The 112,838-nt window shown below is 42.6% G+C and overlaps 1 protein-coding gene across 2 annotated transcripts; it reads left to right on the top strand.

The window, feature by feature from the left end:
* The first annotated feature begins 46,669 nt into the window (after positions 1 to 46,669).
* CPT1A (carnitine palmitoyltransferase 1A) lies at positions 46,670 to 106,001 on the top strand. Of its 2 annotated transcripts, none has more exons than XM_060263112.1 (18): positions 46,670 to 47,281; positions 48,564 to 48,703; positions 57,660 to 57,831; positions 60,905 to 61,006; positions 63,618 to 63,755; positions 66,733 to 66,810; positions 68,857 to 68,964; positions 72,023 to 72,110; positions 75,486 to 75,681; positions 79,441 to 79,629; positions 80,081 to 80,186; positions 81,795 to 81,911; positions 82,438 to 82,602; positions 84,717 to 84,851; positions 86,555 to 86,707; positions 91,520 to 91,624; positions 96,128 to 96,220; positions 103,834 to 106,001. In XM_060263112.1, the coding sequence occupies exons 1-18, from the start codon at positions 47,141 to 47,143 to the stop codon at positions 103,918 to 103,920; spliced, it is 2,313 nt and encodes a 770-aa protein (XP_060119095.1). In that variant the 5' UTR covers positions 46,670 to 47,140; the 3' UTR covers positions 103,921 to 106,001. The 2 variants fall into 2 exon arrangements, with proteins under 2 accessions (XP_060119095.1, XP_060119096.1); XM_060263113.1 differs by lacking the exon at positions 72,023 to 72,110 and adding an exon at positions 72,557 to 72,641 and having other exon boundaries at positions 47,126 to 47,281.
* The last annotated feature ends 6,837 nt before the right edge of the window (positions 106,002 to 112,838 follow it).

Genomic DNA, 112,838 nt, shown 5'->3' with positions numbered 1-112,838 from the left:
GGGGAGCCCAATTTGGCGCCCTCACCCTCCCGGCGCCCTAGGCAACTGCCTAGTTTGCCTAGTGGGAGAGCCAGCCCTGGATCTGCAGAGCGGTAGAAGGCATGGAGATATCAGCATAGGAAACCTAGGTCTCAATTCCATCCACGAGGATTCTGTCCAGGAGGATGCAAAGAATAAATGGGCATAAATCTGACATTAGAAACCACAACATTCAGTTGCTAACCTAAGAGTAGCAGTGCTCTTACAATGGAATTTCAAAGGGAGATCAGAAAGAGAGACTGATGAATTGCAATTGATAATGAAGCTAAAGACAATGCATCCTCCTGGTCGTTTTCCTGCTTCATTACCAATGTGTGCTATTATCATTTGGCATCTGAAATTGCTCCACTCTCCAAAATATAAGGACTAATCCAAGTGTTCTAATTCCTAATCAGGGTCTTTTTGAAAGAAATCCATTTTTAAAACAACTCAGAATGAACCAAAGTATTTTTTTCAAGGATGGATTTTTGTCAGAAAAATCCATCCTTCCACCCACTCACCCTGCCTCCAAAGAAGTGTGCTTGCACACAAAAACTTATACCAGGAATAAAATGTTGTTGATCTTAAATTTGCCATGGGAGTTCAACATTGTTCTCTCCCCCTCCCCCCGGAGAGGAGGAGAAGCAGAAGGGGTGAGGAGAAGCAAGTAGAGGAGGTATGTGCATGTGAGAAAGGGTGGCAGAGAGACAGGGTTGTTGATCTTGAATTTGCCATGAGAGTTCAACACTGTCCTCTCCCCCTCCCCCCAGAGAGGAGGAGAAGCAGTCCTGGTGAAGCAGCAGAAGGGGTGAGGAGAAACAAGTAGAAGGTGTGTGTGCATGTGAGAAAGGGTGGCAGAGAGACAGGGTTTCTCTCTGCCTTTCTCATTCTCTCTGTGCCTCTCTGCCTCTTCAGGGAGAGAAAGGGGGGGGGGGAGAGAGGCAGGCTTGTCTTTGTATCTCTCCTGCACAAAGCAGTCACAGGGCTCTCCGTGTGCCTGTGTGTGAGAGAGCAATGGAGAGGGGAGAGAAGTAAGAGGCAGGAAGCAGGAAGTAAAGACCCACTGAGGGACCTGGAGGGGGGGGGGAAGCAAGATACAGCTTGGCTGCAGCAGCAGCCCTGGAAAGGAAGCAGGAGAAGGAGGTTGCTTTGGGGCTGGATTTGAGCCCTGTGTGGGCCAGAGGTGGCCTGTGGGCCACATGTTTGACACCCTGTTCTAGTGTGAATAATCCACAGTCCCATTCAAAGAAGGAATTTGACTGGGCAATCAGAGATAACAGAGAAGGCAGGCATGGAGAATAAATAAGTTATGCTGATCACTGTTTGTCCTTCTTCAGCATATGTTTTTTCTGGCTTCCAGTGCATTGGATCCCCACTACTTTGGTTCTTAATGTGACAAACTTCCTAAGCGGGTAAGAAAATAATATGGATACAAGATGTCTGTGTTCCACAGCAAGGTGTAGATACATGTTGGAATTAGGCAAGTTAAGAAAAATGAGTTCCAAGTGGCCTAGAAATTTGCATGAGACTTCCAGGAGCATTTCTGTCATTTTAGGTGGAAACACAGTTGAGCAGTGGGAGGGATGGCACACCCGGAGAATCCATAGCCTATTTGTAGAGCACTGCAGCAAGCATTAATTCTCAGACCATAAGTCTAACAGAAAATATACCTGATATAGGAGATAGCATCATGATAGATCATCGAAATGCTACCCTCCCCAGCCATCTAGCCTTGGGTGAAACTGAACTGAAAACCCAGGTGGATAAAACTCGTTTTTTAGACAGATGAATCCCATGCATTTTCTCCAGCCAGCATTTTCTTTGTAATACATGTTATTCATACTATACACATTCATGCATTTTAGGTATTTTTTGACTGATTACTCTGGCTTTAAACAACAATCATTTTCAGGCCAGACTGGTCACTGACATGGCAACCAAGGGCTTCTGGGAGGGGAAGGAGGAATGGACCTCAGTTATCCAAATCTTCCTTTCCTTGGCTCAGCCTTTTCCCATACTTCTTCTTTAACCTTCTGGTGGTGGCACCTCTCCCACTCCCAAATAAATGACATTATGCCAAACACACAGAAAAGAGTGTGAAATTAAAATCCTGATCCCAAGGTCCTCACCAAGAAAACCCCATTTGCTGACCAGTAAAAAAAGTCTTGCATGTATATCTAGCAAAGATAGGCCAAACTATTAAGCATATAGCTCATCTCCTGGCAAGCAACAGCTGACACTATATCCACACCACACCCAAGATGTAATTAAAATAGTGTATTGAGAGATTGCTTGCAGAAATCCACTCTCACTAGGGCTCCTGTTGTCATCTTCAACACCACTTTGAAGTGGGATGATCCTTGTTCCTCACTCTTGCTCATAGGGATGACCTAAATGAATTATCCCCTCTGGGTTGATCAGTCTACAGTGATGTGACATCTGTGGTGTCTCTGGAGGAAAATATCCTACATACATGGACTGGAATGTAACAGAAATGTAACCACAGCAACAACTGGTTACCAAGATGGCTCAGAGTACCAGACAGGTTGATGTACTCAGACAACAATAATTGGACTTTGCTATGACTGGGAACAAGACAGGAAGAGACATGCATATATTTCAGTTGCATAATGTTAATTTAAAAATTCACTGATCATCCTTGTAAGCATGGCCTACTTTTTAACATACAGACAACATCTGCATTTAAAGGTGCCATGAAAGGATCTGCTGAATTGTCTGTTAAGAGTAAGCAGAAACCCTTTTTTTGTTTCTATTTGCATTACAAATCAATTACAGGAAGAAGCTTTTCAGGCTTCCTGCATGCAGAGTTGCTGACCTCCAGGTCGTACCTGGAGCTCTTCCAGAATTACATTTGATCTCAAGATGACAGAGATAAATTCCCCTGGAGGAAATGGCTGTTTTGGAGGGAGGATGGTATCATACATTGCTGAGGGTTCTCCCCTCCCCTCCCCTCCCCAAACCCCACTCATAAAACAGGGCGGTAGCCAGGATTTCAAGTTTGGTTGGGCACACATACATGATTTTTTTTGTTTGGGGGAGGGGCAGGGGGCTGCCAAAAATTATTCCCTGCAGCAAAAAAATAAACCACCACCACCCCACCCTAGGGAAATTCTGGCAGGTGGGCTTACCTGCTGCTTGCTGGCTGTCAGCGAAGGCGATGGCAAGGACAGATAAGCTCATCCCCTGCCACAAATTTTGTTAGTCTTTAAAGTGTCCAGGACTCTTGCTCTTCTCTAATGCTAAGCACAGCAATTGTAAGAAGCACAGGGCTGGAAAGAAAGCCTCTTTTTAAATTGCATTTCCCTCCCCCCCCCATTCTTTTTCTGGAGTGGGGAGGTTTTTTTTTTTTTTAATCAACTTTAGCAATATGAAACTGGCTCCACTAGTCCAAAAGGCAACCCTTCCCCCAGAAACATTCCTGAGGAAGGCAGAAAGTGTGCAGAGCAGATGGGAGAAAAAGAAGCAGCCACTAGAAAGCGGGTCGAAATCCTCCTGATCCTTCTCTGGGAATGCAACCAAGCAGGCAAAAAAGCTTCTCTTCTGATCCCACCTGACCCCCTCCCCTGTCTCCAAAGTCTGTTCAGCCAACGTCAATTTCAGCCTTTTCTTCTGGTCAGTTTCACTTTTCTTCTGGCTGCTGATGGATGGGCCCACTGTGCTGTGCTCCCTCCTCCCAAGTGAGGAGTTTGTCCTCCAGGAGGCCAGATAGGAAACTCACTGGGGGCTTAGCCCAGGCTCTGGACCCCCACCTCACTGCCTGTTCCTCCCAGCCCAACTTCTGCCATGCAGTGCCAGAGCAGGATCCTTGAGACAGAGGCGGGCAGCTGGAATGTCACCTTGATCCAGCAGGCAGGTGTGCAGCTCAGAGCTGCTGGTGGAGCAGCAGGAACAAGGTTGGGTTACTGGGTGCCCAGCACCCAGCAGCAGAAGATGCACTTTGGGGCCTGTAGCATGTCATAGCAGTGGTAAGTGGTGCGGTCAGAGCTCTGGCCCATGTGTTTAAGTCAGTGGTGGTGAACCTATGGCATGGGTGCCAGAGGCAGCACTCAGAGCCCTCTCTGTGGGCATGTGTGCTCCCTCACCACCCCCCTCCGCACACGAGGCTCTGGAGGCATATCTCATTGAAGCTCCGCCACTAGAAAGCGGGTCGAAATCCTCCTGATCCTTCTCTGGGAATGCAACCAAGCAGGCAAAAAAGCTTCTCTTCTGATCCCACCTGACCCCCTCGCCTGTCTCCAAAGTCTGTTCAGCCAATGTCAATTTCAGCCTTTTCTTCTGGTCAGTTTCACTTTTCTTCTGGCTGCTGATGGATGGGCCCACTGTGCTGTGCTCCCTCCTCCCAAACTCAGGTTCCTTCCCCTAAATCTCCAGGTATTTCTCAACACAATCCTGGCAACCCTAACTGAGTCTCCTTCAGAGAGACATCAGAGCACTCCAACCTTTTTGAGCTCATGGGCACCTTTGGAATTCTGATGTGGGGATGGGGAGTGCAACCACAATGCAGCCCTCAAGCACAACACCAGAGGAAAATTCCTTGCACATGTTCCTGCAGTTTTAGGGAGGGGGTTAGATGGGACCCACTAAGGCAGGGGTGAACAAACTTGCTTAACGTAAGAGCCACATAGAATAAATGTCAGATGTGTGAGAGCCACCAGACATGAACATCAGATGTCTGAGAGGAAGGAAGGAAGGAAGGAAGGAAGGAAGGAAGGAAGGAAGGAAGGAAGGAAGGAAGGAAGGAAGGAAGGAAGGAAGGAAGGAAGGAAGGAAGGAAGGAAGGAAGGAAGGAAGGAAGGAAGGAAAATAGGTGGGGAAGGAGAGAGGAGAGAGAGAAAGAAAGCAACTTGAACTTTAAATGTATTCTCCAAGCCACTGGCTGGCTTGGCTTGAAGAAGTGGTTTAAAGAGACAAATGCCTTCTCTGGTGGGGTCTTCAAGAGCCACATGGTGTGTGTGAAAGAGCCACATGTGGCTCCCTAGCCACAGTTTGGCCACCCCTGCACTAAAGAGATGGGTATAAGGCAGCTTCATGTTTTCATGTGTCCAAAACCTGGTTGCGTTTCATATTTCAAAACTGTTGTGGCACAGTCCAAGCTGAAGGGAAGAAGAGAGCATGGGTACGTGGGGATGGGGGGGGGGAGATCAAGACCTTGAATCAAGCAATTTTTTTGAAGGGATGTAGGCTTATTAGAGAAAATGTTGAATCTCACTAATCTGGCAGAAACAGTGGCCGGGATTACCTCTGGTTTAGAAGTGAAAAGGGAGGAACTGCAGGTTTCCTTGCTTTCAAATACGATGCTTCTGATAGCAATATCTGAGCAGAGCTCTTTCAAGCTACAGGGACCATAAGGCAATATGTTGAAAAGCTGTTTTTGAATTGTTGCACTGCTGTTCTGGTTTTCCAGAGCATCCCTGACAAGTGTTTGTCCAGCCGCTGCTTAAAGACTGCCAGTGAGGGGGTCGATTGCACTGTTGAACAACTCTTACTGTTAAAAAGTTTTTCCTGTACCAGTCCTCTCCTCTGCTGCCAGCAGGAACAGCTCCCTGCCCTCCTCTAAGTGGCAGCCCTTCTAATACTTCAAAAGAGCAATCATGTCTCCCCCCTCAATCTCCTCTTCTCCAGACTGAATATCCCCAAGTCCCTTAGCCTTTCCTCATTGCTCTCCATGGTTACTCGGAAGTAAACTACAGTGAGCACTGTGGCACCTACTCTATACATGCACGGAACTGCGGTTTTAGTTTAAAGAAAGAAGAAGATATTGGATTTATATCCCATCCTTCACTCTGAATCTCAGGGTCTCAGAGCAGCTCACAATCTCCTTTATCTTCCTGCCCCACAACAGACATCCTGTGAGGTAGGTGGAGCTGAGAGAAGCTCTCTCAGAAGTTGCCCTTTCAAAGACAGTTCTGTGATAGCTATGGCTGACCCAAGGCCATTCTAGCAGCTGAAAGTGAAGGAGTGGGGAATCAAACCCAGTTCTCCCAGATAAGAGTCCACACACTTAACCTCTACACTAAAGTGGCTCTCCTTTCTCACTTCAGACTTTCTAGTTAATATAATTCAGACTATCCTTGAAGTTTCCAAGGGTAGCCATGCTGGTCAATAGTAGAACAACTAGATTCGATCCCAGGAGCATCTTAAGAGACCAACACGATTTGGGGGAGGGGGCACAAGCTTTCCAGCATTAGAGCTTCATCGATTAGATAAAAGGAACTTTGACGCTAAAAAATCTTGTTCTCTAAGGTTTAGCTGTACTCAGGTTTAGCTGGGCTCAGATTTAGCTGTATAAATCAGTGGACTCCTTTCATCAACTTAATTTATTAACTAACATCATGTATCCCCTGCCTTCCTCCCCCAAAAGGACACTGAAGTGGTTTGACACACAATGAACCTATGAGGCGGGTTAACTCAGAGTATATTACTGGTCCAAGGTTTCCCATCAAGATGCCAGGGCAGAGTGGGCATATGAATCAGGATCTCCCAGATCTGATTTGTACACCCTAACCACCAGCTCTTTTTTTCTAATGGCAAACTAGAATGATGTTTATAATGTATGTTGCATATTCAAAATAGATGGACAGGAACACCTGTGGGAAAGGCTTGTTCTCAGTTTAACCCAAACCTGCAAGCAACAGAGCAATAAATAGCCTCCACTTATTGCCTTATGACCCTCTCACCATTATTCTCCCATTCTGACATGTTACTATTTTGTTGGTTTCCTAAGCAAATGCTATCCAGACCAAATGTTCTTTCAGTTTGTTAATTTCACTACGAGTTGTTTTTTTCTAAACTAAAACCTCATTATTCAGGTTAAATTGCTGTGTGGGGACTTTGCGATAAATAAATGGGTCTTGGGTTGCAGTTTGGGCACTTGGTCTCTAAAAGGTTCGCCATCACTGGTTTAAGTAGTGGGGCCAGAACTCTTAAAAAAAAAAGTGGCTACAGGCCTGCCACAAAATCTCCAGGTATTTCCCAGCTCAGAGATGGCAACCCTACATTCAGGACACCAAACCTTATCTTTCTGTATCTATTTGTAAAGTCAGTTCTAGATAATCTTTTAGGGCATGTACTTACCTAGGATTTGCAGAAAAACAGCACTCCTGCCAATTCATACACAAATCAGATACACTTGACAAAAATGAGGTAAATACAGCCACAAGTCTTTGAAACATAATGGTTTACAGCTAGATGATAACCTAAAAGGTGCCATTCCTATCCTCAAACCACTTAATAATGTATATATATTCTGTAGTTCCTTTTTTTTTTTTTTTTTACTTCCAATAGTAGTTTTTCTGTCAAACACTCAGTGCTGTACAGTGGTGGCATCTAGTGGGCAAACATTAGAGAACATCTTTTTCTTGTTCCACCATTCTTATTTACCCTAAATTTTCACCTTTTGACAATTTAAAGTTAATTTTATCACATTTTTTTACTTCACAAAATAAAAACATGTCTTTATCCTTAACATTTTTATTCAAACTATGTGGAAATTATCTAAAAAGTTTCTACTATGTGATTACTTGCAAATTTTCATTACCAAAACAGCAATAAAATCAATATTTTCTACTACTGTGTTCAGTATTCTATACTAACATTATATGTTGTAGGGAACAAATATATAAACATGAGCAATAAAAATACAAATTTGAATCCAAAATCAGTTTTCATCAGCAGAAGGGGGACAATTTTAACAATTTCCCCTTGTAGTTGCAGACCCCCAATTCACCCTCAAGGTCTCACCCCCCCCCCCCCCCAACCAACCCATGATGCCATGCAGTTAATCATGTAAAGTCCTGAGCATTCTGGTTCCTTGTCCAGCCCTGTTGTGTCTTGCATTTCGGTTCCTGAATTTACAACATAGCATGGCTATGCGCGCTGAGGTGACCAACAGGAAACTGCAGGTCACCTGACTGTAAGGGACAGATGATGATGAAGAAGACGACGACACTGGATTTATATTCCACCCTCCACTCAAGAGTCTCAGAGTGCCTCATAATCGCCTTTATCTTCCTCCCCTACAACAAACAACCTGTGAGGTGGGTGGGGCTGAGAGGGCTCTCACAGCAGCTGCCCTTTCAAGGACAAGCTCTGTGATAACTATGGCTGACCCAAGGCCATTCCAGCAGGTGCAAGTGGAGGAGTGGGTAATCAAACCCAGTTCTCCCAGATAAGAGTCTGCACACTTAACCACTACACCAAACTGGCTCTCATAGGCTAACCGCCTATGAAGATCTGTGGCATGAAGTTTAATTAGTCAGGATTGGACCTGACTGGGAAGTGGGTTGTTCCGGGTGAATGTATATAGTTGGGGACCCGGCCTTGCCATGTTGTCTTTGTGATGTACTATTCAATAAAGCATTTTTGCTGTTGAACGTCTCCGAACCCAGTACATTACACCGGCAATGAGGATGGAATCCTGTTGAGCCAGCCTATTGCTCAGCTGCACCACAAGCCCGCACAAAAGCTCCGTGCATGGCGTGCCGAGCCATGCATCGCAGCTGGGATAATGGCTGTCGCTCCAGGACAACCCCTACTAGAGTTCAACTCCACCAGGCCAGATCTGTGGGAGTCATCAGTGGACCAGCTCAGCTACTACATCGAATTGCACAAGATGGAGGAAGCGGTAGAAAAGAAGGCGCCTCTCCTGAGTTCGTGCAGGGTGGAGACCATCCAGCTGATGAACCGGCTCATCGCACCTACAACCCTTGTGGCCACCACATACAAGGACCTGATCAAGGTTATGACGGACCACTTATCACCACAACCTACCAGCCTCGCATGCAGACATGCGTTCTACACGAAGCAGCAGTAACAGGCTGAGTCCGTGGCAGAATACCTCTCCGAACTCCAAGGTCTCGCCCTGCAATGTGAATTCACAGGGAACCTGGAGGAGATTCTGCTCGACTGATTCATGGTCCATGAGGAGAAACTGCACCGCAAACTGCTGGCCACCGACGACATTATCCTCACGAAGGCGCTTCGACAGGCGACTGGCTTCGAGCAGGCATACAGAGGCCACTCCACAACAAGTGCACACCAGGCCGCCACCGCATCGGTTTCTGATGGCTCGGGTGGGGAAGAGGTGCACCAGCTACGCCACCAGCCCCACTGCGGCCCACAACCTGTGGCTCAACCAAGTGCTACTGAAAAGCCAGCCACAACAAAGTGTTCTAGCAGTGGGGATTCGCACGAGAGTCGCGACTGCCTGTTCTGGAACATGGACTGCCGGAACTGCAGAAAAATGGGCCACATTGCACGAGCAAGCCAGGTCAAGTCTCACTGTAGGCACCAGTCCATGCATCATGCCTCAACCGACGTGCACTGCACCGCCTCAACCAGCATACAGGTACTGAACTTGCCCCAGGACACTCCCGATAAAATCAAAGTATCGGTGCTCATCAACAGGGCCCCCTGTTTGATGGAGCTGGATTTGGGCTCCTCCATATCCATAATCTTGGAAGAGACCCTTAAAAAGCTGTGCCCCAATGGCAGCCTGACCCTACGGCCGGCCAGATTCATCTTGCAGGACTTTCAACAGAAACCAGTCCAGATCAAGGTGTTCAGATGAGTCTGGGTGCAATTTAAACATTTCGATGGAATGCTGAACATCCTGGTGGTGCGGCGCCAACTCACCACTTTCCTGGGTTTAGCCTGGTTCAAGCTGCTGGGGATAGGGATTGTGGGGGTGAACCAAGTCCAAGCCCAAAATTTCAACCGTGTGTGCAAAGAGTTCCCCGAGTATTTGATAGGGCTTTGGGCTGCTACAAAGGGCTGCCCATCTTGCTACAGCTTAGCCCCATGGTCCAGCCCATAAGGCTTAAGGCACAGTGGGTCCTGTTCATGTTAAAACCCAAGATAGACACTGAACTGGACTGCCTCGTGGTACAGAGAGTATTGGAGCCAGTCTCCCACGCAGCTTGGGAGACTCCCATAGTCACGCCCATGAAGCCCAACGGGGATGTTTGCATCTGCGCGGATTACAAGTGTACCATAAATAAGGCCCTACAGGACCATGCATACCCTGTGCCAGTAGTAAGCCATGTCCTAGCATCGTTGGCTGGCTCTAAGGTTTTTAGGAAGCTAGACTTAGCACAGGCCTACCAACAGCTTCTGGTGGACAAACAAACAGCTGAGGCGCAGACTATTGTTACACATCAGGGGGGGGGGGGGCGGCCTTAAGGGTTCGACGGTTACAATTCAGGGTCAGCGTAGCTCCAGGGATTTTCCAAAATCTCATGGACTCTCTCCTTAAAGGGATTCCCAGAGTGCAACCATTCTTCAATGATGTTTTGATAGCGGCCCCCAACATCAAAGAATTCAGCTGCTGCCTCCACGAGGCCGTTTTCAGACTGCAGGCCTAAAGGTGAAGCAAGAGAAGTGTTCCCTAGGGGTTCCCAGGGTGGAGTTCTTGGGTTGACGCTGTAGGAATCCACTCGACCAACGCTAAAACTAGGGCAATCATCCAAGCTTCGTCCCCCACTTGTAAGGTGGAACTTCAGGCATTCTTGGGGCTCCTGAACTTTTACCACTCATTCCTGCCCCACAAGGCCACCCTCACTGAACCCCTACATAGGCTCCTCAACAAACATGCCCCATGGGTCTGAGGAAAGAAGCAGGCAACTGCCTTCCAAGCGGTCAAGGACATTCTGGTCTAGAATGGGGTGCTGCACCACTTTGACGAGACCCTCCCGGTAGTCCTGGCTTGTAATGCTTCCCTGTACGGTGTCGGCATGGTCCTGGGCCACCAATTTCCGGACAGGCAAGAGGTTCCCGTGGCTTATTGCTCCTGCACCGTAACTCCTGTGGAGCGAAACTACACCCAAATAGACAAGGAGGCGTTGGTAATCGTGGCAAGTGTGCACAAATTCCATGACTACTTTTATGGGTGGTGCTTCACAACTGCCATGGACCACAAGCCGCTGCTGCCCCTCCTCATCTTGGATCACCAGACCCCGCAAATCCTGTTCCAATGCATGCTGCAGTGGAACGGCTTCCTCCACGCCTACACTTATATGCTGGTCTACAGGCTGGGGAAGTCGATGGGCCACCTCAGCCGCCATCATAGGACCGCATTCCCAGAATGCTGGGAATGAAATTCCACTCTGGGAATGGAATTTCACTCTGGGAGCCCTCATTCCAATTCCAGAATGCTTCTACTACTCCCTGGGACTGTCATTTCACTCTGAAAGCTGTCATTCCAGTCCCAGAGTAGTCTATCTGGGTCCAGAAACCTCAATTTCCCCTGCAACTTTGCTTGAGCTGCAATGTATTTCAAGTAGTTTTAGTTTCCAGTGTTTGTATGGCTAGTTGAACCTGTTGCTTGCTGGAGTTGTCTCCTTGCAAATAAAGGGTTGATGCTTTGAGCCATCACTTGTGGGGGCTAAAATCTTTGGCAAGCTGGATTTGGCTCAGACCTACCAGCAACTCTGGCCATCTGACAGCAATGAAGATCCTGTGAATTTAGGGGGAGGTATTTGTGTGTTTCCTGCATTGTACAAGTATCGAGACATGGTCGGCCACACGTGCGGAAAGGCGGGCGGGCCATTTGGAATAGTTTGGTGTCAGTCTGGTGTAGTGGTTAAGTGTGTGGACTCTTATCTGGGAGAACTGGGTTTGATTCCCCACTCCTCCACTTGCACCTGCTGGAATGGCCTTGGGTTAGTCATAGCTATCGCAGGAGTTGTCCTTGAAAGGGCAGCTGCTATGAGAGCCCTCTCAGCCCCACCCACCTCACAGGATGTCTGTTGTGGGGGGAGAAGATATAGGAGATTGTAAGCCGCTCTGAGTCTCTGATTCAGAGAGAAGGGTGGGGTATAAATCTGCAATTCTTCTTCTTCATTTGGCATGAGTCTGCTGCTTGAAGGCAATGCACCAAGGTCAGGGAAGTTCAACGTGACCAAAAAATGGCCACTGCCACGAGGTTGAATTTGTAGAGGACATTGAGGCACTCACTACATCAGGTATGTCAGATTCCCATGCCCTCTCCTGATAAATTAATGGCAAGCCCAGCAGTTCTTGATGGCACACTGGGTACTTACACCAGCCCTCTGGTAACCCTAAGCCTCAACCCTAATGTGCAGCCCATAAGGTTGAAGGCTAGGCGAGTGCTCCTAGCCCTTAGACCCCAAATAGAGGAAGAACTAGACCACCTCATGGTGCAGGAAATGCTGGAACCTGTAGCCAGTGCCAAATGGGAAACCCCCATAGTGACCCCAGTTAAACCTAATGGTGGCGTCCACATTTGCGTGGCGTACAAATGCACGATTAATAAGGCTCTGCAGGACCACACATATCCAGTCCCCATGGTCAGTCACGTGTTGCCATCAAACAGCCTTAACTTCCGGTTCTTCTTAGTAACTGCGCCATAAGGTTCCATTTTAGTTTTCTTCTTTTCATTTCCCGACGGATCTTTTTCCATTTCCAACTCCACACACATATCCAAGATCTCTTTGTCACTGCCCATGTAGATTCAAGTTTTCGCTAGCTTTCAACATAAAAGCTCTCATTTGCTTTTTTATCAACTCTGTTAATAAACCAAGGTCCTGCTTTAGAGAAAATATTATATCCATTGTATCTTTTTAATGAAACATTTCACCTTGTGGTGCCATTTTACTCCACAGAATAACTCAGTCTAATAATCAAAGTTGAAAAGTAACTCAGAGATCCAGTTAGTCTATCCTTCCAAATCTCCACCAGCGGTATATCTTGATTGTTGCTATTTCAGTTGCACTCAGACGACAAATACCAATCTCTTTAGAATATATTTCATTTGTTCAGACCAAATTATAACCAAATAACAGTCTCTTTATCACTTATTCAATCACAATCCGGGTCGATTTTATATTCAGTCAAATTCAGATTGTTGCTGGCATTCAAAGTTGTTCTTTTTATCTTTTAGAAGCTGGATTCACGGGAAAGTGTGTGGGGGGGAATTCACCTCTTTCCTTTCCTTTGAACTGACTCGTTTGTTGTTATGTAAAACAACCCATTAGCCAGTGGTATGAAAAGCAAACTTACTTGGGACTTCCGGGGTTGGAAAATGCTGAGCTGAACTGCTTCTCAGAAGGGGAGCAGGCTGGAACTTCTGTTCAGGGTAGTGGAAGGCAATCTAATGCCTACTGCCTACTTTTCTCAGTCAGAGATCAGTCCAAGATATGCACATTAAACTTTGAGGAGATTTACCTTGGCTAAAAGGGAGTTCCAGGAGGGGGCTCCTTTGAGGCTTTGAGGGATCTCCGGAGACGAGTTGCATTTTCATCATCTGCAGAAGTTTCCAGAGTCATTTACTTGACATAAGCTTGACAGGATCCTAATTTTCTTTGATACTGCTAAACATCTAAAGCTATACAAGACCGGTGTTGATCTGGATAACTACAGAAAAGGTACAGATTGCTATCTTTCATTCCGGGACTAATTAAAGTTAAACAAAATAAAATCAGAAGGTGGGAAATTGAAATCTAGAAAGCTTGGAAGAAGAAGGGGAGAAGGGGAAAAAATTGGACTTTGTAAATGTAAAGGACAGTGCTAAAAAGTGGAAAGGAATTTATTGTTTTGTCTACTTGTGGTTTTGGAGAAAAAGCCCCATCGTCATAGACTTGCAGCTCCCACAGCCAACATAGGAAATACATCAAGCATTGTGAGATCTCTCTACCAGCAAAAACGGGATTTGGTGGCAAGCAAAGCAGGAAGTATCGGATGGAAAAGGGAAATCATTGAAGCAGCCAGCCTACTCTAGGACTATAATATCATAGAAAAACATCGGCGGCCATTGCCAGGAGGCTAAAAATTAAATAAGAATTCTAAAGTGTTCGGGACATTAAAAATTGGTGGAGCCGACAGAGGTGACGATTATAAGGTAAATACTATTGGACATTACTGTTAATAACTATTTTAGAAGCCTCTAGAGGAAAAAGGAAATTTTTTTTTAAGTGAGGCAGAAAGTCACAACCGCCATTTTGGAAAAAATAAAAACTTAAATTAATATCTGAGCCCAGGAGGCTCTGAGGACAGCGAAATTAGGCTTATTGAAAAGAGCAAGCCTCACTCTTTTAAAACTGATAGTTGAAATTTTGGTGAGGTAAAAAATTTCAGTGTTTTTACATGTCAGACCATAAGCAAACCCGTACAAGGACTGCCTCACTGGAGAAAATGCAGGACCAATTAGATGCAGTGGAAGCCAGGATAATGAAAGGGATGAAAGAGATGAAAACTGCTTCCAAAAAAGAAATTAGAAAAGATATTGAAGAGCTAAAAAAACATATAGATGATCTCAGAAATGAGACTGTGGTGACATCGAAAAAAGTGCAAGAGGTGGAAGGGAGAGTGAAAGTACATGATTCCATCTTGTTAAAAATACAAGAAAAAGTGGCAATTCATGACTGCAAATTGATGGAGACCCAGATACGTCCGAGAGGAGTACCTGAGGATGAAGAAACTGATTTGAAAGAATATATAATAAAAATAATTGCAGAATTGATGGAGGAAGATCCTGAAGGGACTAGAAACATGTATGACTATATGTATTGAGTGAACTCACTATATGCCAAAAAAATAATCTACCAAGAGATGTGGTTATAAGATATATGACAAAAGAAATGGTGGGAAAAATCATGAATAAAAACTTTGAAAAGACATTAATAGTGGGAGGCAGCAGAGTAAGAATTATGAAGGAGTTGCCAAGACAAGTGATAAATGACAGAAGAGCATATAAGAAATTGACAGAAAAATTATGGGACAATGAAATGAGGTATAGATGGATAATACCTGAAGGTTTGAGCTTTGAGCTACAAGGAAAAAGGATTACAATTACAAGCACACAGGAACTGTGTGGATTTTATGAAGAACATAAAGAATTTGCACCATGATAGATTACAAATTATTATCTTGGAATGTAAATGGACTAAATTCACCACAAAAAAGAAAAAACTTTTGTTCTTCCTAAATTTCTTTTTTTATTTCAAAATCTACCTATTCCTATTTTGAGCAAGGATATGAAGTCCTGGCAACAATGCCTGTCTTTCTTCATTTGGAACAATAAAAGACCTAGGATTTCGTATCATGTCCTTTCCAGGCCGCTCGTTAAGAGAGGGTTGGCGGCGCCACTCCTAAATAGCTATTATGTGGCAGCCCAGCTACGCAACGTTTTGCTTTACGCTAAGAAGGAATGTCATGTACCCTGCATTCAAACTGAATCAGCCATGCATCTACCCTCTACATCTTAGAGAATTCCTCTGGAATTCTAGGGCTGATAGGAGTAAAGTGTTGTTAAACAACCCGTTTTTACGTTGCACTTTGGAGACATGGGACAAGTTCAGAACTTCTGTGGGCCAGCCTTCCACTCCGGTAATGACCTTCTTGGGCCAGCATTGGTTTCCTCCGGGGGCTTCTGAGGGGAGTTTCAAAACTTGGAGACAGCTAAACATCTTAAGAATTGCAGATGTCAGTTCAAAAGGAAAATTGCTTACCCGCTGTCAATTGGAATCCAAATATAAGACCAATATCCCCTGGTATGAATACCACCAACTTTATGATACATTGAATAAGGCAATTCCTGTTATGATGTCTGTAGATCAATTAAATATTTTTGAAAAGTTAGTTCTTAAAGAAAACACAACTATGAGAGGAGTGATTTCAAAAATCAATAATTTATTAAATCAAAAAAATTGGTCGCAGGCGTCAAGACAACAAAATGCATGGAGCAAAGATTGCTCTCTTAATTTATCTTAAGAGCAATGGTCCAAAATATGGTTATCTCCGATATGTAGATCAAGGTGCACGAATTTCGAACTACAGCAGTATAAATTATCTTCATGATGGTATCTAACCCCTCTTTCTTTGAGCCATGCGAGAAAAGGCTTTACTCCCCTTTGCTGGAAAGGATGTGGTGAAATTGGATCCTTCTTTCATTGTTGGTGGTCTTGCCCAAAAGTACAGTCCTTTTGAATACCTTAATAAATAAAATTGAATCCATTACCAACGAAACCATTCCCCGCACCCTGGAATCTATTTTACTTAATTTCTGGCCGAATAACAATTATATTAAACAGAAAAAGGAACTCATTTCTCTCTTGATTTTGGCAGGAAAAACTCTTTTAGCAAAATGTTGGAAAGCCGCGAGAATCCCCTCATTAACCCTGTGGTTTCAGAAAGTGTGGGATATTGTTATTCAGGACAAAATCGCTTCGCAACTTATTTTTAGCGACAATCCCAAAGTAGGAGAAAACTTTATTGAAAAATGGTTTATCTTTTTTGATTATGTGAATGCCAATTCATCAAAAAAAATGAAATGCCAAAAAAAATTTAAATTTTATTTTATATTAATACATGTGATTTGCTTGAGAAGGGGCCTTCAGACTTGGCTGTGAGTATTGGAGTAGCAGAAGGTAATTTTTTTTCCTTTATCCCCATTCCCCTCCCCCCCTTTTTCTTTCTTTTCCTTCATATAGAGCGTGTGGTTTTTGGTTTTCTGTAATATATTCATGCTTGTATCTAAGCTATATTTGTTTTGTAGAAAATGGTGATATATTGAAAAAATAAAAAATTTTGAGTTTTAAAAAAGAAGGAATAAAAAGAGAATTTGTAAAGTATTATGCCAAATTATTTAAGGGTGTTAAAATAAAGAAAGAAAAGATGGAAGAATATTTACAAAAGATTAAAATAGCACCCTTAACAGAAAATATGGGAAAAGTCTTGAATGATCCAATTGAAAAAATAGAAATTGAAGCAGCAATTAATGCAATGAAAAATGGGAAAGCACCTGGGCCAGATGGATATACAGCTACATTTTTTAAAACCTTCAAAAAGGAGTTAATTTCGAAACTTCAGAAATTGATGAACATGATAAGAATAAAAGGAAAAATACTAAATACATGGAAGGAAGCTGTTATTTTGTTGATTCCAAAGGAAGATAGAGATGTGATGAATGTCAAAACCAATCTCACTATTAAAAAATTACTATAAAATATATACAAGAATCTTGGCAGAACGGCTTAAACAATATTTGATAAATTTTATAAAGGAAGATCAAGCGGGGTTTCTCTCCCAAAAGGCAAATAAGAGACACTATTAGAACTGTTGTAAATATTGTAGAATATTATGAAAGACATCCAGAAAAGGAAGTAGCATTATTCTTTGCAGATGCAGAGAAAGCATTTGATAATTTAAATTGGGACTTTATGTTTGCAGTAATGGAGAAAATGGAGTTGGGGGAAAACTTTATAAGGATGATAAAAGCAATATATACTGAACAACGTGCAAGGTTATGTATAAATGCAGATCTTACAGAAGACATGATAATTAGCAAAAGGTACAAGACAAGGCGGTTCGCTTTCTCCACTGTTGTTTATAATGACTCTTGAAATCTTACTGATGCAAATCCAAGAAGATAAAGAAATAGAAGGATTAAAAGTAAAAGGATTTACTTACAAATATAGAGCATTTGCAGATGATATAATGTTTATAAATGAAAACCCCATACAAGTCACACTTTTGTTGTTAGCTAAAATACAAGAATATGGGGAACTGGCGGGACTGTGCATTAATAAAGAAAAATCAAAACTTCTATGTAAAAATATGCAAGTAAGCAAACAAAAGGAACTGCAGAAGATAACGGGATGTGAAGTTACCTCTAAGGTAAAATATTTGGGTGTGGAGATAACAATGAAGAAAACAATTATGGCATAAAATGGATGAAGATATTATAAAATGGAATAAACTTAATTTGTCATTGCTTGGCAGAATAACCGCAATTAAGATGAATATTTTGCCAAGAATAATGTATTTGTTTCAAACTATTCCGATTGTGAAAGACAGTAAACAATTTAATAAATGGCAACGGAAAATTTCAGAGTTTGTGGGGGCTGGGAAGAAACCAAGGATCAAAATGAAAATCCTAGTAGATGCAAAAGAGAGAGGAGGATTCCAATTAGCAGATTTAAAATTATATAATGAAGCAGTTTGTCTAGTGTGGATAAAAGAATGGGTGACGCTGTTAAACAAAAAACTTTTAGCGTTGGAAGGTCATGGAAATAAATTTGGCTGGCACGCTTATATGTACTATGGGAAAAAAAAGATGGATGGTTTTTTCTCTCACCATTATATAAGAAATAATTTGCTAAATACTTGGATGAAATATAAGAAGTATGGGGATGAGAGAAAACCATTATGGATAGTGCCAGCAGAAGTAATAAAAATAACAGCTGAGACGGGTGAAGAAAAGTGGTTGTCATACAATCAACTATTAAAAATACAAAGTGGCAAAATAGAATTGAAAACTGCTGAAGAGTTGAATAATAAATATGATTGGTTCCAAATGCAACAAATAAAGAGCTTGGTGGAAAATGATATTAAAACTGAAGGAATAAGAAGAGAGCAAACAGAATTGGAAAAAGTTCTGCTTGGAGACAATGAAAAATTAATTTCAAAATTATGGTCTACAGAAGATGAAGTAGTGAAATCTCAAATGATTAAGTGGGCAATTAATGTAAATAAAGAAATACAGAGGGAAACTTGGAAATATTTGTGGAGGAATTCTATAAAGCTTTCGACGTGTCATAGTATTAAAGAGAACTGTTTTAAAATGATGTACAGATGGTATATGACTCCAAAAAAGTTGGCAAAGATCAACAATAAGATGCCAGATAAATGTTGGAAATGTAAAAAACATGAAGGTTCTTTCTACCATATGTGGTGGACTTGTGAAAGAGCAAAAAAGTATTGGCAGATGATTCAACAAGAAATTTCTAGAATCTTGGGATACGAATTTAAGAAAGTTGCAGACTTTTCTGTTGGGATTACAAATGGAAAAGCAAGAAAAATACTAGAAAAATGGGATTGGATTGTAAAAGTTATGACATAGAGTGAAAAGGACAAATTAACAAGAATTTTAAGAGACTATGACTTAGAAGTTTTTAAGATGGAGTGGAAAAAGTTTAGAAGATATGTAGAAAAAGAGTGGAAAATAAAAGGACATTGGACAATTTTTGATAATGATTAAGTCTTAGAAGGAAGAAGAATATTAATCTTTGTTTTTATTAGTTAAGGGTACCTTTAAATGTTAGTATTTTAAGTAAATAACACCGGTGGGGGTCAAGCAACAGGGGGAGGGGTGGTTAAAAAGTAATATATGGGATAGATAAAAAGAAGTTATTAACGATGCAAGAAATAGATATTGTTACCATATTTTACTAAATAAAATTGTTTTAAACAATGAAAAGCAAACTTACTTGCAGAGTAGAATTGCCTTGTTTGAGATAGGAAAGCAATGCATCAAAGTCTTGTTAGCAGAAAAGAAAGCAAGTGGCCGGGTGTTCACCTCTTTCTGCCGTAATGGCGATCATGGTTGTGGAGCACTGGAGCATACAAGGACAGGAACAGTATCCCTGCAAAAACCCCATGCCGAAAGGAAACCCCTTCAGGGTCTCCCCTGGAGATGTGGCACCTCTCCAGCAGCCAAATTCAGGGGTGCCGCCAGAGACAAGCTCCGCGGACCCCCACTGAGTTCAAGGCAACGGAACCCAGAAGTCCCCAACTCTATGATTCTATGAACTCCCCGTGGATCCCGCCACAATGGAGGCCCAAACCATAGTCATGCACAGGGGGGCCTTCTGGGTTAGGGGTCAAGTGGCTGCAGTTTGGGGTCAACGTGGCCCTGGGAATATTCCAGAACTTAATGGATGCTCTTCTAAAAGGTATCCCCAGGGTCCAACCGTTCTTTGATGATGTGTTGATTGCCACCGCCACCGAGAAGAAGTTCGCACTTCGACTCAGGGCAGTGCTTCAGCACTTTGATAGGGCGGGTCTAAAGGTGAAGAGGGAGAAGTGTGTGCTGGGGGTCTCCACCATTGATTTTCTGGGGTACACGGTGGATGCAGATGGAATCCACACAGCTAAGGACAAGATTAGAGCCATTTGTGAGGCCCCTGCCCCCACCAATAAGGCAGAACTACAAGCATTCTTGGGCCTCCTCAGTTTCTACCATGCCTTCCTCCCCCACAAGGCAGTGGTAGCAGAGCCTTACACAGACTTTTGGACAAAAGGGCCCTGTGGGTTTGGGGGCGCCGGCAAGCGGCCGCCTTCCATGTGGTTAAAAACTTACTGACTTCAAACAGCTTGCTGTCGCACTTCGACAAGTGGCTACCTGTCATTCTGGCGTGCGATGCCTCCCCCTACGGGGTGGGTGCTGTCTGAGCTCACGTGCTACCAGTAGCCTATTACTCATGGAGTGCAATCACATGCAGATCGACAAAGAAGGGTTGGCAATTGTGGCAGGGGTAAAAAAATCCCATGGTTATTTGTATGGCCGACCCTTCACCATCCTGACGGACCACAAACCTCTACTGGGTCTGTTTGCTCTCAACCGGCAAACGCCGCAAATGCTGTTGCCGCAGGTTTTGTGGTGGTCCATCTTTCTCTCTGGTTACCACTACGACCTGCAGTACTGGCCAGGGAAGGCTATGGGCCATGCCGATGCCCTGAGTTGCCTGCCACTGCTCTCAATGGACTCTGACCCAGCATCAGCACACTTCATTATGTGTTGGACTTGCTCCCAGACCGACCTGTGCACACCAAGGACATTGCTGGCTGCTCGCAAAAGAACAGAATCCTCTCCCACGTTTTGGACTGTGTGTAGAGGGGATGCCTATGGGCCGGGTGGGGTTGCAGTTTGCTGCTTTCGCGTCCCACTGGGATGAACTCTCTGTACATAAGGGGTATCTATTATGGGGAAGTAGGGTGGTGGTGCCCCCGGTGTTGAGACAGAAGGTCCTTTCAGCGTTACACAAGACCCACCCAGGGATCGTGCACATGAAGGCGCTGGCCCGCAGTTACGTGTGGTGGCTGGGGCTGAGCAAGGCCATTGAAGCCTGGGTAGCCCGATGCCAGCCATGCCAAGAAACATGACCAGCCCCACCAAAAGCCCCAATCCAACAGTGGGAATCAACATGTAACCTCATGTCCTGCTTGCACCTGGATTTCGTGGGCCCCTTCTAAGGGCAAACGTTATTCCTGATTGTTGATTCCTATTCTAAGAGGTTAGAGGTGGTCCCCGTAGCATCCACATCAACCCGAGCCTCCCTGGGTGCCATGTGCAGGGTTTTCACCATCCACGGCCTGCCCGACACATTGGTCTCAGACAATGGGACGACTTTCACATTGGCTGAGTTCCAGGACTTCTGCAGCCGAAACTTAATAAAACATATGGTGCCTTGCCACCAATGGCCAGGCAAAAAGGACAGTGTGTGAAACAATGGAATCTCTCCGCCGCATCATCCATGGGGACTGGGAAGCTCACCTGGCAGAAAGCCTCCTCACCCAACATTCTATTCCCAGTTCAGTCACCGGCTGCAGCCCAGCGGAACTCTTAATGAGCTGTAGCCACTCTTTTAGACCGCATGCACCCAGACTGTGCCCCTGATCTACAAGACATGCAAGAGGCGGTCCAGGCTCCCCAAGGATTTGACATGGGGGATTTGGTGTTCACCAAAAACTATGGGGGGGGGGGCAGCCTGGATACTTGCACGAGTTTCAAAGGTGCTAGGGGCTGTCATGTACGAGGTGGTCTCAGAGGATGGGTTTACCATGCGAAGGCATATCCCCATTTGAAGGTGTATGAACAAAGAGCGGGTAGGTGGTCAGGTTGCCTGCTGTACGTAATGGCTCTCTGCTGGGTTAGCAGCAAAGGTGAATACCAACAGTGAGTTAAGTGCTAGCAATTCTGACTACACATTTGTAGTATTTGGTTGTACTGACCACACCAAAGTAAAGAAGGGGGATGTGGTATATTTATTGTATAGAAGTATATATATAATGGAACAGTCTGTTTCCTCCTTTAATCTCTGTGTGACTTGCTTTGGTCTCACTGGGTGGAGCTCTAGTTTCAGTTTCCAGTCTTTGCATGTTAAGTTATTAAAATCATAAAGTTGGAAAGGACCTCCAAGGTCATCTAGTCCAACTACCCGCACAATGCAGGAAATGTTAAGTCCTTGCAGATAAATGTCTGTTGTTTTCAGCCAGCTTGTCTCTGATGAATGAACTAGAAAACGGATACCTGGTAGTGAGCCCTCCAGTCTGGGAACCCACAGCCAATGGGGGGCATTACTAAACATTTTGATACTACTCAGGAGTGAATATTAAGATGATGCCCATTCATTCCAAGTCCAATGGGTCCAAGCTCAGAACTTTCTGGTCTTGGTATCCAGGCCAGCTCCCCTCCCAACGTAATTTACCAGGACTTTCTTTATGTCCTGTTCCACTGCTCAACCTAGGAGCAAGTGGCTGTGCTCACAATTTGTACTCTTGACTACTTCATACTTTTGATTCATACTTTAAAACCTAAGTATGTATATTCAGAAGCAGATCTCATTTACCTCAATAGGGCTAAATCCCTTAGTAAGTGAGTTAGGATTTCTGTTGGTAGGAAATGGTATAAAGACTTCCCCACCTTATGGAAAACACTGAACATTTTTGTACAATATCTGGTCTTTCCATCAATCATTCAAAAACTGAACTTTAGCCAATAGTAATTTCTGATTTCACATGAATTTTCATCTCAAAGAATTTTTTATTTCTTTTCCAATCCATTCCAATCAACCTACCACAGATTTGAAACAGTGGCAATCTCTTCTAAATACCTTTATATGGGCTAACCCCCCCCCCCCGCCCCAATTGGTTTCCAGCAACTGAATCACCATTTGAGATTGGGAGGTTTTGATTTACCTGATTTTAAATCATATTATGAAGCTTCCAACCTATGAACTTTATATGCTTATTTACAGTATGTAGACAACCTAAATTGGACTCAAATTGAACAGTTTTACTGTCTCCCTTAGAAAAATAACCTGGAACAAACCTACTGACTGTCCCTTTTCCATTAAACAAAACCCTTTCTTATATAACATGTTAACTTTATGGGACAATAATCACAAATTGTTAGCCCCTGATAATGCCTTTTCTCAGTCAACCCTGGTTCTCCCTTGGAAGAGATCCAAGACATTTCAACATTTGTAGACATCACATATATAAATTGTGATATATTATATACAGCCCAATCCTAATTTACGTGGAGGCTGACCGTTGCAATGTAGGTGCAACTGGGGCACTGCTGGTTGACTCCCTGAGGGCTAAGTTATGCTCAGATGTGTGTGGGAAGCATAGCTCTCCACAAGCGAGACTGTCCCCATGGCAACTCCGCCAGAGCAGGGATGCGTGGCCGAGGCACCAGGTGGGGAGGGGCCTCCAAGGGCCACTGGATTGGCCAGTCCTGGTGCAGGCACCATGGCACATGACAGTCAGGGTGGAGAGACAGTCCCAGAGAGGTTGATAGCCTGTCCCTCTCCATTCCCACCAGAGAACTGTGCCAATCACAGGCATATGAGCCAAGTCAAAGGAGAGAAGTCCTGCCCACATGGGGAGGGGAAAGGAGTGAGGCTGGGTGTGTGTGTGCTTCCTGACAAGTACCACTATTTAACAATATTTTGATATCTATATTGTGATTTCCTAAATTTTTCCTGTATCTTCTTGATTTGTTGTTGTATGGCTTTTTATTTGTATTCAACATCAAAATTAATTTATTTCTCTGTACTGAATTCTATAGTTTTCAATAAAAAATTAAAACCTGGCGGCGGGGGTGGGGGGGAGAAATGGTATAAATCAGGGGTGGCCAACGGTAGCTCTCCAGATTTTTTTTTTGCCTACAACTCCCATCAGCCCCAGCCATTGGCCATGCTGGCTGGGGCTGATGGGAGTTGTAGGCAAAAAACATCTGGACAGTTACCATTGGCCACCCTAGGCATAAATGATTTCATGGACTTCTACTATCGTAGTCACACGTCCATGCCTTAATATGACTCACAGGACTCTTTGCCCTCCTTCAGATCCCATGTCTATATTGCCTAAATTTTGCTCTGCTTCCTCAAACATTTTTTTCTTTGTCCCTGCGCTTTGAGGTTGTATGGAAAAGACACAAGGCCTCTCTCCATCTCTGATGTTATAACAAGGGCCCTTTAAAAAGAGGATGTTCTAGGCGAATAATTTTCAAACTATTTTCACAGAACATTTTACACAGCTGCCAAGAAATCCCAGAACATCTATTATGGAAACACAGGGTGTTTTCGCACTCACGTTTTACTGGCGCCACGACCCTCCTCACGCCGGCGGATCTGCAGTGATTTCGCACTAGAAGCGCCGGCGCAGCCCATTGTGCCGGCTACTTCCGTCGCTAAGCCAGCGCAAACGTTTTCCTGCATCTTTGCGATTTCCGTTTGCGCTGGCTTAGCGACGGAAGTAGCTGGCGCTTCTGGGTGCACCGGCGCTTCTGGTGCGAAATCCATGCAGATTCGCCGGCGTCAGGAGGATGGTCGCGCCAGTAAAACGTGAGTGCGAAAACACCCACAGTGCTCTAGAGCATCCTGATCTACGGTATGGCACACTAAGGGATACCACCAGGCCTGTTGGGTCACACCATCCCCATACATGAACAGCTCACCTATGATGATGGTCTCTTCTCCACCGAGGTTGCTGCTGCGGTGCTCCCCTTCGCTGAATCTTTCGGACGGGTTTCTGTCTTCTTCGTCTTAGGTGCTCCGGGTTTCAGGGTGAGGGGGGGGCCTTTAGGTCGTTCTGGGCAATTGGCGGCCAGGTGGTTTAGGTCTCCGCACCGAAAACAGCGTCGGGGGGTTAGCTGGCTTGGTTGCTCCCACTGGTGCTGGCCTTTTTCCCATATGGTTTTGCCCCTGACCGAGACTCATATCTCCGCTTACCCCCTTGTTGCTGCTGCCATTGCAGGGCCACTTGTTTCATGTTGGTTTCCACCTCGCCCACCAGTTGCACCCACCCCACCAGTGTGGTGGGGCGAGCTTGCTGCAGCGCTCGATCCAGCACATTCAGGCCCCTTTGGAACTGCTCTATTTTCATTCGTTCGTTCCAACCCTGGACTTTGGCCGTGTTGGCCCCGAAGTCAGCAGTGTACTCATGCACAGATTTAGATCCCTGCTGCAGGTCTCGCAGAGCGATGAGGGTTCTGGTCTCTTGGAGAGGGTTAGCAGGGCTTGGAGGAAAGTGGCCACTGTATCCAATTCAGGGCTCCTGGTTTCGTGTAGACTCACGTACCATCGCTTCGCAGCCCCCTTTAGCTTCAATCCCAAGTAATCCACCCTGCTGAATTCGTCAGGGAAGGTGCTCCCCCAGTAATGCATGAAGCTATTTGCTTGAATGGAGAAGTACTCCATCTCTTCAGGATCCCCATCGAAAGTGGCATCCAGTTCTCTCCCTCTCCCATAGTCTCGGGGGAGGAGAGGTAGCACAGGTGGCGGTGCGGCCAACTGCCTCACTGGAGGGGGTATCGGTCCTCCTCTTGGACCTTTCAACTGCAGTATTCTTTCCAGCTGCCTTCTCATTTCTTGCACCATGAATGTAGCATTGGCTTGCATCTCGTCCCTCAGGCACTTGGCCATTTCAGCCATCTCCTCCCTCACCATCTGGAAGAGCCCTTGGTCATCAGGGTTGGGTTCCTCTTCCTTCTCGTCCAGGCACAGATGATCTGAGTCACCTCTATCCTCCTCCTCGGGTTTTGGTTCGTCTCGACCCCCTCCGTCTCCGGCTCTCGCGATGTCCTGGCCGTTCTCATCCCCCAGTCGCCTTCGTCGGGATGGCCCTGCCAGGATTGCTTCTCTCCGAGCCAGCACCTCATCCATCACGGTTGTGGAGGTTCTGGGTACCCACACTTTAGGGGTGATGAATAGTTGTTGGATGTGTAGGGGGGACCCTCTCCCTGTGACTCGACGCGCGTCGATGATGTGCCATGGCGTCCTCTCCTCTGGGTCCACCTTGAATCCTATCCGGAGTTGTAAGGAATCCGCCGTTATCTGGAGTTCTTTCCGCCATATGGTTAGAAAGTTGCCAGTTCGGTTAAATTCCCAAGAAGGATCACTTCCAAAATGTCAAGCATCGATATTTCGAAATAATCAAGCTTTTGTTTAAAATCAAAGACTTGTTTTATTGAAACTCCATGTTCCAAAGACTCAAACCTTGGAAGTGATACAGATTGTCATAGTGCAAAGTATCTTAAAGGTTACTTCAAAGGCAGGATTACAGATAACTTCAAAAGAATAACATATAGATGCTAATTGTGTTACCGTTCAAAGGCTACTAACAACTATCTCTTTGGTTACTAAAGAATGTAGACATCCCCTTTTCTCACACATTCTCTACTTGCTGATAAGACCTTTTGGTGAGAACCTGTGGGAGAGGCTTTTTACATTTCTCATACAAGGTTACTTACGTATCTTAAAGAAGGAAATTTATTATGCATCTACTGAAAGAAAGGGAGGCTGAAGAGAGGGGGGGGAAAGGACGGGAGAATGATACAGTAGGAGTAAAGCAACACTGAGAAACAGCATGCTTGACACTTGTCTCCACTCTAAATGTTGGGAAACATGGAAACTTCTCCAAGGTCCATCCATTTTCACAAGAGTTCACAGGTCTTGTGGTAAATTATTTCCTTTTTGAACTGGAAGGTACTTTAACAAACATGTTTACAACCTCTCTGTGTTGGCTTTTGGACCTTTATCCACCTTGTGCTTGTTGGACCTTATGCAACAAAACTGTTCCTTTTGTAAAACTGCAGGAGTCAGAGATGTTACGCCAGGGATGAGTTTGACAGCAGCTCTTCAGGTTTTCATTTGCGTAAGAACAAAGTCCGCTGCATACTTCACAGCAGTTACAAAATGTTGACCTACAACAAAATGCTGGCCACTTCAACAGTCTCTGACGTTAAAATACAGAAAGATTAGATACACCTTTGGCTCCATGTTTTGTAGCGGCTACGTATATATTTTAACAAGTCTAACAGAGTTAATATCTGTGAGCATTCTCAGATCTGTACTGAACTAGTTAAACAGTAAACACATGTATCTTTTTTTTTAAATGTACTAATTTCTATAGATATATATCTTAAATACAATTTAAGAATTTCTTAAATTTCTTAAAACAACAAAATGCTTCCACAACAAAAAAAGAAACAGCATTGACTATTTTAATGATGAGCCATGTTGCCATTGGAAGATCATTGTGACTGTGTACCCTTTTAATGCGCAACTCAAGACTAGGGATTTTATTTAGTCTGAAACTGGTCCCACAGCAGCCCAAGACAGTACGTTTGTAATGAGAAAAACATGTTAAACACAGGGAACTGTGGCAAATAAATGGTACTGAAAGTTATGTTCTAGAAATTTTTTTATCAAATTTAATTGCTTATGTATCACCAAATGTCTGCGTTGTTGGTAACCAGAAAAAAACCCAAAGGAAAAAAATGGTATAATGGAGAATTGATCCACGGGAATCTGGGGCTCTGGGGGGCCCGTTTTTATAGGTAGATGCACCAAATTTACAGCATAGCATCCAGCACCTCTCCCCAAAATATCCTCCAAATTTCAAAAAGATTGGACCAGGGGGCCCAATCCTATGAGCCCCAAAAGAAGGTGCCCCTATCCTTCATTATTTCCTATGGAGGGAAGACATTTATAAGGAGTGTGTGGTCCCTTTAGATGTGATGGCCAGAACGCACTTTGGAGTTCAACTGTGCTTGTCACAACCTTGCTCCTGGCTCCATCCCCAAAGTCTCCTGGCTCCACCCCCAAAGTTTCCAGATATTTCTTGAATTGGACTTGGCAACTCTATTCCATGTGGGCTTCTTTCTGTGTGGGCTTCTTTCCATGTGAACTTTTTCCCTGTGAGCATTTATGTCCGTGGGGTTTTAACTTTGGGCTTTTTTCCTAGAACCGTATTGTGATAGGTTCATTATTTTCATACACTACATAATTGACCTACGGGAAACATCACTGGCCCAATTTGGAGGTGCAAATACCTTGGAAATAATGAATGAGAGAATCAGCAAACAACAAAGAGAAGGATTTTTTAAAAATTTACACCAAAAAAGGAATGCTCTCTTCGGTTATTTTTGTATTTGTTTGGTATTGCAGATCCCAGTTGTGTTACCTAGAGTTTAGGGCAGGGGTGTCAAACTCATGTGTTCTGAGGGATGGATTTAACATAAATGAAAGTTTGCTGGCCAGGCCACGTGGGTCATAAAATGTAATGCCAGGTAGCAGAGGCATAAACTTTATAAAGGGCGCAGACAAACACAATTAAGGAATTTTTAAAACTTAAAATAAAACATGCTTAGCATACTTGCAATATTTTGTTTAACGGTCTCTGATAACTAACACCTCTTGCTCTGAATTACTGCATCAAAATTTGGAGACAATACCTGTGTTGTAGCAATCTTGAGTATGCTGTTCAGGTCTGCATCTGTAAGTTGTAAACTTCTGATTTATTGACATTCATTACAGAAATCTCATGGTCAATGCTTTGAGCTTAAGACCCAGAGGTAAAAATGAAATGGCTGGGCATTATAAGCTTTTGTACATAAATTGCTTCATGTACTGGTCAAGAACATGTTCAAAATCCCCAATCAATCAAAGAAAATAAAAGAAAATTTGAAAGAAAAAATCAAAGGAAATGGGCCACCAAAGAATTTGGTCTAGTTAACAGTATTTATTCATAAGGGATTAATTATGGACAACAAATGAAAGATGTTAAAAATTGCAGTTATTGTAACGGAGCCTGACTTGCACAGTTATGTTATTTGGTCAATACAGAGATAAATGTATTGTTAACCATAGATGTGCTTTTGAACATGTGATGCATTTGGGTTTCTTTTATTTTATTTAAATACAAATTATAGTTTGTTGTACCCCAAGTTGAGAGTGACTTAAGACAGCAAGGCCCTGTTCTGACCCGGTTCTGTTCTGAATATCGTTGTTCCGGATATTATCGATCAGACTGCCATACTGCAATTCGAATCACTCTGCGGTGAAACCGTCTTCTGCCATCCACATGACGGCACCATGCAGTTCTTTTTTTCTCCACTTTTATGTGCATGTGCATGGGTTTTTTATGTCCTATGTTTTATTAACTTATTGTTTTAACTGTTATTATTAGCTGCCCTGAGCCTGCTTCGGCGGGGGAGGGCGGGATACAAATAAAAAAATAATTTTTTTTTTACTTACTTATTATGTAATTGTTTTTAAGCCAAAACCTATGTAAGTTTTATGTGTTGTGAGCCGCCCTGAGCCACCTCGGTGGGAAGGGCGGGATATAAATCGAAATATAAATAAATAAATAAATAAATAAAAACACAACTTTAACAGGTACTCTCAAAGTAGGAAGATGTTGTAGGTAGCTGCTTAGGTCCAAAGGAAAAATCATTTTGTCATTTTGGTTGGTCTAATAAAAGATATTCCTTGGTTTTTTGTTTTTTTAAATTTTTTAACAAATCAAACTAAAACATTTTATAAAGTATACTTGAAACCATAATATGTGCATGCATAAAACTTGTTTTCCATTGTACAGATTATGCAGGTATATAAGCAGAGAAAGTATGTTGTGGTATATATGCATTTTGCAATGCGTAATACAAAAGGCCCTTTAAAATAGTCTTTTTGACTTGTACAGCAAAGAGATACTTTTCATGTTACGTTCTTTAGACAAGAGACAGTTATCCCTTCTCTTTCTTCTATGCACTAATGCAGGGGCCTCCAACATGGCACCCACCAAATGTTTTTAGAAAGTGGGCATGGCCAGCTGGGACACTTGCTGAGCAGAATTTCTGACTGGCCACTGGGAAGATTAAAATAACATTGCTTTGGCAGCAGCTTCCTCCGTAGCACAAGGATCCTTACACTGCATGTCTGAAAGTACGCTGTGTATAAAAAGCATGTTAATTTTAAAAGGCATCCTGTTAGGCAGTGTTTCTGCCTGAAATGTTGAAGAGATACTATTAGTTATGCATACCTTCAGTCCCTGATTTTTGTGTTGGCTCCACCTCATGCGGCATCCATTTTGTGGTTGTGTCCATCATTCTTGGTCAGAATGCCAAAGGTGCCTGAAGGATCAAAAAGTCTGAGGACCTCTACACTAATGTCTTTTACAAATGAGTTCTGTGTATGTCTAAATCAAGTCCACCACACTATTTCCAGATTTGACTTCACAGTCCTGGAGCCTCACATAAAGTGTCATTCTCATGAGCAAATTTGTGTTGTGTAGGGACATACCTGTCTCACTATCTCCTGCATGACAAATGCAACATGGAGAGAGAAAAAGAGCCTGAAGCACAAAAGAGCCAGCCTCTCATCTAAGATCATTTTGCTGGCCACAGCTTAAGGGCTGGGGTTGGTATTCATGTAAATGTGGATTGTTTGGAAGTAATCTGTTCAGAGCCCCATGGCGCAGAGTGGTAAAGCTGCAGTACTGCAGTCTGAACTCTCTGCTCACGACCTGAGTTCAATCCCAGCAGAAGCTGGGTTCAGGTAGCTGGCTCAGGTTGACTCAGCCTTCCATCCTTCCAAGGTCAATAAAATGAGTACCCAGCTTGCTGGGGGGAAAGTGTAGATGACTGGGGAAGGCAATGGCAAACCACCCCGTAAAAAGTCTGCCATGAAAACGTTGTGAAAGCAATGTCACCCCAGAGTCAGAAATGACTGGTGCTTTCACAGGGGACTACCTTTACCTTTTTAATCTGTTCATATAAAACCATACAAGACCCAAAATTGAAAAAAGAAATTATTCTGGAAGCAAATCCATGTATCTTTTGGAATAATTTATCTTTAATCTATTAGGTAGACATATTTTTCATCATATGTGAAGGTTAGCTGAAAGTAGGGTTGCCAGGTCTGTTGAAAAATACCTGGAGACTTTGGGGATGGATCCAGGAGCGGGCAGGGTTTGGGGAGGAGACTCAGCATGGTACAATGCCATGGAGTCCATCCTCCAAAGCATTTTCTCCAGGGGAACGGATCTCTACCAGCTGGAGATCAGTTGTAAAAGCAGGAGATCTCCAGGCCCAGCCTGGAGGCTGGCATACTCATTTAAAGTGGCCTTTCTTCACTAGCAGCTAAAGAGACAGACAGGGTCAGTATCTCAGGGACACTCTCAAGGAAGCAGAAAACCTAAATTAAAAAACAGAAGGCAACCCTTCCTTAATGGCCTGAGTCTATGCACTGTTTTCGAAATATTTAGAGCAGTTGAAAATTGGTTAAAGGGAGAAAATAAGTCTCCAAGGAAGTCTGAAAGTGATTCAGCTAAAAGGGGAATTTTCCAGCCATTTATTCTTCCTCTGCCTTCAGTCCTTTAACTTGTATATAAATAATATTGCTTATTCTTAAAGGATATGTTAATAATAATAATAATAAATTTTTATTTATACCCCGCCCTCCCCGCCAGGGCAGGCTCAGGGCGGCTACTCAAAATGCTTTAAAAGTTAGCATCAGCACAATGGTTTATAGGATTTGGCTGCCTTGTTAGCTACAGCTTTCATTAATAACCAGGGTGAGAACTGAATGGTTACCTTGATCTAATCCAGATGGCCCAAACTAGTCCAATCTCATTTTCCTCAGATCGCAGTGAGGAAAATGCTCAGACAATAGTGTCTTGCTGGTGGGCTTTCCATAAACAGCTTCTTGATCTGTCTTCTCTTGCTCAGCTCCAGCCAGCAGTATGTTGTTCTGTGAGAACAGAAAGGTCCTGTCTCTTCTTTCTGACAAACCCCACGCCTCTTCTGTCTCTGTAGCCATTTCATCCCTATCTTAGTGGGAAACCAGTGGTTTTGCCAGTCATAATGAAAAACCAATGGGTTTGCAGGCTGTGGCCTCTCCAAACTTCGTCTTTGATGAGTGTGAGCAGCAGGGATGGTGGTAAAAGGGATATGGTTAAGGATATCTGCCACATAAGGAGTGATATCACATCCTTTTGCCTGTACAGTCCCTTCATCCATACTGAAAACTAGGTGTAGGTTTGGCTTGTTCATATAACAAACACTACTGGAGAAAATGGAAAACTTTGGCTACTAGTTCCCGTCTCATTAAAGCCCACCACCCCTAGTTTGTCCTTGGCCATGTTCAAACACCAGAATTTTTTGAAAATAAAAGCTGGCAATTCCAGCAACATCTAGGCCAAATTTATCTGGAAAATATGGCAAATTAGTGATAAAATATAGGAGTGTCATAGCCTGTGGCCTATACAAATTCAGCATTGAGCATTTTAGACAGTTATGATCTGTCAGACTATGTCAGACAAGGCTCTGACTGTGACCTCTAAGTGGTATGTTTTAAATTTTAATGTAATAGGGTGCTTTGAGTGATCTTTCTGATCCTAGAATGCATACAACTAACTTAACTACGGTAACTTGTAATTTCAGTTGTTAAATTGTTTGTCCCTTGTAGCTACTGTGGTCTTTTGTGATAGCACTAGCATTACCGTATAACCTTATCCAAGGGCATAGGCAGCCGTTTTTGCACATTGATAGATTTGTAGAAAAACCTATTACAGTAAGTAGTCGAGCAAGTACACAGAACAAAACCTACATTCTTGAGCAAGGGTTACAGTTTGGCTAATGCCAATCCACTTTTCAAACAGGGTATTAGAAGATATACTACTATGGTAACACCTAAATTCTGAACAATAATTGCCTGTTGCATGACCGGAAGATTATTTATTTTGTGTATGTGTGTGCGTATGCAACCCTGAGCCCACTAGAGGGAGTTAAAGAGTTGGGGTATTCCTCATAAGGAAAAAAGGTATGATTTCCCCTGAGGAGCTGGAGGGCCCGAAGCTACGGGAAGAAGCACTCTTTTCTATGAAAACTATATATTAATATTTTAGCTATGAGTATTTCTTATACTAATTACTGGAAGGGAGGATTGTGTTTATATTAATTGGCTGTTAGACTGTATTTTGATTGTTGTTTGGACTATTTGAAATGGATTTGGGGTTTGAATCTCCATTCAGCCATGGAAACTTGCTGGATAATCTTGGGCCAGCCACTAAATAGTCTAATTTCTCACAAGGTTGTTGTGAGGAAAGAATGGAGGAGAGCAGAACAACCACCATTTTGGAGAGAAAAGTGGCACATAAAAGAAGTAATATAAAACAAAAAGCTAACCTCTAACCCTAACTACTCAATTTCTCATTATTCCATTATTGCTTTAAAAAGCTCAATCTAATTGAATCTTGGAGCCAGTATAGAAAGCAATTTTGATAATTAGGGGAAGAAACCAGTCAGAATAGAGTCCTTCTATTCTTGCTTTACCATTAATGGGCAGGAGTTAAATCTATAATTATTAAAGGCTTGATTACTAATTAAATCAGTTTAATGCTGCAGTGCTTCAGGAAATACAGTTGCATGCACACAAAAGCTCACACTTTGAATTAAACTTTGTTGGTTTCCGTGCCACTGGACTTCCACTTTGTTAAAATAAACTGGTTGATGTCTAGGATACAGCAGAGAAAGCAAAATGTGCTTTCCGGGATACTTCTGCAGTCACCCCCCACCCCCGTCCCCACCTATAAATATGGTAGTTGGGTGTCTACGTAACGCGGGAATACTCAGCTCAGCCACAAGCAAGCCGTTATGTCTGAACTTCATTACCCCAACATTCTACAGGGTTGTTGTAATCACTGATTATGTGCTAATTATATGTGGAGCCTGCTACTCTGGAAAAAGCTATGATGACTATTGACAAGTTGTGAAAATTGCAATCCCAGGACTGCTGCGCCATGCCTAACCCTTTCCCTTTTGACGCTCAGGCCCTCTCCCCATGACCTACAACCCCAACGGAGCAATTAAACTTTATTCAGGGCAAGTTTTTTTTTTTGCTTTCCACAAGGGCAGTCGATTAAAGGAACTCTTGGGATGTCGCTGGCCCCGTCACTGCAAGACTCAACCAGAAGGAAGCGCTGAGATTGCGTCTCCAATAGAACTACTACAAACACACCTACCAGCAACAGCTCTGTCCCTTTTAGACCACTAGCTGTCCGCTTCGCGCAAGACAATCCCCCGCTCCCTCCCTTTGGCCTTGGAGAAGGCAGATCCCGCAATATAGTTCTGGCAACGGGGCGTGATCCCAACGAAAAAAAGAAAGCCTGGAACTTCTGTTCTGGTTGCTTCTCTTCCTCCCACGTGCTCCCCGGCCCTTCCCAAAGCGCGCCCCTGCCGCGCCCCTCATTCGTTCTCGCTCCACCCAGCCGCACTCTGCACCGGCAATACAATCACCTCCTCCAGTCCATTAATCCCGCGCGGCTCTTCCCCCTTCTCTTTGGTCATCGCCCCTCCCTTTGCTCGTTTAGCCAATCCGGAACCAGCCGGTAGCAGTGCCACTCCTGGGGCTGCGCTGCGCGCGGGCCATACGCTCGCGCGCTTCTCCATTCCCTCTCTTTCTTTCGCAGAGAGACGCCTGGGGAGGACCCCGTGCCCCGTGCTTCTCCTCGAGCGGTGAGTGACGTTTAGGTTCCCCCTCACCTATGTCTTCCTCGTGACTCTTCTGCCTCTTGAGAGTCAGGGAGGAACCCCGCGAAAGCTTGGGGAGGAGAGGAGAGGAGTATTATGTGAAGGGATATGACAGGTGGCAGGGGCCCCCGAGAGCGAATTTTGCTGTCAGCGTGACGGGGTGTCTAGGGAAATTTTCCTGAGAAAAAGAAAGTCTACTACACCGTGCAGAGAGTAAAAACATTGCACAGAACTGCAGAATCTGGGGGAGGGAGCGACTTAGAATGACAAGTGAATCCGCCCCCCCCCCCCTTTCTGCACGAGATTCAAGAGGAGAAGATGCATGGGGAGGAGCTTCCTTGAAGGAGCTTTTGTCCAGCTGATTCACTGTAATCGTCCCCCCCCCCCCCGTCCCTCTAAAGGCGGTCCTTGGCAGTGCCCCACCTGTGTAAATCTGCTCCTGTCCTATCTGGACTAAGGTTAAACTAATAGAAAGTGCATTTTATTCAGTGTTACTAAGTAATACTATATTATCTGCTCGAACAGTTTAGCCAGCTGAGATGTATTTCCTGAAGCACTGCAGCATTAAACTGATTCAATTAGTAATCAAGCCTTTAATAATTATAGATTTAACTCCTGCCCATTAATGGTAAAGCAAGAATAGAAGGACTTTATTCTGACTGGTTTCTTCCCCTCATTATCAAAGTTGATGAAAAATAATTTTTAAAAATAGGCTTTACCTTCCCATTTGTATCCTGAACCAGTTGACAGTTTTGAGTGGAACTAAAGTATTTCCCTCCCATTCTGATGTACTGTAGATAGTTGAAGCAGTCAATGCTACGTTTGGATGAGTATTTTTTAAAATCTCTATTTTGTACAATACTATTAGGATTTTAATCTTTATGCTCTTCGAGATTTGGTGTGATGCTGTATTTGTGATTTTTTGCTATTTCAGATTCCCATATTTATTCAATGAAGATATTAGATGGCCTTCTCTGAACTGTGGGTGATTTAGTAAATAAAAGCCATCTCTCACGTAAGATAAATTTTTGCTCTTCAGTATTAATAGAAAGATAATGCACTTTAAATAAGCTTAATTTTAAAAGAAAAAGTAGTGAGTACATTAAAAAACATAAACGGTTAATAAAAGGAATTAGTCCTTTGGCTGATTGATAGGTCAGTCCCCAGGAAGTACAGTGTCATGTTTCCCAAGTAGAATTCCTCTGTGTTTAAAATGGAAAAAACTTAATATTTCCATAGACATTTTTTTCTTAGAAAGGGCAAACTTATATCACATATAAATGATGAAAGATGAACTGGCTGCATAGTTCGTAGCTCTTATTTCATATCCGTTAAAGGCTGAAGGTGTGTGGGTGCATGATGGGATCAGGTAAATAATATGTAATCTTTGGTATTGTGTACCAGTAAGTCTATACTTGTAAACCTTGGAGAGTCTTGGGCTTGCAGCTATGCAGATTGCCAAGAAGAGCTTCAGCCTTGTAGGACATGTAGATTAATGTTTTGATTGTGAGGAAGCAGATGGCATTGTGTAATATTTGGGATTAAGGAGGCATTTGTTTAGGTATGTAAAAATAAAAGTTTTCTATAGCAGAGTATGACTTCATGCCTTATGAAGGGTATCAGTGCTTCTTCCTTAGCGGGTCCTTTCAAATGCCGTCTGAAGATCTTGATTTAGAACTTCATTTCCCACTGTCCTTTTTTTGTGCCCCTACATGTCTGGTGTCAATTGCCATCAATGTGGTGGTTCTAGGATAACTGGAAAAGCTGGATGAGGATGTAAAATATGCATGATCTGTTAAAACTTAAATGGAAAGCATCTTTAATGCTTGTTGGTGTTCTTTACTAGAGACGTACTATGTTGCTTATGTGGTTAAGCAGCAGTGTCAGAATAAACAAAGTTATAGCAATCCAGTATGGTAAAACATACCATACACACAGTACCCTAGAATGAACTGCAGATGAAGTGCTAGCTCTTGATCTCCCATATTTCAGCTGTTACCAAGCCTTCAAGCCACATCCTTCCTTACTTCATGTTCTCGATGCCATATGTTCTTTCTTCCTCTGCCAGATGATGCAGAGGAGCCAATACCCACTCTAATCTCAAGGAGTCTTGGAGGATGTAAAAAAATGGAATTTTGTTCATTCTTGTACAAAGCCCCGGATATGTTGGACTAGAGCAGTGATGGCCAAACTTGCTTAATGTGAGCGCCGCATAGAATAAATGTCAAATGAGAGCCACAAGACATGAACATCAGACGTTTGAGAGCCACAAGGAAGGAAGGAAAACAGATGGGGGAGGGAGGAGGGAAGAAGTGGAAAGAAAGCAACTTTAATTTTAAATGCATTCTCCAAGCCACTGGCTTGGCTTGGAGAAGTGATTTAGAGAAAGAAATGCCTTTTCCAAGTCGACTGATGGGGCAGTGGAGGCTTCAAGAGCCACACAATATGTATGAAAGAGCCACAGTTTGGCCACCACTGGACTAGAGCCTAACAAAAGCCAGCAAACAGCTTGCATCTAGACATTTCATTGTGGCACCTATTATTTTTGCAGTAGCAATAATTAGAAAATATGTATAGGGATGGGCATGAATCTAAAAGTTTCAGTTCAGAGTTCGAGGCAGTTCCTGAATTGAACCCTGAACCAGGCAAAAATGCCCGAACCGAGCTGGCCAATTTGGATCCCCTGCTGCTGGGAGAAAGGGTGTGCGGGGTGGGAAGGATTGCCAAGGAACGGTTAAATGGATGGCAGCCATTTAAACCTAGCAGCTGCTGGGTGGACCCACCCTCCTGTTAGGTTCCTGCCTAAGTCACTTGCTCCAAGCATCTCTAAGGTCTTAGAGGCTCAAAGCTGGCCTTTCCGTCTTTATTTTTCATTTCCCCCAATTTCCCAACCTCATTTTGACACCCAACTGCCTTGGCATTGTGTGCTGCCTAAAGTATTAGTTATATTTACAAAGGAATGTTTTGCATTCTTAGGGATTTCTCCATATTGGGATTCCTCACCCTATTTCACTGTTCTAAATATGGGTGCTTGATCATGACATTTGCTATTTAGAAGGGAAAAGTTGTCTCTGTATAATTTTAAATGCTACTGGGATGGCAGGGTGTCTTTATCTTCCTACTTTAAAAGTTAATATTCCTAATTTGGATGACAGTTTAATACATTATTTAACGTTTTGGAAGCTGTACAAGTTATTATTTTATTTTATTGCAGGAATTAATTATTGCTAACAACATCTTAATGACTCGACTGCAGTGTGGGATATTTCAAACTCATACATCTGGCTTTTTCCTTTTTAAGTATTAAAATGTGACACAACTTCTACTATATTAGTTAAAATATAACCTCCTGTAATGGAGCATTGCTGTGCATTTTTATTTAAATTAATGGTAGTCCCTGTCACTCCCAGTATTGTTTGGGCAAGAGCATGCTCTAGTTGTGTGTTTAAATTTTATCCTGTGTTAAGACTGAGAAGATCAAACTGGCTGGTAGAGTGGCTTGGGTTGAATGCAGGGATCTTTTCCTTTCATGCATTTGGGATGTGCTTTTCATTCAGAGGAGTTCATAGTTTTCGTGGGAAGACAGTAGTGCTTCCTGTTTCAGTAAGAAGTGCGACACTGAAATGGAATCTGTAGTCCAGAGAGTGGAAGACAAATTGAGTTTTTGTAGTCTAGTGGTGTGTTGTGCATCAGCATAACCTTTTACCCACTTTTCTCAGTGTGTCATGTGATCTTCTGCTGCAAGTGGAGGAAGGGTGGGGTTTCAAGTACACTGCCTTGCAGAAGTGCCTTTGAGATGACGCTGTGCATGGCTTCCTAAAACCACAGCTCCCAACCTGATTTTAATAGTATAGGTGGGTGGGACTGAGTAAGTAAACACAACAAGCAACTATTTCTGTAACTCATTGGTCCTGCATGTGTTTCTTCCTTGCTCCAAACAGAAATAATAGGGTCAGTCTTATTCTTTGAAGTTCCAGTGCTGGAAAATATTCAGTGTAGAAAGGGAAAAGTGGCAGTTTACACTGTAGCTGTAGGTGTCTGCATCATTGCTAGTTCAAAAGTATTAGGGAATTCTCTGTTAAAAGTTAATTATTTTCCTGCTCCATGACAATCACTATATTAATATTCAGCCATTTGTTGGTAAAGTTCACTTCTAGATGTCTTTATTTTCCTTGTTTAAAAGGAAACCAGTGTGTTGGTACACTTTTCATTTTTACTTATACTATAAAAATAACATGGGTAATATTATTATTATACTATACTATTAAAATATTATTATACTATACTATAAAAATTACCATGGGTAATCCATTTAGTAATATTATTAAAAGAGGCACTGAATTACATTCTCTCTTTGTAGTCATTAAATGATTATTTTTCAGTTACTGGAAGCCGAGGTCCATCAGTGGCTATTAGCCACAGGATATTCATAAAACTTTCTGTCTGGGGCAGTGATGCTCTGTATTCTCGGTGCTTTTGGGGGGGGGGCAACAGTGGGAGGGCTTCTAGTGTCCTGTCCCAACTGATGGACCTCCTGATGGCACCTGGGGATTTTTTTTGGCCACTGTATGACACAGTGTTGGACTGGATGGAACATTGGCCTGATCCAACATGGCTTCTCTTATATATGAATTCACCAAGATAATGGTTAAGTAATCAAAGCTGTTTTCTATGTATTGCCCCAAATGCCTCTTTTCTTTTGCTATCTGTTTCCATGTGGCCATGATAAGCACACACAGTGACCTCCAAAGAACTGTGCGAAGGCAGTGTAATTACGTGAGTCCAAAGTTTTCTCCTTGCCTTCTCAAATGGTGTATAATTAGTGGAGTATTATTTACTAAGGACTTAGAACTGGAGGAGAAATTGATGCCCTGACTCTTTTATGAGACGAAAGGGGCTGGTACTGCTCCCTTGTTTGTGAAAAATTAACAACTATTTGTATGAGTAATTCTAACCATCAGGTCGTTTTTGTATTAGGGAACAAAGTTTGAGTCCAGTGGCACAATTAAGACCAACAAAGTTTAATTCTGGGTATTACCTTTCATGTGTATGCACACTTCTTTAGATTCAAGTATCTTCAGATTCAGGCAAGGGCTTAGCCAGGATTTTTTTTTAGGTCAGGGGTCTTTTAAAAAATTCGGGGGGGGGGGCACACAGATTTTTAAAAAGCTCCCCAATCTAAAAGGCAAGGCCCACAGGTTGGTTCTTTTTGCTTCTCACAGCCAGATGACGGTGAGAAACATGAAGACCCTCTACCTCTCACTCTCTTCTCCTGCTTGGCTGAGCAGGAGGGGAGAGAGAGGTGGGGCCGGCAGGCTGGGTCGTCTTGCTTTCACAGCTGACTTTGAAGCTGGCTGTGAGAGCATGAAGACCTGCCATGGCCGCCTCTCACCCTCCCTTCCTGCTCTGTCAGGTCGGGGATCCTGAGTTTGGGGAGCCTGTACAGGAAGTTGGCGACGGGGCCGCCAGAGGCTCCCCCTGTAGCTACAGGCCTGAATGCAGGTATCTGAAGAAGTGTGTGTGCACACACAAAAGCGTATATCTGGAATTAAACTTTGTTGGTCTTAAAGGTGCAACTGTATTTAACTGTTTCAGACCAACACAGCTACCCACCTGAATTTATATTAAAGACTCTGTGTGTTTGTGTGTGTCTTCATATGCTTTCCATGGTTGTTCTGTGAATGTGTGCATCCGTGAAACCACATGACCCATGATGTAACTGTGTTTTACACCTCTTCGGCATCAGCATCCTCATTATAAACATTTTCTGTGTGCCATGGGAAGCAGCCATCAGAAGTGATAATCTGTTAATCAATGGGTAGGATGCATACTACTTGTGAATGCTCTATAAATGCTCAGAAATGAATAGTGCGTATATCAATATGCAGTACGGATGGGCACAGACCAGGAAAGCCTGGTTGGGGTTCATGAACTAGGCAGTCCTGTACTGAAACCCTGAGCAAAACCTTCCCAAACTGAACGTTCAGGGTCCCCATGGTGATACACGCATGTCACTCCAGATGGCTTCATGCAGCGCCCCAGCATGCCTGCATTATCTGAAAATGATGCAAATGCGTCCCCTCGGATGCACAGATGTCACTTCCAGGTGGCATTTGCCACTGCCCTAATGCACTCATGTTACCTGGAAGTAATGCAAGCACATCAGGTAGCACACTCATGTCACTTCTGGATGATGCAGGTGTGCCAGGGGTGGTGCCTGATACCACCTAGAAGTGGTGTGCATGCATGGGGAGCCTGAACCAAGCAGAAACTTGGTAAGTGTTCGAAGAAGGCTCCTTCCCTGAAATTCGGTCCAGGGTTTGCAAACTGGCCAAAGTTTGGTATGAACTTTTTCTCAGATTCAGGTCTATCACTATTATGCAGTAACACTCTGTTTCCACAAATCTCATTGTCTAGGATATACTTGCTGCCTAGATTAGAACTGACTGCTGAGATTTTCCTAGTCATATCAATTATAGTCAGGACAAGGGATGCCTAGGCTGTAAATATGTAGAGTAGCCTTGTATTTAGAGATGTGATAGGGAGAAGCCAGTTCATTGAGGTGGGAAAACACTCTTTTAGTGGTTGTCTTAAGTTAAACCTCTGCTTCTGTCTCTGGGTCAGTAAGATGCGCTTAGCCAGTATGTAAAAATCTGTTGTCCGCCCCTGGGCCAAAAGAAGCCAGGTTGTGTGTAACGAGATCTAGGGCTTTTTCAGTGGCAGCACCAGAACTTTGGAACACTCTTCCAGAAGCCATAAGGGCCCTGCAGGATTTGTCTGCGTTCCGCAGGGCCTGTAAGGCCGAATTGTTTAAACAGGCTTTTGCTGTTTGATTGAAAAAGGGCTGCCACCGGACATCTTATAGAATGCTGGTGATCACAGTCGAGAATTCAATACCGCAGCGCCATAGAATGGTTTTAAAACTGAAATAAGTAAATTATGGTTTTATATGTTTTATTGGACTGATTGTATTGTATAATGTTGTGAGCCGCCCTGAGTCCGCTTGTGGAGAGGGCGGGATATAAATTGAATGCAATAAATAAATAAATTAAATAATATGTAGTTTAAACGTTATAAAATAGCAATTCTCATCAGTTTTGATGCATAGGAACCTGCAATATGCCTTTTGGATTTAAGTGATGCATAAATGTTTGTTAGTAGTGTCATTGTAGATGTTAATGTGGGAATAGTGTTCCTGTATGAATAACTAATGAATTTATGGATTAAAAGGGACATGCTTGTGGACCCATTAATAGCTTTGAGGGAGGCATGGATGTTTTCATTGTTACCATATTGTGAATAGTGTTAAGTACAGCAACTTATGTGGTTGGCTAGGGAGTTGTTTACCTTTGGACTATTGATGAAAAGCACAAGTGGACTTGCAAAATAGACTGCATTAGTGTCCTTGATTGACTTGCTGTGTTGTACTTGGGTGCTTTTCTAGTTAGCTAGGGTGCCTGTTTGTCTATTGCCTAATAATATTGTTTTTTGTTAGAGTACTGAGATGTTTGGTTTAGGCTTGCAGTTTTGCCATCCTAATTCTAAAGCCTTTTAATGATCTTGTTGGTAATTTACAGGAAAGTATTCAGGATCTCTAGGCTTATCTAGTCCATGGATTAGCCTCTAGGAATTCTCCGCTCTTTATCCTCCCTGTCTTGTGCAAGGCTTTTCAGGTTAGCATACATCTCCACTTTTTTCTCTCTTTCTATTTGGTTGTAGGCTGTCTTGTTCTGTATCTTGCAAGAAATTGTATTAATGTGGCTAGGTAAAGAGGATGAGGTTAATGTCTTGCCCCCTGGAATCTCTCTTCGTTTAGACTATTATACGGTGCCTCATACAAAAACCTTTTTTCCTTAGAAATGTTTTAATTCCCATTATATCCAGTGCTGCTTAAGAGTGCAGTGGATTGCAAGTCAGTGAGGAAAACTGTGCAGTAGAATATCTCAGTTTTGGGAACTATAAAGAATTGTCAAATGAAATCTAGGGGGTGAGTAGCCATGTTAGTCCGATGTAACCCAAATTAAAAAAAAATTGTTAACATGCTACAACTTAACTAATGTGTTGTGGCATTAACTTTTGTCAACTAGAGACCACTTTTGTCATATATCAGGTGACAAGTCTCTTCATTATCGACTGCTTATAGTTTGAACACATTGTTGCTGTTTTCTGGGCATTTAAAACCCTTTAGGTCTCAAATAAATTTGGCTAACATTGCAGAAGTATATTCTACCCCCCCCTCCAAATCCCTGAAACTGACAGGATGCTTTAGATGAGTCCTAATAAAAATGTATAAAATCTTTGCATAATTTCTAGCCTAAATTCAGTGTGGTTATTGTCTACCTAAATCTATATAGAGAAAGTAATTTCCAGACAGTTGAATGAAATCACATAATGATGGGATTGCACAACCCTGTGATTTAGTATAGGGGTGGCCAATGGTAGCTCTCCAGATGTTTTTTGCCTACAACTCCCATCAGACCCAGCCATTGGCTATGCTGGCTGGGGCTGATGGGAGTTGTAGGCAAAAAGCATCTGGAGAGCTACCGTTGGCCACCCCTGATCTAGTAGGTTTGTTCTAGATTTTCTTTGAAGCTTTGACTCACTACATACCATTTTATTGCTCCCACAGTAAAGGCAAAAAGTTTATTTCAGGAGGATAAGCTATTCATAAGGTTTATTGGTCAGGGGTAAGCTGGGTTAAAGGATAACCTTTGTTCTTGGTAACAGAATGACAAACATATTGGCGTGCATTGGTAGAGGTCAGGTAAGGAGATGTTCTGTTTCTTTCATACTTCAACCTGTACTGTTTCATATTGCTAGGAAGCTTTTTTAGCATTTAAAAAAATCATTACATTGGAAAAGAATAATGGACTAAGGCTGCTATTGAATCCAAATAGGATGCCTTTTTTTTTTTAAAGATACTTTGTGAACTTGCAAAAATTGATAGACACCACACCCCTGTACAGTTAAACAGTTGAAATAATTTCCCTAAGAAAAGAGTCTGAAGTTGGTTCCTAGTGTCTTTGACTCTTTCACAATACCATGTGTTGGATCCATGCTCACATGACATGAGCAGACTGATGCTTCTGTTGGCTGAAAGGAGTAAATGCATGGAGGAGGAGAAAGGGAATTCCCACAGTTCCCTCCTGACTGTACTGCATCCTGTGCTTTGTATTCTATTCTTAAGGGTTGTCTTCAGCTTTTCAGGGAGATGCAGGGCACTGCAGTATGACAGGACAGACAACAAAGATATTTCTCTGTCTGTTAACATTTCTTTGGATCAAATCCTTTATTCTCCCAATTTTTTAAAAAAAATAACATGTTGGAATGAGAACATTATTAAGAATGCATGTTTCTGGTATAGGCAACTCTACAATTATGAAGGTTTGCAAATGAAGAGGCTGTGTCAAGCCTTGCTTTTATAGCTCACACAATATAATTTTCTGAGCAAGAATTGCACTCAAGTATATTAAAATGATACTACTACAGTCCAATAGCACCTTAAAGACTTAACAACATTTGTGGTAAGGTATGAGCTTTTGTGAATCCAAAGATGGACTAACGTGGTTAGTACTACCCAAGTGGATCTACTACAGCTCAAATAAACGTTTCCTCTTCTTTCCATTTGAGTAATTTCCTGTAGCTTCTGCGTTCCTGGCAGCAAAGAGAACTGCATTTCTAAATCCAGACGCATGCTCTGTAACACCATACCCTTTTACCTACTTTTCTAGATGAACACGTGACTGCTTCAGAAATGTGGAGGCAGGGAAAATGTTCTGCAGCAGACTATTAAAAGCTTGTTGCAGAGCAGCCAAATGATCTCGAAAGATCCTAAACCCAATCCTATTAACTTTTCTTCAGAATAATTCCTTCTGAATGTAAGAGTACTTACTCTTAATTAAACTCTTAGGTATATATGCATAGAATTGCAGCCTAAGGATATTTGGGTCTCTGTCTGTGTCTCTCTCTCAACTCCATTTTAAGAATAGCCCAGATGGATTATCTCAAACATCCACCTTTTGTGTTCTTGTGATCTCTGTCACTGGGAGATCAGTTGCAATAGTGGGAGATCTCCAGATACCACCTGGAGGTTGGCAACCCTCTTGCAACTCTTGAATTTGTCTCTGTATGCAAGAGAGTACCACAAGGGTCTAATAAATACTTTTTTTGAATTTTTAATAAGGGTGAGATATTCAGTTTTTAATGCCAGGAAGAAGAAGCATACAGTATCAGTGTCTTGTTTATCACATATATAACTTTTAATTTAATGTTATTGCAAACATGAGCATATTTCTCTGTGACTTACTGCTGAAAATGTTTGCTTTGTTATCTCTGACCACCATCCTCTCCCAAACCCATTCAATTGTGTGTGCTTGCTTGAATTGGGGTAAAGTCTTTGATGTTATTAGATGTGCTGGAGGAACGGAAACTTCTGCTTACAGAAATATAACATACAAAACATTTTAAGACATAAGTTGCTGTTCTAAGATATTTGTTCAGTTACATTGAACATGGGTATCCACAAATGACACCGATTTCTACAAATATGACTAATTTTTTTCTCCGAGTGTAAGTATACTTGCATGCGTCTTGCATGTACTTGCTTTGTTTCCTAACTGTCCTTCTTCAGCTTCTCTTTTCCTATCTTATGAAATATTTTTATAGTTTTGGCTATTGTTGCTTAACCTAAAATTTATTTTAAATTCAGTTGCTAAAGATTTAAACCATAATGCAGTAGTGAAGGAAATGAGTTGTGAATTAGGAAGTCCTTTTGTCATATCTTACCTTGGCCCTGAAATCAGTGGGTGGCTTTATGCAAAATACTCCCAGGCTGCATACAAATTTTCTCTTCCTTCTGTTGAGTAAATTTGACTTCCCGCCCATTTTACTATGCAAAAGCTTAGTATATGCCAATGATTCCAGTGCTGTGCCAGTCATTGGGTTCCCTTTACTCCTGTGCTGCAGGATGGTTGTCCGCCTTTTTAAAGTTTTAAGATACTACATGTACAGTTAAATGTTAATTTTCAGTTAAGCATCATGTTTTAAAACATTCTTTTAAAAATGGAAGAACTGGTGTTGAAGGTGGAGTGGAAGGTAGTTTCATGATATCCTAGGGGTTGATGCTGTGTGAATTTGCAGCACAGAATGGCTGCACAGAATTAGTTGGGTTTTCCCCCCTCATGATGCTCAATCTGGAGAAAAAATTGTTCATCTGGTCAGAACAAACCGAGTGAACTTCAGAAGTGGCTCCAGTGCTCAAATAATGGCTTGTTTGTTGCGCATTATATGGTGATGTTATAAACTGTATTGGGCAGTCTTGCAAAGTGTATATGAGGTACGATTGTGATGCACCATATGTGAAAGATTATGAGCAATTAAGAAAAAAGTGCTATATGCATTGTCCTTCATTATAAAAATTGTTTACTGTATATCTGTGATATTGGCTTTTGTGGTTTCAGATGTGATAGTCATATTTTGGGAGTCACTATTGTACAGTATTTCTCTTCTTAGTTCAGCTGTGTGCTGTAGTTGCTAATGTTAGGCTAGGATCTGGGAGATCCAGGTTCAGATCCCCTCTCTGTCATGAAAGTTTGCTGGGTAACCTTGGGCCAATCATATATTCTTAGCCTCATGTGTCTCACAGGATTGTTGTGAAGATAAAATGGAGGAGAGGAGAATGGTGTGAGTCACTTTGGGTCCCCACTGGGGAGAAAGGTGGGATACAAATAAGTAATTTAAATATATCTGGGGTGGCCTACTGCATTTCTTCTTCAGTTCTTCAAATTATTAATCTTTGGACCTATCTCTTCAATCTGTTGTGGTTGTATATTCAGACTATATTCAAAGTCTTCTTCCAAGTCTTGCTAATGATTTTCTGACTTTCTCTGATAGACTGTCAGTTCTCATGAGCAATGGCTGATTTGAATACTGGGTTCTGACATTCTATATTTTTTCTGGTGTTTGCACATGTGGAAATGAAAATCTGATCTGGTTCTGATTCTCAGTAAAGTAATGTGGTTGTGTCACAACATAGCTTTTTTGTTTTCTATTACTTTTGGCAAAAAGTTTCCCTTTGTTATTATGGGCAAAGTTTTACCTTCCATCCTATGAATGCCTATGATATAGTCTGAATCACAAGAAAAGTACTTGGACAGTAGTTTCCTTGAACATCCGTAAAAAGTGTATAGACAGGCCTGGCGCATCTGTGTAGGCCATGTAGGCGACCACCTAGGGTGGCCAACTGGCCTACAGGTGTTCTGGACACACCCTTCCACTCCTACCCTCTCTCTGCAGGTGGCCCCAGCAGCCTAGGTGGGAGGCAGAGCTGCCAGCGCGGATAAAACTGACTGGCGGCAAGCAGCAGCACGGCGGGAAGGAAGTACTGTAGCCACCTCTTCTTGTTTACTCCCGACTCCTCCCTGCCGCCTCTTCCCGTTTGCCTTCCTGCATCGGCGGCCGGAGGAGCCACAAACTGGGAGCAAACAGAAACAGGGGTAGTGGGCTTGACAGCAGGCACACTCTAGCGTGCCAGCTGGGACCACCTGCTGCCACCATTCATGTTGGGGGATTGAAGTGCACACGACAGGTGGGATGTCAGGGGTGGGGGGAGGAGGCGTGCCTTGCCTAGTGCTGGCACCCTAGCACTGGGATTGTGTATAGTTGGTCTGTACATCTTAGTATCAGGAATTTTTAACTGATGAATTATCTCTCAAAAATAATTGGTTATTAATATTTATCTTTTTGCCTAATAGATAGTGTCTAACAATGGCAGAAGCCCATCAAGCAGTCGCGTTTCAGTTCACTGTAACTCCAGATGGAATTGATCTGCGTATGAGCCATGAAGCTCTCAGGCAGATCTATCTGTCTGGGCTGTATTCCTGGAAGAAGAAATACATCAGACTCAAGGTAATCAATAGTTCAGGACTGAATCTGTACATAGGACAAACTATGAACTGTATGGGAAAATGAATGGTTCCTAAACACATGCTTACTTTATAATGCTTTGGTGAGTGCAAGGAGTATTTGCTGGGCATTTTGGGAAGGATGTGAAACCTTGCACCAGTTCTTTGAATAATCCGTTCATCTTGAACGTCCCCTGATGTTTCCCCCAGTAGAATCTGAGATCATAAATATGTCCAGCTGTTGGAGGGAGGAGGCCTAGGGGAGAGGTTTTGTGATAGAAAATTTGTAGACGGGGAAGGGTTAAGCACCCTCCTCTAGCATGCCTGTACAAATGGGTTCTTCTCCTATGCATTACTGTTAAATTATATGTTGGGAAAACATGGTTTATCCAGGTAATATGAACTGCTCTTAAGTATTTATAACCTTGAAAGACTGAAATGGTGTCGAGATTTATTTCTGCCTACCCGCTTCTGCTTCTCATAGCCTATGAACTATTCTGTCTGCCTGAAACTTTACAGCATCTTCATCAGATCACAGCTATCCAAGGTGTACTCTTGCCTGCAAAGGCTAGCAGCTGAATGTTTTCAGAGTACTTTAACAGCCTGGACACTTTTAGAAGCTTGTCTTTTACCTCTCCGACAGTTAGCCCTTAGGCAGTGGGGGCAAGAGCTGGAAGAGATCAGGAAGTCCTCCTTCCTTTTGTTAAATGAAGTGATCAATGTCTCTATTACCTCTGCGAGCCCTTTCACTTTTCTAAAGCTTGTCTTTCTGTAGCAGGAGGCAATTAGGTGAAGAGGTATGGGAAGAGTGTGAATTTCTTCTGTGTGTAAGTTCCTTTGTCTCCCCACCCCCAGTTCCTCTCTCTGTATATACACAAGCTGTCAACTTTTCTGAAAACTGTATTCCTCCTCCTCCCCTGTACTTAAGATGATTTTTTACTTTTTTGCCCAGATCTTTCAATTTGGTAATAGTTTTTAATTGAAGTCAGGGGTTTTTTTTGTAGCAGGAACTCCTTTGCATATTAGGCCACACACTCCTGATGTAGCCAAGAGCTTACAGGGCTCTTCTTACAGGGCCTACTGTAAGCTCTTGGAAGAATGGCTACATCAGGAGTGTGTGGCCTAATATGCAAAGGAGTTCCTGCTACAATAAAGCCCTGATTAAAGTCAGTATGTATTCACATGGTCATGTTTAGTTGTGTGTTGGGATTGTTTTAAACAAGATTTCTCTTGGAAATATGAAATGGATGCTTCATAATACATGAAAGGGTTTCTTTTCTTTCCAGAACGGTATAATTACAGGAGTCTATCCTGCCAGCCCATCCAGTTGGCTTATTGTAGTGGTGGGAGTTATGTCAACAATGTATGCTAAAATGGATCCTTCATTGGGCTTAATATCAAAAATTAACAGAACTCTTGACACAACGTAAGTATACCATGTCTTCTTTTTCCTATTTAATCAGATTTTGCTGGTTACGTATAGTGCTTAAACATCTTTTTATAACAAACAGTAGCACAGGAGTCCACGGTATGGATAATTTTCCTATGACCAGAAAGTTGACAGGCTCTCACTAGCCACCTCCAATTCTGGCCCTCCTGGCTATTTGTACATGGTGCTTTCTGCCATACTGTTCATTTTGAGAGTCCTCACAGCTATCACTTGGGCTTAGCTGACAGACCCAGGTTCAAATTCCTTCTCTGCCTTTGAAATTTACTGGGTGACCTTGGGCCAGTTATACACTCTCAGCCTTGAATGGGTTGTGGTGATGAGGATAAAATGAAGGTGAGGACAACAGTGTAATCCTTTTTGGGGAGGAAGTTGTAATATAAATGGTGTAATTAAATTTATAATAATCCATCAGGTGCTCATGTGGTGCTAATTCCCACTTCTCTGGGTGAATTGAGTGGATATTAAAAGAGAAATCTTGGGAATCTTACAAAAGGATCTTTTTCATGTGTTCTAGTAGGAAAACAAAACTATCTACAAAAAGAAAGAAATTATGCTTATTGATTGTAGAGGACATTATGTACAAAGTCACTGAAAGTCTGGTGAAACTAGCAACACACTAGCTTCAACATGAAAAGCCATCTCTAGATGGCAGCATGGATTGATTTTAAATCGAGACAACTTAAATCAGAATTTCCCATTTGTTGTTTGATGTTTGTGCATGTAAAGTGCTGCCAAGTCACAGGCAATTTATGGCCCCAGGAATGTAAGAGAGAAGCAGAGATGGTTTGCCATTGCCTTCCTCTGCAGAGTCTTCCTTGGTGATCTCCCTTCCAAGTACCAACTCTGCCTAGCTCCAAGGTCTGACGAGATCAAGCTACAGCATGCCAGTCTCCCTCCCTGTTGTTCAGATACTTATTAATGAAAGTGCATACTAACTGGTTGCTATAAACATAAGGTGTAATGATTTAAAACTGCATAGAGAAATGATCCCATATATAGTGCTCATGGATATCATGGTGTACACTAGTGTGTTTTCTAGTGCCCAATTAATTCTTCCCAAAGTAAAGAGTAAATCTTGCCTTTCCTCAGACTCACTGAGCCAGTTTGGTGTAGTGGTTAAGTGTGCGGACTCTTATCTGGGAGAACCGGGTTTGATTCCCCACTCCTCCACTTGCACCTGCTGGAATGGCCTTGGGTCAGCCATAGCTATCGCAGGAGTTGTTCTTGAAAGGACAGCTGCTGTGAGAGCCCTCTCAGCCCCACCTACCTCACAGGGTGTCTGTTGTTGGGGGAGAGGATGTAGGAGATTGTAAAGAGATTGTAAGTTCTCTGATTCAGAGAGAAGGGTGGGCTACAAATCTGCAGTCTTCTCCTCCTCCTCCTCCTCCTCCTTTTCTCCTCCTCCTCCTCCTCTTCTCCTCCTCTCCTGCTCCTCCTCCTCTTCTCCTCCTCCTCTTCTTCTCCTCCTCCTCTGAAGTGGGATGTGCTTCAGAAGCACCCAGGACTTTGTCCTCCACTTGCAGCTGCTGGAATGGCCTTGGGTCAGCCATAGCTGTTGCAGAGCTGTCCTTGAAAGGGCAGCTTCCACGTGAGCGCTCTCAGCCCAACCCATCTCACAGGGTTCTGTTGTGGGGAAGGAAGATAAAAGATTGTAAGCTGCTCTGAAACTCTGAGATTCAGAGTAAGGGCAAGGTATACATCCAATATCATCATCTTCAAACGGATTGGTGGATGACCTCTAGAGCAGGGGTGTCAAACTCATTTATTAGCGGGGGCAGATCTGACATAAATTAGACTTTGTGGGGCTGTTTTGCAGTGCAATTTTAAAAATAAAACATCAAGAAAAAGCACAAAGATCACAGCAGAAACTTTAAAAAATAAAATGTTCTCAGCCTGGGAAAACATGAAAAGGCAAGACATCGCAAGCTTCTCTCCCCCGCCCCCCGCCCCATCTATTCAGGTTAGCAATGCCTCTCCAGTGTCATATCCCCCTTTGGCTGTGGGTTCCCAAGTTAGAGTACTCACTAGGCACTAGTTCTCACTACACTGAGAAGAGACAAAGCTGGCTCAAGGCATCAACGCTTGGGTGGAAGCTTCAGCTGGCCATAGGAACGCTGGGAAGTTCCTCTCCACTTATTTATTTATTCAATTTATATCTGGCCCTCCCCATGAAAGCAGGCTCAGGGCAGCTTACACAGCCATGTAAATACATGGAACATAAAACCACATTAAAATATAAAAAGATACAGAAAACATAAAACCGTTTCAGGAGATCTTTAAATTTTCTATTTGTTATTCCAGCTGGATGTTCTATAAAAAGATTGATCTTAGGTTCATGTTCAAGGTGGCTCATTGAAACACATAGACAAAGTTGCAAAGAAAACATGAAGAGGATTGTCTGTTCACCTCTTCTCTGCCCAGAAACCAGAGTGGGAAATCCATTCTGCATTTTCTTTGCAGCTTTACTTTCAGCTTTAGCCTCTGTAAAGAGAAGGCAGAAGGAGCTGGGAATGTTCTCGCAGCCTTTGAAGCTTCACAAGGTGAGGACAGAAGGGAGGAGAGAGGGCCTGATTGAAGCCTTGGGTGGGCCAGTTCGGCCTGCGGGCTGCATGTTTAACACTCCTGCTCTAGGGTGTAAGTAGAAAGGCTATAATGTTCTGTGATTATCATTGAAAATGCTTTTCCAACCATTCTCTTGCAAAGAACAGCAGCCTTTCTTAAGTTTCTGAGAATATAAGATGAAGATACTGTTCAGGTTCTACATTAACCCAAGTTTTTCTTTACATAAGATATTTTTATCCATTTCATTTTTATCCACCCTGGTAGAGGCATACAGGGCCGGCCTGCCCACTAGGCAAACTAGGCATTTGCCTAAGGTGCCAGCAGGGAAGGGGCACTAAATTTGGCCCCCACCCCCTAGGCCAATCCCTATTTGCCTCCCTCTCCCTCCCTTCCTCACAATTTTAATGTCCAGGAATGGGCAGTGAAGCCCCGTGCATGCTCCCTGGGCTCTTTAAAGGATGCCCCCTGTTGATCAGCTGATTGACGGGTAAAACTGTGGCAGAGGCCGGCAGCTCCTATGCTGGCCCTCAGGTGCACTAGCAATCAATGCAGCGGGGGCAGGAAGGACAAGCGAGTCGCCGCTGCTGCCTCCTCCCCACACGATCCAGGAAGGAAGTGGGGAGCAGGCAGCGGCGGCTCGCTTATCCTTCCCACTGCTGATTGAGAGCGCTACTGAGGGCCGGCATAGGAGCCGCCAGCCTCTGCTGTGGTTTTACCCACTGATCAGCGGATTGGTGGGGAGGGGGTGTCCTTTAAAGAGCCTGGGACTGCAGTGCTTCACCACCCGTTCCCAGGCATTAAAATTGTGAGGAAGAGAGGAAGGAGGAGGAGGAGGCGCCATAGAGGGGGGAGGGGCGGCAGTGTGTGGGGGGCCGTGGGCATGCATCCTAAGTCTGGCCCTGGGCATAGAGCTTGATATTTTAAGCAATATGGACTGCTGTATAAGTTACTAAAAACCTTGGAGTAGAACTACCAGTAGCAGCACAGATACCTCAAGAGAACAAGTTGCCAGTGATAATTTACTGTTCGTGTCCAGTTGATATATAGTATTAGCTTGGGTCAAATTTTGAGTTAACTGACACACAGTGGCGAGGTTATTTTGTGTGTTACGGTGGAAGTTTGTGTTAAGCTGTTTGGTTATTTATTTGGCAAGAAACTTCTTAAGAAAAATGCCAAGTGAATGAATCTTGTGTCAGGTATGTCCATCTTTATAGGAACAGACCTTTAAAAAACCTTCTAATCAGTATTCAAATTACAAGCTTAGCCACTCTTTTATTACAACCCTCTTAGACAGGGGTGTCATCTGTGGAATGAAACCAGCCCACCCATGTCTTTAATCAGGCCTGCGGTTCTTTTTCTCCCCTCTCCTTTCCTCACCCTCTGAAACTCTGAGGCTGCCGCAGTTCCCAGCTCCTTCTGCCTTGTCTTTGCCTGCTTCAGCAGGAAGCTTTTCTGGGCTTGCAAAGCTGCAAAGAAAATGTGGAATGGATTTTCCATTAAGGTCTCAGTGCCCAGATGGACTTTGCTGGGAGTAGTCTATCTGGGACCATTCCTTACAACTTTGCCTGTGCTGCAATGTATTTCAATGGAGTGGGGCTCAAGTAATTTCACTTAACAGCATTTGTATTGCCAGTTGAAGCTGTTGCTTGCTGGAAACTAAAGGGCTGATGCTTTGAGCCAGCTTTTCTCTCCTGAATGGACATGAGAACTGATGCTTAGTGAGTACTCTAACTTGGGAATCCACAGCCAAAAGGGGATATTACATTGGAGAGCCATTGCCAATCTGAGTAGATCGGGGGGTGGTGGGGGTGAAGCTTGTAGTGCCAAGCCATTTCATGTTTTTCTAGGCTCTGGGCATTTTGTATTTTTAGTTTCTGCTGTGATCCTTGTGCTTTTTCTTGATGTTTTATTTTAAACATTGCATTGCCAAATCCCCCACCTTTCCACTTTAAACAAAACATCGCAATAATTTTAAGCATGCTTATATTTTAAGTTTAAAAACCCTATCTTTGTGTTTGTCTGTATCCTTAATAAAGTGGTTGCATGTCCGATTGATTGCAGTCTGGTTTTCAGTTCTCCAATGCTTTATTTCCTTTGCTGTCTGTATAGATCCAACCCATGTAATTTCTTTGAGCAGGGTCTGTATTTAGACAGCCAGCTAGATATTTGCTTCCCTCTACCTTGCATGTTGTTTAGTCAGGCTCTTTGTCCTCTTAATCAGAATTTTGTGCCACACCCTAAAAGTCCCAGCTGATTTAGAGTCTTGACTTGTTTAGGAAACTTTATATTCAAATGGCAAAGCCTTATTAACTGCTCCTTAAACTTGTTTCCCAGATTATAGCTAAGACAGTAGCAGGATTCAAAACTGTTCTGGCCCCAAAGTCAGCATACCAGTAAACCTTAAGAGAACTAACAGGAGAGGGCTATTGGTGACCTCAGAGAGAGAACTGAGGGCCTTCCTAAGAGTAGAGCAGAATTTCTGCTGCAGGAAAAGTGCCTAGGTCTAACTCCTCTTTAGTTTGGATTCCTCATTAATTCTCTGCTGACAAAAGATTTCTATCCTCTTCCTCAAGTGCCGTGCAAAGTGATGCCTGAAATGTTGCCTCTGGGGGACAGGGTGCCTCCGGTACAGCATTAGCAGGGCAGAGGGGAATTGGAAACCTGCAGTAAAATGGAGAAATCTGTGAGACCTCACTTTCAATTTTCTATGAGACTCAACTCTTTGCTTTGTGAGGATCCGGAACTTGTTCCGTGAAATTTCCTAAAAATTAACTTCTTAAATTAATGGAGTATAGGAAAATAAATTCAGACCAAAATAAGATCAGCTATCATAAAATAGTACCTCTTTCACAATCTGGAGACAGGCTAGTACAGAAGTGTTACTAGTCAAGAAAAGTTTGATAAAGTAACAGTGCAATCCTGGGAGTAAGTCCCATTGAGTAGACCACAGTAGGATGCTGAGTAGTCCTGTTTAGGATTGCTTTCTAAGGGTATAATAATCTGTTGCTCATCACAACTGTTCCATCACCCTACATTTTAACTGATAGCTCTTCCTTGGGATACTGTCTGATGAGTGAACTCATCATTGGAGAATCTGCACTTTCTGGACTCTTTTCATTTTCATATACCGATTCCTCATTCACTAATAATCACTCCGCCCCCAGGCTTCTGCTGTCCTTGGAGCAAGCAGCCAATTCCCTGCTAGTTGCTTTATGACTGCATTTTGATTTGCAGCTCCCTCCAGTTTTCCTTGCAGCCTCCAGATCTCCAAAAAACAAGCCCTCACTGTGGGGCAAATTGCAGGGGGGGGGGGTCATAAGTCAAAATGCAACCACACAGTGACTAGTGGGGAATTGGTTGCTTGCTCTTAGGAAAGAAGAAGCCCAGGGGTGGAGCGACTGCTAGCGAGGAATCTGCTAGAGTGTGTGTGTTAGAAATGAAAGATGTTACAGGATTTAAAAAAAAAAAAGTAGCAACCCCCCTTCTGTTTCATTACAATTGAATGCTATCCTTCCCATTATTTGTACAACACTCTGTGGGAAAGTGGCCAGTGTAGTTCATGAGAAACAGTGAGAAGGACTAAAGTTTGTGGAGACTAAGGGTTATGCTTGCAGATATTAATTGAAATATGCTGCCGTTCTAGAATTCTACTCAGGAGGCTTATAAATTAACGCTTCTTTCCTCTCTATAATTAGAACACTTTCACACAAACAATTTCTCGGGTAAACTAACTCAAAACAGATCCGATTGCATTTGTATGGTTTATGAACTAGAGCCAATTTTATTAGATGTATGAGGTTTTCAAACATGTATAGTATATGGTTACTGAGGAAAAAAGACCATGAAATGCCAGAAGTAGAGGTTGTGACATGACTGAGTTAAAATTCAAATATGGTTAAGAAAAGTACGAGCATTCACAAAAGCATATTTTGAAACAGTGAAGGTCATTCTGAGCAACTTCTTAAAACTTGCAGTTGCAGTGAAACAAGGAGAATGATGAATACATTTGCACTGTATCAGTGAGAGTAACAATGGCTAGCAAATTATTGCCATTGTAAGCTAGGGAAGAAGCATTGCAATTTTTAGTGGTTAAAGTCTAGCCAAAATTAAACACATTGAAGTCTCACTGATTTTCATTGAAATAAATAAGGTTTGTTATGTTTGGTGGATTATGTTTGGTACATTCAGAAAAACAAAACAAACAGATTTCTGTTACAAAACATACTGGGTATGAGTGTTGCTCATGTACCTAGAAAGATCCCTTTAGAGACCTTGGTCAAGCTAAAAGGGGGGCTGGATGAGGATTTATTAATCAGCATTTGTGTTCTGCCTTTACTCATGGCTCAAAGGATAGTAGAGAGAATCATATAACTGCTCCAAGAACCCTATGGGATACTAGGTGGGATAGTTCCTGCCTGAGGGGTCAGTAAGGCACCCATGCTTCTAGCATTCCACAAACGCATCATGCAAAATATTCTATTATTTGCTTCAGGTTCCTGTAATCCTAGTACATTGCTATTACATTGCCGCCCTGAGCCTGCCTTGGCGGGGAGGGCGGGGTATAAATAAAAATTTACTTACTTAATTTACTTACTATTATGTGTCACCCTATTAATAGCACTGATTTACACTGCATAATCTGTCTTGCATCTCAGTGAGAAAAGTAGACTAAAAATAATGTAAATAAATAAAATATGCTTCACATGCAGGAAGAATGTAGATCAGTCTCTGGTACATTCATGTAAAGTGTGTCTGGTAACAGGTTCTGGAAAATGCCACCTTGTCTGTGGAGGCCCAGGTCACAAAGGTTGCCAAGCTGGCATTTTACCAACTGCACCAGGTTAGGCTACTGACTCCCTACCTGTCTTACCCCACTGTAATCTACACAATGGCCACCTCCAGGATAGACTACTGTTATCCGCTCTATGCTTGCCTGACCCAGAAGCTCCAGCTGATCCATAATGCAGCTGCACAGGCCCTTATGGGTGACCCCTTGAACAGCACACATTCATCCAGTTGCTAGATGAATCCAGTAGAACATCGGATAAGAACATAAGAGAAGCCATGTTGGATCAGGCCATTGGCCCATCCAGTCCAACACTCTGTGTCACACAGTGGCCAATATATATGTGTGTGTGTATACACACACACACACACATACATACCTACATATACACACACAATATATATATATACCCACACACACACTATGGCTAATAGCCACTGATGTACCTCTGCTCCATATTTTTTTCCAATCCCCTCTTAAAGCTGGCTATGCTTGTAGCCGCCACCACCTCCTGTGGCAGTGAATTCCACATGTTAATCACCCTTTGGGTGAAGAAGTACTTCTTTTTATCCATTTTAACCTGACTGTTTAGCAATTTCACTGAATGCCCACGAGTTCTTCTATTGTGAGAAAGGGAGAAAAGTACTTCTTTCTCTGCTTTCTCCATCCCATGCATAATCTTGTAAACCTCTATCATGTCACCCCACAGTCGACGTTTCTCCAAGCTAAAGAGCCCCAAGCGTTTTAACCTTTCTTCATAGGGAAAGCGTTCCAACCCTTTAATCATTCTAGTTGCCCTTTCCTGGACTTTTTCCAATGCTGTAATATTCTTTTTGAGGTGCGGTGACCAGAATTGTACACAGTATTCCAAATGAGACCGCACCATCGATCCTGTTCAAGGTTTTGGTTTTGACCTTTAAGGCCATCACCGGTCAGGGACCTACATATCTTTGTGACTATCTCTCCCAATATGCCCCTGGAAGATCATTACCCTCCAGCAATAAGAAGTTTCTGGTGGTCCCCAGCTCGAGAGAGATCCAGTTGTCCTTGATTAGGGCCAAGGCTTTTTCTGCCCTCGCCCCCACCTGGTGGAACTCTCTGCCAGAGAACATTTATGCCTTATGGGATTTATTACCTTTCCAAAGGGCAAGGCAGAGATGTTCTGCAAGGCATTTTATTGAGGACAGCGATGGCCTGGTGTTCTCATACTCCCACTTCCCCTTTTCTCCATATTCCCTCCACCCAGGGGGCTCGTGGTACTTAAATTACCGCCATTTTGAGCATAGGATATAGCGTTGCCTGTTGGAGGAACTGTTTTTAATGCATTTAATATTTTAATCCAATTATGTATGTATTATTCTTCCCTGAGCTCTGTTTGTAGGGAAGGGTGGCCTAGCAAATCGAAATAAATCTGCTGTGACCATGATGAGCAACTTATAGTTGGAGTAGATTTCGCTCCACATATGGCAACTTCATGTGTTCAAAATAGTCATTGTTAATAAGAGTACATTGTCTTATTTTTATGTGTTACTTTCCCCCAATATTTTTGGAGTGACAGTGTGCACTAATTTTTTTTTTTAATAGCGGCTATATGTCCAGCCAAACACAGAATGTTGTCAGTGGGATTCTTTTTGGGACAGGGCTTTGGGTGGCCCTTATTTTCACAATGCGCTATACTCTAAAGATGCTGCTTTCCTACCATGGGTGGATGTTTCATGAACATGGCAAGCTTTCCACAGGAACCGTGATATGGATGGTAAGGATTTTATACAATCGTATATTTGAATATCGAGTTGATGCATGACTTGCCTGAAAATATCTATCTTGTTAGAAACTTTGTTGGGGCATATTCAGTTATGTTTCTTTTCAGTTTCTTCATATTAAGTGGAAACCTCTCAGTGCTTTGGGAAATGCCTGTTCTTTTAAGATTTCCCCGTCAGTTGCCTTTTCATAGAATGGCTTTCAATTTAAATATAGCGTAGCTACTATAGATAATATTTGAATAGTTAAATTTTCATCACTGTTGGTCTACCAGCAAACAAAACTGTTAAGGACATCTTGAACATCATAAACATCACTGGAAAAGATGTCAGGAAATCAGACCCATAAACCAAATCTCACTTCAGGACCTTTATGCCTTTTCCCCATGCTTTAGGAGAGACCCTTTTCTTCTTGCTGCTATGCTTTTGGAAAAGAGGAGCAGTAGTCATGACATTATTGCGAGGAAGCATTTTAAATGTGAGATGGGGTAGTGGCTTAATGAAATACAATAGCTTAATAGTTTAATGAATCTTGCCTGGGTGTCTTGCATTTTTTGACTGTAAAAAGGACCAGCTGGAACATGATAGAGTAGTCTTTTTTTTCATGGGGACCAATGTTTGTTGCAAATTAAATGTTCGATAGTTTTCCTCAGATATGATTCCAAGTGCTTCTTATTTGAATACAGGTTCTGTCTGAATGGTAAGGTGCAGAGCATTATGTCAAAATTGCTTGGCATTTAATTGGCTGGATTTCTGGCATGTCTTAAATTCAGTACTTTTTTTAAAAAAAAATCTGTTTTATCTAATGTCAAGTTTAAGTGAACAACTATGCCTAATTGTCAATTTGTGTCTGGATTATTTTCCTGGATATCGACTAGAAATTTCCCTGTCATAACTGGAATGGAACCTCTGTGTTTGTTAAAAAATACAGGCATGCTGCTGCTTTTGATCTACCAGGACATAGATTCTTAGATATTGGAAATAGGGATGGACATGAATTTGCCCACAACCCTAAATCCACAACTAAAATCATCTGGGTCATGGTTCATGAGTCGAGGTCCATGCAATCTCACCTCAATAACCCTCCATGTGGTTTTTGAAGGTTCAGGAGTCTCATGGTGGTGCACATTGGCAGCATCCGCAGCAGACACGCTGGCACTGATGAAGTACGATTATCAAAGCAATGGGGAGGGATGGACTTCTGCAGCCCTAGAAACATCAATAGTGAACCTCCAAAGCTTGACAGGCAGTGCTGTCCACCAAGATCTCCCATTCTGCTCTATGAGTGCAGAATGATATATAACCCCAGTTCACATGCAGCTGTTGTTTTTTCATTGGCAGCAGGTGCACTGCGCATTAGAGACAGAGACAGGGAAGGAAACCGGAAGTAATTCTTCTTGTGAACGGTAGAGGTGGTGGTATTTGGTGCTTCCTCAGGGCTCAGAGGTACCTCTCCTGCTCACACTGAGCAGAGGGGCCTAGCTTCATTGGTTCCTTGGCTGAGGACCCCTCCATTGGGCACTGTGACTGCTAGCTGTGGCTGGCTGGGATTGTGTGAGGTGAAGTGGACTCGGGGCTCTAAGCCACCTGTCTCTCTGCTCACATTTGGCAGAGGGGCTTAACTGTTAGTTGCCTTGTCAGAATAGCCTCCCCCTTCAAACTTATTTCTCAACATCCATCCCTGGCTTTGTTTGGTACTGGGCTTTGCCTCTGAGGCACATCCCATAGAGGGGCATCCCAGGGAGGTCCTCTGCAAGTTTGATGCTTCTAGCTTGCAGGGAGGGGGGGGGTCTGTTTGATACATTCTTGAACCTGCAGCTGTGATTTACCCAGAGAGCACTTCCCTGGGGACACCTGCTTTGGGGGACTGTAACTTGGCCCCCTAAACCCAATCCTCACCAAACTTGGAAGGCAGGTAGAGGAGAGTCAGTTTGAGACTTGATGTGATTTTGGCATCTCTAGACCACAGGAGATCTGTTCTACTGCATGATGAACCTCATGAAACTAATGGGTTCAGTGAACAGGAAGGTCTGTGAACGTTCATGTGGCCCCAGAAACCAAAATAACCCATTTTCCCAGTTCATGCCCATCCCTAATTGGAGATACTTTAACCTAACTAGCTTACTAACAAGGTTGTAGCATTTGCTGTCACTAAATAGCATTCACCAATCAAGTAAGCATTCTTTCTTACACTACTTTTTTACCTGTGTTCCCATTTTTCATTGTTTCCTTGATTAAAAAAGAAAGATGGTCATTATGAGCTTATTGAACTTTGTTCTTATGAGAACTGCAGCTTTCCACAGACATTTAGAACATTTGAATTACTCACTTTGAGGAAATTGTGCTATGTTAGAAAGTACTCTTGCATAGTTACTGTTATGAGGCCACTGCTTTTTTAAGATGAGTTGATACCATTCTGTGTTGACAAGATATCACTCTTTGTCAAGAAGAGTGCTGCAAAGTAGTAGCTGTAGGTATTTGTTTTATTTATTTATTATTTTATCAGATTTATATCCCGCCCTCCCCTAACAGGCTCAGGGCGGCTAACAACAGTTAAAAATCACATAGAATACTAAAAAACAATATACAATAAAATCAATTCTACACATTTTAACCATAAAATCCAAGATGCACGTTGATGTTTCTGAATATCTATATTTGTCCAGTAGGACTGTCAGTGCTGTGGGACATTTGCTGCCTCCTCTTAACTATTGAAGGCAAGTTTAAATAGTTTGGTCTTACAGACCCGGTGGAACTGCGGCAGGTCCCGCAGGGCTCTGATGTTTTTGGGGAGGGCATTTGTGTGTCTATATTATGCTATGCAGAAACTGCAAGATGCGAACCCTTGCTGAAAAGATACAAACTAATATAAGGTTCCTCAAATTATTCTAGCTGGAAATGAGGTGTATGTGTCCTTGAAGAAAACAAACTGATGTCTGAACTCAACCTTTGTTCCACAAATTTATGAAACAAAGCAGTGACATTTATTCTTACTGTCCTAGATTCCGGAAATCTTTATTTTCTTGAATATATAAAATCTATAATACTGCTTGTGATATTTCATTTCAGAAACTGGTAAAGCTTTTCTCAGGGCCTAAACCAATGCTGTACAGTTTCCAGACATCTCTGCCACGTCTTCCTGTTCCAGCTGTTAAAGACACAGTAAATAGGGTATGTTAATATGGTTTGAAACTCTCCCCCTTCAACTTAAATCCAAAGGACTCAGTGACTTAGATTTGCTTTTTTATGAGAAACATGCATCAGATGAAAAATTAGCAGAATGTGAGTAACTTGGTTCCAGGCTAAGTTTTGTTTGCATTCACTTACAATGAAATGAAGGATAGTCTCTGCTAGCACACCCCTCCCCTTCTTTTATCTAGTGTTTATATCGCTTAAGGCAGGGTGTTCAAAGTCATCAAATCCCTATGTCTTTATTGTCTGTCTGCACTGTTTTAAGATTAGATCTTTAGCTAACTTTGGTCTGATAATTTCATCAGGCAAGTAAGAGCCAGTTTGGTGTAATAGTTAATGGCGGTGGATTCTAATCTGGGGAACCAGGTTTGATTCCCTACTCCTCCACATGCAGCCAGCTGGGTGACCTTGGATCAGTCACAGTTCTCTCAGAGCTCTTCTCTCAGCCCCACCTACCTCACAGCGTAACTGATTTCACACGCACCTTACGTCACTCTCACGTTCCTCTTCTCAGCGGGGCTTTCTTCCGATTTCACACTATCTGCCCCGGAGATGAAAGTAACGTCTGCGTTTTCTCACAGCAAACAGAAACTAGATTTTAGAGGTTTCTGTTTGCTGCGCAAAAATGCCGGTGTTACTTGAAGCCCTGGGGCAGATAGTGTGAAATCGTAAGGAAGCCCCACTGAGAAGAGAAATGTGAGAGCGGCATAAAGTGAGTGGGAAATCAGTGTGTGTGTTGTGGGGAGAGGAAGGGAAGGAGATTGTAAACTGTTGGAAACTTCCGAGTGAAGGGTGAGGTATAAATCCAATCTCCTTCTCCTCTTTCCCCCCCCTTTTTTTTTCTTCTTCTGCATGATGTATTAGATGTTTTGATTAATTTGAATAGACTAGGGTGTCTGCAGGTGGGGAGGCTGATTGAGTCTTAAAATTGGCTGATCTTTTAATGTACTCTGACACATACGTACATTCAGCAAGTCAGCAAGAAGGTTAGAATGACTTGTGAGTGATGTTACTCCCCATTTGTACGAATGCCCTTGGTAGGAGACTATAGCAGCAAACAAGCATGTGAATAATTAAAGTTAAAGTAGCAGAGAATGTTCTTGTAAAAGTAACTAATTCTTGTAAAAATACTTTATTTACATTTATTTCCAAATAGTCTTGTGCTACATTACATTCCGTTCTAGTGGTCTGTTGCTCTAATGGAGAGTAATCCAGGCAGGGCCGGTGCCAGGCTTTTCAGCGCCATAGGCAAGGCCCCTCCGCCGCCAGTCCTCCCCAAGCAGCCCCTGCAGGCATTCCGCCCTCCTGACCAACCCCCCCCCCCCCGGGTGTCTGCCAGCACAGGAATTCCAACTCACTTCTGAGCTTGCTTTGGCTCTGCTGCTCGGAGTGTGGCCAGCCAGGTGGGGATCATGCATGGGGTGGTGTCAGTGTCTGACTCCAGGTTGGGGAGAGGAGCGGCTTGGCCCAAGCAGCAGGGAAGAGGCTGAAAGGGGAACTTTCTTTTATGACCCTTGGGGTGTCAATTTCACATAGACATTGCAGGGGGGGGGGCAAGAGAGACACACATACACCAAAGCGTCCTGATTTTGTATTGTTTTGCCCCTGGAGGGGCAGTGGGTTAAAATGGGAGGGGGGCAAAGAGAGAAGGGGGAAGTCTGTTGGAAATCCAGCTTCTTCCCTATTTTCTCTGTGTGTGCGTGCATGTTGCTTGCAGCCACCCCCTCCCAAAACAGCAGAAGGGAGGATAAAGAGGAAAAGGAGAAAAAGAAAGGGAAGAGGCCAAATCAGAGCTCTCCTCCCCCCAAGGAGATGTCACTGGTGGCCACCTCTAGCAGGCAAACCACCTCACCTTGCAATGCTAAAGGAAGTCCTGACTTCCGAGGGCGTGGCATTGGCAAAGCACATCTGGATGAAGCACCAGGTGGCCGGACAGTACTAGATGTAGCAGCTGAAGCCGAGCATGGGCTGGGTATAGAGGGCGGTAGGCAGGAAGCTGTGAAGCAGGCAAGCAGCAGCAGTGAGGCAAGGGCACACAGCTGGCCCAGCAGCCACTCCTTCATTCACTGGCCCGCCTGGTCCTGGTGCGGCGGCAGCAGCAGCAGCAGCAGCAAGCTTGGTGGCCGCTGTGCGGTGCTGGAGGTGGGCTTGGCTCTCTCTTTTCTGGCCTGCAGTAGCCCTCCCCTGCCACTAGATGGAGCCCTAGACAGCCACATAGTTTTCCAACTCCTTAGTTCCAGCTCTTGATCCTGGATATTACAGAGTGGTGTTAGCGGGCTTTAGCCATCTGTATTTTCACTGTCAGGAGTTCAAGTATGAAGTGTGAAATTGCCTTGTCCTCCACGCGCCACATTCTTTTATGGCTGTCCACCATCTGTAGTACAGAGGAGGCTCAGAAGACCAACAAATCTCAGCTCAGAAGGGGCCATTCTTGTTTGTTATACAGTGCGACGCTGGCTATTACTGCTCTCTTGTAAAATGCTGTTCAGAATATCATATTCATCCACTGCCTATGTGTATGAGAGGAGAAAAAGATTTCAATGGGGGAACTTCATGATATTAATACTTTATCTGTTTTTATCAATTCTAGTACTTGGAGTCGGTTAAACCACTTATGAATGATGAACAGTTTAGAAGAATGGAAGATCTTGGCAAAGATTTTGCGGTTAATTTGGGACCAAAACTACAGTGGTACTTGAAACTGAAATCCTGGTGGGCTACAAACTATGTAAGTAGATTAGTTAAATTCTTTTTGTGAAAGCACATGATTTAAGGATCTCTTATAACTTATTTAATTCTCCATGTCCTTGTTCACTTTTCAGAAGCAAAATATGTTTACAATTTCATTGCACCTTGTTTCTAGAAATTGTCATTCTTGTGTTGACTACAAAGGCTGGTAAGAGCCTAGATTTGAACGCATGCTTTCTTTGTGGCAGAGGTAACCAATTTGTGCCAGCTGCCATAAAAATATTCAAAGCCAAAGTGATTTCACAACTTCTGTATGGCATCCCAATCTGGATTGGATCTTTTGAATGTGTTATTGAACACGCCCAATCCAAATTCTTGTGTAGAATTCTGGGCATGCCAAAATGTGTCTCATATGCAGTTATCTGCTTGGAAACTGGCATGTCTTTAATGGTTACTAATGCATGGCTCATGACCAAATTCTGGCTACACTTGCACTATAACTCTGAACTGGGGAGCTATATCTGTCTATCTCTGAACTTGACTTGTCAAATTGGTCAGCACGTATTGAGAAAAAAAAATCAAAGCAATGGGTTTATCTCTAGACCTACTGTCCATGCTGTCCTTCACCGCCGCAGTCCAACAAATTAAAAACAGGTTGCTAGATATTGAGCGCCAAGAACTATACAGTCTGGCTAAGAAAACTTGTTCCCCACTGAGCTTTGAGATCCCTCTTAGTCCTGGGAAAATGGCCTCATAGCTATCCATCTTGCAGGTGCCACAGCAGGGTAGAGCTTTATCCCTTGCCAGATGCAACGCCGTGCCCTCTGCCATTCTTTATGGCAGATTTAACAAGACAGCCTACTCAGTCAGATACTGCCTCTGTAAACAAAAATGTGTGGAGTCAATTACTCATATTCTTCTTTACTGTAATTTGTATACAGATCTTCGTCACAGGTATTTACATCCTCTTTTAGTTAGCATGGTTGATTGTTCTGAAACACTTAAGGTCTATAGACTTTTGAATGATTCTTCATCTGGTGTCATTGAGAAGGTGGCAAAGTTTCTTTACTCTGTTTCAAAGGCACGTCAGAGGATCGCATAGAAACAGTTTGTTTATGCTTACTCTGATGTATATGTACGCAATTGTTCCGTTTTACCTCTTTTAACCAGTTTGATATATGTATCTACATATTTTATGCCAATAAAGGCTAACTTGACTTGACTTGATAGGGCCTCCTGTAGAAGGAAGGACCTTTTAAAGAACCCCACCATACTCAGCAGGAGTGCAAGCAGTGGCTGCACAAGCAGAATGCATTTTGGTGCTGGATAAGCTGAAAACAGCAGGAACAGTTAAATTGGCCCTTGGTAAATTACTAATTTGAGCTCTCAATTTCTTGAGTGCTGTTGCTCTCCTTTGTCCTAAATGATGGAACTAAGTAATTTGTATGCCATAGGCAAAAATAGAGAATACCAGATTTCCCAACTCTTACTTCCTTTCCAGATCCAAGCGATCTGTCTTTTAGCATTTGCATGCATCTCAAATGACATTTTCTAACTTGGGTTATGCTATGGCAATCTGCTTTATCATTGCACAACGCTACCGGCACTCCTAGACACTACACTACTGGCCTCACTCAGTCAGGCGGTTGTTGTTGTTGTTGTTAATTGTATTTATGAATCACCCAATCCCTGTTACTGCAGGGCTTTGGGTGATGTACAGTACAATTTACCTAAGAGCCAGAAGCTGGGAGGTTACCTAAACAAATGAAGCTGTCCAGTACTGCATCAGACCATTAGTTCATGACAGTCAGTATTGCATGCTCAAACTGGTAGCAGCTCTCCAGGGTCTTGGGCAGAGGCCTGTCTCACAGCACCTCTTACAAGATTATTTAATTGGAGATGCAGGGGATTGAACCTGTGACTTTCTGCATGCCAAACAGATGCTCTACTACTAAGCCACAGCTGTTTGTTGTGATAAAGATACCCTGTGATATCACTACTTGATACTGAAGGGCTAGTAAGTTGAATTTCTCAGGGATTTCTGATGTTGGTAACACTTTTGCTTGCTCTCAAAAGTCTGCTAATATCTCTATCTTTATTTTATTTAAAACATTTCTATGGTACCTTATTACCCAGTTAGGGTCCCCAAAGCAGCAAACATTAAAATATGTCAACATTAAAAACAACATTTAAAATAAAATCTATAAAATGATTCTATAAAATTATATAAACATACATAACAACAAAACCAGGGAGAAGTGCCCATAATAGTTACTGTGCATACGTCAGATAAAAAGTCTTTACCTTTTGGCAAAAGACAGCAGTAGAAGGAGACAGATGAACATATGAACATATGAAGCTGCCTTATACTGAATCAGACCCTTGGTCCATCAAAGTCAGTATTGTCTTCTCAGACTGGCAGCGGCTCTCCAGGGTCTCAAGCTGAGGTTTTTCATACCTATTTGCCTGGACCCTTTTTTGGAGATGCCAGGGGTTGAACCTGGGACCTTCTGCTTCTCAAGCAGATCCTCTACCACTGAGCCACCGTCCCTCCCCAGATGACTCATCCTGGGGAGGGATTTCCAAAGTTTTAGTGATACAATAGAGAAGACTGCCTTTCAAAACTCTTTGAAGAGGCTGCTTTGGAAAATGATAGCATGATATGCTGCCTGTCTTCAATCTGTTTCTCTCCCCCATGTTCCGGTTATTAAGTAACAAAAAATAGCCACACAGATGTGCTGTGTAATTCTTTACATTCATGGTGAAAAGGGTTGGTGGCCTCTCATTTGACTTGACGAAGTTGATTAGCATTAAGTATTTTTCTTTTTCTCGAGTAAATAGTGTAACTATTCAAAGTTACACCCTTCTAAACCCATTGACTTCAGTGGATATAGAAGGGATTCACTGTAGATGTGTAGTGCATTTGAGACTGTGATGATACCCTAGTGATCAGAGACTCTTGTTTAGTTGATGACATTTGCAGATTTGTGAACTAAATTCTGTTTGTTCTTTTGTAGGTTAGTGATTGGTGGGAAGAATATATTTACCTGAGAGGACGTGGCCCGATTATGGTTAACAGTAACTACTTTGCAATGGTGAATAAATGAATCTATTCTGGGGTGATTATCATGCCTCCCATGATAGCGAAGATTTCAAGGAGTCGTGCTCATCCAAAGACCAACTTGGGGGTGGGAGGAAGCTGTGAAAATGCTTTTTAGGGCCAAACAAAATAGCACAAAACCATGTTTCTATAGATGTGTGCAATTCCCCTTCCCCTCCAGTTTTTTTTTCAGCTCAAGAATACTAGACCTGAAAATTTTGGAGGGATTTCTGAAAGATTCTGAATTGTAATACCGGCAAAAGTATTTGTATGCAGGATTTTTTTTGGAAATCATGAATTTTGGGTCTAATAGAGCCAAGGTGGAAAAAACAGGAAAAAAACCAAAAACCCAGGAGTGGCAAAGCTGCAGAACACAGCTTCCTCTCAGCTGTTTCCCTGATCTTGTCTGCAGTCCCTTTAAACTAGCCTGGTTTAAATGGATTGCAGAAGAAGGGGGGGAGCAGTCTCATAAGAACATAAGAGAAGCCATGTTGGATCAGGGAAATGGCCTGTCCAATCCAACACTCTGTGACACAGTGGCCAAAAAAACTAGTTCCCATCAGGAGGTCCACCTGTGAGGCCAGGACACTAGAAGCCCCTCCCAAGCACCAAGAATACAGAGCATCACTTGCCCCAGACAGAGAGTTCCATCTATACCTTGTGGCTAATAGCCACTGATGAACCTCCGCTTCATATGTTTATCCAATCCCCTCTTGAATCTATCTATACATGTAGCTAGCTGCCACCATCTCCTGTGGCAGTGAATTCCATGTGTTAATCACTCTTTGGGTGAAGAAGTACTTCCTTTTATCCATCTTAACTCGACTGCTCAGCAATTTCATTGAATTACTATGAGTTCTTGTATTGTTCTCTGCCTTTCCTCTCCCATGCATAATCTTATAAACCTCAATCTTGTCACCTCTCAGTCGTTGTTTCTTCAAGCTAAAGAGCCCCAAATGCTTTAACCTTTCTTAATAGGGAAAATGTTCCAACCCTTTAAGCATTCTAGTTGCCCTTTTCTGCACTTTTTCCAATGCTATAATATCTTTTTTGAGGTGTAGTGACCAGAATTGTACACAGTATTCCAAATGAGACCGCTCCATCAATTTATACAGGGGCATTATGATACTGGCTGATTTGTTTTCGGTTCCCTTCCTCATAATCCCCAGCATAGGGTTGGCCTTTTTTATTGCAGTCACATACTGTCTTGACATTTTCAGAGAGTTATCTACTATGATTCCAAGATTTATCTCTTGGTCAGTCTTTGCCAGTTCAGACCCCATCAATATGTACTTTTAGTTAGGGTTTTTGGCCCCAATGTGCATTACTTTGCGCTTGGCCACATTGAACTTCATTTGGCACATTGATGCCCACTCACCCATCCTCGACAGATCCCCTTGGAGTGCCTCACAGTCCTTCCTGGTTCTCACCACCTTGAACAACTTAGTGTCATCCACAAACTTAGCCACTTAACTGCTTACTCCCAACTCCAAGTCATTAATGAACAAGTTAAAAAGCATCAGACCCAATACTAAGTCTCCCAGCCTCTCAGCTGTTCCCCCCTCTTTTCTGCAGTCCCTTTAAACAAGGCTGGCTTAAATAGACTGCAGAAGAAGGGCGGGGGGAGAAGACAGCTGATAGGGGAGGAGTAGTTTTCCAGGCTCTCAGCTGTTTCCCCAATTTTTTTCTGGTTGGTCCTAATAAAAAGTACTTTTTTTAATTCTTGTTTTTTTTAGAGGAATTTTTTTCAGTACAGTTTAGTAAAAGTAATACTTGACTACAGTCCTATAATGAGCTGCAAAAGATATTAAATATATATATATATATATATATATAAATTAATATGCGACCGTAGCTACAGACTGTGAAGTAACAACAGAATCACAAAAACATCTGGTGTATCAGGAACTGTGTAAAATGAAAACAGGTACATGTTCAATTTTGCAGCAGTAGGATCCTGTGCATTCATGATGAGTCTTGATCATGCACACAAGATGACTTTGCTAATAGGCATTTCTTTCTGTTCTTTTCATTCTTCTAGGATTTCCTGTATTTTACTCCCACCTCTGTGCAGGCTGCTAGAGCTGGCAATGCCATTCATGCAGTCTTGCTGTATAGAAGAAAACTTGACAGGCAACAAATCCCACCAGTATGTACATTTTTCTCTCATAGTTACATACTCAGTTTGTATATACAGTATCTGTTAGCCTGATGGCGAAGTAATTGAGGGCCAAGAGTAAGGCTCCATTCTATCTGATGTAAATGTTGTAGACTGCATCCAGTAGTCATTTTATGCTGGCAGATAGATGCTTTCGCTCGCAGGGTAGGGGTGGCTTTTTCAAGCCCACCCTAAACACATTGTGCCCAGACCTATTCCTGGACATTCCCTGAACCCCAGTTGAAGTGTTCTGGTGGCACAGAAGGCTGTAGCAGTAGGTAAGAGAGGTGAGAAAGTTCCATTCTATACATGGAACTTTGGTCATTGTTGGTTGGATACAAGTCCAGGGCTTTTTTTGAGCAGGAACACAGTTCTGGCTGGCTTGGCATCAGCAAATAGGTTCCTGCTGACAACTCTGAGTGTGCAAGGCATTATTTATTAACCTCAGTTAAAATTGCTTTCTGTAGTGAAAAATATGAGATTAACTGAGAACCAACTGATGCACACAAAAATTGCCTTCAGTGGAGCCACTGTTCTGGCCTCCTTGATTAGACTCCTAATTTCTACCTCCAACTATCCTGTCCACCAGATACCAGTAAAGTTCCTACACTGTCTTTATAATTTGATTACTTTGGAGGAACTATGGTGTGCTCATGCACTGCTGTCCATATGGCACCTGCTAAAACTCTACTTCTAATCCTTGCCCTATTCACACAGCAGATATGGAAAACCCTAGGAAGCACCCATGAAGGAGCGGAATTGGATCTTGGAACCCTGTATCAGATTTGTCAATTCTGAGGGAAAGTAGTTCCCTGTTCTCATGATTTTATGCTAAAGTATTGAAGCAGAACTTAGCAGGTTTTATGGAAACTTGATGTTCCCTCATTATTAGCTTTTTCCAAAGCCATTGAACTTCATTTTGAGAAATGGAGGCATGACTGCTAGTTATTTCCATTCATTTTAGAACGACTGTTGTGGTGTTCTGAAATACAGTAGGCTATGATTAATACATTTCTGTGAAACTCCACAGAAATTGGACCTGAGAGGTATATTGTGCTTTCCTCACTGTATAGTACTTGGTACTACTTTTTTTCTTGGCCAAGTATCTGAATTCCCTTCCATTGGGAGGTGAGCACATTTGGCATTCTTGCCTGTGTAACTATGGATTGAAGACAAAACAGTTTTGCCAAATCTGCAGAGCCCTGCTGCACCGCAGCAAACCGAATATGGTTTCTTGTAAGCAATTTAGTTCTCCATGTTACAAGGATAAATGCATGACTCAGTTTCCTTTTGCTTTTTTGTCATTGAACAAAATTTGTACAAAATATTTTTCATGTGATGTTAATCCACAGCCAGTTTTTCCATATAAACTGTTTGCTCAAAATGCTGATAACTCCTGGATAAAAACTCCTGGATAACCCCCCCCCCTTTGGTTATTTGCTATTTGGTTCTGGCATATGTAATAAAAGGGAGTCCAGTTTTGTTTGGCCTGATTGGTTAAATCATAGGGGATGACCTGAATTTAATTAGTTTTCCTATATAGTCCCCTCTTCTCCAGAACTATCTCACACTTCAGAAGGAACAATGTTGCACTAGTGCTTCATGTCAGAAATAAGCCAGTACAACATAATAGATTTGATCTTGCCAAAAATTATCTTTAACAGAAGGATTTCAGCCAGCCAATCATGACTTTTTCACCTTCCCCTCTTTCTGCAGCCCAAATGCCTTCTAAAATGCAGGACCCCCAGAAACAGAATGTGGGGGGGCAGTTGGAGGTCTGCATTGCATGTGTGTGTGTGGGGTGTGTGTGTGTGTGTGTTAGTGTGTAGTCAGCTCAATGAATCTTAAACTATCTTCCACCAGAATAAATTCAGAGCTTTTATAGCAGCCATGTTGGGGCTAAATCAGTCACAGCTTAGAAAAATCCATGTTGAATTTTTCACCTATATGCAAAATATGCCACAGATTTATACCTGTGTCTGTGTAGGTATTTCTTTGCTTTTGCATGTTACAGTGCATAAAGACACACACACAACATTTCTTTTGATGCTGTGAAATCTTTTGAATGACAGTTTCCATTTTTACAGTCTGTGTTGTGGTTCAAAATGCTGATTGCTGAAAGAGCACTTGTTCAGTTATTAAATTCATAGAATTCTTTTAAAGTGATTTAAATGCCCTGTTCAACAGTGCCCTAGTCAAATCTTCAGACTACTGTTTAAAGTTTCTGAGTTAGGTATGGGTAACTGTTGAGCGGGAAAGCCACAAATCTTTTTGTGTGGTATGTACATGGTTTATGAGCTATGCCTGAAATTGGACCTCTCATGATATTTATCTTGCTTTACACCAAACATTAAATTAAAAACCAATTGTTGTGAAAAATTTGGGGATTTTAAGTAATTGATTTTATATTTGTGTGCTTTTGAATGTGTATTGATGAATTAGCTGTCTGTATACAGAATTGATCCTTTCCCTTTACTCACATTTTAATACTAGATTTCTGTATTTCTTTGGCACTTTAGTGGCCCTTTGTAGGACAAGGAGTCTCTTGTTCCACAATATTATCTTTTAAAGAATATTGGAAGATGACCTCTGAGTATGAAAATGATTGTGTTAAAGTATCAAAATCTAAATGGCAGCCCTTAATATATATGTTAAAGAATGGGAAAGGAAGAGACTTGGTACAAATTTGACGGTTTAAGCACAGTCAAAGGAACTGTTGTAGATTCTGCTCTTGATAGATGTAAAAGAGGTCTAGGGGAAAATGGTTTTGGCAGCTGGTATTCTGAAAGCTACGTCACACAAGATAAAAATCTCTTAGATGGAGGTTGTACATACATGTCTGTCTTGTGAACATACAACAGAATACACATATGCATTAGTACTTCTGACATTCATGACATTTCTGCATAGGAAAATTTCAGTTTGTGTGAAATGGCCCTAAACATCTCCAGATCTTCTATCTGTCTAACAAGCATGTGTGGTTTTTTTTCTCTTCACGTGCTAACTGTATCTGTAAAAAAAAAAATTGAAATACTCATTTACGGCATAGATTCTTCTGATGGGATCCACTGTTCCACTCTGCTCAGCTCAATGGGAGAGGATGTTTAATACCTCCCGTATTCCAGGAGAAGAAACAGGTAAGAAGGACTAGCTGAAGCCCAAGAATATCAGGGAATCCCAAAGAGTGTGAAATCCTCACCAGAGTTTCTTCTTGAATATATCAGGCTGTTAACAAATATTCATATTTGCAGTATATAACTTGAGGAAAATTAAGTGAATCGTATTTTTGAAGTACGTAGTAGCCCCTGAGGAAAAACTCAAACCATGTTAAAACTATGTTTTTAATAACCAAACACTTCATTGTAGTTTGAGACATTTTGTTTGTTCCTTCCCTTCCTTAAAAAAGCTGTTCCTGGGAAATGGTTTTCTATATTTTTTTGGTGATAATTTCTCTTTGTTTCCATTCCTTCAGGTCCTCTTGGTTTCCCTTGCCTTCTTAACCTTCATGGGAATTCATGTGCTCCATATAGCTTCACTGTTTAAAAATTTTTGAGTGGGGTTGACTTTCCTTCTTTCCTTTCAGCTTATGATTTACAATACTATCCCAATGTGCTCTTCTCAGTATGAACGTATGTTCAACACTAGTCGTATACCGGGCACAGAGACAGGTACAGTTTTAGTCCTGTCAGTGTATTTGGCCCCTGTTTGCATTTTAATTTGCTGTGTATGTCACAAAAGATTGACTATAGACTATAGTATTTGTTTATTGGCAGTGTGATTTTTTTGAGAATTCATTGTAATTGTATCATTATGTGCTATAAGATCCATTTCTTAAAAGTTATGAACCATTTCAGTGTTACAGTGATTCAATTTGTGGATTGATGCAAGATACAGTTAATAGTTGAAACTGACCAGGCATCTGGGTTCATCATTTTTAGCATTTTTAATCTGTTTTAGGATGCCAAAGAGGCATTCAAGGCAGAGTACATAAAAAATACAAAATTATCACAGTACAAAAGAAAAAACAATGCAACTATATTAAAAAATCATTTCTGAAAACCAGTAGAACACAAATGCATATATATTTTTAAAAAACACAGTATCAGAAACATTGCTAGGAAACACATTAGCATAAGATGAAATCATGATACCTTCGGCCACCATTGAAAGGCTCTTGAAGAGACAGATTTTCACTGGTCATCAAAACATCAAGGGAAAATAGGTCACCATCTGATAGAAATACATTTTGGAGCATAACACCAACACAAAGGAAGACCATGTGATTTCATGCTCTTGCAAACTCCAATTCTTTTAGAAAGGACATTGAGCAAGACCATGAATACAGATTAAGTTGGGAATGTATAGAAGGACGCTGGTGGATACTTTTCCACATGGTATTTCTTTTCTTTTTTATTGTGTGATGGTTGTGTGAAACAAACCTGAGTAGACACAACATGTTTTAACCATTTCTCTAATAATCTAATTTTCTATTGATACAATTGTATATATCCTGTTTCATAACAATATAGTTCCACAGTGGTGTGAATTTACTGCTAGGTGTCACCATTAAAAGGCTGTGATCATACTGTGCTCTTATGCCAGCTCAGTATTTTTTAAAACCTTGCATGTGATCAGATATTACAGCTGAGCTGGAGAGTGATGGAGAGAAGATTGCATAAGTCGCTTCCCTCTTCCAAGGACACATCCATTATAGTATTAGGATGTATTTCCTGCAGAGACTATTTTATGCCTTCAAATCTGCATGCCTCTATAATATATTATTTCAAACTGGCCAGAGATGGGAGGAAATAAAACCCTGGAATCAAAGTAGGCAGGGTGCATAAAGTTGAAGGTATGCTTCCTGTAGTTTCCTAACGTTATTAAGAAATGCATGGAAATAACTGATTGGATCTTTCTCTTGAAAGTAACTTAAAAAATAATTGTGTGCTACAAAGTAGAGCATTGGTGAAGAAAAAAACTTGAATCCTCATATATAGGCACAGACTCAAATGGTTCATATACTTCCTCTGAAGTGGGCCTTGCAAAATGCCATCTAATGATTCATACTGTAACTGTTAATTAGTTTCGAATAAGTCTTCAACATTTTGCCTATTGTTTCACCTAATTTTAATTTCATTAAGTGATTTACTTTTTGAATAATCTCTCAATTCTCTAAAATCACTACTAATGCCTTCAGTCATACTAATTTCATGTGTCATTTTTCTTGAGCTTTGCTTAGCATGTTAATCTTTGCTAATGAAAAGTGATAAATTTTGACATTTGAGTTATTTTGCTGACTTTACTTTGAAATGTTATTTTCTCCGTGTTAGTTAACTCACAGGCAGTGCTTTTCACATTAGTGAAAGGTTTGATATCTGAGCCACTTGTCTTCACAGCATGAATGTGCCAGTATTCACATTTATTGGCTGTAAAAAATAGATATTAAACTGTGTAGCTTGATTTATCTCCTATGATTATGAATACTCATCATGCCCCTTGTCAAAACTTCAGAAAAGATTTGGGAGAGAGGAATTAGCTTCCTCTCTGGGGTAAGTTTTGGTATATGGTGCAGTGGCCACATGAAGTCCCTTCCAAACCAATTCTCTGTGTGAAAAGAGTGCTGTGGTAAAGCTCTTTTGTGGTAAAGAACTGTACTAGCTCAACCAGTGAATGTTTGAATCTTTCCACAAAGGAGAGCAGCGAGTAAGATACAGACTTGTCTTTGAAGAGTAGTGTATATCCATACTCCTGAGCTGTTTTTATACAAAAATTCCTTCAGGTGGAGGGCCTGTGCAGTTTAGTCTCTCAGTAGGGACCTAGTTAGCATTTATAATTTATATTTATTAATTTATGCTGTGCCTTTCTTCATAGTTCAGTGGAACTTGGCTGAATTACAATACTCTTTCTCAATCCAGTTCTGTTTATATTTCAAAACATATATTCAGTTGGATAGCATAAGGCAAGAGTCCCTGCCTTTTTGAGCCTGCAGGTACCTTTGGAATTCCGACGCAGTGTAGTGGGCGCAGCCACAAAATGGCTGCCATGCAATGTGGAACCAGCTACAAAATGGCTGTTGCAGCTTACTTTCAGTCACACTATGAAGATGCTTGTGCTGTTGTAGTAGCTGCTGTCAAAATAACACTTTTAAAAATCTGCACAACTAGTCAGAAGCCTTGTTGTGGGGAAAAAGTCCATCTGGCCCTACCCCTTTCTCTAAACACTTGGTGGGCACCAGAAAAGGTGCACTGTGATACCCACAGGCATAAGGTTATCCTTGTGAGCACAGATTACAAAAAAGCAGCAATTTGTACAGCACAGAATCTGAATAGTAAGTACCTTTTTCATGCACAATTTTTCATTAAGAATGAGCAGGATAAGCCTGTGTTTACAAACAAATTAAGATTGGGCAAATGAGTTTTGCATGATAAATTATTTTACAATTTGCATGACTTTGGTCAAATTTTATGCTACCAAAAGCTTGCTCAATTCTAAATTTTGGATTGTAATTTTAGATACTATCCAGCACATAAAAGACAGCAAACACCTCGTTGTGTATCATAAAGGATGCTACTACAAAGTGTGGCTGTACTATGATGGCAGACTATTGGCTCCCCGGGAGATTGAACACCAGATGCAGTGGATTTTAAATGACAAATCTGAGCCCCAGCCTGGTGAAGAGAAATTAGCAGCTCTTACTGCAGGAGATAGGTACACTCATTTTTAATTATTATATTGCATGATTGACTATATTTAGGCCTTTTGCAGCTCTTAAAGTGATCTAGGTTTTTTATATGTTTCTGAACAATCTGTGGTTTACTACTCTTTGTTAAGTGTCAACACAAGTTTCCTGTGTAGTGCGTTCTGTATAATCTTCAAACACTTCAGACCTCTGGCTCCTTCAAACTGATTGCAGGCTTCTCCTTTTGTGTGGTTCTGTAAGACAAACTGAAACATATTGATGAAAGAACTATCTGATACCTGTATGATTCTTATTTTCCTTAGCATCACATAGCATTACTTCTCAAACATGGAGCATCATTAATAGTAGCATTTTTGTCCTATCCTTCAAGAAATTCTGGGCAGAGTGCAAATTCTCTGCTTGTCCATTTTTGTCTCATAACAGCCCTGTGAAATAGACTGGGCTGAAAAAGGCTGGCCTGAGGTCACATGGTAAGTTGTAGCAAGCAGGAATTTGAATCTGTCTCTTGAGGCTGACACTATTTTGCATATCTTATGAATATTGTAGCTATTGAAATCATTATTGCACTACTTTCTTCAGCAAATGTGTTCAAAACAGCTTGTCAATAACTCAAAACAATATAAAAACTTAAAAATACCAGCACATCAGAACTGCATTAAAAAAAACCAGCCTGGGTAAAAAAGTGTGCTTTAGCACCAAAATCTTACAGAAGTCTAGTGGTATCTTAAAGACTAATTACATTTATTCCAGAGTGAGCTGGGGGCAGAGAATCCCATCAGAAATCTTTCAGGCATGATTCTCTGAACTGGAAAGGATTAGGTGTGACAGAAGTGTGACACATAAATGGCTTTAGCCTCGCTTATGGATACAGATAAACAAAAGTGTAATTAAGTAGGATAACTACAAATCTTAGCACACTCAGTGTCAGCCATCTGAAGGACCACTCATTTCATATGAACCTACCCAACCACTCCAGTCATCTTAGGCCCTGCTTTCGGTGCCCCTGCCATCTGAGACTTAGATGGGTAGCAACCTGAGAAAGGGCCTTCTTGGTCTTGACACCAAAACTTTGGAACTCCCTCCCCAGAGAGGTATGTCTGTCTCCCGCTAGCTCTGTCTTCTTCTGGCAGGTGAAAACTTTTTGTTTTGTTTGGCATGCCTTCATTAATTATTCTTAGACCTTCTTTCTGTTTGTGGGTGTATATATGTTCAGATTTTTGTTTTTATATTTTATTTAATTGTTCTAAATATTTTATATATATTTGTATTTTAATTGCTTTCTTGGAGATCCTGAATTGGGTGGAAAGGTGCACTGATACGTTTTAAATAAATGCACAGGAAAAATGATGAGGCACCACCTCATTAAAAAAAAATCTTTCATAGCCATGCCCCCTTTTTTCTCATGATGCTGGCATTCAGAGTACAGCTCCAGGGGGTAACCATGGTACTCAAAAGGTTCATGCAAGGAGTAGGTGGTCCTTCAGAAAATTTGGTCCATCATTGTGTGGAACTTTAAAGGTGGCAACCAAAGTTTTGAATTGAATCTGGCTAAAGATTTGCTTCCAGTGTAAATCAATTAGCACAGGTGAAATATGTGCTCTGTAACTTATAAAAAAGGTAAAGGTAGTCCCCTGTGCAAGCACCAGTCGTTTTCGACTCTGGGGTGATGTTGCATCATGATGTTTTCATGGCAGACTTTTTACGGGGTGGTTTGCCATTGCCTTCCCCAGTCATCTACACTTTCCCCCCAGCAAGCTGGGTACTCATTTTACCAACCTTGGAAGGATGGAAGGCTGTGTCAACCTGGAGCCGGCTATCTGAACCAGCTTCTGCTGGGATTGAACTCAGGTCATGAGCAGAGGGCTCTGCTGCAGTTACTGCAGCTTATACCACATTGTAATTTTGCTGCTGAATTGTGAAGTAGTCAAAATGTCTTCAAAAGCAGACCTATGTTGAGCATGTTGCAATATTCTCACTAGGATGTGATTAGGCATGGCAGTGGCCATCACCTTTCATAAAGAGGGGCTGTGTCTAGTGAACCAACTGAAATGGATGTAAAATGTGACAGACTACAGAGGAGTTTCGTAGTGTTTGGGCATTTCCAGTGAGATTTCCAGTGTGGAGGAGGGGGGAAAGATAAAGTAAATTAAGAGAGCTGTGTGTACAGACTAATAATCTCTGTGAATGTATTTAGATGATGATAATCACCATCTCTCTGAAACTTCTTCATCTGATGGATATTGGGAGCTCATAACAATAAACAATAAGCTGTGTTCAAGTTCATATATACATTACAAACACTATAATTCTGCTATAAACATATATATATTTGCATACAAAATATCCAGCTCGCCATTACCATAAACATCAATGCAAATCCTTCATTGAAGCATTAATAAGACAGTGTAAATCTTTGTGCTGTTGTTCTGAAGACTTTGCATAGAACTCAATCTTCCATAACATTAAAGACCAGGGAATAAATATTCCAAAATCACCCAGTCCAATTCAAGTGAGGTTCTAGTGGTTCTTCTTGTTTCATAAACACTCTTTCAATGGATACTATTCCCATCTATGAAGCAGAAACAGAGACCGATTCCCCACTAGCCTTATCCCGTGCTCACGCTCCTCTTCTCTGCGGGGCTTCAATCGGATTTCACACTATCTGTCCCGGGGCTGCAGCTTGCTTCACCTTTTTCATGCGGCAAACAAAAACCGGTTTTTAGAGGATCTTGTTTGCTCTGTGAAAGAGGCGGAGCTAGTTGCAGCCCTGGGGCAGGTAGCGTGAAATCCGACAGAAGTCCCGTGGAGAAGAGGAGAGTGAGAGTGGCATAAGGCTAGTGGGGAATCGTTCAAACTGCAATATAACCTGGAGGATCAATATTTTTACCTTTCTTATTCCTGGCAAACATGCTTTCCTCTATTAGAATGAAAGACTTCTGGACTTCAGAACAGCAGTACAGAGACTTAGGGTGTTTTTAAACTACACTAAATAATATATTTTACATCCGGATTTTTCCTGTGTAAGAATAGCAAAAATCTGGATGTAAAACACATTATTTAGTGTCATGTGAACACACTATTAGATTGTGAACCCTTGTTGTACTTATGTTGAAAGCTGGCATTGGACTCTGTCTGTCTCTCCCATCCCCAAGGCATCTGCATGCAGAATTTGATGCCCTAACAGTGAGATTACATGTACTGTGTGCATTGAGAGGAGAAGGGATAGGGATTGGCAAATCTGGGACCCCCGACTGATTGTGTTGCACAAAAGAAGATGATGATGATATTGGATTTATATCCCGCCCTACACTCTGAATCTCAGAGTCTCAGAGCGGACACAATCTCCTTTACCTTCCCCCCGCCCTGCCACAACAGACACTCTGTGAGGTAGGTGGGGCTGAGAGAGCTTTTACAGCAGCTGCCCTTTCAAGGACAACTCCTACAAGAGCTATGGCTGATCCAAGGCCATTCCAGCAGCTGCAAGTGGAGGAGTGGGGAATCAAACCCGGTTCTCCCAGATAAGAGTCTGTGCACTTAACCACTACACCAAACTGAGTCTCTAAAAGGATTCTGGTTCATCAGAACGTACGTTGATAGTCCATGCCTTGCCAGGATGTTATTCATGTTCAAGGTTTGTGAGTTCTATTGAAATTTTTGTTGTTACTTCATTAGATGCAACTTTAAATATGCTAAAAAAACCCACCTGATATTTGTTTTGAGGCTGGTTATACTCACTAATTTGATGTGACTTCTGTGTCTTGTGCCAGAGTACCTTGGGCTAAGGCTCGCCAGGCATACTTTGCCCGTGGAAAGAACAAGCAGTCTTTGGATGCCATTGAAAAGGCAGCTTTCTTTGTGACTTTGGATGACACTGTTCAGGGTTACAGGGAAGAAGATCCGGTGATATCAATGGATGCTTATGCAAAGGCACTTCTGCATGGCAAATGTTATGACAGGTACATTATTGAGTACATGGAACATAAATGCTATGGGATCCTAAAATTACACACTGGGCTTTCTTTTACAGTAAGCACAGCAGATTTGCTTTGTAACATGTGACTCTGTTCCTTGGCAGAACAAGTGATAGTTTGTCTGTAATGTAGATATACCTGAACTATAACTCTTGGTTAAAATCAACTTTGTATCAATTTTAAGTCTTTTTATGTGGCATGTAATGAAGTTGTACCTCCCAATTACAGGCAGCCACATATGGCATTACATATTAAGATTCCCCAAATGATGAACCTCATATGCTTCAGTCTCTTGCACTGTAGTGGATTTGCTGCTTTAAATGTGTAGCTAATTACTTTGGCATTTGATTTTAAATCATTATCATGTGCTTATGCTCAATGATAAATCTTGACACACTGAATAACTTTGTTGAATGAGAAACTTTGTCTTTCATAGGTGGTTTGACAAGTCATTCACTTTCATAGTGTTCAAGAATGGTAAAATGGGCTTAAATGCTGAACACTCTTGGGCAGATGCTCCTGTTATTGGGCATCTTTGGGAGGTGAGTGACTATGACAAATAGAAGTAAACTAGCAGATATTGTAGTATATGTGTTTTTTAAAACAAACCAGCAAGCTAACTTTTAAAATAAACTTTATTTCACTGCTGATTTTATTTTTGGTCCAAAGTGAACTTTGAAATAGTTGCTCCTTATTTATGTTTTTTAAAACAATCTGACCATCCAAATCAGTGAAAGTTCCAGGAGCATGAAATAGCCTTTATGAGACTGCTAATGATGAGTAAAATACTAGAAGGTTCAAAATTATTTTCTTCTTCCCACCCCCGTCCTGTTCTTAACCTAGTGATAAGAGTATAATGTAGTTAGGTAAGTGAAGAAATGGTGAAATCAGTGCAGTAAAACTGAAAGATTCCAGTACTCTTGACAAACAATTTCAGCAGGGCTTTTTTTGGAGGAAAAGCCCAGCAGGAACTCATTTACATATTAGGCCATACCACTGGCATCAGCATTGTTTCATACAGGACTTCTTTGTATAAAAAGTCCAAAGGAGCTTATTTGCATATTAGGCCACACTCCCTGATGCCAAGCCAGCCGAAACTGTGTTTCTGTCCATTCCTGCTAAAAAAAAATCCCGAATTTCAGAATTGTTATGTTGGTCCTTTAACTTTAAAGGAACTCCTTTAATAAAGAATTACATAAGAAAAGCATGTTGGATCGAGCCAATGGCCCATCCAGTCCAACACTCTGTGTCAGACAGTGCCCAAAAAACCCCAAGTGCCATCAGGAGGCCAGTGGTGCTAGGACACTCGAAGCCCTCCCACTGTGCCCCCCAAGCACCCAGAATACAGAGCATCACTGCCCCAGACAGAGAGTTCCAACGATAAACTGTGGCTAATAGCCACTGATGGATCTCTGCTCCAAATGCTTGTAAACCTCTATCATGTCACCCCACAGTCGATGTTGCTCTAAGCTAAAGAGCCCCAAGCGTTTTAACCTTTCTTCGTAGGGAAAGTGTTCCAGCCGTTTAATCATTCTAGTAGCCCTTTTCTGCACTTTTTCCAATGCTATAATATCTTTTTTGAGGTGTGGGGACCAGAATTGTACACAGTACTCCAAATGAGGCTGCACCATCAATGAACATATTAATGTGAAACTGCTGACAAATTTTCTATTAAGTAATTTTCTATTAAATTTTCTATTTGAAGAGTGCCCAATTGGATGCCCAAACATAGTATAATTGGAGCTTTTATGGGGCAGAATACACAGCAGTTAAAGGTCAAGGCAGGTCAAGTGCTATGCTTGATTTTATTTACACAAAAGGTTTTCTGTGGAAAACATGAAGCATGACCTGTAGAAGTTTGACATTTTAACATATTGGTGTTAAATCTAGTATTCTGAGACTTCTTATTTCACAGTGTTTGATTAAAATGGCTACACCTAAATATTGAAGAGATAAAATTAGCCATTTTGATAGCTCTAAAGTACAAATAACGGTTGTGAAATACAAGATTTAACAAATGTCTGTTGATATTTCTACATTCTGGTCTTAATCTCAAGTGTTTTCTGTAGAGTAAAAAACACTTTAGTCAAAGTTCCCTGTTCTAAAATAGTGCATGTACAGGATTTACAATGTGTGTATTTTCTCCCCAGAATGTCATGTTTTCTGACTGTCTTGAATTGGGCTACACAGAGGATGGCCATTGCAAAGGAGAAGTCAATTTAGGCATTCCTATGCCTACCAGACTACAGTGGGAAATCCCTGAAGAGGTAAACACAAAGCCAGATTTAGATTAAAGTTATAATTGTTATTTTCCTGATTGATGTGTATTTCTGCCTAGTTTTGAATAGAGATGCTTGTTGGTCTGATTAGTGATTGGGTGCATCAAACTGGGAAGCTTTTTCATAACTTCTACTACAGGAAAATGTGCTGTGGTGTTGGCATGTGATGAACACATAGAAGTGCTATAAAAATGTTTGATGATAATTGTAATTGGGTTAGATTTTACCTTTTAGCTGGAACGACCTTGCTCAGTTTTCCTATTACGCTCCCCCTCCCCCCCATATGGCATTTTGTCCATGTGGGTTGCTTGGTCCCTGGCACAGCCTTTCAGTGGCTCAAAAAGAGCTGCTGGTAGAAGGGGAAAGCATGAAACATTATGTTTCTGCCAGTGGAAACCGGGAAAGATGACCTTGTACCTTCTTAAATGCTAAAAAAACATTGCTAAATTAAAATGGTTAACTTTATATTTTCTGCTGCATTTTGTGTAATGTGACATTTATATTACCGTTTTAGTGCCAAGAAGCGATAGAGAGGTCCCTGGCAATTGCAAGACCTTTAGCAGATGATGTGGATTTTCATTCTTTTCCTTTTGATACATTTGGGAAAGGATTAATGAAGAAAACAAAAACTAGTCCTGATGCTTTTGTGCAACTTGCACTGCAGCTTGCTCACTACCGGGTAGGTATCGCTGGTATTTGCTTGTAAAGCAGATATAGAAAATGTTTTTATTTAGGAACATAGTCCAGCTCTAGTCCACCTATTACTACTTTAATTGCAATGAAAATTGTACTAAGCTCTTTAATGATGTGTTGCAAAGAGATTTATGTTTCCATAGATTAATTTTGTGACTCACATCTACCTACTCCATGCAAAAATATTGGAAGGTGATATCTTTTATATACACATGTGGAAGTGTGAGCCTAAACTATACAAAGGCAAATATATTCTTAATCTTCAAAGAATTTTAAGTTTTAAGAAGCATATGATGCTATTAGCATTATATTTTTTTGTCTTCAAAATGTTTTTGATGGAGTTCCTCCCTGAAGTCTTCAAAGGAGACAAGTGACAAGTAGTTGTGAGTTCCTGTGGGTAACTGACAATAACAAATGTAGCTTTTAAAATGGAAAAATGTATATAGTTGGATCTCTCAGGATTTCTATTTGGGTCTAGCACTACATACATCAACTATTCTGGAGTCCATGAGGTAACTAAGTTTGAGGACTTCAAACTGTTAAAATTAGTCAAATCCAAAAGGGTCTCTCCAAAATTGGGTGGCTGGCTAATAAAATGGTAGCCGAAATTCAACATTTGAAAGCATTCTAATGGATCTTCATTAGGAGAAAAATATCCCAAATTTCACACATGCTGGTGTGAATTGCATTGCCTAGCACCCCTAATAAAGGTGTTGTGGACAGGTAGGTCAATTTACCATGCTGCAGCATGCCAAAAGTAAACATAGTGTGTTACCTGAAGAGGCAGCTTCCTATTTAATTGAGGGAATTAGCTTAAAGGATTCAGAGTGAGAGGGGGTAACTGAGATTCTCTATGTATAGAGGGATCTTTCCCCTACAGAACTCTTTAAATAAACCAGTTGATGTTCAACTGGAACAGGTTCTATTAAAATAGGAATAAAAGGGCAAAACATATACATACAGGCACACGGAAAACGCACAAGCTATCTAAGAGGAAATCAGGAAAGTGGAGAAAGTTTCAGGAAGGCTATAGTTACCAGTCTGAAAGAGTGAGGTCTGCAGAGGCAGCAGCAAAATGACCAGCGTTTCGTGGAAAAGAACCCACATGCAAGTCGGGGTGTGAGGTATGATGTTGAGAACACAACACTGCTGTGGAGCAGAGTGCTGCATTTATAGGGGAAAATACACCCTGGGGCAGTCTGACATGTTTGCACCCCAAACAATAACTTGATTAGTTTTCTGGAGGTGAACAGTGATTTAGGGAGAAGCTTGATGAGATTACCTGAGGTGGACTATAGATGCTAATAGTGTTTGATGACCCTCTGAGTACTAGTCAGAAAAATCTACCAGGTTTTGTGAATAGTGTTAAGTGCTACTTAATTAGGATAAATGGGTGAAGGAAGGGAGGCTGGGTGTGGATGAGGTTAATCCAAGGTGAGTTATCTTAGGAGACCCATTGTCCTAAAATATACATGTCTTTAGGGTGGGGAGGAAGTTGTCATCTAGCCAGCTGCTCTTTCTCACGCTTCTAAACTATATGTCCAAACTTGTTCCTGCCTAACATTCATTTTGTGTCATTTTAGGCCAGGCAGTGCATTGCAGCTTATGATATATATGGGTGTTTATGGATTTTCTTGCTATAAACTGCACCTCAGCTAGAGGAGGGGAATAACAAATGTTGGGAACGATTGTCTGGGTTTCTTTTATAATAAAAGAGCAAAGAGGAGAATGCCATCTGTAGCTTGGAAGCTTGGAAATACATCTACATAGGTTGTACAAGAAACATTATATGGGCCTGTCCTAACTTACAGGAATTTCACATACACTGTCACCTAGGATAGCACTACAGGGAAGTGGCTCCTACACAGTTCAATCTCTGTATGTTGTGTAGGCATGCTGTGCTTTTAGCTAGCATTTTTTGAACGCAGTAAAATTGCAAGGAGCATTGAATAGAAATGACAGATGAATCAGATGCTATTAATTTGGCTTATACATTGCCTCAGTGCTTATGTGAGAAATAATTAATAGAGTGATATGCACACAGTGTGTTTGAGTTTCATAACTGCTTCCATAAAAATCCCACTGTATTTTTCATTTAAGGACATGGGGAAATTCTGCTTAACTTATGAAGCATCTATGACCCGCCTCTTCAGAGAAGGTAGAACAGAAACTGTTCGCTCATGTACTGTTGAGGCCTGCAAGTTTGTGCAAGCTATGGATGACCCAGCAGAAAGTGTGAGTTTATTATAGTCTTATGTTCATTTATATGTAACTCTTTATAGTTTCATTCAGCTGCTCAAGAAACTAATGTAAACTCTTCCGTGTTGAACTTAGCAGTAACTGTATTAATGGTAAGACAAATACTGTAATAAGCTGTTGGAAGACCTTTCAGTTGGTTTTCCTTATAAGAGATACAAGTATCTAAAAGCAGGTTCAGACAATGTTGAGCCATTATGAGAAACTGCACAACTTTACAAGAAGAATTTTATTTGAGGCCCTACCCATATCACCTCCACTTGCTTAAAATAAGTATACTGTTCCTCCTGTCCTACTGATGTTTCTTCTCCCCGTCCAGCCACCTGGGGGATGACCCCTAGCCCACTGCCTGCAACACATGCTCTCTACCCAGTGCTGTAACCTGTGTGCCACGAAGTGAATCCTTTTTCTGCAGCAGATGGCATATGATTTAGCTCCCCCCCTTTGGTGGTCAGTGGAGAGCTATGACTGAAGCTTGATTATTGCTTCCCCCAAAAAAGCATCCTCCTGAACTGCTTAATGGAGCCCATGTGCTTGATGGCAGGGCATCAATTCCGCAGAATGATTTGCATCCCAGTGGGCCCCGTCCCCTACCTGACAATCCCTGGCCCTTATGGTAGGGCTGATCAAGTGTAGTGAAGTGTATCCTCTGCTCATGCTTATCATGACTCTGGCTGAAGGCCCCTAAAGAGGCAGGACACTGGCCTCTATATAGTGGTAGTGGAGGCAGACCTAAGCTTCCTATCACCAGATCCATAAAGGCTAGTTGCTCCGTGACCAGCACTCAGTTGCAATTCATTGAGGGAGTTGTGGCAAAGGTCACCACCCCACAACCACACACTTGCATCCTGCTCTCCTCTCCACTGTCTTCCACTGAAAATGCTGCAAAAATGTGAGGGAGACTTCTTTGCATAAAAAGAGCATTTGCTGCGTCAAACTCCCCCTCTCTGAAGAAACTCATTTTTCAATTAGCCGCTTCCCCACCTTGTGTGCTGCAAAGCCGTAGGCAGAGAAATTGGCATGAAAAAAGAAGTCCCCTTCCCTCTCCCCCCCCCCCCCCCCCATTCTAGCTTCAGAGGAAAAGCTGAAACACAGAGATGTCTTTCTTTGGAAGTTTTTTGAAAGAGAGAGATGTCTGTAAAAACTAAATGCACAAGTGGTGTTTGACAACACTGGTGTGAAAATCCAATGATGCAAACAACACTAACTGATTCACCAAGAGAGAGAAGAGAGGAAAGGTTCAGACATCCCAAACAGCTTGAGATCTCAACAGAGAATTCAGACATCTGGAAATGTGGGGTAAAACCAGCTACATTGATAAGGACCAGATTTTCTCTGATATCAAGAAACTTGCAGTCAGAGTGGGGTAAGGATGGGAGGGGGGGAACAACTGTGGAATGGGATACTGTGCTCTTTGAATGTGCAGTTTTAATCTGCAGGGTAACGGCATCAGATCAAACAGCTCATCTGATCACAGCTGCAGTGTGGTTATAGCAGTAGTATACTGCAGGTCAGGAAAGCTCTATGGAGGGTGCTCTTGGCTTGCATGTCTTAATAGAACATTTAGAGTTGGAGCTTCTATGACTTCTTTTTGTTATTGGTTATCATCTTTGTGTGTATGTTTGTTACTGGCAATTATTGTAATACTATTTTAAAATGGAAATCTTGAATGTTTTTCTTAGACTGAAAAAAAGTGTGCACTGTTCAAGGCTGCTGCTGCTACCCACCAGCATTTGTACCGTCTTGCCATGACTGGTGCTGGCATTGATCGTCACCTCTTCTGTCTTTATGTGGTGTCTAAATACCTTGCTGTTGAATCTCCTTTCCTTAAGGAAGTAAGTAATTAAATAACATGTACTGATCAAGTAAATACGTTAGAATTATGTGTGTTGTCAAAGAAGCAAAATGTCCAGAAATCTTGCATAATGAAATAAAACTTTTTCTGAGGGAAAACAGAAATTTGGGAGAAAAATTAAATTTAAGCAATTACATATTGTTAAAAGCACTGTATTATGTAGAAAGAAGAGGAGGAAGAGAAAGAAGACTGCAGATTTATACCCGCTCTGAATCAGAGACGCAGGCTTACAATCTCCTAAATCATCTTCCCCCACAACAGACACCCTGTGAGGTGGGTGGGGCTGAGAGGGCTCTCATAGCAGCTGCCCTTTCAAGGACAACTCCTGCGATAGCTACGGCTTATCCAAGGCCATTCCAGCAGCTGCAAGTGGAGGAGTGCTTGATGACCCTCTGAATATCAGTCAGAAAATATATGAAACAGGTTTTTTTTTAATTAAATTTAAAGGTAGTTGAGAGAGTGGGAGCCAAGCAGCTTCAGGTTTTCTTGGATGATGTCACCATCCTGGATCCGTTCCAATCCGGCTTCCACCCTGGCCACGGGACAGGGACCATGTTGGTCACCTCACAGAGACACCTGAATTGGGGCAGGTCAGCACTGCTGTTGCTTCTGGATCTAACAGCAGCATTCTACATGGTTGATCACAGTCTCTTGACATAGGAATACATCCTCTTGACATAAGAACACTGCCTTGCAATGGTTTTCCTCCTTCCTTCATGGTCAGAGACAGAGGGTGGCAGTAGGGGAGGGGATCTCCCTGCAGCACTCACTAGAATGCTGCACAGAGCGGTCCTCTTGCCAATGTTGTTTAACATCTATATGTATCCCCCTCGCCCAGTTGGTCCAAGGGTTTGGGCTGGGTTCTCACCAGTATGCTGATGACACCCAGCTTTATCTGTTGATGGACAGCCAGCCAGACAGTGCCTCAGAAATTCTGCACAGGGCTTTGGGAGCCATGGCTGGATAGTTAAAACAGAATCAGCTGAGGTTAAATCCATTGAAAGCAGAGGTCCTGTATCTGAGCTTGGGAGGAGGGGGGATTGGGAATCAGGCTCCCAACACTTGGTGTGGTGCTTTTGTTGCCAGCACCGAGGGTGAAGAGCCTGGGGTTGGTCCTGGGTGCCTCACGTTCCACAGAGGCCCAAATCAGCCTCTTACCACCTCCAGCTGGTCAGGCAGCTGGTCCCTTATCTCTCCTCCTAGGACATGGCTACAGTTATCCATGCAATGATCACTTCCAGACTGAATTACTGTAACACAGTTTATGTGAGGTTGCCCGTGAGCCTGATCCAGAAACTGCAGCTAGTGCAAAATGCAGCAACGTGACATCTATGCAGATGTGCATTCAGCAGGTACTATGCCAATTGCGCTGGCTGCCTATCTAGTACCGGATCTGGTTCAAGGTTATGGTATTGACCTTCAAAGCCTTGTTTGACCTGGTACCAACATATCTCCAGGACCACCTCTTCCCCTATGTGCTCCAAAGATCTCTGCACTCTGCTGAACAACATCTGCTGGTAGTCCCTGGCCCAAAAAATGTCCACTTAGCCTCAACCAGGACTAGGGTTTTTCCTGCCCTGGCCCCAGCCTGGTGAAACTTGCTCCCACCCAAGATAAGGGCCCTGCAGGATAGAGTGCAATTCCACAGGGCCTGCAAGATGGAGTTTTTCTACCAGACCTTTAGTGAGACGGCAGAAATTTTGAAGACCTTTGCCCAGATGAATTGTCCTGAAGAACCGTCTTGGCATCTGATGAGTTGGGCTTTGCTATTGGTTTGTTACGCCCTGCCCAGTAGAAGGCATTGGAGAGTGCCAGATGGTTATGTGCTGTTTGTTTTAAATTTTAATTTGTTATTAATTGTATTGTTCTTTTTGCTGTGACCCATCCTGAGCCCACTTGGGAGGGTGGGATATAAACCCCAATATAAAGAAATAAATACAATAATTTTCAAACAACTACAAATCTATCAGGTTCAGAGGGCAAGCAGCAAACATAGTACTTGTAAGGTACATAAGTCCATTTTTAAAAAAATTTGTCAGTTGGAAAAATGATTTAAAGCAGAAACTGTTAACCCTGAAGTAAACAGAAGGAAGCTTTTTATTATCTTTGAATCTAAATGTTCTTTCAAGGCTAAGAAGCACTTAAATAATTCCACATGTCCAAGCAGCCTTCTTTGCTCCATGACAAACCATGGTCATGAGTTCATTCCTCAAGCCATCCCACCCAGCTTGCAGTTAAGTATAGACAAATTTAATTGTTCTGAACCCACATTTACCCCCTATCTAGATGGCTAATTACCTTTACTTAACTTTTCTCCAGTTTGGGTTGAACTCCAAGCTAGGCACGATGGAGGAGCTTCTCTTTGCTCAGGTCCCCTGTTCTTCACTCAGTGGCAGTCTCTGGAGCACAATACACTAAGAAAAATTTTATTCAGTAATATTGATGGCTTCTTTAACTTACTGATTTTTATGCCAAAATGAACAACTGTGGTATTTCTATCTTATCCTACCTTTTTCTGTTCGTTTTTTATATATATACAAATAAACAAACATAGAAACACACACACACACAAATTTCAATTGCAGAGATCCTTCTTTTCTTCCTCTGCTGCTGGTGCTAAAGATACAAATCACCATGTTCTCCAACCTTTTTGAGCTGCAGGCAACTTTGGAATTTTTGAGCCAAGGTGTGTGGCACCACTACAGTAGCTGCCACAGGAGGCAGAGTCAAGCACACATACACACAAAAGAGAGATGGGAGTGGGAAATATAACATACAGAGTGGAAGATGACCAGTGGGGGGAAGAGAGGATAAAACAGAGATAAAATGTTCAAGGCCAGACAGTGGAGTGTCTCTCTCTCTCTCTCTCTCTCTCTCTCTCTCTCTCTCTCTCTCTCTCTCTCTCTCTCTCACACACACACACACACACACACACACACAAGGATGATAACCAAGGGTGGGGGATAAAACACACACACTGAAGACTTCCAAGGGAGGAAAGGGGAGGATAAACACAAAGATGAAGACCACCAGGGAGGAGATAAAATATAAAACCAAAGATGAAGACCACCAGGGAGGAGATAAAAACTCACAAGCATCCCCAAGGGTGGTAAAGGGAGCATTAAATCACAATGTCTTCCTGTCTCTGGCATCTCTTTCTGTCCCTAGTAGCTATCTGAGCACAATATGAGCAAGTCCAGCTTTCTTCAAAAGCAGAGCAAGGGGTAAATTGGACAAGAGCTTGATTTTTACTTGTAGTTACCAAACTATCAGCTGCATGTTTACAATAAAAAAGGCCAACGCCATGCTGGGAATTATTAGGAAGGAAACTGAAAACAAATCAGCCAGTATCATAATGCCCCTGTATAAATCGATGGTGCGGTCTCATTTGGAATACTGTGTGCAGTTCTGGTCGCCGCACCTCAAAAAGGATATTATAGCATTGGAGAAAGTTCAGAAAAGGGCAACTAGAATGATTAAAGGGCTGGAACACCTTCCCTATGAAGAAAGGTTGAAACGCTTAGGGCTCTTTAGCTTGGAGAAACGTCGACTGCGGGGTGACATGATAGAGGTTTACAAGATAATGCATGGGATGGAGAAAGTAGAGAAAGAAGTACTTTTCTCCCTTTCTCACAATACGAGAACTCATGGGCATTTGATGAAATTGCTGAGCAGACAGGTTAAAACGGATAAAAGGAAGTACTTCTTCACCCAAAGGGTGATTAACATGTGGAATTCACTGCCACAGGAGGTGGTGGCGGCCACAAGCATGGCCACCTTCAAGAGGGGGTTAGATAAAAATATGGAGCAGAGGTCCATCAGTGGCTATTAGCCACAGTATGTATGTGTGTGTGTGTGTGTGTGTGTGTGTGTGTGTGTGTGTGTAAATATATATATATATATATATATATATATATATATATATGGCCGCTGTGTGACACAGAATGTTGGACTGGATGGGCCATTGGCCTGATCTAACATGGCTTCTCTTATGTTCTTATGTTCATCTCTATAACTCTCCTTGTTTTCCGAGATGCCATGTGTTGTGTCTTGCATTTCGGTCCCTGAATTTACAACACAGCGCGACTACGTGCGTTGAGGCGACCAGCAGGAAGCCGCAGGTCACCTGACTGTAAGGGACGAATGCAATCCGCCTATGACGATCTGTGGCAGGAAGTTTAACTCGTCAGGATTGGACCCGACCAGAAAGAGGGTTGTTCTGGGGAATGTATATAATTGGGGACCTGGCCTTGCCATGTTGTCTTTGTGATGTACTCGTCAATAAAGCATGTTGCATTCTAAAAGTCTCCGAACCCAGTACATTACACCATGTATTCCTATATTTGCTCCACATCATTGGCCAGTAAGGCCTGTGTATTAGGAGAGTGGGGGAACTAGGCACACAAGTATGAAAGAATATAAACTCTTCTGGATGTTATCAAGTGGGAAACTAGATCAGCAGCTGCTATTTTCTGTGAGAGATGTTTAATTTAGGGTCCATTTTAGCCCTGACTGGCAGGTTTCTTGCCCTGCAGCTGATCTGTTCACATTAAAATTTAGCTGTAGTGAATGGTACTGCTCTTATGAAAATCTAAGCACCTTGGTTTCTAGAGTATTTACATGACTCACACTCCACCAGTCTTCTTTGCTTCCCTAGTTATTTGGTCCTGTGGAATTAATATTTGTTAGAATGGAAATCTTCTGGGTTCAAAGCAGCAGTTTTACCACATGTTGCAACTAGGTTGCAAATGCGATACTCTGTGTTCATGTTTTCATTTACTTTGTTTGTTAGGTTTTGTCAGAGCCCTGGAGACTTTCAACAAGTCAGACACCGCAGCAGCATATTGACTTGAACAAGAATCCTGAAATGGAGTCCAGTGGTGGTGGCTTTGGACCAGTAAGTTGAATGGCTGAAGGCACTTGGCTTTGAGAGAGGCTGGTACTACTGTATCGAACAACTGTGCCAATATATCTGTCTGGTATAGTATTAAAACAACCAGGGGTCATTTTGTAGAAAAATAGGTGGTGGAGCTCATCCAGGGATTGTTATGCAGCTGCACATACTATTCAATGGACAAGGAGGTGGAACTCTCAGAAGGAGGAGAAGGAACTCTCAAAGATTCAGGAGCTGCGCTCCTGTGAGCTCCCACTGAATCCGAGGCCTGAAAACAACCAATGTAACCTTGAGTTTCGTAACTGGCTTAGCACCAAATGTATTCTGATCATATTGTGCTTATAAACAGCCATGCTGGTGTAAGCTTTAAGCATTCATTTCAGAGTAGTAGTAGTTACGCAAATGAGCTGTGAGTTAGGAACACCACAATGCAAATCACACTTCATGGCAGAATGGCAGTTTGAAGGTGGATCTACCAGATCCTAGTCCAGCATTCTAAACACTATACCTTATGGCTCTAAATGTTTGTGGAATAAGATTTATTCATGTTGTTTGATTTTTATCCCACACTCCCTGCAAGCGGGCTCAGGGTGGGCTACAAGTCAAAGACAGCGCAATATAAATTTAGATAATTAAAACCATATTTCAGTTAAAACCCAAAGCAACTACAGTCAAGGTGGATTTTTCTTGACAGCGAGCGATGCTCGGTTTGGGCTGCGGCCCCGTAGCCAGAAATTTTGGGGTGGAGGGCCCAGAGGATAAAATTTTGGGTGTGGGGGGCGTGGGGCGTGGCTGCTTCTTCCAGCAGTCAACCGCCAGGCCCCAGCTCTCGCGTGCCCATGTTCTGTCGCTCTCCCCCCTGCTCTCTCTTTCGCTGTTGCTGCTTCTTCTCGCTCTCCTGCTCTCTCTGTCGCTTTCGCTGCCTCTCGCTCTCCCACTCTCTCTCCATTTAAATTTGGAGAGAGAGGAGCTGGTGGTGGAAACTCTGCCCCCCCCATTCTACACTGCCATGAAAGCTAAGCTGGAGAGGAGGTGGGTGGGGAAGAGGGGGAGGAGGCAGCAAAGGCCAGCGTGTGCTCCTCCTGGGCTCCCCAACAGGCACCCACAGGCTCTGGGATGCGCAGGGGTGTGGCAGGCAGGCAGGCAGGTGGGTGGGCGGGCCAGGGAAGAGTGGAAGTAAACGCAAGAGAGGGACACAGCACCTGCGGCCTCGGGCTAAGAGAGGGACACAGCACCTGCTGCCAGGATATTCATGACGAGTACCAATAGGGAAAGCTCCTTCATGATAGCAGCCCTCCTTGAGAATGAGCAAGAGGAGAAGTAGCTGAAAGCAAGGGGTGTAAAACTGCCTGCCTGCACACTCCCTTGGCAGGCGGTGCTGCTATGCAGCAGCAGCCCCACACTCATCTTACTCCGCCTGCCCGAATTGCTTGACTTAGCAGCCACCACTACTGGCCTTTCAAACCAGCTCACCTCCACCACGTCCCCCAAAAGGGAGGGGGAGAGGAAGCGCTGAGGCTACTCTGTTCTTCTCTTCTTCTGGCTGTCAGTTGTGGACGCTCCTAGCAGTGCCTAACAGCAGGCGCCATACCCCTTCCACTCTCCCCCAGCCCACCCACCTGCCTGCTTGAGCCAGCTGATTGGGGTTTTTTGTGCTACTCTCTTGTGTGTGGGGGGAGAAATAGCCTGGGAATGGAGGGGCCCTACAGAGGGGTTTACATGGAACGACTGCCCCCCCCCCATAGCTATGGGCCTGTTGGGCTGGTTCCATTTGGCCAGCATTTTAGCAGGGAAGGCCAAGATGGATTTGGATGTCCACTGCCTCATCTGAAGGCCTGGTGGAACAACTCCATCTTGCAGGCCCTGCAGAATTGTAACAGATCCCACAGGGTCCTGATCTCAAGAGGGAGCTTGTTCCTCTAGGCTGGGACCAGGGCAGAAAAACCCCTGGGCCTAATCAAGGCTAGCCAGACATCCTTGGGGATGGGGACAACCAGAAGATGTTGATCAACTGATCACAACACTCTGAGGAACATATGGAGAGAGCTGGCCCTGAAGATATGCAGCTCCCTGGACACATAGGGCCTTGAAGGTTAACACCAAGACCTTGAACTGGATCTGGTACTCTATTGGCAGCCAGTGCAGTTGGCACAGAACTGTCTGAATGTAAGTCCACACAGATGTCGCTGTCAACATGCATGCCACCACATTTTGCACTAGCAGCAGTTTCCAGGTCAGATTCAAGGGCAGCCCCGTGTAGAGCGAGTTACGACAATCCAGTCTGGAAGTGGCCATTGCATGGATCACTGTAGCTAAGTCCTGGGAAGTGAGCTAGGGGACCAGTTGCTTGACCAGACACAGGTGGTAAAAGGTCAAGCAAGGAATTGATCTGACTTCAGCTTTCCATCTCCCCCCTCCCCACAGCCTCTATCTAGGAAAAGTACAGTCTTTCTTCACAGTGGGGACCAAAGGAGGAGGGAAGCAACCTCAGCAGGGTATAATGACACAGAGTCCACCCTGCAAAGCAGCCGTTTTCTCCAGGGGACCTGATCTCTGCCATCTGGAGAGCAGCTATAATTCTGAGTGATCTCCAGCCCTCACCTGGAGATTGGCAAAAGTGGTTCCCCAGGAGGAAATGGCTGATTTGGAGGGAGGAGTCTATGGCATTGTACCTGTCTGAGGTCCCACCCTTCCTTAAACTCCACCCTTTATTTATTTATTTAATTTGTATTCCGCCCTCCCTGCCAAAGACATGCTCAGGGCAGCCCACAGATTAGGGGTCAAGCAATCAGATTGACATGACAAGAAGATAAAATAGCAATACAAACATAAAAACATAAGAGCAATGACTAAAAACATCAATAGGTGCTAATACAATAATTTCAGACAGCGGTTAAAATTCTAATGATGGTAAAAATAGTTAGTTGGTCGGTATTAGGTGTTCTAAGAAGGACCCAGGGTCTCCATAGTGTGGTGAGATAGATCCATAAGTAATATTTACGGGCCTGTTCTGTTGCTATAGGTGTTACCTTTATGAGAATGCATGGTGGAAGAGTGCCGTTTTGCAGGCCCTGCAGAACTGTGGAAGTTCTTGCGGGGTCCTGACTTCCTCTGGCAACTCATTCCACCAGCTAGGGTCTGCAATGGAAAAGGCCCTGGCTCTAGTTGATTTAAGCCTAACTTCTCTGATAATGGCAACTGACTTCTCTGATAATGGCAACAGGTTTTGAGACCTGGACCGACGTGCTCGCTTGGGCATATACAGGGAAAGACAGTCCCTAAGGTATGCAGACCCTGGCCATATAGGGTTTTAAAGGTAATAACCAGCACCTTGAAGCGAATCTGGTACATTATTGGTAGCCAGTGCAGCGTTCTGCACTAGCTGGGGTCACCAGATTTGGGACAAGGGCAGCCCCATGTAGAGGGCATTACAGTAATCCAGTCTCGAGGCGACCATAGCCTGGATCACAGTTGCCAAGTCATTGTGTTCAAGAAAGGAGACCAACTGCCTTATCATCTGCAGATGGTAGAAAGCTGACTTGGCAGTGGCAGCTACTTGGGCCTCTATTGTTAGAAAGGAATCCAAGAGCACCCCTAAGCTTTTAACTCTGGGCGCCAGCATAAGCTGCACTTAATCAAAGGTCGGTGAACAGACCTCCGGTGACTTAGATACAGGACCTTCATCTTCATCGGCTTTACTTCCAGTCTACTCAGCCTGAGCCACCCCTCTCCAGGCTCCACCCCTTAAATCTTCAGGAATTTTTCAACCTGGAATTGGCAACTGCTAAGTCACACTAGCTGTCTAGTGGGCCTGCTGCTGAACAGGAGCAAGCAGCCAGGCATAGTTAAGTCATGCCAGTCAGGTGGCGTCCAGTCACTCGGACCTGGAGATCTCCTGATATCACAACTGAACTCCAGACGACAGATCTCCCTTCCCATCCTAGAGAAAATAACTGCTTAGGAGGGTGGAGTCTCTCCCTCTCTCTCGTGTATGTGTGGGTTTTGGTGGTGCTTTCCAACGTTCCAAGCCTGAAATGGGCAGGGGACAGAGGAGTGACCCAATAGGAGCACAGAGGTGTGGAGTGACAGGTGATGGGCCAATGGTTTATGGAGTGCAGGCATAAACCAATAGGAAAACTCCCATTTGGCCAATACCATTATGCTTTTATTATATAAAGGATTGGGCTGGGCAAGAGCTGGCAGACACAGTGGAAGCAACGTAGAAAGTTTTCTTAGCGGTCTTTACTGCCATCCCATAGGCTTTCATAAATGACCTATAAGATGTTCTTGAGGCTTTGTTACAAGCATACTACCATTATATACTTGTATATTTACGTGGTTCGACTTATTTTCTGGATATTGTAATGGTTTTCTCTGGTTTTCATTTGAAACTATTAATACTGCTGACAATGTCATACTGAACTTTATCAAACTGGCTTTGGTTTCAAGTGAACGGAGGCTTTCAATGGCATCAGAGCTGAAGCATTCTAAATGTGTTTTCAACAGGTTGCTGATGATGGTTATGGTGTATCATATATTATTGTGGGGGAGAATCTCATCAATTTCCATGTATCCAGCAAGTTTTCTTGCCCAGAAACAGTAAGTGTATTTATAAAATTCTGTGTCCACCAGTCCTAGCACCATATCTTAATTGCTGAGATCACTTTTTCTGTTTAGTGTAAATTTGTGCTTAGGACATATTTTACAATACATTTGTTTCAAAAAGCTGACTCTGCAGGACTGTATACAAAATAGCCTTTATGTTTTGAAAAAATGTCTGGTATGTGTGGATACCGTAGGCTTCTCTTCCTCAAAGTATGCACACTATCTTGATCAGTGATCCCTGGTCCACATGGGCACCATAGCACTAATTGATATGTATCCTGGTACCCACTTTCTGCTTCTTCAAAGCAAAGAACCTCACCTAGCTTTTCTCCTTCTTATTTGAACTTTATTATTTCAGAAGACCCTAGATCAGGTGTGTCAAAAGCCCAGCCTGCCCAGGGCTTTAATACAGCCTGCTGGGCTCGATATGCCTTGGCTTTCCCCAGTGCGGCTGGCTCCACCTCCCCCTTCCCTCCTCCGTGCTTTGCCTTGCTATAGTGGGTGGGGTTTTTTCTATTTTTTTGCTGGGCTTCTCCTGCCTTGACTCTCCCAGGCGCAACTTGCTCCATCTCCCCCTTGCTTCTCCATTCTTTGTCTTGCTACAGTGTGTGTGTGTGAGAGCCCCAGGAGACCGAGGCCTGCTTGGGCTGGCTGGATCTCTAGCCAGCCCAAGTAGGCCTTGCTCGCCCAGGGCTCTCCTTTCTTGCATTGGGTTGCATTTGGCTTGGGGGGGCATATGTTAATTAGTTATGCTAATTATTCTGATTGGATCTTTTTGCAGTCCAAGGGATTCTCAAGATTCTTCTCCAGCAACACATTTCAAAAGCATCTATTCTTTTGCACTCGGCCTTCCTTATGGTCCAACTCTCACAGCTATACATTACTACTGGGAATACCATCACTTTGACTATATGGACTTTTGTTGACAGGGTGATGTCTCTGCTTTTTATTAGACTGCCCAGGTTCGCCATAGCTGTCCTCCCAAGGAGCAAAAGTCTTTTAATGTCATAGCTACAGTCACCATCTGCAGTGATCTTGGATCCCAGGAATGTGAAGTCTGTCACTACTTCCATGTCTTCCCCTTCTATTTGCCAAGGAGTGATGGGGCTGGACGCCATATCTTAGTTTTTTTGTTTTTCCATTTTATAATTTTTATTGTTTTAAACTACAAAAGAAAGAAGCATTGCAGAGAATACATAAAAAGAGGGCAAAGGGGGGGGGGGAAGGGCATTAACAGAATGAGGAAAACAGAAACAGAAACCAATACAAATATATCAATTATAATTCTACCTCCTAATAAAATATTCAAATCATTCTACCTACAAGTATAAAAATCTCCGCAAATTTTACCTTCCTTTCTTCCATTACCAGGAAAGAAAAAACATAAAAACTTCTTTTAATAAACTAGTAATAGCAATATAAATCTAAACATTTCTTCTTTAAATACAAATGGGTAAACAAGTTAAAAAAAATTTCAAATCTCTCTCAGCGCCAAATTTTATCTAATTTACCTTAAGCCTATTATAAACACAAATTAGATTATTGGTTTAACAAGATTCTTATTAGAGCAAGCACATAGGAATCATTTCTTTATCTTAGTAAATTTCATAAGATACAACTAAATAATTTGTCTATCTCAGTCTATAACATTTCTCCAAATAACATATTAAAAACAAATCTACCAAGTTACCAAACCTACTAGATTACACAGCAATTATGCTATCTGCCTTTTCAAACCTTAATCCAACTCTTACACCATTATAAGCAATTTCACTAAGTAGGCATACTGTAAATACATTTACTATATAGAGAAATATGTTATCTGCACTCATTAACATTAATCCCAAATGACTATATATTTAATTACAATTTTACCAACTCTCTACTTCTTTAAAATCAAACATATGTTCATTATTAATGGTTACATGTTGGTTTATCCACAAGGAAAAAAAGAACCCAAATTCCAGAATCCTTCTTTCCAAAGGTTAAAAACTTTTAAATTCCTTTAATTTCTGCACCCATATTACATCTGAGGCAGCCCATTTAATCACAGTTGCCTTTTAAAATCATATACCACTTCTTAGTCAGAGTTCCATGTCCAGCCATTCACAAAACGAAAAGAAAAAATCCAAAATCCTTTTTCCGAAAAGCTTTCCATATCTTGATTTGTTGATTGAAGTGCAACTTTTCTCAACATGGCCTGCCCCCTCAACCACAGGAGGAAGAATTCAACACCATTTTCCCCTCTCAGCCTAATTCCACTGGGTCTTGATTGCCAGCCTGGTTTTAATCTTAGTGTTTTTGATGTTGAGTTTCAAGCCTATTTTTGTGCTATCCTCTTTCAACCTCAACAAGAGGTTCTTTAGGTCCTCTTCACTTTCTGCCATTAGAGTGTTATCATCTGCATATCTGAGACTGTTGATGTTTTTCCCAGCAATCTTAATTCTGGTTTATGCTTCATCCAGGCCAGCATTCTGCATGATGTACTCTACATATAAATTAAATAAGCAGGGTGACTATACATCCTTGTCGAACTCCTTTTCCTATTCTAAACCAATTAGATGTTCCATATCCCGTTCTGACCATTGCTTCTTGACCCTTGTACAGGTTTCTCAGGAGACATGTGAGGTGGTCTGGTACTCCCATCTCTTAAAGAACTTGCCACAGTTTGTTATGATCCACACAATCAAAGACTTTAGCGTAGTCAATGAAGCAGAAATAGACATCTTTCTGGTACTTCCATGCTTTCTCCATAATCCAGCGAATGTTGGCAATTTGATCTCTAGTTCCTCTACCTCTCTGAAACCCAGCTTGAACTTCTGGTAGTGCCCGATCTACATACTGCTGAAGCCTAGCTTGTAGGATCTTTAACATGACCTTGCTGGCATGTGAAATGAGTGCAATGGTGTGATTGAACATTCCTTGGCATTATCCTTCTTTGGTATTGAGCTATAAACTGATCTTTTCCAATCCTGTGGCCACTGTTGCGTTTTCCAAATCTGCTGACATGTGTGCATCACTTTAAAAGTATTGTCTTTTAGGACTTTGAATAGCTCAACTGGGATACCGTAATCTCCGCTCGCTTTGTTGTTAGTAATGCTTTCTAAGACCCATTTGACTTCACACTCCAGGATGTCTGTATTCCTCTATGTATGACCAAAGGATTATTAAATCATCATTGAGATGGTTTGAGGTGCTAGAACTAAAATTTCCAATAATGGACATAATTGTGGCAGGTGATTTTAATGCTAGATTTGGGACTGCCCTTGCTAAGTGATTAGGTCTCCATCCAAGTAATTCCTTGCTTGATAGCCTGTTTAATGATTGTCTTTCTAAGGACACTCAAATTAATGAAACATTTGTCTTGCCCAACTCTGCCTTAGATTTAATCTGTCTGTTTTGAATGATGTTCCACTCCATGATTTCCCAGGTGAATACACCTTTGCCTCAAGTTGAGGATGCAATGTGATTGACTGTTTTCTAATTTTGCCAGCCCTTTGGGAACAACTGAGAGCATCTTCAATAAGGGATCTTGTTGACAGTGACCATTTCCCCCTCTCTCTCCTCCCCCGGGAGAATTGTTGGTTCAAGAGTTGAATCCCTGAACCAGACTTCTAGAATGCCCAGATTTTTTTTTTTTACTAATAGGATAGCACAAAAAGCAGCTGACGTGCTTAATGACGAAATCTTAGTTAATTTTTTTTTTAATTTCTAAGAATGTGAATCAATTACCTGAGTTGCTCCATGAATACGACAATATTGTAATGCAACTATCCAACCTCTTAAGGCTACAATCAGAGCAACAACAGCGAACAAAGTGAGAGAAGGTGGTTTGACAGTGAATGCTGCAAAATGAAGTCCCATGTCCATGTGATATATCATCAATACAGGAGATCTGGAGTAGATAGATCTCCGGTGGAATACTTTCAATTAAAAACCCAACTTCACCAACTTTATAGAATTAAGCAAAGGGCTTTTATACAAAAACTAGCAGTAAAGACCATTGTAGGAAGAAATACAGTGGACCCTAGAAAAATATTGGAAGAGGTGATGAATGTGTAGGTGGCAGGAAGGAAGGAAGATAGACAAACAGAATGAAAGAGAATGAATGAGAGAAAGAACAGTGAGAAAAACGGGGAGAAAGGAATGAATGAAATAAAAAGAAAGACAGATATACAGAGAAAGAAGAGAAGGGAGAGGTAAAAAAACGGGGGGGAAGGAGTAAGAGAAAGAAAAATAAGGAAGATAGATAAAATGAAAGAAAAAGATAGAAGAAGAATGAGAGGAAGGAAAGGAGAGTTATGGAAAAGTTGGGGGGGGGGAAAGGAGTGAAAGAAAGGAAAATAAAAGGAAGGATGAAGGGGAGACAGAAAAATGACAGGAAGACAGACAGGCAGTAAGGAAGCCATTAGAAGTCTCCCTTTCACCCCCTCCCACTAGCAGGTGGGGAGGAGCGAAAGGGAGCCTTCCAATGGCTCCCCACCTCTTAAAGCAAGCAGCTGATAGGTAGACCCGCTGGTGGCTATAAGAGGCAGGAAGCCATTGCAAACCTTCCTTTCACTCCCCCCCATGGTTGCAGGCAGCAAGAAAGCGAAAGGGAGTCCATTGTATCTTATAGGCTCATAGGTCAGAATGGACACCATTCTATGCTATCAGCCACAGGACAGAATGCAGTCCATTCCATCCTGTGGACCCATAGGATACAATTTAATTTATCAGATTTATATCCCGCCCTCCCCTAATGGGCTCAGGGCAACTAACAACAGTTAAAAAACATTAACAATTAACAACATAGCATATTAAAAAATAAAATATATAATAAAACATTTCCATACATATTAACAATCATCAATCCATTCATTAAAAGACGAAGATGGCAAGTTTCTAATTTCCATTATATTAGTTCAGTGAGATGTAGTCCATTCTGTCCAATGGGCTCATATTATAGAATGGACTCCAATCTGTCCAATTGGCCCATAGGACAGAATGGAGTCTATTCTGTCCTATGGTATGATAGGATAGAATGGAGTCCATTGTGTCCTATGCATCCATGGGACTGAATAGAGTCTATTCTATCATATGAGCTCACTGTAGCCCAATTTGAATAGAAAGAGCGAATAGTATTTGCAGGAGGAAAGGGAGCTTGATACACTGTATAGTGTCAGTCTGTTTATCTGCTGCTGTTGAACTGGCCCCTCCGTGCTGTGAGTGAACATTCCTTTTGTGTCAGTTGAAGAGAAGTAACTGCTACTTACTGTTTGTCTCATGAACATGTCTCTCACAGTTTACTGTTTGCTTTGCAGCAGCATTGTTTGTGGGGGGTGGGGAGAGCCAATCCTGCATAGCCAATCCTGCATAGCCAACATCCAAACAATGAAAATCCTCAGATTTGCCACCACGGTAGGGCTTTTATTATCTAAAGCAGGGGTGTCAAACATGCAATCCGAGGGCTGGATCAGGCCCCCCGGGGGGGGTCCTATCAGGCCTGCAAGCAACTGGCTGTCATCTGCTTCCTTCTCCCTCTATCTTGCTTCCTTCTGCATCACAGCTTGCTTTGCCAGGCTTGCTGAATCACACAGGAGCTATGGAGCAAAGCCTCTATTTTCTCCATTGGTAAGGCTTCTCCCTTGGGTAGGGGGAGCTTGATTTGTCAGGCTTTCTCAGTTGCACATATGAAAACCAGAAAGGTTCACGGTTGTAAATTATTGGCAACGTATTCAAACTATTAAAGTGTACAATTCAAAAAGTCTTTAAAATACATTTAGCACAAAGCTGATAACATCAATTTACACAAGTGAATTCCTATGACATCAAATTGACTCGACAAAAACCCGGCAAACTGGGAAAACTTGAATCATCAGTCCAAAATATATCAAATTCCACCACAATCATTTCCACACTTTATGAGGCAATCATAATGCCATTTTTCAGAGATTGTCAGTGGTGCAAGAGCTAAACCCCAATTTCATGAGTTGATCACGGGGCTGTACGCTGGAGCCGGCCGTTTCACACTTAATGGCTTCGTCAGATGTTCAAAATGGGGTCTTGCAGTATTTCATATCTAAACATAAACAGAATTACAAACCATACAATTTTGGGCTTAAATACAAATAGTGGATTCTTAAAAAATACTTAGTAAGACTTACATTCATTAATCAATACATTCAACATTCCATGTTAAGATTGCTGGCTCCTCCCAGGAAGTCCAGAAAGAACGCCCAGGAGTCTCACACTCTAAAAGATCTTAATTGTGAGACTCCTGGGCGTTCTTTCTGGACTTCCTGGGAGGAGCCAGCAATCTTGACTCGAAATGTTGAATGTATTAATGAATGTAAGTCTTACTAAGTATTTTTAAAGAATTCACTATATGTATTTAAGCCCAAAATTGTATGGTTTGTATTGTTGTTTATGTTTAGATACGAAATACTGCAAGACCCCGTTTTGAACATCTGACGAAGCCATTCAGTGTGAAACGGCCAGCTCCAGCATGCGGCCCCGTGATCAGCTCATGGAATTGGGATTTAGCTCTTGCACCACTGACAGTCTCTGAAAAATGGCATTATGATTGCCTCATAAAGTGTGGAAACGATTTGGTGGAATTTGACTACCACTACACTAAAATGGAGAGAGATGTTATTAGGATTCTGTTTCTCCCATTTTGCTTCTCCTAATTTGTTATGCCTATAAAGGTTGTGATGATGATGGGATGGAGGTCTTATAATCCCATTTTCTATACCCAAATGAAGCACCATCTTGCTGTAGATCCTCCTATGTAATCTAAGTGACAGTGTGAGTTACCAGCAAAAATAATAAGTGCATTGCAAAAAATAAATAGATCTTTTTAGCTGTGAGACTTTTAATTGTGGCTTATTTTAGGAATGTTATATTAAAGCAACATTTTGATAAATTACCTTTCCTGGGTAGAACTTGGAACAAATGGTTATTAAAACAAAATGCAGAAAGTATATCTCATGTGACCTGGATGACCCAGGCTAGCCCAGTGTCATTAAGAGCTTGGAAGTTAAGCAGGACCGGTCTTAGTACTAGAATGTGGGAGACCAAGGAAGTCCAGGGTTGCTGCGCAGAGGCAGGCAATGACAAACCACATCTGAACATCTCTTGATCTCCAAAACCCCATGAGGTGTCTATAAGTTAGCTGAGATTTTCACTACCACCAGAAAATATATTTGATACTTTAACAATTCTGCACTTCCCTTTAATGCAGTAATCTGTATTGCTCCACCATCTGAATTTGTATTAACAAAAGAAGATAATTCACTTAGACTCTATAAGTATAAATTTTTGTTGTATTTGAATAATGTGAATTACTGGCTTTATGATTTTGGGTAAAAATCTCATTTGAAAGAAAAGAATAATTAGTATTGTCTGCTTTCTAAAGAGCTAGCCTTCCAAAGATTATTTATATTGCTAAGGTAAAATGTGTTCTAGATTTTGAAATCTGTATTAACCATCTTAACAAATCAGAAGGAATCAAATCAAAGGGTTTGCATTTCTTTATTGGTTTTTTGCTTGTTTGGTTTTTTTTAAATGAGAGGTTTATGCAGTGATAAATCTGGATTTCTAATTCTTTCTCTTTTTTTGTTTAGGATTCTCATCGCTTTGGAAGCAACATCAAGCAGGCTTTGTGTGATATCAGAAATTTATATCAACTTGGTAAAAACTCTACTAAGTGACTCCCAACCAGTGCAACTATTCACCCTATGTTGGGTGTGAGAACTCTTCTGATCAGTGAATGAAAGAAAACAAGACATGCTAAGTAGCATTTGGATACAATTCATTCAGAGATATATCCTAAGCATTTAATCTTGAGAGAGATGCCAGGGTTCATGACTGCAATTGTTCAGAAGAGTTTTCTTTTCCACAACAGATGACTTGACATTCTTTGTATTTAGTAAGACTGCAGTAATGTGGCAACGGTGAAGGCATGTATTCTAGGCCTGTCTTAATTTAATGCAAACTTGATCATTTCCTACAAAAATATGTTTATTTGTATTCTGTAAAGGAAGGGATGAATGAAATACAAGTATATCAAACCTCACAGAAACAACAAAACACTGTCTTGAAATGTACCAGTAGCAGACATATATTTGCTCTTTTATCAGTGTGATAACTTGGGGCATTCACCTTAAATAAAGGCATTTCATTAAGCTTAATTTAAAAAAAAAATAGAAATCTTCATGTAGTGAGCTAAGTGGAGAAATGCTTTATTGCTTGGAACCAGTTTATGCCACCACAGATAAGCACTACCTGAAACAGTGGCAGTTAATGCTACTTTTATAATATTGTTCCTGACCACATACATTTCCACATATTCATTTTAGTTTGTAAATGGACCTGCATGTGTGTGTTTCAGCATGTAAAAAGAGGTGCTAAATACAGAATACACAGTGGTTATTTTTTTGTAGGTGAGGGTTCTCTCTATAATCTGTTAAGATTTGCTGAATTCACAGTTTACCTAATTGGAGTAAAAGTGAACAGATTTTCATATAGCACTGTACATATGAAAGTACCCACAAAAATGGAAATCTCTTCCAGGTCAATGAGATTTACTGTTACTTGTGACATTTCCCTGGGCTTTAGGAACTGTAGCCATCCGATTAAAAACCTGCTGGACAATCCCCACCATATAAGACAAAGCCTGACTGAAATACTGTAACTTACCCACTCTCGTGCCTTAAGCAGTTCCCTTCTTAAGTGCAACCATGGTATATGGAGAAGGTCCTGGTGTAATAAATATTGCACTATGATCATCCAGGTATGGACCAATCTTAACTCAAAGATGCTGAAGAAGAGAGAGCATGAGAAATCATGAGAGATTTCTAGAAAATACGTGCAGTGGAACTTAAAAATTAAAGCAGTGTGAGTGGCACAAAGTTAACCAAAACACTTGAAGATATAAGCATTATGAAAAGCTTTTCTAAAAAGTCTTTTAGGCAGTATTTGCATAAAACAAACCAAGGATTTATCACAGCAGTTGCAGCTATCTTAATACAATGTCTGTGAGAACATGCAGTGGCTATGAAAACATGCAACATCATTTGAGGCTTTAATTTTTTTAAATTCTGATGCTCTCTAGAGAGCTTTTAAAAACTACAATTAATGGAGAGGGTGGGAGAGAAATATCTCTTTCATATTCCCCATTACTGAACTGAATAACTTCTGTTTTTGTATGGTATTTAGCTAACATGCTTTAAACACCTTGGCTTAGGATCTTAGAGAATAATCCGATACACTGTTTTGTAGTGGAATGCAATACTCCTACAGCAGTGGTGGAACATGTTTTGTCTGATCAGGTACATTAAAAAAGAACAGTATGGGAAAGAATTTATAACACCCAGAATGCAGCATGGTGTCCATTAAAAGTACTACAAGGAGCAATGTCTATAGTCTCTTCATATTGACCACTGACCAACCTCTGTTAACTTTAAAGTAATCTTGTAGGACTTCTTAAAAGAGCATACCTAGGTTTGACTCTCAGGTTTTAGATGTTTCATGCATAATCATAGTTAACTAGTGCATTATCAATGCAATTCTGCATTTTTTGCTGGAATGTAAATGTGTAATTGGCTAAGGACAACCAGGTTCTTATTGCAAGTATTTGAAGGACTGTCATATTTTGGTTTTTTTCATTTGACACAAATAATTTCTAAATAGGCCGCAATTTGTATGGTCTTAGAATGTCAATTGCATGTAAATAATGTTACTTTTGCTGTAAATCTAAAATGCACAGTAAACATATGCTATCCATAAATTACGTAATACTTAAATGTGTGTGATATTACCTTAAACACTACAGTAACATTGTTTTTTCACTGCTTTTGTACTAATTCCAAAGGGACTTGGTTTTGAAAGAATTGTCAAGGAATATACTCAGTAATAGGCACTTCGCTTCTGAAATGTGTTGAAGTGTTTGTTTTTGAGAGCAAGCTTGACAAAAGTAAAAGTGGACAATGTGCATGGATAGAAATGAAGAAAGGACTGGAAGGTAGCAAATGTCACCCCCATCTTTAAAAAGGGTTCCAGAGGAGATCCGGGAAATTACAGGCTAGTCAGTCTGACTTCAATACCAGGAAAGTTGGTAGAAACCATTATCAAGGACAGAATGAGTAGGCACATTGATGAACACGGGTTATTGAGGAAGACTCAACATGGGTTCTGTAAGGGAAGATCTTGCCTCACTAACCTGTTACATTTCTTTGAGGGGATGAACAAACATGTGGACAAAGGAGACCCAGTAGATGTTGTTTACCTTGACTTCCAGAAATCTTTTGATAAAGTTCCTCATCAAAGGCTCCTTAGAAAGCTCGAGAGTCATGGAGTAAAAGGACAGGCACTCTTGTGGATTAAAAACGGGCTAATTAATAGGAAGCAGAGAGTGAGTATAAATGGGCAGTCTTCGCAGTGGAGGACGGTAAGCAGTGGGGTGCCTCAGGGCACAGTACTGGGTGAAGTGGCCAGGTTTGCAGATGACACTAAATTATTCAGGGTGGTGAGAACAAGAGAGGATTGTGAGGCACTCCAAAGGGATCTGTTGAGGCTGGGTGAGTGGGCGTCAACGTGGCAGATGAGGTTTAATGTGGCCAAGTGCAAAGAAATGCACATTGGGGCCAATAATCCCAGCTACAAATACAAGTTGATGGGGGGTGAACTGGCAGAGACTGACCAAGAGAGAGATCTTGGGGTCGTGGTAGATAACTCACTGAAAATGTCATGTGTGATTGCAGTAAAAAAGGCCAACGCCGGGCTGGGAATTATTAGGAAGGGAATTGATAACAAATCAGTCAGTAACATAATGCCCCTGTATAAATCGATGGTGCGGTCTCATTTGGAATACTGTGTGCAATTCTGGTCACCGCACCTCAAAAAGGATATTATAGCATTGGAAAAAGTCCAGAAAAGGGCACCTAGAATGATTAAAGGGTTGGAACACTTTCCCTATGAAGAAAGGTTAAAACTCTTGGGGCTCTTTAGCTTGGAGAAACGTCGACTGCGGGGTGACATGATAGAGGTTTACAAGGTAATGCATGGGATGGAGAAAGTAGAGAAGTCCTTTTCTCCCTTTCTTACAATACAAGAACTCGTGGGCATTCGATGAAATTGCTGAGCAGTCAGGTTAAAACAGATAAAAGGAAGTACTTCTTCACCCAAAGGGTGATTAACATGTGGAATTCACTGCCACAGGAGGTGGTGGAGGCTACAAGCATAGCCAGCTTCAAGAGAGGTTTAGATAAAAATATGGAGCAGAGGTCCATCAGTGGCTATTAGCCACAGTGTGTATATGTATGTGTGTGTGTTTATATATATATAATTTTTTTGGCCACTGTGTGACACAGAGTGTTGGACTGGATGAGCCATTGGCCTGATCCAACATGGCTTCTCTTATGTTCTTAAGTAATTGGCTAAATACTCTTCTTGTAATACATAGGCACCTTTAAATCTTTGTAATTCAAATATAACTGTTATACTGATTAGAAGGCTTCAAGATGGCGACCTAGGCAGGAGCTCAGGTGCTAGAGCTCCTGATAATAGGGTCCTTTTCTTATATTTTCACCACTTCCTGAGAGAACCAGACAGACTGATATCAATCCCTGGTAGGGGGTGAGTCAACGGACTACCTGGGAGAGTCGGGGTGCCAAGGGAACGCCTCTAACGCCGGCTTGAAACGCTGAGTCTGAAACGCTGAAACGCCGAGTCTAGCCGGGGTGAGATCTGCTCCGGCTCCAGCCCGACCGTAACCATAGTCGAGGCAGCGTGCGGTGTTTGATAGACCAACTGCGGCGGCGGTCCGGGCGTTGGACTGGAGGTGGAATTGGCACTGACGCCGAGGCTGACGCTGTGCCCGGCGGCCGCGAGGCACGCCCCAACGCCGAACGCCCCAACGCCGAACGCCCCAACATCGAACGCCGAACAACTGAGTTGGACTGGGGGGCGGTGCCTGCCAGCTGGAAGTTGCGGCGGCGGCGGAGTGGACTACGGCCCGACCGACCGACCGGGACAGCGATACGAACGCCCGGGCCGAGCGTGGAATTGACGCCGCGGTCCGGCAGTCGACGGAGGCCGGAGCCGCTGGTTTGCGTTGGAAGAGGGCTGAGACTGGAGCCGAGGGTGGAATCAGCGACGCGGTCAACTGATGCAGGTGAACTGGGTGGTCTGCGACGGGATGTATAGGCTGAATGGGGCCAACTACGAACTGGTCGCCCCTATAGACAAAGCGGGAGGGGACCCCATTGCGTGGCGAGGGGAGTACGTGGGGGGTTTTTACTCACTGCAGACCCACCAGCCTATGCAGGAAACATCGGGTAGTCCCCTTACCACAAGATCTGGTATTCAGAGCCTACGACCAACAAAACCACCCAGGACATCTATAGAACATCTAAAGAACATCTATATAACAACTTTGCTGCTAAAGTTTTAGACTGGAACTCTGGCGTTGCATTGCACTTTAACCCACATTGGCCTGCCATTGCACTTTAACCTACATTGACTGCTAAACATCTTTGCAGCAATACCCACAGTACTCTGTTGCTACCTCACTATCTTTATGAGAGGATTTTGCACTGCACTTTACAACTGCACCTCGTAACCTACTGATAAATTGGATTGTTATTAATTGACACATTAGAGTAATTTATTGTATATTTGGATTGAATTGTATGAATTTCTTAGCTGGACTGAATTGTATGAATTTCTTAGCTGGACTGAATTGTATGAATTTTTAGCTGGTTAATTTAAAATAGTGGGAGGGATTAAATTAATTTGCTACAGGAGTCAATTTACCAAATATATATAAGAAACTGAGGGAGGGAAGATTCTCAAATTCGTGGGTCAATTAGATTATCAGGACCTAGTGGGTCGAGCTAGTGGAATATCCTTGATTCCAATCTGATAGTGGTGAACTTAGCAGTTGCCACCAGCGAGAGATGGCAGGCTCAGGGATCCCAGTGCTCCTGGGGAGGGGGAGATACAGCGGTGGGAGCAGATATTATAAGGGAAGAGGACAGAGACAAGACAGTGCTCGGTCCTCTTCCAGTCTGCGTCCCATCCCAAGGGAGACAGGTAGCAGGGCCAGACGGAATAACCCACCTCCGTCATTGGTGTTGTGCAACGCCAGGTCCATTAATAATAAGACCTCAATTCTTCGAGAATTTCTTCTCGAACAAAATATGGACCTGGCTTGCGTGACTGAAACCTGGACCCGGGAGGGTGAGACAGTGGCCCTCGCGCAAACAACTCCTCCAGGTTACTCAGTCCTACATCAATCACGGACTAGTGGGCGGGGGGGAGGGGTGGCATTGTTTGTACGGGAGGCTTACTCCTTCAGGGCACTCCCGGCCCCAAAGATTGAAGGTATTGAGTGTGCCGGCCTGGCGTGGGAGGCTGGAGAGGGGTTGGCGGTCTGGCTGGTGTACCGTACGCCTAACGCACCAGCCAGCGCCTTACCATCCCTACTGGAGGCGGCGACGGGCTGGGCGTTGGAGCACCCAAGGCTGATAATCCTGGGTGACTTCAACGTCCATGCTGATGACCCGTCCTCCAGTCAGGCGATGGACCTAGTGTCTTCCATGGCGACACTGGGACTCTCTCAACTTGTTGTAACCCCCACTCACCAGGCTGGTCACATGTTAGACCTGATCTTTGCGGCCGGGGTTGTTGTGAGCGATATAACCGCCAAGGCGGTGCCATGGTCGGATCACTTTGCCCTCAAGGCCCGTGTAGACTTGCCTCCCCAAACCTGTTTAGGCGAGGAGCCTATTATGGCTCGCCCGCGGAGCCAGATGGACCCGGAACGGTTCCAAATGGCTCTGCGGGATCCCTGGCCCTCTGGCACCTCTCTCGATGGCCTGGTTGAGTCCTGGAATAATCGGCTCTCCAGAGCCATCGAGGAGATTGCACCTCGGCGTCCTCTGCGGCCTCGGACTAAGCCGGCTCCGTGGTATACCCCGGAACTGCGCCGGCTGAAGCAAGGCCTTAGACGGCTAGAGAGGCAATGGCGGCGTACCCGCGACGAAGCGACTAGAACATCTTATAGGAAGTTTATGAAGACCTATGAGATGGCAATCAAGGCCACAAAGAAAACATACTTTGCGACCAAGATTGCATCTGCAAATTCGCGCCCAGCTCAATTGTTTAGAATAATTCGGAACCTTACTTCACTGCCACAGGGCAACCCAAAAGCTAAGGAATTGGAGATAGGCTGCGAGGCTTTTGCGAAGTTTTTTGCAGATAAGGTCCAATCGCTCCGCCACGACTGCCCCGCCAATTTAGACGCAGTAAGTGAACTTGAGGCCCAATGCGTGTCTTCGGATGTAACCTTGGACTGCTTCGACCCGCTCAGCTTGGAGGAAGTTGACAGAATTCTTGGCACTGCACGATCCACAACTTGTGATCTGGACCCATGTCCCTCCTGGTTAATTAAGGCCTGCCAGGAGGAATTGAAATGTCCTATACGGGACATTATAAATCGATCTCTTTCGGAGGGTGTTTTCCCAACATCTCTGAAAGAGGCAGTGGTCCGCCCTCTCTTGAAAAAAGCTACATCAGACCCGGCCGTATTGGCACATTATCGGCCGGTCTCAAATTTGCCCTTTTTGGGCAAAATTATAGAGAGGGCTGTGGCGTTGCAGTTACAGGATTTTCTGGAAGACGCTTCCACCTTGGACCCATGCCAGTCCGGCTTTCGCCCGGGCCATGGGACGGAAACAGTCTTGGTCGCCCTCATAGATGACCTCCGGCGGCAACTGGATCGGGGCGGCTCGGCGGTATTGCTGCTGCTCGACCTGTCGGCGGCGTTCGACATGGTCGACCACCGGCTGCTGACCCGCCGCCTCGCCGACGCAGGAATTCGGGGGCTAGCCTTACAATGGCTCTCCTCCTTCCTTGAAAATCGGGGACAAAGGGTGGCAATTGGGGGGAAGCTGTCTCAGAGACACCCGCTTCATTGTGGGGTGCCTCAGGGGGCAGTTCTCTCCCCGACATTGTTTAACATCTTTATGCGCCCCCTTGCCCAGCTTGCCCGGAGGTATGGGCTTGGTTGTCATCAGTACGCTGATGATACCCAGCTCTATCTATTGATGGAAGGCCGGACTGGTGATGTCCCTACAAATTTGGACCGGGCGTTACAGGCCGTGGCTGACTGGCTCAGGCTGAGCGGGCTGAAGTTGAATCCAACGAAGACTGAGGTCCTTTGCGTGGGTCGGGACGGACCGGGGGGGGAGATTACTCTGCCAGCTTTTGACGGTGCGCCACTGACACCAGTGCGCAGGGTCAAGAGCCTGGGGGTGCTACTGGAATCCTCGTTATCAATGGAGGCCCAGATAGCTACCACCGCAAGATCCGCCTTCTTCTATCTCAAGAGGGCGAGGCAGTTGGCTCCCTTCCTGGAACGCGACGACCTAGCAACTGTGATCCACGCAACGGTCACCTCAAGACTAGACTACTGCAATGCCCTCTACATGGGGCTGCCCTTGTGCCGAACGCGAAGACTTCAGGTAGTGCAGAACGCAGCGGCCAGGCTGTTGATGGGACTACCTAGGTGGGAACATGTGCGGCCGGTGCTGCGGGATCTGCATTGGCTACCGGTCGTCTACCGCGTTCGGTATAAGGTGCTGGTTATTACCTTTAAAGCCCTATATGGCCGAGGACCTGCCTACCTCAGGGACCGCCTCTCCCCATATATCCCCAGGAGAGCGTTAAGATCTAGCTCCCAAAACCTCCTACAAATCCCTGGGCCAAGAGAGGCTAGAATGAAGATAACTCGGGAGCAAGCCTTCTCATTAGTGGCCCCGCGCTGGTGGAATCAACTCCCAGAGGGGGTGCGAGCCCTGCGGGACCTGAACCAGTTCCGCAGGGCTTGCAAAACCTCTCTTTTCCAACTCGCATTTGAATTAGAACCAGACTAACTTGATAAAATCATTCTAACTCTAGCCATCTTATGTTGTAACTGAAGCTGATAATATGTAATTGTGACACCAGAAATTATAGCACCTATTTTTATGTATTTTAATCTATATATGTAATTGTATTGTATTCATAATGTCTATCTGCTTTTAATTGAATCATGACGTAGTCATGTCTGTGAGCCGCCCTGAGCCCGCCTTTTGGTGGGGGAGGGCGGGATATAAAAATAAAATTTATTTATTTATTTATTATTTATTATATACATTGAAAATTGGCTTGCTTGGGCTCTTTATTCTATGTTTGCTGCATTCACAAGTAGTATAGTTTAGACTCAAAAGAATTCTTTTTGAAAGCATCCTGACTGTAAACATTTGGCTTAACTGTGCTGTGTAATGAAACCTAATTAATTCTTGATGCAGTATTTTCTATATAATATTAGGTTTAATTCTTAGTTATGCCATTATTCCTTATTTGTAAAGAATGCTTACATGTAGGTTAGATGAAAGAGTAGGACTATGGACTACATCAGGGGTGGCTAATGGTAGCTCTCCAGATGTTTTTTGCCTACAACTCCCATCAGCCCCAGCCATTGGCCATGCAGGCTGGGGCTAATGGGAGTTGTAGGCAAAAAACATCTGGAGAGCTACCGTTGGCCACCCCTGGACTACATGTTTAGTCCAGTTCTCAGGAGGCA

Source organism: Heteronotia binoei, chromosome 21 (assembly GCF_032191835.1).
Source record: "Heteronotia binoei isolate CCM8104 ecotype False Entrance Well chromosome 21, APGP_CSIRO_Hbin_v1, whole genome shotgun sequence".
In the NCBI taxonomy this organism is placed as follows: Eukaryota; Metazoa; Chordata; class Lepidosauria; order Squamata; family Gekkonidae; genus Heteronotia; species Heteronotia binoei.
This window is presented reverse-complemented; position numbering and strand designations above follow the sequence as displayed.

Excerpts from the sequence above, each read along its gene's own strand:
- CPT1A (XM_060263112.1), top strand. The coding sequence starts at position 47,141 with ATGGCAGAAGCCCATCAAGCAGTCGCGTTTCAGTTCACTGTAACTCCA. Across the intron at positions 86,708-91,519 it reads AATCTCCTTTCCTTAAGGAA|GTTTTGTCAGAGCCCTGGAG; the intron begins GTAAGTAATTAA and ends TTTGTTTGTTAG. Across the intron at positions 91,625-96,127 it reads GTGGTGGTGGCTTTGGACCA|GTTGCTGATGATGGTTATGG; the intron begins GTAAGTTGAATG and ends TGTTTTCAACAG.